The 144,179-nt window shown below is 42.5% G+C and overlaps 3 protein-coding genes across 5 annotated transcripts; 2 read left to right on the top strand and 1 right to left on the bottom strand.

Annotated features, from left to right (window-relative positions):
• The first annotated feature begins 53,906 nt into the window (after positions 1 to 53,906).
• On the top strand, positions 53,907 to 64,240 carry fkbp1ab (FKBP prolyl isomerase 1Ab). Of its 2 annotated transcripts, none has more exons than XM_084479566.1 (5): positions 53,907 to 54,011; positions 54,152 to 54,199; positions 55,675 to 55,787; positions 60,527 to 60,681; positions 62,993 to 64,240. In XM_084479566.1, exons 1-4 carry the CDS (start codon positions 53,975 to 53,977, stop codon positions 60,653 to 60,655), a joined length of 327 nt encoding a protein of 108 aa, XP_084335692.1. In that variant the 5' UTR covers positions 53,907 to 53,974; the 3' UTR covers positions 60,656 to 60,681; positions 62,993 to 64,240. The 2 variants fall into 2 exon arrangements, with proteins under 2 accessions (XP_084335692.1, XP_084335691.1); XM_084479565.1 differs by having other exon boundaries at positions 62,990 to 64,240.
• A 3,937-nt stretch (positions 64,241 to 68,177) lies between these two features.
• On the top strand, positions 68,178 to 86,458 carry sdcbp2 (syndecan binding protein (syntenin) 2). 2 transcript variants are annotated; one of them, XM_084480300.1, is made up of 9 exons: positions 68,178 to 68,355; positions 73,663 to 73,714; positions 73,885 to 73,978; positions 75,570 to 75,670; positions 77,804 to 77,959; positions 80,617 to 80,792; positions 83,583 to 83,754; positions 83,922 to 84,013; positions 84,931 to 86,458. In XM_084480300.1, exons 2-9 carry the CDS (start codon positions 73,664 to 73,666, stop codon positions 84,983 to 84,985), a joined length of 897 nt encoding a protein of 298 aa, XP_084336426.1. In that variant the 5' UTR covers positions 68,178 to 68,355; position 73,663; the 3' UTR covers positions 84,986 to 86,458. The 2 variants fall into 2 exon arrangements, with proteins under 2 accessions (XP_084336426.1, XP_084336425.1); XM_084480299.1 differs by having other exon boundaries at positions 68,179 to 68,355; positions 77,801 to 77,959.
• Positions 86,459 to 97,257: 10,799 nt separating this feature from the next.
• Positions 97,258 to 120,571, bottom strand: snphb (syntaphilin b; the record flags this gene model as incomplete). The annotated part of the gene is made up of 7 exons (XM_084480279.1): positions 97,258 to 99,193; positions 111,336 to 111,485; positions 111,808 to 111,909; positions 112,508 to 112,561; positions 112,679 to 112,804; positions 117,944 to 118,059; positions 120,419 to 120,571. The coding sequence occupies 7 exons, from the start codon at positions 120,569 to 120,571 to the stop codon at positions 97,258 to 97,260; spliced, it is 2,637 nt and encodes an 878-aa protein (XP_084336405.1).
• Between the last annotated feature and the right edge of the window lie 23,608 nt (positions 120,572 to 144,179).

The following is a 144,179-nucleotide window of genomic DNA, read 5'->3' as shown; positions in this document are numbered from 1 at the left end:
ATAAAGCAATGTAGCCTAGCCAAGCCTAGCCAATCCGAGCCACATATACCATGTGCTCTAGTACTGGCCTCTTGTCAAGCCAGCACCTTCCCCCTCTGCCACAAAATGAGACTCCCCTTAAATAAGCCAATCAGTCCCAGGTGGACTGATTGGGCCATACCAATAACAAGGGGAACTTCCCTGGCCAAGGCGGGGTTAACCTTCTGCCCCCTAGTGCTCCAGAAGTCCAAATACCACATTAAATATGATGTGAGGGGAGAGATTCACACTAATAAAGATTTCGATATCTAGAGTGTGAATGCTCCAGCATTCACACTAATAAGAATAATAAAGATTTCGATATCTAGAGTGTGAATGCTCAAGCATTCACACTAATAATAAAGATTTCAATATCTAGAGTGTGAATGCTCAAGCATTCACACTAAATATATGTTACCTTGATGATATCAACAGGCTAACCAGCATTTTAAAGTCATATTACCTCACCTTTACCAGCTGTAACATTAAAGTGGTAAACACATCAATGCATCACAAATTCTTATCCAATAATCTAATAAATATGGTTCTGAAATCTACCTGTAGGCCTATTGTAAGTGATTTTACTTTTAGCACTTCAAGTTATTATTAATTTATTTAACCTATTTAACAATTACTTTTTTTAACGGAGACCTGGCCAAGACAGCAGCATAAAACACAAAGTTGCAGACAGAAACACAAAGGAAAATGAGGAAAAACGAACATTTTAATATGTTTTTGTTTAAGGGAAAATATACTCCACTGCACTCACCAATAAGTGGTCTGTGACCGAAGCACTGCATCCTCAGCCACTCGTTCAGCTCAACCGCTTTGACGATGTTGCTCCCGTTGTCGGTTGTTATAGCAACCAGATGCTTTTCTTGAAGTTTCCAGCTTGTAATTGTGTCCTGCAGGGCCTCAGCTATATGCTCACCGGTGTGATCCTGGGGAAAATAACTTGTTTGGAGACAAGCTGTTTTCATCTCCCAGTCTTGCATGAACTGTCACGCTCATATAAGGCTCACACGTCCTGCTTGACCACATATCGCTGGTCAACGCAAAATGGGTGACGTTAGCGAGCCGGTCTGCAAGGCTCTGTCAGACTTCACTATACATTTGCGGCAGTGCTTCTCGTGCAAAATAGTTGCGACTGGGAAGCTCATATCTCGGGTCCATCGTTTTCATTAGCTTTTTGAACACGACCTGTTCCACTGTTGCAACAGGGACCATGTCTTTGGCAATGTGAAAGGACACCGCTTTTGTTATTGCACACCACTTGTCGCTTTTCTTCTCATACGGCACACAGCGGGAAAATGAAGCTTGCAGTGAGATTTGTTTTGGGGCTGGAGCTTTGTCGGGTTGGGGACAGCTTGTGCCTGTAGCTTCTGCGGCGCGCAGTTTCACACACTCTTCATATTGCACTTTGTGCCACGTTTTTAAGTGATGAAAAAGATTCATAGTACTTCCACCACTGGCTGCAATGTGCTACATATAGCATGGTTTTGTTGCTCATCTGATAATTTGTATCCGAACCATCTCCAAATGATTGAGCCACTGCTTTTTCTTTTACCAACCAAGGGGCTCTCCTCCGCACGCTCCGCAGACGTTGCTGTCTCCATGTTTGTTGAAGAGTGCCGGAGTGTCCCGGACTCCCCCCTCTGTGCATGAAAGAGGAGGGGCGGCCAGCGTCCGGCATTGCTCGCGTGAATCACTGGAGATATGCTGCTGATCTCCTCAGATTCTTCGTTGAGAGAGGCCAAGAACTTTATGGTAACCAGTTTCTTGTCTACAACGTGCACTCAATGTAGCACATTGCAGAGGATGCCGTGACTTTTGCAGGATTGGACAATTGTAGTGCTTTTAAATTTGAAAATTGTCTCAAGAAAATAAAAAGGATGGTAAGGAGTGGAAGATGCCCCCTGTCACAAGTGGTGAAAAGGCTTGAGGAATGCACTGGACAGCCAATGGAGTATGGTAGGCAGAACTCCAATTCTACTTTTATTTTGAATCACAGCGAATTCTGTGAGGTCATAGAGGAGAGGGATGGAAGCCAGCTGTGCCGTGTATTCCAGCACCCAGAACCACTTTTCAGTGTCCCTTGTGACTCCACATTAATCGGAGTACTGAAATTCAAGATCAATGACAATGTTTTGAGATGGATCCCAAAAGACAACCTGAAACAAAGTGCTATCAAGATTCAAGAAAAAATCATCTTCATGGCCATTCTTCATGACATTGCAGTCTGTTGTCATTTGTGCTCTCATCAGTGTATTTGTAGAAAGTGCTTAGTGGTTGGTATGAGTCAAGGATCACACCGAGTTTAAACGACTGCATTTAATCCAAGCATTCAATGAACTGCGATACAACCGGGAGGTAAAAGGGGAACTGGCCCGCCGGGCATTCTGATTGGATGAGGCCACACAGTACGGTGGCTCCGGTGGGTCAAACTGAATAAACTGTAATCATTTAACCAAATGATCTACATCCTCTCCTTTTAGTCTTTAGCACCGTCAACAAAATAGCACTGGTAAACATTGCAACTTAAATCAAACAAATAAGGTTAATTGAATACTTCTTATTTCACTTTTAACGTTTAGGCCTCTTCATAGCCTACTAAACACTTTGAGAGTTTAAGTACATCAAATGTCCCAATATTAAACACCCTGGATAGATGGGATTATTCTTCCTTCTTTTCTTTTTTTCACATGTATTTGGGATTTGGTTTGCAGGTGCGACCTGAGCGTGTGGTGTATTGTGTGTCTTGATTCACAATGGGTGAGGGCGTTGTGGACTGGGGCTGGGGAGAGGATGGGTGTTGTGGTTGCACCGTGTGTGATGCTGGCATTTGTGGTGGGGGAGAACTGTCCACTGTAGGGGGGCTGTTGTCCTGTTGGTCTGGGTCATCAACGAGCTGCGGCGATGGTGGCTCTGCGACAGGAAGTATGTGGCGGCGATTTCTCCTATAAGTCTTCCCATCTGCTTGAACTATGTAGGACCGTGGCTCTTTACTCATCTCCTTCACCGTTCCAAGTCTGTCATAGCCTTTTGCTGTCTGCATGCGTACCACTTGTCCCTCTGCCAGCGGCTGTAGTGGGTGGCTCGACTTGTCATAGCAGCGCTTCAGGGTGAGCCTTTTGTTGAGAAGTTGGGCGGCAACTTGCTTGACATTCCTCATGACAGGCTCCAGCAGTTTAGTGCTCACTGGAATGGCTACTCGAGTTTGGCGTGACATAAGACGCTCAGCAGGAGAGCCTAATGTTGGGTCATGGGGAATGTTTCTGAGGTTCAGGAAATTGAGAAACACATCCGATCCGTCTCTGTGCGATTTCTCCATGAGTTGCTTGGCGCTGCGGACTGCTCTTTCCGCGAGTCCGTTTGACTGGGGAAACTCCGGGCTGCTTGTGGTATGAGTAAAATCCCATTGCTTAGCAAAATCCTTGAAGTGCTGGCTGGTGTACTGTCTAGCATTGTCTGTGAAGAGTATGTGAGGTGTGCCGTGTACCGAAAAGTGTCTTTTCAATTTGGATATGACGGCTGATGAGGTCAAATCTCGGAGCAGGTCGAGTTCGAACCAGCCGGAGTATGAATCCACGAGAACTTGATAATGTTTGCCATGCCAATCAAGAATGTCTGCAGCCACTGTGGACCATGGCAAATCTGGAACAGGGTGGAGTTGGAGGGGCTCTTTTCGCTGATGCGACTTTGTGCTATTGCACACTGCACATGAGAGCAGCTCTTCTGTAATGTTCTTAGACATAGCAGGCCAAAAGATTACACCTCTAGCTCTACGTTTGGTTGCCTCAATACCTGGGTGGCCCTTGTGCACAATGTTGATGTACTCCCTGTGCAGTGATTGGGGGATGACCGCTTTATGGCCTTTCCTGACGATGCCATCTTCCACTGTCAGCTCATCTCTGTATGGAAAGAAATGGCTGATGGCAGGCTGGAGTTGGCTTTCTCTGGTGGGCCATCCGCGGTGAATGATTGTGGTAAGAGTCTGTAGCACCACGTCTTCAGCTGTATGTTTACGGAGTTCCTCCAGGCGGGCTGAGGATATGTAGCTCACACTCATGACTTCGTAGTCACCATTTTCAACAGAGCTCTGCGGTGCATGTGAGCCGGGAGCTCTGGAGAGGGTGTCTGCCAGGTACATGTGCTTTCCCTTTTTGTAGATCAGGTCGATGTCGTAACTTTGCAGGCGAAGCAGCATCCTCTGGAGACGGGCAGGAGCGGCATGAATGGGCTTTTTTATGATGGTCACCAAGGGCTGGTGGTCGGTTTCTACGATTGTGGGCTTTCCGTAGACATAGTCTTTGAATTTTGTGCAGGCAAACACAACAGCTAGAAGCTCCTTTTCTATTTGCGCGTATCGTGTCTCAGTGTCTGTGAGAGCACGCGACGCAAAGACTACAGGTCTGCCGTTCTGTAAGCATGCTGCTCCTAGTCCATAACCTGACGCGTCGCAGGTCAGTGTAACTGGGTCTTTGACATTGTAATACGCCAGTACTGCTGGGCTGGCCAGGCATGACTTGAGGCGCTCAAAGGCTTCCTGATGCTGTTGAAACCAGCACCATGCTGTCTCTTTTTGGGTGAGTTGCCTAAGGGGCGCTGCAATGTTGCTGAGATTTGGAATGTACTTGCTAAGGTAGTTGACCATGCCCAGGAAGCGTTGTAGTGAGGTCACATCCGTGGGGACTGGCATGTCATTGATCGCTGCAGTTTTAGACGGGTCCGCTTTTAGGCCATTGCTTGTGAAGATGTGGCCTACGTAGGCTACTTGGTCCAGGCGAAATTTACATTTGTCTGGGTTTAGCCTGAGATTGATCTCCCGTGCCCTTTCGAGCACTTTTCTCAAGTTGGCGTCGTGTTCAGCCACTCCGCGGCCTCCTATGATGATGTCATCGACGATGACTGAGCAGGGGTAACCCGCAAACAGTTGTTCCATGGAGCGCTGAAATACTTCACTGGCGGAATTAATGCCAAAGCATCCGAAGGAATCTGTAGCGCCCAAATGGGGTGCTGAATGTGGTCAGCAGTGATGATTGATGATGATATAAGCTTGAGTCTTTGCTGACTTTTCTGAGTGTGCGGCAGCAATAAAAATGTCGTACTCCCGCTCAAAAATACGCCAATTCTCGGCGATATTTTCATCAAAAACGAGGGGGTCCGGTCTGCAAAATCCATCCACCATCACGTCGAAGAAAGGAAAACAACGTTCTTAACTGTTGATAGCTACACTAGCACGGTTAAATCCAACAGGTTATTCAACGACGACCGGAGCAAAAAAAGGGAAAAAAAACACTTGCGAGAAGTCCGTACTCGCTTCTGACACCATGTAGAAAGTGCTTAGTGGTTGGTATGAGTCAAGGATCACACCGAGTTTAAACGACTGCATTTAATCCAAGCATTCAATGAACTGCGATACAACCGGGAGGTAAAAGGGGAACTGGCCCGCCGGGCATTCTGATTGGATGAGGCCACACAGTACAGTGGCTCCGGTGGCTCAAAATGAATAAACTGTAATCATTTAACCAAATGATCTACAGTATTATCATTGCAATTTTTTATACAGACACAATAATTATTTACTGTATCAAATTAAATTCTCTGTTCTTGATTACAGAATGTATAGTATCGTGGAGTTTTCGGGAGAAAAGACTGTTGGTATTGTGGCCAGTAATTGGATAACAAAAGAGGTAGAGTAAGTAAGTAAGTACATGCTAAAAACCTTTATGTCAATCATGTCACACATTCTGCAAGTTCTGCAAAACACCAATGCTGTTGTGACGTTTTTTATTTTGTTTTTGTTTTCCATTTCAGAAGACATGCAGCTACTGGCCACTCCACAACCCCACACAGAGGGCAAAGGAAAAAGCTTTGCAGGATCCCAAAACATGGCTAAAACGGCCAATAAAAATATTCTCCTCAACAGGTGTGTTAATGGGCGGTACACAAAATGTGTACCGCCCATTTGCTAAATATTCCCACAAATTGTTTTGGTCAACCTAACCCGTTTAGATGACTGGGATCAGGCTGTCAGGAGGAACAAGAGGGCGGAGACAAAGTCCTGTGTGGAGACAGGAAAGGAGGACAAAGGCTTAGTGTTAAACTTAGTGTTAAAAGTGCAAGCAGCAATTCTAAACAATGTGTAAACTTGTAACACTGTTGTTTACATTCGGCTAATATGATTCTGTTCAGGTGAAAAAAAAACACAGAAAATAAGAGAAAACAAACAAAACGCAAAAAAGCCAGGTCAACAATTCAAGACTTCCCTTCCACCTCCACCCCAAATAGAATCCCCCACTACACGGCCTAACCCACAGCACTCCCCTCAACAACTAACTTCACCCCCTGTGACTGATGACGGTAAAGTTATGCAAGGGAATGATGGTTAAAAACAAATACCAATAATTGTATAGAAGTCAAGAAGACACTATGGTTTGAAAGAAAAACACATAACCTAAATTATTATCTTGTACTTTCTGTAGACTACTACGACAATGATGGTAAAGTTATGTATGATATTGATGACAAATGATGATGATATAACAGTAATTCTATGAGCCAAGACAACAAAGAGTTTAGAACCAAAAAAAATGACAATGAACTATTGATTTGTACTTTCTGTAGATGATTCAAGTCCATCTTCAATTGTACCACCATCGCCTATTTCTGCTGGTGACGGTAAAGTGGCGGGTGGAGAGGGTGGTTAAAAGCAAATTAGTAACTCTTATCCACAGGTTATAACAGTTATCTGTCTATACTAACCCAACACATGCTTTTTACACACTATGCCCAACCATGCCCATCTGGGCAAAGAATATCAACGGTAATACATGTATGCACTGTATGCAACTTCTACTAAATACACTCCTCTCTTCTCAACTTATATTTTTTACAGTGACATTGGAGGTTCCTCCAGAGATAAATAGCTTTCAGGAAAAAACATTTTTGAGAATGTGTCCCGAGTGTTGGTGACAAGCCTAACATTTGATCACAAATCCAATCTAATTACAGAGGCGATCATGAAATGGAAGCCGGGGCTGGAAGAGAGGGAGGTGTAGCTCTTGATAGCCGAGGTCTTGAAACATTCCCCCTCAGCCCACTCCAAAAGCTTGAAGGTGAGTTTAAACGATAGAGGCATACGCCATCAATATGGGGGGGTGGGGGTGCTACGGGATTACGGGCTGGCGGAGTTGGGGGGGGGGGGGACAGCCGCAGCAATTTAGCGCTCGTCCGAAGCAACGAGAGTTCTAACGGGTATTTTTCTTTTTTTGGCGTGACATTTGTTGCGTGTGCCTCTTGCCCAGTACACAGTACAAACACAGAGTGCTGGCATCCTTTACGGGTGAGGGTAGCTGCAGGGTTGTTGTTGCTACTACTGCGCTGGGGATGGGTCTCAATTTTCCTAATGTCTCATGTTGTCATGTATGGGGCACCAGAGGATGTGGAAGACATAGTGCAACAGGTTGGGCGGGCTGGGAGAAACTCTTTACCTTCACATGCAGTTTTGTATGCTATCAAAGCATCACTAAGGGTTGATAAAGCAGTGGAAGCAGTGATTCATGCAGGGACACAGGGCTGTTTTAGAAAAGCGCTCTTTAGTTAACCTGACTCTCGGCAGATGAATTTTGTTCCGCCTGGCTCCACTCATCCATCTGGGATCGCTCCCGTTGGGAGGTATTTGGGGACTACAAGAAAATGGTAGAGCCAATCAGGACCACCGGGCGGGATTTTTATAGATGTGACGTAGTGGAGAAGTGACTGTTTTGATTCAGACAACAATCGTGGCTCGCATCGAGGAAGCAAGAGTCACAGGTTGGTTTCGATGTGAGTGGTTGAAGTAGCACGTCAATAAAGATGACGGACAAGTGGTTTATCCAATCATATGCAAGGCCCAGCCTTCTAAAGCACCTCTTCAATGGAGCGATCCCAGATGGATGAGTGGAGCTAGGGGGAACGAAATTAATCTGGCGAGAGTCAGGTTAGTTTGACGAGGCTATCTAGAGAAATAGTAGGCTAACTATGAGCATTATCCTCATGGCTAACCAATAGCCTGCCTACGGCTAATTCAACATCTCTGAAAACGCAACTTTCACAGATAACGTTAATAATTTGCAAGCTTCTAAAATAAAGCATACAAAACATCAGCTAAAATTATCTATAGGTTATATGATTATAATCAGAACATGTGCATGTTTGTCAGTGATTTATTTATATTATGTTATTACAGCATTTAAAGAGCACAGACCTACGCAAAGGAGGTGTATTTGTGAAACGCCTTGTAAGAAATTGTGGACTCTAAAAGTTAACCATCAAAGAAATCAGACGTAGTATGTTTCCTGTAGAAGTACAGGAAACATAAGGTTAACTCATTATTTCCTATTATTAATTATGGTAATGTTATGGTTAAGTAAATGTTAGCAGTTATCACTATAACCACTGCATATAGAGATGCTAAGTTAGTCACAAGTTATTGTTACTATCACACAAACTATTTAGGTCCTCTGTTATGACAAATTTATCACCATCATATTTTAAATTTTCTTCTGCTACAGAAAAGTATCGAAAAAGTATCGAAATCACAATTCTTGACTTGGTATCGATATCAAAACAATAATTTTGGTATCATGACAACACTAGTTTGGTATGAAGTTAAAGGGTTAGTTCGGGATTTTGGACATCAGACCTAATTTCCAAGTGAGCCAGTGTGTTATTTATCATTGGAGACCGTTTAACACTTTTCATTCAGTCCTTCTAGTTGCAGAAAATGCTTGCTCTAGGCTAGCACAAGTCGAGGGGATCTGCTAGCCTGCCAATTACAACAGTTTTACCCACTCCAAAGTACACCCGAGGCAAACCAATTATAACGCCAGACTGTCTATGTAAATGTCTGTGTTGATAGAATAATGTTAGAAATAAACTTACCCTTGCATCACATTGCATTTAGTTTATAATCCCTGTAGTTGGAAGCAGGCTACGGCAGTGGCGGACTGATATTACCTGGAGTGTGCTTCTCTGTTTACCTTTATCAGAAAGTAGTCCCACAAAATGTAATGTGATCATTGCGATACAAGGATAGTTTTATTTTTAATAGTATTCTATAAACACAGACATTTACACCGATATTCGGGCATTATAATTGGTTTGCCTCGGGTGTACTTTTGAGTGGGTAAAACAGTTTTTATTGGCAGGCTAGCAGTTCCCCTTGACTTGCGCTAGCCTAGCACCAGTGATTTCTGCAACTAGAAGGACTGAATGAAAAGTGTTGCAGACTTCATTGCAGACACTTCATCAGATAGTGATGGATCCACATCTGATCAAGACTGCACCTTACAAAGCACAAATCAGTGATGGATCCAGCACTAACGACGATTATACACCTCATCCCAGGACTGCATCAACTTCCTCAAGGTTTAAGGAGAGTACAGAGAGTGTTGCACAACACAGACTGTACTGAACATGGGGACAGGGCTGCTTCCAAGAGCATCACGTCAGACACTGTAAACCCAAACCCCAAAGACACCAACATAAATTACTGTTATGTCTGCAATACACCTCAGTCTAAAATTGCACGTCACCTTAAAAAGCATGAAAAAGAAGAACCGGCTATTGCTGAGGCATTCATGTTTCCTCTATAGAGAGAGAAAGAGATCGAGACCGTAACCGAGGTAATTACCAACACAATCAAATGGTTATGGAGAATCAGAGTGGACCTCAAAGTAAATAGAAGACCGGGAAAAAAAGTCACTAAACAAAAAACTATGTTCACTGTTTGTATTGTAAAGGCATGTTTGTACGCAAAGAACTGTGGCGCCACCTGCGTAGATGCCCTTCAAAGACAGGAACAGACACTGAAGCAACCGGTCAGACCAAAGTCCACTGTGTGCACTGTGGGCACTGGCTGATATTGCAGAGGCAACATCGTCCAAAGCTATCTCTCCTGGTTTCTGGAAGGTCCTTGGAAATATGAAACAGGATGAGATAGCATCTGTTGTCCGGAACGATTTCCTTATACTGCAACTCGGTCAGTCTCTTTACAATAAACATGGCAATGATCCAACAAAATCAGAATATATAAGACAGAAGGTTAGAGAAATGGGCAGGCTCTTGTTGAGCCTGAGAAAAAATAATTCAATATTCAGTTTTGAAGATGCCGCAAAACCAAATAATTTTTACAAAGTCATTGAGGCTGTGCGAGATGTTGCGGGCTTTGATGAAGACAAGCTTTCATATCGCACACAGAGTCTTGCTTTCAAATTAGGGCATTCTCTAAAGAAGATCGGGGACATTATCTGCAGGGGCATTGCAGCAGAAGATGAGAAGATGATCAGTGCAGCAGAACGATTCCAATCTCTATGTTCAAAATAATGGACAGAGCTCATCTCCCACACTGCTCTTTCAACTTTGAACAAAGCAAAGTTCAATAAACCATCAACCTTACCATTTACACAGGATGTGCAGCGGTTCCACCAGTACCTGGAACAAAAATCAGCTGACGCTGTTGAAAATTTAAAAGAGCATGAGTCTCCACAGGCGTATGCAGAACTTGCCAGAGTAACGCTTGCGCAAATAATTATATTCAACCGACGTCGTGCAGGAGAAGTGTCAAAAATGACACTTGAGTCTTTTAAGAAAAGAGACCAGACTGTTATGTTCTTTTTAATCCAGAAAAGGCCGCTGTGACAAGATCGCTTTTAACTCACTTTATTTGCTAAAGGTTGTGGTCTATTGTCCATGAAACAAAAGGAGAGGAATAGTATATAACACACGCAGAGCGTCTCTAAGCTTAATATCTACGATACGCCGCCCAAGAGATTCTGTCTTCTGAAAGAAGAAAGAAGTTCAAGTCCTGCTTATATAGACCATAGACATCTATAAGTAGACGCAGCATTGGCTGCTGTGACGCGAGAAATTCGGCCGCCATCTTGGAGTGGTGATGAGCAGCCTGAATTGACAGTTGACAGGTCGCGTCTACAGAAGAAAACAAGGATGCCGAGCTGGTGTTCCTGCTCAAATGAGCGGACCGTCGAAAATAGGAATCGGGGGATTACCTTTCACAAGTAAGATTTAACATTAACATACTATTGGTTGTATTTTGTGGAAAAAAATATTACCACAGAGTTGAGAAGGAGCAAAGATCTTCAATAGTAGGCTACTGAAATCGTAGCCGCTAGCAAACAAGAGTATGACCATAATAGAATTGCTTGTCAATTAAATGAAAAAAATACATACTTGAATAACATAAAGTTGAAATAAATGATGAAGATAAAGATTGTAAAAGCCAACAGGGGTAAGGACCAGTCCAGATTGTGTAGGGGGGGGGGGGGGGGTAATATATGTTAACTAACTAGACAATCAGATGGACAGTGGCTATACAGTATAGCTAGTCTAGCTTTCCAACCCAATTTTGTGTAGCCCACCTTCGTGAAATGTGTGGGACAAAATGTGTGATAAACAGGAAAAGGCCCTGCCACACTTACCTGACACCTGGAATGGGGTAATTTTTGGGATTACTGTTGAACTACTATGTGTTCACCCGGCTATGAACTGAGACTTGATAAATCATATTATCAATATATATCATATCTTGCCTTTAGAGCTCGTCTCTAATACGGTCGGTTAGTCCCCTCAAAAAAACGCTCTGTAAAGCCGCCTCATCCCACCCACTCTCCGCCGCGAGAATCCGGAAACTTAATGCGAACTGCGCGACAGAGTCTGAGCCCTGACGCAGGGAGAGAAGTCGGCTGCTGGCTTCCTTTCCCCGAACCGGGTGGTCAAACACCCTCCGCATTTCGTAAACAAAATCGTCGTAGGAAAGCGCGAGAGCGGGTCTATTAATAGAGTTCGCTACCGCCCAGTCAGCGGCCTGCTCAGACAACAGACTCATAATAAAAGCAGTCTTAGTCCTGTCACTGGCGTAAGTCAACGGCTGCTGTTCAAAAACTAGGGAGCACTGATGTAAAAATAGCCTACAACGGACTAACTCCCCCGCATGCCTGACCGGAGTAGGAATAAACGGTTCGCGGGGCTGGTTGGGCGAGAAAACGGGCGCCACAGCAGGGAAGTCCGACGCGGAGGAGACTGCCGGTCCATGGTGCGAGACGGGAGCGGCTAGGGAGGAGACCTGGGAACCAATCTGCTCCATACGGGCTCCCAGCTCAGACATGCCGGCGGAGAGATCCCGAAGAACCGCAGAAAACTCCTGTAACGCGGCGTCGTGTTGTCCGATCCTCGTGCCCTGCGAGGAGAGCGCCTGCCGAACCTTCTCTGATTCCAGGTGTGCCTCGTTGCGGTGCCCAGCTCCGCTCGCCACGCCCCCACCTGTCTAACCCAATGCCTGTGGAGCAAATCACCCAAATAACGTGACATCTTCTTCTATAAAAGGTGAGGAAATATTCAAAACAAGGTTTTGATCAAATCAGGTAATGGGGTTCTAGGTCTCAAGTTGCATTTACTGTAGCTGTATTGTCGCTGTCATGTCAAACTCTACCACAATTTCTTCAACCCACAAAGAATAGTCAAGTGCACTGACATTTTAATTTATTTGTGTATGTGGGAGGGACAGCATATGTTTATGAACAATACATACAAGATGTGTTGTAGCTCAATGGGATCATTTACTGTGAGCCTCTCATGAACAGCTAGGTTTGGTACTGGAGCTCAAATGACAGAGAGACAGACAGACACAGACAGATTACCTAAACGGTTCTCATTTTTCATGTAGGTCGCCGCACAACAACGAAGAAGCCTTGGACCAAAGAAGAAACATCAGCTGTCGAAAGAAGCATGAGCCGAAAATTCATTGAGAAGTTTGTAGTGCCAGGGAAAAATTACTGCATTGCCTGCATCAATGCAAACCCGGAAGCATTAAAAGAGCGTGACTGGAGAGCAGTCAAATTCCATGTAAAGAACAAGATCACAGCTCTCAAGAGAAAAGCCTTTAGCCATTGACCCTGTCTGGGGGGCTTCTGTGGTATTAACTTTTTATTCGTCTGTGGCAGACCGTTTTAGTTTCATTTTTTATTTATTTTTATTTTTGCACAGTAGCTGGAGGAGTGTTGGGAATCGCGCATCAAAAATAATAGTGCCGTTAAGGTTTTACGTTATAAGCGCCACAGTGCAGTCTCTCATCCACTGCCGCTTTTTTTCACACAGTGCAAATAGTGAAATATTGAAACACGTTAAGATGAAAGCTGTCTGTATCTGTTTTAACTGTTTTTCTTAGGTTGCCACAAATCTTTGGCCAAGTCTTATACGCCGTTGTAGGGACGAGACCCACGGACTAAACTAAAATTTATAATTTGCTTGTTCAGCAAAAAAAAGAAACCAATCAAACTGTGATGTGCTTGTTCAGCAAAAGAAGGAAACCATGTTGTTGTAGTTGATATATCATGTGTTGGGAGGAGACCCATGGACTAAACTAAAAAGTATAATTTGCTTGTTCAACACAAAAAAAGAAACCACACAAAATGTCATGTGCTTGGTCAGTAATATAAATAAACCATGTTCTAGTTGATATCTCATGTTTGGATGTGAATTTATTTTTAATATAACTATCTTATTACTGTATAATTGCAGTTAGATGCAACAGGTAGGAAGAAAGCCCCTACTCCCGGGCAAACAGAAAGTGTGATCCTGTGACGTACCTAGTTACAATTATAACTCTTCAGTACTGCTTTCATTGAGACAAACCCATTACAAACTACTCAAGCAAGCAAAGCCTTTGAACAAGGAATTGCAGAGTGGTGAGGCTTTCATTTTAGTTACACTTGATGTGGGGGGTGCAGCCCAGCTTCCCTGGGTGGTGAGGAGGAGAGACCAGGTGAGTCACAAACATTACTAACTTTCCACATGGATCCATTGTGGTGTTGGGTTCATCAAAGTTCATCAAAACTCACGTGAGCTGACGATCCTCAATCATGTGGAAACCAGAGAAATGTTGACTGCTGCTTGTCCTCAACCAAACTGAGTGCTTGGGAGAAAGGCAAGTAAATCTCTCTCTGATCACTTGATGGGCTGCAGGCCCTGAGCCTGTGGGTCCGCCCCCTCTGCTGTGGTGACCCAGAGGTTTCCCCTAGCTTGCCACAATGTTCAAGGATTGGCATGATTAAAAGAGAATAAAAATTCTTCGATTTGAATAGGCCATTCGAATTGGCGCACTTGTCACACACCAGGTCAAGATGCACATACTCAAATTTCAGCCTCCTGGCTCGAAGTGTTTATGAAATATTGAAAAAATATTTCTTCTTAGGTGGAGATTTAGGTGGAGATTTTGCCCATATTCGGCACAGAGGATGCGATCGGGCCCCTATACAAGAATACAAAAAATAAACCTCTCAAGTCATTTAGTTTTCTTAATTGGATGTCTCACAAAGTCAAATTCAAGAGGGTGTCAGGTGCATACACTCTCATAGCCTCTCACACAGCTGGCCAGTTTCAGGCAAATTGTTTTCTGAAAGCTGTAGAAGTCTGATTTTTTAATATGTCGTTCAGCGGTCTAGGATGAGCAGAAAGGTGTGGGTTTGACCTGTACTTTTTGATGGGTGACGATAAGTGATAAGTGACGATTCAAATAGCTGGCTAATATGGTATATATATATATATATATATATATATATATGTATATATATATATATTTACAAACAGACCATATACAGAGCACTCAAAAAAGTGCGAAGGAACACACCCAAGGCGGCATCCGTCATTTGATTGGTCCACACTCTAGCTGTCTCCCTATTGGCTGGTGAAACACAATATTTTAAGAGCAGGGAGGGACAGCCTTGAGTCTGAGCAGACTCCTCAACTTGAGGGGATTGCGTGTTCTGAGTGTGAGCACATTAGATTTGAGCACGCAGACTTCAGATCAGAGCGCGCAGACTTAAGATCAGAGCGCGCACAGGACATATTTGAATGCGAGCGAAAGTTTTGTGTGCAAGCAGAATAAATGTGAGCACAAGCATGTGATTTTTGAGTTCAAGCACACATTTTGAAAGAAAGCAGCAGACATCCAAGTGCGAGCAGAAAATGTGAGCGCAAGGAGAATAAATCTGTCAGAAAAGGAATGAAATCATGCTCTCAAACTGAAAATCTATGCTCTTGAATAAAGATAGGATAATTCTTCCATATTATTTGGAATGCATTTTTGCATGCTAAAAGTATAAATTTATTAATACATGACATTAATTTGAGTACAGCATTGTCATTTGTAAAACAAAACAAAAATGTCACAATTAAAAAAATATTAATATATAGAATAACCAAATTTTATTTTGTAAAATGTTTTCGTTGCAGTTAACGTTTGTCTGGAGGAATTTCAAAATAAAACAAAATATAGACTCATACAAACGAAATCCTGCTTAATCATCACCTATGGGCTTCTACCATACAGTATGGCTTCTACTCATGTGGTGGTAACTCTGAGTGCATGTTTGGTGACTTCTTCAGCCAATGACAGCGTAGGAGAAGTTAGGGTCCCCCACGTGGGGTCACGTCTGATCTGAGCCGCTGCTTGCAGACAGCTCTGCGTGCACCCTCAGCAGAGAATCACGAGCTTAATCAGGAGGATGCTACGTCGCATGTTGCTACTTGAGGAATAAATGTGGAGGGTTTCTGAAGGAACAGACACAGACCGGGCCACCACACCAAGTTCTCCACTAAATCTGGAGCTGTTTACGGACGGGAGGAGTTTATATATTGAACTTTTTGGATCCTGTTGTGCCGTATTCAGCACCCCTGCCACCTAATGTTAGCCAGAGCTAACCCCGGAGTCACAGACCATCAGCTCAGGAGTCACACTCAGCTGCTGCTAAAACGTCTTAAGGCTCATTTATGCTCCACTTACGGACGTAATTGTACGCGTCCGTTTCTAACGTTGTTACCGTCACTGCTCACATACTTCCATGCGTCCTTTACGTTGGCATAGATGTTAACCAATACATCCACTAGGGGGCAGCGCAGAGTCAAAAGTTTATGACAACAAACCATAGACTGTAAAAAGAAAACAACAAACATGGCGACTATGGAGGAGGTCTTGATTATGTACATAATAAATAAAAGAAGAAAACGGGCTCGTTGTAAGAGGCGGTGGTCGGTAAGGCCGTTAAATTCATCGCGGCTGGAGGACGGAGAATTTTTCTCTCTCGTCCGTCCGATGCGATCTATGGACACAGAGCGCCACTTCCAGTATTTTCGGATGTCGGCTGGGGCGTTCGATGACTTGCTGCGCCGGGTGGCCCCTCACATCCAGCACAAACCATCACACAGCGCGCCTGTGAGTGTGGCGGAGAGGCTTGCTGTCACCCTGCGCTACCTTGCCACAGGAATGAGCCAGCAAGCTTTGGCAGCAAGCTACAAGCTGGGTACCGCAACTGTGAGCTGCATAGTCAGGGAGGTGTGTGCTGCGATATGGACTGCGCTCGAAGACGAGTTCGTGGCTTTTCCACAGGGGGAACAGTGGGAAGGGATCAGGAGAGAGTTTTGGGAGATGTGGAACTATCCAAACTGTATCGGGGCGATAGACGGCAAACACGTCAGGGTGAGAGCACCAGCCAACAGTGGGAGTAGTTTTTTTAACTACAAGGGTTTCTTCAGCTTCATCTTAATGGCAGCCTGTGATGCAAAATACAAATTTAGATACATTGACATCGGAGCTTACGGGAGAGACAGTGATGCGGGGGTCTTCTCGAGGAGCCACTTTGGATCCCAGCTCATCAAAGGCAGGCTTCCTCTCCCACCCCCAGCTCCTCTGCCTGGGACTGAGATCATCACTCCAGCTGTGTTTCTTGGGGATGAAGCATTTCCGCAGAAAGTAAACCTGATGCGACCCTATCCAGGTCAGTAAACCCTACACATCACAACACTACAGTACAGAGAGACACAATATTGTCTTTTTAAATATTTATTAATTAAACCAGGTTTATGGCATAGTGTATTGTGGCATGCTACTCTTTTACTTCACTGTTATATTTGTGCTATTGTCTGCAGAAATGTATCGGGCATAATATATCATTGATTATGATTTAGGTTAGGGTTTTAATTTAGGTTTTAGTTTTTGGCATTTATTGATCATTTGTGATTTTTTTTTGTTGATCCCCCCCCCCCCCCCTCCCTAAGTATTTGTCCCAGAAAACAAATGATCATGCATCTTGTAACAGCAATATTCTTTTTACAGGGTTGCACCTCACAGCTGATCAGCGAACCTACAATTACCGGCACTCCAGGGCCAGGAGAGTTATAGAGAACGCTTTCGGCATACTTGCGGCAAGATGGCGAGTCTTTGGAAGGGCTCTGGAGTGTTCAGTTGAAACTGCACAGGATGTCACAAAGGCATGCGTTGCTCTGCATAATTATCTTTGTGATGCAGATCAGTTCCAGCCAGAAACCGAAAGGTACATTGCTCCTGTACTGATGGACACAGAGGGTGCACCTGGAGAATGGCGACAGGCGACTCAAGGAGACACTAACCTTCTGGACACTCAGCGCTTAACTCAAGCCAGAGCAACACAGGATGGCATGGCTGTGCGTGATCTACTCAAAGACTACTTCCTTACTGATGAGGGAAGGGTTACTTGGCAGGATGCTGTCGTCCAACGAGGAAGATTACATTAAAAAACAGTAAAAAACTTAGTAAAAAAACAGTAAAAAACTTTTATTCACTGGCAAATTACAAAAGATAACAGTGTAGTAATCTACTCTTACATGAAACATACTACATATACACCATACATAAAACAGTGTGAGCTCAGTGTGAGCTCATGTAAACGATTCAAAATGAGCACTAGAACAATGAAGTGCACAAATCTGTGGGCTCATGTAAACAATTCATGACAGAATGTGAGCCCCACAAAAATTCAATACTGCAAAAAGTGTTAACAGTGTTACCTCATGTAAACAAAAGATAAAGTGCAAATGAATTATCATTCAGGAAACAGTCCATCATCTGGAACATATGGGACTTACAAAAATTCAATACTGCAAAAAGTGTTAACAGTGTTACCTCATGTAAACAAAAGATAAAGTGCAAATGAATTATCATTCAGGAAACAGACAGTCCATCATCTGGAACATATGGGACTTATTCTAACCACTGTGAAATCTGTGTCCAACCTTGTCACAGACACAAAAATTGCATTTCTATATTGTTTACCCATAACAAAGCATCAGCTGCTGTATTTCTTTTACGAGCCGCTTGGCGTCATGTTCAGGAAGTTGTAGCAAAAAGCTGTTTAGGTAGGTTGTGAAAGTTGTGAACATGTTTTTGTTTTCCTGAGTCTCGCTGCGAATATCTTCCAGCCTCTGGAGTAGTGCAGCATCAACTGTAGTTAGTTCCTCACTTCGCTTCCTCTTTTTTTTCTCATGTGCTGTCCCAGTTGGACTAGGAGCTGAAGAGGGGCTTGTCACATCAGAGGAGGATTGTGTACCAGAACTTGATGCAGGTGAAGGAGGATGATAGACAGTGTGCACACTGGCCTCTCTGTCATCTTCTGATGGCTAGAACAGAGAAGCCACATGTAAAGAGTGTACAGTAAAGGTGTACAGTAACAATTTCTCCTCCTCTAGCCCTCAGCTACCACCACATTTGTTCGTTTTTGCACTTCCCTACTTTCATGTTTTTAAAGATGTAGGTAAATTGTAAGTTTTTTAAAGATGTAGGCAAATCTATTTTGGTAAATCTTTCAATGAAGCTTATATCAAAGACTGTGTTGCAGTTGCAGTCAAGAGTCCAGCTACTTTCCAAATAAAACACATTTAAAAAAGAGAAATCCGTACCATGTCATTTTTTGGGTAGTTGGTCGCCGTTGCTCGATGGTTGATAAAGGGTTTAAGCCATCCAAGGCGCCGGAGGATCGGGTGATCCTGCGACCCGTCAGCAGCATCCCCACTCCGCTTGCTGGCTGACTTGTTGTGGGCGCGAACAAATCGGTCCCTCACCTGTTGCCACTTCTCTCTCGCCACGGTCCACGGGACATTAAGTTCTTTACCGATCTCCTCCCAGCTGTTTTGAATCAAATGTTTGTCCCTGTGTCCCGGCGAACTCACATCAAAAATGTGGCAGTAATTCCTTACTAACTCACAGAATCTATCTTCAAAAAGTTCAGCCATCGTGTGTCGTCGTCTTCTTCTTCTGTCTCACACTGGCTCTAGGCTCCGTATCGGGTAGTGACGGCAACAGCGCCCCCACGGCTTCCGGTGGTACTGCTCCGTTTGGTGCGTATCCGTAAGCTTTGTGGAAACGGTCGAAAAACGGACGAAATGAACGCAGAGTACGGACGAAAGGCTCCGTCCGTATCCGTATGCGTATTTAACGTTGAGCATAAATGAGCCTTTAAATGCCGGTGGCGGTGAGTTTATATCATTTTAAAGTTACGCAGTGTGTAGATATTAATAATGTCGCTGTCATATTTATGTCTTTAGATGACGTTATTTTGAGTGCGGGTGGAGCAGCTAAAATGATAGCCCTGACCGATCTGACCGATCTTTTTTTTAATACTTAGTTTTTATTGAGCATTTTTGCAACAAAACAATGATATAGACAGTACAGATAACAGATACAACTGTCGGCACGACAGTATTCTTTTGTTATTATCGCAAATGTTGCATGGGTCACAGAGGTTGTAGAATTGACTTATGCCGCTTTTCCACCGCCAGTACCAGCTCGACTCGACTCGCCATGCCATGCCTTTTTTGCGTTTCCATTGGCAAAAAAAGTACCTGGTACCTAGTACCGGGTACTTTTTTTTAGTACTATCTCCGTCGAGGTTCCAAGCGAGAGGAGTAGGTACTTTTGTGTGACGTAAACAGGCTGCTGGTAACTGATTGGCCAGCGGCTGTAAACGGGAATAATCTCTCAAAGTTAAGTTGTGTCCGGCGTGGTTGGAGTCCACGAACCCGCTCCCGAGGGGGACACTGATCAGCGTTTCGCCGTGTGTGTCGCTCCTTTCCCGGGGCTAGAGTTAGGCTGCGCGTCGTTATGTGTGTCCGGCGTGGTTGTGTGTGGCTGGAGTCCACGGACCGGTGTCGTGCCAGAAGTTGATTTTTGCCAGAAACTGATTTCCGGTCCGCGGGAGCGCGCACGGTCTGTTAAAGTTGTGAAGCGCTGATTCTGTGGCGCTATGGCTGCTTTCATTAGGCTCAAACAGCGCCAGTATGCCACAGTTTATATCGATGATAAGTATTTGTGAGACAATAAAACATATTTTAACACATTTGGCGGTGATGAACGTTGGCTGTTCAGAATGTAGGCCAATCAAGCGTTTATGAAGCGATCATTGAATGATCCGATAATGACGATAGTGTGAGAAAGATCATCAAATGTTGTTTTTATTTTTTTATTTTTTTTTTATCTCTGTTTATGTGTTTGATAGCCTCCTGTGTGTCCAGTAGCCTAATAGGCCTATTGTTGTTGGGTAGATGGTGATTTATATCTGGCTTGTATTTAGGCAAATAAAGATATTTTGAATCGAGATTGTTTATTTGTTTCTGCCTCAAAATGGCTTGATATCACTCAGCAAAGTAATACTGACAAGATTTGATGTCAACCAGTGCTTGAATAATGTGTAAAGGGCCATTACAATGTAAAAATCAGCCTATTTCACCTGCCAGAAATTGATGTACGCCTCTGGTACTGCACAGAGATGAATACTTTTGCTCAAAATTACTTGATATCACTCAGCAGAGCAACATTTACAAGATTTGACCTCAACCACTGCTTTTTACCACTTGAAAAAGGCATAAAGGGCCATTACAATGTAAAAATCAGCCTATTTCACCTGCCAGAAATTGATTTACGCCTCTGGTACTGCACAGAGATGAATACTTTTGCTCAAAATTACTTGATATCACTCAGCAGAGTAACATTTACAAGATTTGACCCCAACCACTGCTTTTTACCACTTGAAAAAGGCATAAAGGGCCATTACAATGTAAAAATCAGCCTATTTCACCTGCCAGAAATTGATTTACGCCTCTGGTACTGCACAGAGATGAATACTTTTGCTCAAAATTACTTGATATCACTCAGCAGAGTAACATTTACAAGATTTGACCCCAACCACTGCTTTTTACCACTTGAAAAAGGCATAAAGGGCCATTACAATGTAAAAATCAGCCTATTTCACCTGCCAGAAATTGATTTACGCCTCTGGTACTGCACAGAGATGAATACTTTTGCTCAAAATTACTTGATATCACTCAGCAGAGTAATACTGACGACATTTGATGTCAACCAGTGCTTGAATAATGTGTAAAGGGTCATTACAATGTAAAAATCAGGGTATTTCACCTGCCAGAAATTGATTTACACCTAGGCTACTGCACAGAGATGAATATTTTAGCTCTCAATTAATTTATATCACTAAGCAAAGTTTTAATATTTTACCCTGTAATGAAACATAATCATCACAATGACAAGAACTCGTTTGACATCTTACTGTAATATGAACATGATGTAACCTGTGTGCACTTGTTATAAATAATCATTGGATTAACAAGTTTTGAGAAAAAGGATTTATTTTGAACAGTCAGACAGTCCAAACAACTGACTGAATGACAGACAGACAGACCATGCACTCTCCCATCCGCACTACCATGCACACTACCATGCACTCTCCCATCCACACTACCATGCACTCTCCCATGCATGCACACACACACACACACTACTGGCATGCTTCACACACATATGACCTCCTTCCCTTTTTGGGGTAATTCGCACAGCTTTTGTGGTACCACCGTGGACACATGTCACACCCGATCTAAAAAAGAATGTGAGTGATTATTACATTGTTAGGAATTTGTGATACTTGTTTGTTTTATTAATCAAAGGCAAATTTAGGAAGGACGGGTAAAACACTTACCCACAAAGTGTCTCCTGTTTGCTCCCCACAAATATGACAGAGGTCTTTCAGGTCATCTTGCAATACAAAGAACAAGGGCCAGTCAGTAATGTTTGTCAGAGTTATGGTATATCATAATTAGAAAAGGAGATTGACCCCCCTACCCCCACCCCCCCCACACACACACACCTGTATTCATGATAAGAGAGACAGCTATCTCCTCCCTTATAGTGTTGACACTGGGTGGTGAAGTGTCGAACACCAGAGGCAACCCATCCAAGATGCATTCAGCAAACTGTGAATAATAGATGTCACAATGTATTTATGTATTATGAAAATGAACATTAGCCAGACAAAAGTGTTATTTGACCATCCAAGTGTGTAAGTAACACATAACAGTGAAATCCCTAAATACCATACTATTTTACTTAATTTCTCCTACATATCAATATCTTACACATCTCTTACATATCAAATAATATAATGCCATTGTCCATATTTATCAAACATGTTTGTGTGTTACAACAAACAGTTAAGCAAGGTTCAGAGCAATGATGAATAATGTTCATGTTATGTTATAATATACCTTCAAAGCAAAAGCCCCACAAGACGTGGCATCTTGCTGGATCGAGTGATCGAGACAACAATAGACGCGCAGTCATTGCGCTTTTTATTTTATTTTATTTCCCATCATAACCTTTCCCGGGAATCAGGAAATAGTCTTGATCAGATTCAGATTTCCCGGGAATCGCGTCTCCCGTGATTAAAACCTAATGACGACCCGCCCATGGTGGAGAGGTTCTTTTCTACGACCCGCCCACATTGAAGAGGGACTTTTTTAGATGGAAACGCAACCAAACCGAGTTGAGTCGAGTCGAGTTGGTACTGGCGGTGGAAAAGCGGCATTAATAGCTACCGGAAAGCAAACAGTATTATAAGATATCAGACATCCCAACACATCACAAACCATACCCTTATTTAAGCAAATATATATTCCATTTTGTCCATCTTGCAATATATAAATCATACTCCAATCTAAGCAGAAGAGTTAACCTTTCCATCTCGTGAATCTCTTTAATAATTTCTAGCCAATTATCTATTGTAGGTGGATCGGCCTGTAACCATTTGCGAGTAATGGCTTTTTTTGCTGCTGCAGTTAATATTTTCAGAAGATATTTATCAGTTCTCGGTAATTCTTCTGGAAAATCACCCAAATACAATGATACACACGTCAATGGAATCTGTATCCCCAGAATTTGCTTCATAATTTCCCAGATTTCCTCCCAAAATCTTTTTAATTTTAGACAGTCCCAAAAGATGTGATAATGGTTTGCTCCTATTACACCACAGTCCCTCCAGCATGGATGGTTTGATGGTGTTATATGCATTTTCAATTTAGGAGTAATGAAGTAGCGAACAAGGTTCTTCCAGCTAAATTCACGCCAGTAAGCAGAACAGGTTGTAGAGAAAACATTTTCACATATATTCTCCCATTGTTGGGAGGTTATTGTGTCATGTAGTTCCTTTTCCCATCTCTCCTTAATGTAACTTGTGCAAGTTCCTCTGCCATTTGCTATTCCCTGATATAGTTTTGAGATGATTGATTTAGTACTGCTATTGTACGTTTGTATTATCAATTGTATAATCCCATTAGGTTCCAGATTTGTCTGCTTTTTGTCAATCTCTTTTAAGAAGTAGTGGCGTAACTGCAAATATCTGAAAAAATCCTGTTTTTCTAAATTGTATTTTTCTCTAAGCGTCTGGAAGCTTTGTAATGTGTTCTTTTCTATTATGCTATAGTAAGCAGTGATTCCTTTATCCATCCAGAATTTAAACCTAGAGTCCATACAATTTGGTTTGAAATCTGAATCAAATGCAATCCATCTAAGTTGTTTTAACTGGGTCCATAAGTTTAATTGTTTTATGACATCAAACCAGGTATTTAAAGTAAAGGAAACCAAGGGATTAATGTCTTCCTGATTAATTGAAAATAGTTTATGGTCCCCAATCATTGCTTGTATTGGTATGCATTTGTACAATCTCTCAATCTCCTTCCATTTGGCCTCATATCTGTCATCACTCCAAAGAACTATTGTTTTCATTTGGGCAGCAAGGTAATAATCCCAAAGATTAGGAAGAGACATTCCACCTCTTTCTTTACTGGTTTTTAATGTACTATATTTAATCCTAGGTTTCTTTCCCATCCAAATAAATCGAGAAATGAGTTTGTCCCAATCGTGAAACTGTTTAATTGGAATTTTTACTGGTAAAGACATAAACAGGTAAAGCAGCCTGGGTAGAATAAATGTTTTAATAGTCTCAATTCTAGCACTGAAACTCAATAAGAATGTTGTCCAGTGATTCAGATCTTCTTTAATTTTCTTGCTCACCGTATCATAGTTTTTTTTATATAGGTCACTGGGACAGTGGGTTAACCAGACTCCTAAGTATTTGATTGCCTTTCGAGACCAATCAACTGGAAGTCTTTGCCTAAGGTCCGGTGGCGGATTATAGTTGTATGCTAGTATTTGTGTTTTTTGTATGTTGAGCTTATAGCCTGAGAATGCCCCAAATATGTCAAGGAAATCCAAAAGCGCGCACAGTGATGCTTCTGGGTTTGAAATATATAAAATAACATCATCAGCATATAATCCTATTTTATGTTCGGTTTCATTGTGCGTAATTCCTTGAATATTCTCATTCTCTCTGATTGCCTGAGCCAAAGGTTCTATGTATAGTGCAAATAGTGTAGGCGAAAGTGAGCATCCTTGGCGAGTGGATCGTTTCAGTTAGGCACCCGTTTATCTTGATTCTTGCTGTTGGTGCTGAGTATAGGGTTTTAATACTATTAATTGAATTTTCTGTAAAGCCAAATCGTTCAAGAACTAAAAACAAATATTCCCAGCTGACGCAATCAAAAGCCTTCTCAGCATCAAGACTGACTAACACAGCATTCATTTTATTTTCCTTTATGTTTTGTATTATATGAAGAGAGCGTCTGATATTATCTTGTGTTTGACGTCCCTGGACAAATCCAGTTTGGTCATTGTCAATCAGTTCAGGAATAAAGGAGTCTAGTCTTTTGGATATAATAGATGTGTACAGTCGGTAATCTTGATTTAAAATTGAAATTGGCCTATATGAACTACATAACAATTTATTTTTCCCCTCTTTTGGGATAATAGAGATGAAGGCTTCATTCCATGACGGAGGGATAGACATTTTCTCAAGTGTCCAATTGAAAGATTTCAAGAGCACTGGATTCAGCTCTTCTCTAAACATTTTATACCATTCAGCAGGTAGACCGTCGGTTCCTGGAGTTTTATTGTTTTTTAATGAATTCATTACAATCCCTAATTCTTCCTCAGTGATCTGTGAGGTTAGATTCTTATTTTGAAATTCTCCAATTGAGGGCAAATCCAATGAGTTCAGAAAAACTTGTATATTCTCCTTGTTATCTTGTTTTGGTTGAGAGTATAACGTCTTGTAATATGTCCGGAATGCAGCATCAATTTCATCCAAATCATTATACATTCGTCCTGTCTTGGGATCTAATATTTTGTATATAGATTGTGAGATCTGTTTTTTCTTAATTTTTTTTGCTAATAATTTTGTAGCTCTGGGACCTACTTCGTAATATGTTTGTTTTATGAATTTGTATTTTTTGTCTAACTCTTCTTTATAATTGTTAGACATTTGATTCTTTATTTCTTTTATTTGCCTCAATATCTGGTCACTCGGATTTTCGATGTGGTGCTTTTCTAGTTCTCTCAGTCTACCTTCAAGCTCTTTAAGTTTTTTTTCTTTTGTTTTCTTAATATTTGTGCCGATGGATATCAGTTTACCCCTAATAACTGCCTTCAAAGCGTCCCATAGTATATTCGGGTTTACTTCCCCATTATCATTTATTTCAAGATAAGTTTTAATTTCAGCTTTTATTTGTTGTATGACAGTTTTGTTATTAAGCAAGGCTGTATTGAGTCTCCAAATTGTTCTTTTTGGTCTACTATCCAAGTACAATGTTAGATACATCGGTGAGTGGTCTGAAATGTCCCTTGAGCCGATATCACAGTTAATAATTCTGTGTCTGTCATTCTTAAAAACGAAGAAAAAATCTATCCTTGAGTATACTGTATGGGGAGCTGAAAAATATGTATAGTCTCTATCCGTTGGGTGAAGTTCTCTCCAGACATCCAGTAAGCCAATCTCCTCTAGGCCCTTTCTCAGGATTTTATTTTGTGGTGATACAGTCCTCTTATTGTTAGATGTGTCTTCTCTATTTATTACCGTGTTAAAATCTCCAGCACAGATTAATGTACCTTGTGACTCTGAGGCTATGAGCTCAAGAACTGTCTTCATTAGTTTTGGATCACTTTGTGGAGGTAGATAAACAGAGATAAGAGTGGTCATGTTATTTTCTATTCTACCTTGCACTAAAATATATCTGCCCTCACTATCCCTAATCTCCTTTACTAATTCAAAATTTAGGGAATTATGTAATAATACCGCTACACCTCTTTTGTGGCCTGTCTTAAAGGAACTATAAAATGTGTTCTTGTACCCAAACTGCTTTAGTTTTTCATGTTCATCTTTAGATAGATGGGTTTCCTGTAGAAATATGATCTGAGGTTTCTCCCTTCTCATCTTAGCCATTACTCTACTCCTCTTAACTGGATTATTCAAACCATTCACATTCCAAGAAGCTACTTTAAAGTGTCTGTACCCCATGACAGTAGTTATATGTGCCGACAATATGAACAAATGAACAATGACAAAAACAAATAACAGGCACTTTTAGAACAGAAAACAAACATTTTAAACGTTTTAAATTAGGGGCGCGGCCTCTTGAGTGACAGCTAGCCGCTGGCCCTCACTTCTCCTCGGAGGTATACGTCAGCCAGATGGACGTATCTCCCTCCCCCCAACGTCACATACATGCCCTTTTTTGGTAAGAGGAAATGAGGCTGAGTCAGTCAAGTCTGACAACATGGCGACTCACAGAGACGAGTACGATTGGATCAAGTTGAGAGAACGGACCTCGACGGAGACGCTACGTCGATTTTCTTTATACAGTCTATGGCAGGGGTATTCAATTAAAAGTCACTGAGGTCCAGTTACTAAAATGTCCTCCAAGTAAAAGGTCCGAACCTCACAAAGTCCAACTTGTGTCTTATAGTCTACCCCACATTTTCATATGGTTTCAACAATATTTATTGTCAATTTTCAACACTTGTATAGGAATCAACTATTTTACCATACATAAAAGTAGTCCCAGGCTAATGAATTTAAGGCCTTTATTTCAAGTTAAAGAAAACAGAAACCTCAGTATAAAATAAATAAAAAAAAGTGCAAACAGAGCCTTGAGCCTTTTCTCTTTTAATATATATACTGTATATATATATATATATTTTTTTTTACTTTTCTTAATGAGATGTGTGTGATCCACGATACCATTAGTGAACATTCATTTGCACGTTGCTGGGCTGTAAATGAATGCGTGATGAGTTGGGTAGATCTGTCATACTGGGTTGCAGTTCGGTTATTTTGCGTGCCCTCAGCTCGGACTTGCTGGATAGTGGATTTTTTTGCTCAATTAATCTGTGCTTTGTTTAGTGGCGCTTCACATCACTTTTGATTAATGACACATTTTCGGAGCATATGAGGCACACGGGTTTGGAACTGCCTGCCGGAAGAATGAACATACATTTCTCCGTCCATTCATCTTGAAATCAACGGTTTTCCACATCAAACTTCCTTCTCTTGGAGCAAGCCATGCTGCCATCGCTGTCTTTCTCTTTTCTCTTGCTCTCTCTGGTGCACCGAGGGTAAACAAACGATTTGATTGGCTCAATTAAGTGAAGTCATTATCGTATTAACTGGAGTAGCTGCGCCCACTGTCTATAGACGCAACCGTCGAAAAAAAAAAAAAAAATGCTCTATGAAAATAATCTATTCTCGTGAATTTATCAGAGATTGGTCACGGGTCCGGACAGAACCATCACTCGGTCCGGACCGAGGTCCGCGATTTGGTGATGTCTGGTCTATGGTATTTGTGCAGATCATCGAGAAAAAGTTGTGGCGGTCACCATGTTTATCCTAGAAGGTTGCCGTTTGTCATAGGTTGAGTGTGAGTTTGTTAAGGTGAGCTGGGCGCTGTCACATGTCAGTTGGCTGTGAAAGGACTGTCGCAGGGTGAGCACCTGGGTTTTCAAAACCACAGCCTGACCATTTCCATGTTTTGCATATTCTATGTTGTAAACTTTTCTTGTACATCTATTGCACGTCTGCCTGTCCTGGGTGAGGGATCCCTCCTCTGTCTCTCACCCTGAGGTTTCTCCAGTTTTTCCCTGTTAGTTTTTTTTTCAATTGCTAACAAGCATTGGTCGAAACTAAGGTGACCAGATTTCTGAGACAAAATCAGGTGACATTTTCGGTTCAGAGGCGTAAAAACCTCCAAAACATGTAGTGTTTTTGTCTTTGAAAAACTAAAACGGGGACACTGCCCTTACCATTCATAAAGCGGTTTCTCTCACCCTATTTCTCCTAAATTGCAAAGGAATTGATTAACAATAAGTTTTTTTCCTCTGATCAAAGTAGCTGAGATCAAGAACATCCATAAAATCAGCTGTAATAAATAGGTATCAGCCAGACACTTCACCCAAACTAAGGCCTCCTCCTTACACAATATGATTTTCACAAGATTTAGTGCTTTGTCTATTTTCTATGAATATTAATATGCAGAAATTATCATTTTTGTTCAATAACTTCCACATCATGTGACCCAGTGACTCCAAACCAGTATCCAATTGTATTACCAAACTGATCAAATATGACACACCACTTTTTATGCTATTTTAGTGCTTTGTCTATTTTCTATGAATATTAATATGCAGAATTGATCATTTTTGTTCAATAACTTCCACATCATGTGACCCAGTGACTCCAAACCAGTATCCAATTGTATTACTTAGCCATAAAAATAAGACACACCACTTTTTATGGTATTTTAGTGCTTTGTCTATTTTTTGGCAACACGTCTCCGTGTGGATGGGCCCTAATTTTGGTGGTGGCCGCCACCGCCTAAAATGGTCAATGTGGGCTGAAACTAACATAATTCAGTATAATCATCTGACATACTGTGTTTTCCTGTTTTTAGGATCGGGTCCGTTCATTTTGAGAGGTTAAATCTGCATATTTCCGCTCCAACTCTGCATGAGTCTGAGGCTCTCTTCTCCCGTGCACGCTGTGTGCCACCTGTGTGCTCCCGTTTCGCTGTGCTGTGTAAGGCACACATCGGCATGGGGTGTCAGATAGGGGTATGCGATATTGACAAAAATCAATATCCCAATATTTTTTGGGATTTTGCCGATAACGATAATTGACGATATTTTGCATCCCTCAAAAATGTGTTTGTAAAAGCATCAAAGGCCTATTGTACTAGCTCGCTCTTGTTAATAGTATATTAAATGTTAATGCTAATATTGACAAAAACAGCTTGTTCAAGAAAAACAAGTCTTATTTATTAACTTAAAACTGAGTCATTCAAGTAAGTACAATACAAAAACACTGAAATCACCAGTGCAAGTATTGAGATCATTCAGTGCAAGTATACGTAAACCATTTCAAAGTGGCTTATAGGATTTACACTATAAAATATTGCACTAACAAACTATCATGAGAGCATTTTAAACTGACACTTCCCCCTAATGTAAACAATACTCATCATATTTGAACTATAAGGCATGAACATTAGAATGTGGATACACATTTGACTGCTGTGCTGGAAGGTGAATTGTGCAGCATAAGCAAGAACAAAACTAAGTCTCCAAATCCAATCTTAATGTGTCAAATACTGCTCAAAGAGTGGTGACAGCTTTTGTTGCCCTTCTTGTTGTAAGGCACTCCCTTGCCGAATTACGCTGTGTTTTCTTGTCGGTACCTTGCAGGCCGGTCGTGGTCGACCGCTGACTGCCGAAGCTTTTCATATTCTTCATATTCTGTGCTGTGGTTAATTTGCAGATGGTGAAACAAGTTCGTTGACGAGCTGTCTTTGACGGCAACCGCTTTCTGACATAGTTTGCAGGTTGGCGTCTTTTGAGCAACATCAGTGTTTTCAAAGCCAAACCACCTCCATGTGAGTGAGAATGATCCACATTGAGCTATTAAATCCGAGGCTGGTAGAGTTTGTGGTTTGTTCACTCATTTTTAACTTCAGCCATAGTATGCAGCTATGTTAGCTTGGTTTGTTGTTGTTGTGAAGTGTAAACACGGCATGTGTTCTCAATGCGCACGTGCCGTAGTCAGGGTTGCCAAATTGAGATTACATTTCCAAGCCAGACACACACAAATACAGAAAGACAAACTAATCACCTTTTAGGTAACCATTTTTTAATCATTTTCATTCCAAAATTGTGCACATAAATGAATAGTAGGTTGTGATTTAACTTTTGCCACCTTTTCCACCCTCAATGAGCATTAGCCTACACTACTATCTGAAAACTTAATTCTAAAATATTATGCTGCAATAGCCCAAAAATCTAATGATTATTAATTAGAGACATTGATAACATAGTGTCCACAAGTGAGAAGTGGGTAATAATATGGGTCCAATAAGTGACACACAGAAGTGTGTAAAATGGGCGCAACAAGTTGTACTTTTTACTCAACTACATTTATTCAGTAACTTTAGTTACCAGTTACTTTACAGATTCTGATTCTCAATACAAAATATTTCAATTATAATTTAAAAATAACAATATATATCATGTATTGTTTTGGATTGAGCTACACAGAAGTATATAAAATAATTCAATTTTGCCCCACCTTTTATCAGCTGCAACGTGATAATTAATCTATCAATGACAATCTAATGATGTTTAGATTGTACTTTAAGTACATTTTGATGCTAATAGTTTTATACTTTTACTTAAGTTACATTTTGAATGCAGGACTTTTACTACAGTAGTGGTATTACTACTTTTACTGAAGTAAAAGCTCTGAGTACTTCTTCCACCACTGTGAATATTTGAAGAAATGAATGTTGTGAAAATCAGCATTATCTTTCAGTATCTTTTATTCACTGTAGAAATTCAGAATGTAATACTTAATGATTTGACAATATCGGCTGCCCAATACACATGCCAACAGGTGAAAAGGGGAGTACTGGCACTTATTTTTTTCCACTTAAAGCACTGGCAACAAGTGACAGATTTAGAGTGTAATAATATGGGTCCAATGAGTGACACAGAAGTGTGTAAAATGGGCGCAACAAGTGACAGATTTAGAGAGGTGTGTGATAATATGGGTCCAATAAGTGACACAGAGAAGTGTGTAAAATGGGTGCAACAAGCAGTGCTTTAAGTGGGCCGGTACGCACCGGTACGCAGTACCCCTACTTCTAGATTTTACCCCATGGCATACCGGGACTTTTCTCGGACTTCTCACAAGCTCCCAGAACCCTTTCCTTTCCTCTCCAAAGCTGTCTCTCGGTGATTCATGGCAGCTAAACTACATTACCCAGGGCGCACTACGTGACGCTTGCCTCTATGTTCTCGCCGGTAGGCTATTATGTGACACCCACTAGTTTGTTGTCACGGAAGTGGAACGTCACATTTGCTCATGATCCACAGCAGTGTTGGATAAACAGGCATAAACAAAAGACACTATAGTAAAGTTGGCCTGGCTCCTAAAAGGCACAAAGAGAATGCGAACCGGAACGGAGTGGCATGATGACAGAACTCTCAGACAGTCAAATACTACTGAGCCAGAAAATGCAGGTCAGCAGCAACAAGCTAATGTTAGCACACAGCCTGTTGCTATAGCAACGCCTGTTGCTAATGCTGCGACGTTAGCAATAACCTCGTTCAAGATGAATGACCAGACTGTTGGTGAAAGGATCAAGTAAAATCCACTGTTGCTCTTTCTACAAGTATATGGATATTCAGTGGTGGAAAGTAACTAAGTAAATTTACTCTAGTAAGTACTGTACTTAAGTAAAATGTTGATGTATTTTACTTTTGTGAATTAATTTTATACTAGGCTCTACTATTCAGAGGAAATATTGTACTTTTTACTCAACTACATTTATTCAGTAACTTTAGTTACCAGTTACTTTACAGATTCTGATTCTCAATACAAAATATTTCAATTATAATTTAAAAATAATAATATATATCATGTATTGTTTTGGATTGAGCTACACAGAAGTATATAAAATAATTCAATTTTGCCCCACCTTTTATCAGCTGCAACGTGATAATTAATCTATCAATGACAATCTAATGATGTTTAGATTGTACTTTAAGTACATTTTGATGCTAATAGTTTTATACTTTTACTTAAGTTACATTTTGAATGCAGGACTTTTACTACAGTAGTGGTATTACTACTTTTACTGAAGTAAAAGCTCTGAGTACTTCTTCCACCACTGAATATTTGAAGAAATGAATGTTGTGAAAATCAGCATTATCTTTCAGTATCTTTTATTCACTGTAGAAATTCAGAATGTAATACTTTGACAATATCGGCTGCCCAATACACATGCCAACAGGTGAAAAGGGGAGTACTGGCACTTATTTTTTTCCACTTAAAGCACTGGCAACAAGTGACAGAGTGTAATAATATGGGTCCAATGAGTGACACAGAAGTGTGTAAAATGGGCGCAACAAGTGACAGATTTAGAGAGGTGTGTAACACAGGGGCTCAAAAGTGACGTAAGAGAATTGTGTAATATGGGTCTAATAAGTGACAAAGCGTGAGAGTGGTCCAAAGGTGACCACCCTGACTCCTATGAAACTTTTTTTTGGAATTCTGCTTATTTAAAGAGACTTTTGTAATATCTGACTGTTGCTGATCATTGGTGATTTTTGTCAGAGCTGTACGAGCCCTGGAAAGGGTGGGCCCCGCAGATGACAGTCCTGACTAATGGTCTCTCAAGTTATGGCGCGGGAGTATGTGTGTGTGTGTGTGTGTGTGTGTGTGTGTGTGTGTGTGTGTGTGTGTGGTGGCTGGTGGCAAATGAATTTCCTCTTGGGGATTAATAAAGTCAATCATCATCATCATCATGCTATTTTCTATTTTTTAAAGAGATCAAAAACAAATTTGAGACCACCACAGTTCAATTTGTCCACTCTATATCCTGCTTTGTTCTTTTATGTTAGTAGGTGGTATTTGTCTTGTGACATGCAGGTTGAAAGTGAGCTCTAAACAGTTTTTTTCTTTACAATGTCTGCAGGATGCTGCCGATGGATCTGCCAGTGTTCAAGTGGAGTTGGCAGAGGAGGTCATGAAGATTTACCTGCTGCGAAACCAAGACGGGTCAGTCGATGTCGGGAGTGTGATTGAGGGCAACACTGTCCTCAGCAGTCTTGGGGATCTTAGCAGAGCCTGCTGCTATCTGTTGGGATTGACCTACACGTTAGATCTGCCATACCCAAAGAACCTCAAATGCAGTTTTGAGGTATTCCAGAAAGTACTGCTGGAGCTGGATTCTGGAAACCTTTCCAACAAGGTTCAGAGACTGAAGAATTACCTCTGTATGTAGTTGCTGGCTACTGTTCAGCAAGATGCTCTCTTAGTGAGAGAATTTTTCATTGGCAAGTCTAAAGTTTAGCTGATGTACTGTTGTATTGTAACAGTTTCCATTCATAGTTAAATTGCATGTTGGACTTGTATTGTTTGCTTTTGTGGAACTTTAATATGAAATATCTTAAATAGTTTATAGTGCATTTCAGGAGGATGCAAAATGTTGTTCTTGGTGCATTTATGCAAAATGTCATTGTTCTTGGTGCATTTCAGCCATATGTTGCATTCATTTCAGCCTGATGGACATTGTCACATGCTCACTGGTGAGAGTAAACCATGTTGAAAGTTAAACTACATAATATACCAAGAGTAATGCAAGTTGAGATTTCCATTAATGCCAAACAGATTCTGTTAAATGGCATTTTATGCATTGTGTGGTGATTTAAATTGAAGGGCCCATAGTTCTTGGTGCATTTCACCCAGGCTTGAGAGACCACTTATCAAGAGTTCAATTCAGCTGTTTTTATAGCATGGACATTTTTACATGTCATTTGCAAAGATAAGCTGTTCAGATTTAAACTTGATGTTTTATATTTGGCAAATCAGACAAATAAATGTTTAATTAAAATGATGTGTGTATAATATGTTTATTATTTTGTTTCATATATTGACCTGAAGTACTCCTAGATTAAAGAGTAAATACATTTTTAAAAAATTCAGTAAATGTAACATATTTATTCTGATATTTGATAGTCCAGTATGAATTACATTATGTTAAAAACATTAAGTAAGTGTAGCAGATTTGTTTTGTTAAATAATAATCTCATTTTCAGTTGCATCTACCTAACATTTGAATTATATCTACTCATTTTTTGTGAGTGGTTTGAACTTAGGGTTACTATTGCATAGACTTAAAATTTAAATTATATCAACTCAATTTTATATTTCATGGTAATCAATGTAGTTGTTCAGATCTACTTAAATTTTTTAATTACATTTACTTAATTCATAAAGTAAATCTAAATGATTTCACAGCTTTCAAATTTACTAAATATTTTTAAGTGTTACACAGATTAAATTGAGTAGAGTATAGTTAAAGTTTTTAGAGTGTAACTAAGTTCCTTTTAGCTGAGGAGTGCTTCATGTTCGGAATCGGGATGTTGTTGCCCGGCTGACTCTCGTGACTTCTCAGTCCTCGAGTCTTCACCGCTAAACACAGTCAGTGAACGAACGGCGACTCAGCGACTAGTGGGTGGAGCTGGGAGTCGAGTCTCGGAGAACGAACGACGACGAACGAGAGTGGCGAATCAGGTCGGTTTGTTCGTTTTAAAGAGTCGTTTGTTCGAACTGATTCGTTCACGAACAAGCCACCACTAGTACAGAGTCAATTTAACTCTGCCCGTTGATCACGCCTCTTGTGCTAAAGAAAATGACAGCGGCTTCCCCAGACCAATGTGTAATCTACGATTGAGCTTGGTCTGGCAATAGCCAGGCTATTAAGAACCTCTAGTGACTAGAGGTTTTGAAGCTATAACTGTAGCTAACTCAAGCCACTTGAGGCGACATAGCTATAACTTTAGCCTCAACTCAAGCCCCTAGAGCAGGGGTCACCAACCTTTCTGACAGCTACTTCAATGGTTCTGAGTCATACGAAGGGCTACTTGTTTGATAGTCTTCCTTGATAAATGATATAGATAAATAGATATATAATAACACAAATAATAATTTGAACGGTTCACCTTATATACATTTGGACATTTATGAACAGTTCTTTCACAGTAGTAAAAATAACTTCCTCCCAATCATTGTTAAAAATGTTTTCTTTCGCTTTTCTGACATGTTTTTCTTCATTTTGTGGGTCTGCATCTAGCTCCAGATTTAAGTTGTGCTCGCTAGCTTGTCTCAGCAAAGAGTACGCACAATATTAAACTTTCCAGAAAAGGTGTTCGTAAAACTATTTTTATTTATTTTTAATCAAATATTGCCTTTGCCAAAAATATACATCAATGCAAGTGTTACTGATTAAAAAAGAACAACACAATTCATTCTTTTATTATTTTAGTGCTATTTTTAGAACATGCCCTGCGGAGACTCACATGGTCCCTGCGGGCGCCACGTTAGCTTCCCCTTGCACTGAGGTTATAGAACTCCAACCACAAGTCAAGCCACTAGAGACACTTATATAGCTATGAATGTCGTAAACAACACCCGTTACTGGACCTGTGTGTGTGTGTGTGTGTGTGTTTATAACCCCCATGAGGTCCACTTGAATATGAAAATAGAAAGTTGTAGGAATTGTGGTTATATTGTTAACATGAACAGAGCTTATAGAGAAAACTGTACAGTACATTACTTACATTAAATTACCTAAATGTAAATAACTCTGCTTAAAACACAGATATGCAGAATGTCTTGATAAAGTATCTGATAACATATGTTAATTTGCTTAGGTTATTAACACGTTTAAATCATATATGGGTTAGGGTTAGGGTCACAGTATCAACTACAAATTCAGGATGTAGGAGATTTATAAAACTGCAGAATGTCAATAACTGACATTCTGGAGTCTTCAAATGCAGCCTCGCATGGAGAGAAAACAGTAAATGCAGTAGGCATGAGTTGGGGATATTGATAAAATCCTCAACCAAGGTTTCTGTACTTACATTATATTACATCACATGGTACGAATTATCCAGCCAATCCAGCAAAACACTGTCATAACATTGAAATATAATATTTTAAAACCAGGAAACCATTTTAAAAAACAATTTAAAATATAACATTTTCAATGTAATTAATTCAGATCAAATGTAAGTTGCCAATATTCAAAATACAATATTCATTACTCATATTCATTACATTACTCACATTTCTGGTCCAAATACGGACCAGAAACTTAATGCCATAAAACATAGTGCAGTAGCAGGGCATTCCAGAGACAGGCCTCAGCAATCGAGACTGAATGCAATGTAATCTGCAATACAACAGGTGTCACACCGGATTCTCTTACCACCGTAAACTGGACCTCAGGGGTCGCTGTTGCACATTTTCTGAAGCAAAGCGGTGGATCTGCCTCTGGTGGCATGGTGATGATGGCTCTTTCTTTCTCAATGCAAATGTGAATATAGAAGGGGTGTTTAAATTATAAATTCAATTATAAACAGTATTTCACACAGTAGCCTATAATAAGAAATTATCAAAGGTAAATCAACGTAATTAACACTGATTGTTGGGGACTGATGGGGGAAGAAGAACAGTGGTGGACCTTACTAAACAATCCATAGTATGGGTTTGCAAAATGCAATCAAATCAAATGTAATTATAAAGCACATTTAATAACAAGGAGAGGCTTCGGGGTAATGGGGAACAGGTGGGGCATGTGGTGGCTTCCTCTTTGCCAGGGGCCTCTACGGATTCTCTTTTTTGCATAGGACATTTCCTTTCCTAAGGAGATGACCCGGAAGTACTTGGAGAAAAGGTGGTTTGAATTCTAAAAATGCTTAGGAAAGGATCCTCGATGCATGCTTTAACCCTCCTTTAGCGTAGGTTACTCCTGACCAACCTTTACGGAAGGAAAGGAGATATTGGTATCCCATAATCCTTTACGGCGGCAATATTTAAATAAACAGGCCACCAACGAAGTACCGACTCTACGTGAAGACGCATGAGACGCGGTAAAGCAGAAGAAGAAAATTGATAATAATGGATACCAATTCCAGAAACATAATTATTTGAATCAAAATGAATAAATTTATTGCTGGTTAGTAAGCACATAATATACACCATAAGAAAAGAAAATGCCAACTTCACATTTAAGAAAGACTACTGGGGGCAGTTAATTTCAACATCAACATAAGTTTAGCCTCTTTTTTTTCACATGTGAATTGGGATTCAAGTGGCCTCAAATATTCCCGTTGGCCAAGTCCAAGTGATTGTCACTGTTGGCGATAACCTGATTGAAATCAATACGACAAGAACGCATGGGTCAAAGAGCGCTTGTTGTAGTCAATCTTCAGAAAATAGTAGTTTCACGCTATAGCCGCTAGAGGTCAGCAATACTTGCCGTTGCTCAATGACGTCGGTTAGGAAAAGTGGAGGTCAATTCATTTTAAACAGTGCTGTCTTCTCCTATGTTCAAAAGGAAGCACCTTTTCATCTCTCCTTGACCCGATGACATTTTCCACAAAGGTTAAGGAAAGGAGGCATAAAGGTTAGGAGATTAGACTATTCGTAGGCCCCTGGTCTATTTAGTCCTTTCCTTTGCTCAGCGGATGTGGGTATCTCTGTTCCAGAGTCCCAGGTTCTTCAGCTCCGTTATGCTGGGGCTATCTGAGGCCCGCTGTCCACCAGGGAACCAGAGCCGAGAGACACCTGTCTATCAGAGCGTGTGACAGTCATTTGATCAAAGAAAACTGTTGGAGAATTAAACAAAAAGATGGTGCAACATGTCATCATCCACCAGTAGATGGCACAATGGGTCTGGAGTGGGACAGACCATAAAGCGATCAGCTCAGGAGTTTGAACCTGTAGCTCCAATGTGAAGCAACATATGAAAGATAGTCACTTTCATAGAAACAATATTGGTCGTATTTCAGATCAGCAACATAAGAGATGGCCAACAGGGAGACCAGGGAGATAGGCTTTCTGCATGCATAGTGTCTGGTTGTCTTTGTAACACAACAGCAGGGCCCAATTCGGAAATTCAAATCTCCTAACCTTTATGCCACCTTTCCTTAACCTTCGTGGAAAACATAATCGGGTCAAGGAGAGATGAAAAGGTGCTTCCTTTTGAACATAGGAAAAGACAGCACTGTTTAAAATTAATTTGACTCAACTTTTATGAAGATGAGTATTGTTGACGTAAGTCTCTAGCGTGAAACTAAGATTGACTATATTGCAATCTACCCAAAAACTACAGGCAATATCACCCGACGCTCCAGTGCTGATCCTTGGGGATTTTAATCATTGTTCTCTTCAGAAAACCATAAGGGAATTTGATCAATATGTTAAGTGCCCTACCAGACTCAACAAAACTCTGGACTTGTGTTATGGCTCCATCAAAGGAGCATATAAAGCTATTCCCCTTCCTCCACTTGGGGGGGGGCCGACCATAATTGTATTCAGCTTATCCCATCATACTGCACTGCACTGCAGAGGGGAAAAACGGTCACCAAGCGGGTTAAAGTCCGGACTGATGAATCCAAACTGAGTCTGCAGGGCTGCTATGAGTGTACAGACTGGGAAATGTTTAAGCAATCTTGTCCGAACATTGACGTCCTTGCAGATGTTGTCAGTTGTTACGTCTCCTTTTGTGAAGATAATGTTATTCCTGAAAAAAAATTGTGTACCCAAATAGTAAACCATGGGTGACGAAAGCACTCAGGGCACTGCTATACAGGAAAAGACAGGCATGTAGAGCAGGGAACCTTCCAGAGCTTGAAAAACTAAAAAAGGAAGTTAAACATGAAACCGCAAGAGCAAAGCAGAGCTATAAAGAAAAGCTAGAGGACCAAGTGGGGAACAACAATTTAGGCTCTGCTTGGGATAGCATGAAAACCATAATTGGCACAAAGGAAATAAGAAATCCTAAATTGGTGCTGGATGGGTTCACATGTGATAGAAAGCTGGCACAGACGTTGAATGAGTTTTATCTGAGGTTTGACACACCCACATTTAAGGATGCCATTTTAGAGCAAAAAAACTACCTAAAGGATAGTGCCCCAGCGCCCTTTGATTTGCATGACGTAGTAGATACCTTCAGACACTCAAAGGTTAAGAAGAGCCCCAGGCCAGATAACATAGGGGGTCACCTACTCTCCTCATGTGCTGAACAACTTGGTCCAATATATTATTACATATTTAAGCTCTCCCTGAGCCAACAGAGAGTCCCCAAAATTTGGAAAAATTAGACTATCGTACCAGTCGCCAAAATCAGTCGCCCTAAGGTGTTAAATGATCTTAGACCAATTGCCTTGACCTCATTGGTGATGAAATGTTTTGAAAAACTAATGAAAAGGGTGTTCCTTATCAAAACAGAGAATCTATTGGACCCACAACAATTTGCTTATAGGGCCAGGCGAGGGGTTGAGGATGCTACAGCCACTCTGCTTAACCTGATACTTAAGCACCTTGAAGGTAGCAACACTCATGACAAAATTTTATTTGTTGATTTTTCATCAGCTTTTAACACTATTCAACCACACATTTTAGTTGATAAGCTGTTAAGAAATTTTTATTTAGATTTCAGTTTAGTGGGTTGGATTTTGGATTTTTTAACAGACAGAACTCAGAGAGTGAGGGTGAATGGGGTACTCTCAGAAGAGATACTGTCCTCTACAGGGTCACCACAGGGTTGTGTCCTGTCCCCTCTTTTGTACATCCTATACACTGATGACTGTCGCAGCCAGCACACAAACAGACATTTTAAAATTTGCAGATGACTCAGTTATTGTTAGTCTTTTAAATGGAAAAGAATCTGAGCATGGTCCTGTTTTAAACAATTTTATAGCCTGGTGTGATAGTGCTCACTTACACTTGAATGTATCAAAAACTAAGGACATGGTCATTGATTATAGGCGCAAGCCCCCCCCTACCCAGGTCACTGCTATAAACGGGCAACCTGTAGAGGTAGTTGGCTCATATAAATACCTGGGAAGCATAATTGATGACAGGCTAAATTTTAATCTTAACACAGAGAATATATGTAAGAAAGGCCAACAGCGACTCTCCTGCCTCCGTAAAATGGCAAAATTCAATGTGGATAAAACCATTATGAGAATATTTTATAAATCATACATTGAATCTGTTTTATCTTTTTCTATAATATGCTGGTATGGAAATCTGAATGTAAAGGATAAAGCCTTACTCGCCAAAATAGTGAAGGCCAGTGGCAAAATCATAGGTGCCAAGCAAAGCAGCCTAACAGACCTGTACAGTAGATTTGTCCAAAAAAAGGCAGAATCTATTTTATCAGCAAATGGTCATCCTCTTCATCCTGAGTTTCAGTTGTTACCTTCTAAGTCACGTTTCAGATTCCCTGCAGTTAAAACCAATAGATATAGACACTCATTTGTTCCCAGTGCCATTTCTCTACTGAACTCAGATTTTGGAGCTCTGGGCTGACATGGTGTTTTTGGTGCAGTGTGAGGTATGATTTTCTGCTGTATGAAGGTACTCCATGGAGAGCAGAAAGTGTTTCCTGTTTTAATTTTTTATTTATTTGATACATAGTATTTATTATTATTATTCTTATTTACATGGATATGTCATGCAGGGATGCTTATCAGCATGCCTGTATACACACTGCACTACCTACAGTATCTGCATGTATGTTTTCTTCACCCATTGGGTGCCCCCAGTGGTCTGTCATGTTGTACTTTCTGTCCTATGTTGTCTATTGATGTCTTGCTGCAAACCAAATCGCCCATAGGGGACAATAAAAGCTTTAAGTAAGTAAGTACAACAAGCGCTCTTTCGATCCATGGGTTCTTGTCGTATTGATTTCAATCAGGTTATCGCCAACTTGTATCCCAATTCACATGTGAAAAAAAGAGGCTAAACATATGTTGGTGTTGAAATGAACTGCCCCCAGTAGTCTTTCTTAAATGTGAAGTTGGCATTTTATTTTCTTCTCTTCTCTTCTTCTGCTTTACTGTGTCTCTCATGCATCTTTGCGTAGTTGGTTAACTTTGTCGGTGCTCTGTTGCTTTAATACTGCCGCTGTAAAGGATTATGGGATACAAACATCTCCTTTCCTTTCGTAAAGGTTGGTCAGGAGTAACCTATGCTAAAGGAAGCTTAAAGGTTACATCGAGGCATCTCTCGTGAGCATTTTTAGAATTTTAGAAAGTATTTCTGGGTCATCGCGTTAGGAAAGGAAATTTGCTAAATAAAAAACTGAATCCGTAGAGGCCCCCAGACCCTGAGGACGTACGGCCCCCAGACCCTGAGGACGTACGGCCCCCAGACCCTGAGGACGTACGGCCCCCAGACCCTGAGGACGTACGGCCCCCAGACCCTGAGGACGTACGGCCCCCAGACCCTGAGGACGTACGGCGCCCTGAGGACTGAGGACGTACGGCCCCCAGACCCTGAGGACGTACGGCGCCCTGAGGACTGAGGACGTACGGCCCCCAGACCCTGAGGACGTACGGCGCCCTGAGGACTGAGGACGTACGGCGCCCTGAGGACTGAGGACGTACGGCGCCCTGAGGACTGAGGACGTACGGCGCCCTGAGGACTGAGGACGTACGGCGCCCTGAGGACTGAGGACGTACGGCGCCCTGAGGACGTACGGCGCCCTGAGGACGTACAGCGCCCTGAGGACTGAGGACGTACGGCGCCCTGAGGACGTACGGCGCCCTGAGGACTGAGGACGTACGGCGCCCTGAGGACGTACGGCGCCCTGAGGACGTACAGCGCCCTGAGGACTGAGGACGTACGGCGCCCTGAGGACGTACAGCGCCCTGAGGACTGAGGACGTACGGCGCCCTGAGGACTGAGGACGTACGGCGCCCTGAGGACGTACGGCGCCCTGAGGACTGAGGACGTACGGCGCCCTGAGGACTGAGGACGTACGGCGCCCTGAGGACTGAGGACGTACGGCGCCCTGAGGACTGAGGACGTACGGCGCCCTGAGGACTGAGGACGTACGGCGCCCTGAGGACTGAGGACGTACGGCGCCCTGAGGACTGAGGACGTACGGCGCCCTGAGGACTGAGGACGTACGGCGCCCTGAGGACGTACGGCGCCCTGAGGACTGAGGACGTACGGCGCCCTGAGGACTGAGGACGTACGGCGCCCTGAGGACTGAGGACGTACGGCGCCCTGAGGACTGAGGACGTACGGCGCCCTGAGGACTGAGGACGTACGGCGCCCTGAGGACGTACGGCGCCCTGAGGACTGAGGACGTACGGCGCCCTGAGGACTGAGGACGTACGGCGCCCTGAGGACGTACAGCGCCCTGAGGACTGAGGACGTACGGCGCCCTGAGGACGTACGGCGCCCTGAGGACTGAGGACGTACGTACGTACATCTAACTAAAGCTTAAAGGTACTGGAATTTCTGTTTTTAGTTCAGTACACTAAATGCCAAGTTGATTCAACTTACTTTTTTTTGCAAGGTCAACTGCTTTGCACAACTATTGCACTTAACATCGATATGTTAAACACACTAAATTCCAAGTTGATTTAACTTTAAATAGTTTACAGGTGCAATTGTTTTGCACAATTATTACACTTAATATCTTTAAGTTCAATGCAATTAAGTCCAAGTTGACTTACTTCAAACTCACTTGTAATGTTCATTTTTTTCCCCAGTTAGTCCAGTTAATATCTTGAAGGTGTTGTATGAACCTTTAAATAGTGAGAAAAAGAAAACAACAAAGTGGCATTGCTTTTGTGTTTTATTTAACTTAAGTGTTAGCTTCAATGTCAAGCTATTAAAATGACAGTAAAATGTTTGTATTGTTTTAAAACTTAACTTAAAACTCTGAGCACTGCACTGTGCTACAGGACGGAGACCCATGTTTTTAACAGATGACCCTTGAATCATTAGCTCCTGAGATGATATTTTGCATAAAACATTAAAACAAATTTAAAGGCCTAGAAACAATCTTTGTCAGTTGTTTTAACTTTGGACAACTAAATACGTTCACACTAACATCACAACAAATTACATCAAAATTCTTTGTAGAAAAAGTGTGCAAAAAAGTCTGAACAATAAGCTTCAAACTGTAGCAGGAAAATTCTTAACCATAGCCAAGTTCACAATACTGCCACTGCTCACTTCTTAATGCTAGAAGTGGGTGGATATAGAGACATCAGCAGTATTTTCTTACAATTCTGAACAAACATCTTTTTGGATGTAATCGAACCACAGTATCAGTGCCCATCTATAATATACAAAGTATAAACATAAGCAGCAACATGTCAGAAGTGCAACATTTCAACAAAGCACCTGATATCTGCACCAGTCAGGAACCAACTTTACCCTGAGAGCTGGTTTTTCAAAGACTGAATTTTGGGTGCCAACTGACTTTTACCCAAGCTGAGCATCACCTGCTGGACAAAGGAGAAAGTATTTTTCATGTACTTGGGATAGTCCAGGTGTAGGGTGTAAATCAACCCAAAAAGGATGCAGAAGGCCTGAGGAAGGCTGGCCAGGTCATCCATCACAAGACTTCCTTCCAAGACGATTCCCACTTTGGATGGGTTCAGCTGTGGGCTTTCTTCATCAATACAAAGGAGTCCCACTGGAGTTTGAATGTATGAGTACTGGTCAGTTGCATCCTAAAGGAGGAAAGAAACAGTTCAGCAAAGAGGAGACAATCAAGACAGTTAAGTAGTAGTGTTGTACGCAAAAACTGCCTTCAGGTGTACATTTAACCTAGCCAGGCTAGCGCCGCCTACTGGTTCCGGCAAATTTAATTTGCCTCAACCATATAGTCAGGGAACTAGCAATGCGTTTCGGTTTGCTCCGTCCGCCAGAGCGGACGGACCAATCAGCGAGCAGATGTGGCGATGACGGGCGATGACGTCGAACTGAAGCGCCCAAACTGAAATACCGGTGTAGTTCCCAAGCTGCGGTAAACAGTTGACGAGATGGATGTCGGCGAAGCTATACGCTCTGTGCTTGAAACTATTCCGGATATTGAAGACTTAAAGCCAGAACAAGAAGCATGTTTGACGAATTTTTTGGAGGGCAAAGACGTTTTTGGACTTCTTCCTACCGGGTTTGGGAAAAGTTTAATTTACCAGCTGGCCCCGTTAGTGGCGAAGACATTATGCAAGCCAAACGCTAATGCTAACCCTATTGTCACCGCGTCACCACGTCACCGCCAAACAGCAGCGATTAGTCGAAGCAAACGGAAGCAACCGCCTCCCGGAAGCAAACGAATCTCTACGGCTCGTGTTCAGACGCTATATGAAATGTAATGAAGTAAGCGGCTGATGCATCAGGCTACATTTAACCACCCCCCCAAGAAAATTAACTGAAAGAAAGAAAAAACACACTGCATATACAGAATGACTCCTGGCTCTGTTTACTTTTCATTTGTATAGCCATAGCAAAATGATCTTCTTTCAAGATTTTTGTAGCCAAGTGTTTTCAATCAATTTCAGTCCATTTTGTGCTATTAATCAATCATACAAATTGTTTGTAGTAAAACTGTATTTTGTCTGAAACATTAATTAATCCTATAACACATGGTATTCATTTATGGTTCAAAATGAAAATGGGCAGAAACAACATGAATCTGCAACATGTTCAACAAATTGATTTACTTACAGAGCATGTTTTGAAGAAGGCAGAAGGATCATCCCCCAAGACGACTGGAAGCCCTCGGAGGCAAAGACATCGAATGTCTGTTGGCTCAGTTGTCTGGGAGATAATGGACATTGAATACAACACACAGAAGTAACAGTTATTAAGGATACTCACGTGTATTGAAAACATAATTTTACATGTAAGACATGTAAGGAAAGAACAGAGGACAAGAGAATGAGGTGTGTGTGTGTGTGTGTGTGTGTGTGTGTGTGTGTGTGTGTGTGTGTGTGTGTGTGTGTGTGTGTGTGTGTGTGTGTGTGTGTGTGTGCAATATGAAAGGGAAGAAATAAGAAGAAAACAGACAAAGGAATTTAAAAAAAGAGCAACAGCGAAAGGACAATAGAAAAATAAGATGAAGATGAGAGGTAAATATATTAGATCAAAAGATGCAGAGGTAAGGAATGAGTTGAATAGAAAAGATTCAAGAATAGAGCAGAAAATGGGAAAAAGGATAGACAAAAACAAGAAAGGAACAGATCAAATAAAAACTTCACAAGACAGGGATAATGTAGACAACTCACCTTTGTGTGACGTAAAAGCTCAGCCAAAACTTGACCAGTAATGCCTCTCTTGTTCCTGAATAGGTCCATCAGACTTGGAGAGAAACGGTCCAGTGCATCAAAGAAGTTTTCTCTGAGATTTTTCCCCACCACTCTGCTGAACTCATAATAAACTTGAAACATAGTAAAACAATATATCAGCTCATGGTCAAATTCCTTATGACACCCTCAACGCAACACATGGGTGACACAATGTTTAATGGTCAACATCACAGTTGAAACACATAAAAACATTTATAATGAATATCAAAACCATGCATACAAACCTGACTTTCTGTGAAAAGAGCAGGCCATCTATGTACCATCTGGTTGATGGCAGGCTTGTCTTGGACAACTTCCTTTCTGCGAAGAGCAAATGTCATGTCCATCTCTTTATTAACCAGGGACCCATTTGGCTTTTTCTTCATCATTTCATTGACCAGAACCTGACGAGCTTCCTCCAGGTTGTCTTCCTCCTTCCCCTCAGGAAAATCAGGCAGGAAATTTATTTCCCCTTTCCTTGGCTTCTTGATGTCTTTGTTGGGAGGGTCACCACTTGGAGAGTGCATTCCGCGTTTACCACCATTGACAGTGACATCAAGTCGACCACACTGGCGCATTTTGGTTCTATAGTTACCCATCTTGAACTTGAGACTGTTCTTCCATCCATCCCAGCCAGAGGGTGACCCGGTTTCTTTAAGGCATAGATGTGTTTGCACTAAAGCTTTTGCAACAGTTTCAAACTCTTCGTTTGTTGGGTATGCTTTAAATGCATACATTGTCTCTGCCAGTTTTTCAAGGATTTCATGTTTCAGTTCTTTTATCACTTTCAGATAGGCGGTATCCCTGAGATACAGCAGGTTACCTTGACGTAGTCTGTATTCAACATCAACTGGAAATTTGGGGATTTCAAATACATCTGGCCACTGAGAACTTCTGTCTGAAGAGGAGATGGACAGGATATCTGTGTCTGCCTGGCTGCTTGTGTCACTGCATGGTTCATGGACTGGTATAAGTTTGATCACTGGAATGATTTTGATAGTTGGTTTCTCAGGGAGCTCAGACAGATCGGTGAGGTTACACAGTTCATTGTTAAATTCAGGATCTTGGTATTGTAGGTCAAAGCTGTAGCTTGCTTGGAGAGTGCCTTTGAGCCAGTCAATCAAATATTCCAGTGTGTCTGGTCGTGTTGTCATCGTCAACTTTCTTATATCTCCCTCAGTGACAACAACCCTCATGGTAAACTTCTGTTGCACAGCCATCTGGAGAGAAATTCTAGACAGTTATTTAGCAAATAACAAATCGTCTCAGTGTTACCACAAGCTCTCCTTGTACCCTGTATGCTGATAATGGGAGGACATCGTTTAACTCTGACATCTTAACCACATACATAGGTGACATTATCACAAGTTGGTAAGATCTCAAATGCTCACAGTACCAGGCTGTCATTTTGTGGCATACAAACAGAATATCTGCATCAGCTGCAATAATCTTTTCAATCTGGGCAAATTCAGGTAGACCTGAGCATGACCCAGCAGAAAGTATCATGTTTGGATGATACTTTATTCCATCTACACACACAGATGACGCATTAAGCACTGATCCTGGTGTTCTTATGTTATGAGCAATTGCTGTTTGTACATTACAAGGGAAAGTGCAAAGCAAAACTGGGGTAACCTGTGACATCTCAACTGACGGTCTGAAAAAAGAGCTACAATCTAGGTGGCAACTGATTGCCCGCTGGTGCTTTGTCGCAAGTGTCATGGCAACATTTTTGAAGTTTTGTGCAGTGCGAATTGCCCTTTTAAAGAACTTGTGCTTCCCCTCGAAGCGCATTGTCCAAACCTCACACAGGGGACCAAACTTCCTGATAAGCTGAGGGTAATGTTCCACAAAGTGGTGTTTTGGCTTCAAACGAAAATCTGGGAAGGTTAGCTGTAGCAAGTGCCTGTGCTCTGCAATCTTGCAGTCCAGGAAATGCAGTGTCTCCTCAGTATGCCTTGGTGCTACAGCTAACTCCACAATGTCCTTGAGAAGCATGAGGATTTCCCAAGTGTTGTCACTCTCAGGGACATAGTGACCAATAAGAAGTGGAAGGAGCCTTATTAGACACCAGTTCTCATGTGCATTTCCACCAATTGTCCCTTTAGTGGAAAATCCCTTGCCGATCATCTGAGGTCGATTTGTTCTGTCACTAAATGTGTTCTTAAAGAACCTGATGGCCTGATTCAGCACATTGAGTGTGAAATAATGTTTGCCTATCAGGTCTGAAAGACACAGTGACAACTCGGTTGGAACAATGCCTTCCAAGATATCGTGCATGATGTCAGGAGGGTACCCACTCACCACATGAAAGTGCTTAAGATTTTGAGTTAAAGGACATGCTCCTTTCACACCATAAGAGCGAGCCAATCCCGGATCCCCTCGCACCTCTTGCACCTGCCTATCATGGGACTCTTTATCTCGCATGTGAAAGAAACCAGAACATACATCATGCTGTTGAGTGTCACTTCTACTGGCTGAACAAAATCTGCAGAATTTCTCGACACTGAAGCTCTCCAAGAATCCTGCAAGCGATTGAGCACCAAGATTGTCAGCTGCAACATACAAAACAGTACCTTTGACACTTGCACCTAGCTGCTCCAGGAAAATGCCATTTTGCTCAACAAACTGAAGATCATAGATCAGAGGTTGCAGTACTTTTGCATAACCACACTCTCTGACTGTGAAGCTCTCTGACTGTGCAACACACAGTAGAGCTAGTTGGATAGAGTTAAGGGTGGATCTATATTTTGCTGGTATGTTCGCAATAACCCAGTAAACTGCACACATCTTATGTTTCAACTTTGATGTTCCAAGAGGATTGGCTACTTCAAAGTCGTCAATGTAAAGGCCAAGAGCAATTGTGAACTCATCCTTTGAAAGAAGTGAATTTTCGCTGAAGTACTGTCCATCTGCATATGACCTGTATTCCTGTGGGACATGGACTTTCTCTGACATAGCTTTGTCTAAAACATCAGTTTTGTTAAGCAACTTCTGTAGCATGGGAACAATTGGAACATATGCAAGAGGTTTTTTTTTCCACAACATATTCAATTGGATTTACCAGTGGAAACTCTCTGCGCACATAGGCTGCTCTTTTTTTGGCAGTTCCTAAAGGTCCATCTTTGGAACAATGTGACATTATGTTACTTTCTGACACAGCACTGATAATCTCTTTAACAAATGTTTCATCCATGTGACTGTTATATTTGCTTAATAAAGTCCTGACTCTGTTTTGTAGAAGTGGTTGTGACAGCTGATTGATTTGCCAAAGCTGTTGTACCACATCTTGCACAGCACTCTCTGGTATGTGCAAAACAGCTTGCATCTTTAGTAGAAGAGATGCTAAGTTGTGCTCAAGCTGTTTTTCTAAATCATGGAGATCACGGTCACTGGTTACCTCACTGACCTCGTCTATGTCTTCAATATCATCTGCATCTGACATTTGCTCTTGTGCAGCATCACCATCATAACTTAAAACATCATCACCAACGATTTCTGACTTAAACCTCTTCCAGTTCTGTTCTTTATGTACTTTGCTCTTGTGTGCTTTGAACGTGGAGTAAACACTGCTTTCAAAGTTACAGTCTTTATAAGGACATCTAACCTTATGGTTTACTTTTAGATGCACAGAATGCAGGTGAGTGAAAAACTCACTCTCTGAACAAGACTCAGCAAACTCACATGACTGACAACTAAACTTAACTGGTCCATCTGCTAGTTGCTGATATGCAGCTTTGGTATGAATGCGGGAAATATGCACTTTAAGTGCATTTAGTGATTTAAACATACAGACATTCCTGATGTAAACAAGGAAATGGCTCTATTCTCCCATAACTTCCATGTTTGAGCCTATAATGTTTAAACAGCTTTGCTCTCTTTTCACAGCTAAAAGCACAATACTTGCACTTCCAAATCATTGTGTTTGAATTCTGTTTTGAACAGTTTTTCCGTAGCGTCTGAACATTGAAACTGTGTGTTTCTAATGTTCCCTAATTAGCCAAAATTACCCTAAATGTGCTTTTGAGGGCCACTATGGGTAAATTTATGAACTTACCATGTGCAGTAGCACAGCAAAGAAAAGCGACTGGACGGCGTTTCCTCTCCGTCGCAGAACACCGCCGTCTCAGTCCAGATCCCGGTGTGGTATCTAGACGGTGAAAGTCTTTACTGTGATTTTTTATCGCTCACATAAAGCTACTAGAGTGAGAAAACTAGCTCTATCATAGGAAGCAGGCTAAGCTGAGCGATGAAAATCGAACATTTCAACAGTTTCCACTGCTAGCAAACAACCCCTCCCCCACCGAAGAAAAGTCGGCTAGTGGCTAGCGCCAGGTCCGTCGGACCTGTTAACATTAAACATCTTCACCCCACAAAGAAAAAAACAAACACACAACAACAAAAAGTCCAGTTGCTCACCAGTAGTTCCTCGAATTCACGCAACAGCATTACGGTTGTAGTATGGTCGGAGAGCTGTCGGACTCAGCACGGCGGTCTGGCTTGGACTGTATGTCGAACGTGCACGCGGTCACTTCAACTGCGGCGTCTCAACTCTTGAAAAAGAGAGGTGGTGTAACAAAAACTTGGAAGTTTAAGGTCATTTGACTTTAAATTATTCATACATTCGCCAATAACTGTTGATGAGTAGAATTCACTCAGGACTGTTTAGTAATGGCATGTAACTTAGATTTTCCAGTGTATTGCAATTTAATCTTTAATTACATATAAAATCCGGGCTAACAGTGTACTCTACTCTATGGTACTATTAACTGTCCCTTGTCTTTCCTAAAAATAGGAGGATGACAGCAACTTCGTGGTGCCCAGTGCATCAAGCAATGACTGGTACCATGTAAACACCTTAGCAAGTTGCTGCACTTGTCCAGTTGGTGTGACCGGTGCTCCATGCAAGCACCAACATGCAGTTGTGCAGACATTTAATATCACAGAGGCAGTCCCTGTAACCAGCACACCTCTTCTGAGGCAGCTTTTCCATGGACTTGCCTATGGTAAGTGATAAGCTCTATATGCCTCATTCTCACATTAAATTCCACTTAATTCCCACAAAAAATGTCCCAGGTTAGATTGACACTAGTAGTAGCCAGGTCCACTTTATTGGGACCAGTACATTCTCAAACATGCTATCCCAGTAAATTTGCTGTGTACGATAATGACATGTCATTGTGGATTGTTTGTTATTAGATGAAGTATATACTGACACATGCCACAACAAATGTGTGCTTTCCACTCAGGGGTTTGCACTCCGGAGGACTGGTTTGAGACACTGGCGTATGACAAGGCTAGGGTGGGTGAGTAGAAACATTTAATTCTAGCTGTAGTTGCATTTGCAAGGCTATTAGGGCTGCAACTAATGACTATTTTAATAGTCGACTAGTCACCGACTATTGAAACGATTAGTCGACTAATATGATAATTATTAAATTTTTCTTAAATTTAGCATGAGGTTGCTTTAATTATGTGGCAAATGATAACAAATGATAATAAACACAAGAAAGATATTTTATTCAATATATATATAACAGAGTTAGTAACTAAATTACTCTATAGTAAAAGTATCTAGTTACCAGTGAAAGTAATTATTTGCGTTAGTGTAAAAAAAAAGAGAAAAAAAAGTAGCTTTGTAGATGCGTGTGTCGTTATGGGTTGCTTACAACGGATGTCGACAAAGTCTTTGCTCCTGGACATAATGTTCACTTTACATGCACATTCTTGCCTTTGACCTCAATGAATTTGAAGTAGTGCTTATATCTCCACCTTGAAAATGCCAACTTTTCACCGGATTGCTCCGGACTTGCCATTTCTACTGCTTCATCGAATCAGTTTGGTGTTTGTGTGTGCGTGTGCGTGTGGCACGCGTATCCTGGCTTGTGTGTAAAAACACTGGCTCCGATTGGCTACCATGAAACATGACTCTGCCTTAGCCAATCATAATCGCTTATCTCTTTGTTAAACCTAGTCTCCTCACTAGCAGTTTGTGTGTGCAGCCAGGGGTGCGTTCGGATTACGCAGTTCATTCAATCAATTCATAGTAACGCACCGCATTTAACTGTCAGTAACAGTAACGGCGTTGTAACAATGGAAAAATTAATTAGTTCGATTACCCCGTTACTGAAAAAATAACAGCGTTACCTAACACCGTTATTTTAAACAGTGTTATTACAAACACTGCTCGGATGAAGCGCTGGAAAGGATTTAAGCACACGGTTTCCACACCGCAGGCGCGGTTATCCACTGAGATAATAATTTTATTTGAAAAACAAAATGTATTGGCTTGAACGTTACTTGAATCTTACCGAGGCGAGTCAGACTCTGTTTCGATCAACTGTCCGATGTGCTTTCTCTTTAAATGTTCGTGCATCACCGAGGTGCTGCCGTGATACGCAAGTTCTGCTTTGCAAACCTTGCAAGTCATCTTTTTATTCGCCGTATCCAGGCTAATAATGCTCCCAAACTTTAGAAGTTTTGGTACGCGTAGCTGCTGTGTAGGACGCCGCCATTTCTGTATACGTTACCGTTCGGCAGAGACGCTATTGCGCATGTGCGACTCTCTGCAGAGATTGTAATGAAGTGAGATGCCTCACTCCGTTGGAAAAACACGTCTGGCGCTAAAGGCTATGGCTGTGAAAGTCATTGCAGCTCAAATACTCAACTTCCATTTATTTTTCTCAAATAAGAAGATGAGTACTGTGGGTGCGATGATGGAGATTCAGCTGGACCAGCTCCAAAGACCATCTCAGGTAGTAATGGTGTTGCAGTAAGATAATAATGTGTGTTACACTGGAGAAATATGTGAAACATGTAAGTCTGCTTGAAAGATTTAGAATTATTTATGTATTTATATACAGACAACCCCCAGTCTGATCAAGCTGAGGAAGCAGGAGCTAGTAAGTTCACCCTCCAAAATCTCATATTAAACCACTTGTTTCCCTTTACACTGACACAGGCAGCTTTTAATTAGATTGCTCTTCAATTTGTTTAGGCACATCCGAGGAGGTTGAGGGGACAGCCTTCCTGGAGAAGCAGCTTGAAGACATTGTTGGGGTCCTGAAGCGCAAGCTACGTGAGGATACAACCTTCACTGCTCCAGTGAAATCGTTTGTGCAAACATTTGGGAAGCTCCACACTGACAGTGCATTATAGTCCGCATTGTTTTCCTTCTGGAAAAACAATCAAGTGCAAGCTAGCGTTCGTGCAAGACCGAGGGGCTTCCTCCAAACGAGCCACCATAGGTGTCCAACCGACAGCAATGTCCCGGAGAAAGGCAGCTTTGGGTGGTAGAAGAACCCTTGGAGCTCCAGAAAGGAACATGTGTACTCCAGACAAGGCAGACCAAAGGGTGTACCACACAACCTTTCGTACTGTGTCCAGGAGAACACTTCCTTGGGGAAAACTCACTGAGCGCCCCTCCCCACACCACTCGCCCCCTCCCCGTCTGTTCCCAATCTGTGTGGTGAAAGGAAAGGTAAGAAACAGTAGGTATGTTTTCATAATTTTGTTCATCACTGTAAGAGCCTGTTATTATTCATTCTGTTGCTTGTGATTGTTATGTCTATTCAATGTTATGTTAAAGAGTTCAGTTAAATCTGTGGTTCAAGTGGACTGAAGTTAGGCAGGCGTTTCTGTCTAATGTCAGAGACTGAGCAGCTCAGGAGGAGTTTCTTCCCCGCTTCCCTTCAATCTTCTTTGCACTGTCTGTGGAATGTCCAGAAATACATTTCTCTACTATGTATGTGACAAATAAAAAACCCTTGAAGTTAATGTTAAAATGTGATTTTAACTTTTAGTACTGTAACGAATCCAATTAAACTTTTTTGCAGATTCTACCTTCCATTGGCTGACTGGTTCTTCATTCATCTGTTACTAGCATTACAATCACCCTCTTCTCACCTGCTCCCCAGGGCTGTTTAAGGTTCAGTCCACATCTAGCCAGACTGCGTTTACCTGCATGCCTTAGTGGATTCTGAACAAAGGTGTCAAAAGTACACACTTCCCATACTCAAGTAGTACAAATATTTGTACACAAAACTACTGGTAAAATGATAAGTACTGATACAGCTGCTTTACTCAAGTAACAGTAAGAAAATGTAGTCTCCGAATTGTACTGCAAATATAAAAGTATAAAGTACTATAGCATTTTTGAAGGGTGATTTACAGTTGTTCCTACTATTGTTCTATCTCAAGATGTTATTTTTTACTAATTTATCCAAGGGGGATAAAAAAAAAACATGAGATCTCAATTGGACATGACTCATTTCTTGAGAAAAAGAGAAATCATTTTCAACACCAATTTCTTTTTCCTTGGCACCATAATAATCTTTGCGTGGCCAATCACAGACAGAGTAGGGCGGGTCTTGGCGTGGCCATAGTAGGATTCGTAAATTCGCCTCCTGGGGGCCTGATTCTTTATACGTCTATGCGTACGACCACCGTCGACGTGCAGGTCACGTGGTAAACGTTTCAATTTTCTTTGCTGCCGGTGTTGCCAGATTTGGCCAGATTTCCCGCCCAATATGGCAACCATGTCTGAAGCGCGCTGCAGCCAGGATTGCCAGATTGGGCCGGAAATCGGGCCCAATCTGGCAACAGTGTTTGCTGCGTGAAGTGGCGTCTCCCAGACAGCTGAGCGCTCTGCCGGGCAGTAGGAGACGAGTTCAGCCGGGCTGACGGAGACCGAACATGGGAGTCGAGATCGAGACCATCACCCCCGGCGACGGTAGCTCCGCTCTTCCAGTGCAGATCGTGTCTTGGTTCTTGGTTCTTGATTCATGGTTCATTTGCACGTTCGTAGATTTTTGCTGCAGAAACCCGTCGTGCTCGAATCCCCGTGATGTCAACCTCTGTTTATCTCCACAGGAAGGACTTTCCCCAAGAAAGGACAGACGTGTGTTGTGCATTATGTTGGTGAGTTTCATGAGTAGTGGGTTGTAGGCCTGACGAATAATACCAACAGTATTGATAAATGATTCTGCTCTCCAAGGCCGAACTTCTCCAAGACAAATTAAGGATCGCCATGGGATTACATTTCAAATCCATTTTTGGTATTTTTCTATTCTATATATATTCTTAACAGTGAATCAACGGCTGCAGTAGACAAGATAAAAATACTTATTATTCCCCGGCGGAGGTCTAAAGCCAGAGTAGTGTGACACTTCTGGGCTCATGGGTTTGGGAAATGCGATCTAATTGATTTAGCACCGATCTGAGTTTCACTGGGGAGCACATCCAGCAGACAGGACCACAGACACCAGGTTAATCCTGTCTGGTTCTCTTTGCTCTTCTGCTTTAGTTGAGGAGATTGGGGGTGGCTTAGGTAGATGGGATTTTAGTCTGAGAAGAGGTTATAGTATTATCAATTAAAGCTCGACGTGAACCATTCACCTAGCCTAGGATGTTGAAGCTGTTTATTAGGCTTCAACTGTAATGCAGTCCATCGGGTTACCATTATGTAACTTGAAATACTCCAAGGATTTCCTTCGGTGCAGATCTGATTCAATAATACTTGTTATATCTCTTCTAAAGGAGGTCAAGAAAAGCAGGAGAACATGTATCAAAGTAGTTTGTTTTAATAAAAAAATTAACTATATAATAATCGGGAAACGTATTATTATATTATATTATTATAGCCATTGATTGATCCTACATTTAAAATAAAATGTGTTATTGTTTGAAATGATTTGTAAAATAAATGTTTGCTGCTTTATGCGAAGAAAGCAGCCTTTCTTGCGAACTTGGTCATGCCATTTTCCAGCCTCGCACAGGTCATCAAATCCCCCCTTTGGACTGTATAAAGGGCCTACACACTCACACATACTCGTTATAGTTTAGAAACATCATAACATCATGCCAGACAGCTATAGATTGTGCAGACCACAAAAAATATTTCTGCATGCTTAGAATGGCTTTCCTGCTGATAGCAGCAGGCTAATGATATTGTTGTAAATAGTGGTAGAATACCATTCTGTGAACTGATGATTGCTGAGCCCCTCTTTCTCTAGCTGTCAGCTCTGCCCAGCCCTGCAGACAGCTGCAGCGGCTATTTCTGCAATCGTTGGAATCCCCTTATTGGCGCTCTCAATATACACACAGCCGGGAAGATGGCCGACCTAAAAGCAGAGCACATTAGTGGATTTAGTTAATTTATTGTTAAGAACGATATGAACCCAGTTATGCTTCATGTTTCTGTTAGAGTTAATTTGCTGCTGGACTTGACCTGTCAAACATAATTGTAACAAATGTATTGGGTATTGTAATGGTTCATGGCTTAATCTGTGCTGTTTAAATCGTCCAGTTTACCCTTAACCAGCAGAATGAGGACATTGGGAGTTGCTTTGCTATAAGAGTCTTGCTCTAATCCTTTTCCCTGTCACCCACTTAAGGTTCCCTCACAGATGGACGTAAGTTTGACTCCTCCCGCGACAGGGACAAGCCTTTTAGGTTCAAGATTGGCAAACAGGAAGTGATCCGAGGCTGGGAAGAGGGTGTAGTGCAGGTGAGTCGTACAATAGGGTCTGGTTGAGACCTGAGCTGTGTTCGAAATCGTTCCCTATTGCCTCACTCACTATTCCCTATATAGTGTTTATGATATCGTGAACTATATAGGGAATGAACAAACAAGAATTCGGACACTACGCTGAACATTTCTGAACGTCATTTGCGTTAGTAAATGCACCCACATTGCATTGTGGTATACGGGAGTAAAATGTAGGGAACATCGTATGTTCACTCACATTTTGGGTATTTTATAGTCCTTACTATACTTACTATACTATACTTATACTTTATAGTGAATGAAATTAACCACTGAGAATTTGAACAGCACTACAAAATGGCGAGCACCCTATATAGTGCACTACATCCGTGATGGGGAACGATTTGGAACACAGCTCTGGTGTCTGAGGACAACCGCAGTCTCAGAAAAGGAAGCTACTTCACAGAAAGGAAATGACATCACAATGTACTGCATCAGTCTTTGGAATCTGTTTTAAATGTATTGAACATATGTGGACAGTTTAGTAGTAAAACACATAGGCCTACTAAGGTCCTATTGTCCTAAAAACATTCATATAAATTAAAAACACATTAAAACACAGGCCTACTAAGGTCCTATTGTCCTAAAAACATTCATATAAATTAAAAACACATTAAAACACAGGCCTACTAAGGTCCTATTGTCCTAAAAACATTCATATAAATTAAAAACACATTAAAACACATAGGCCTACTAAGGTCCTATTGTCCTAAAAACATTCATATAAATTAAAAACACATTAAAACACATAGGCCTACTAAGGTCCTATTGTCCTAAAAACATTCATATAAATCAAAAAAAGACGTTAACTTGTTTACATTGGGAAATTTTAATTTTTTAATCATGATACACAACAGTACAGTTGAGGGGTGGTTGTGACAGGCTGACAGTTAGAAATCAGATTCATAAATTGATCTGTATGACAATATGCCATTATGACATGTTGTTGGCCGGTTTGATGAGACCCCAGGTTAATTGTTTACATATTCTATTGCGAGATGTAAAAATATATATATATTTTTATTGTTCAACCTTCTCGCAATGTAGCCGTGTTCCGAAATTGGGCAGCGGGATATCTATTGACAGTTATACATTATACAGTTATAAATAATATTTCAAACAACTGTTTACCAGCTTCCATAGCTTATTTGTTTTGTCCAGCTACGGCTCGACAATATGGCCAAAATGTATATCACAAGATATTTAAAGTCAGTCGATACGATAATTATTACAATATCAGCTAAGTTTGTTCAAGTTTGTTCAAGGGATATTTTGAGGTTCTGACTGAAGCCTAAATACAACACAAATACATTTAATTATTATGATTATGATTGTGATAATTATGTTTTGATAATAATCACCTGTCCAGCCCACTGGGCCAAAAATTCCTGGATATGTGGTACTGGATAAGGGATGTCAGTTTCAGTTAATTTTGCTTTCGATAGACTGACACCCATTAACTAACTAACTAATTTTTCAGAAAATAGGTTCTGACATTTTAATGTTTTGTGTTGTGAATGTCTTGCCTTTTATATAATTTTCTGTTGGCTTTAGTGAAGTTCAGTGCAGTCACAGTAGCGCTCAATGGCATCACCTACTCGGGCTCAAGGTACCGAGCTCTTTCAACCCCTCGTCCTCTACTGATTGGCAGCATGTCTCAAACATTGGGCAACCAACTGGGTGATTGCCTCGGTCCGGTGCGCGGTTCACTTTCTCTTCCCGGTTTGCAGCCATGTGATCTTTTGGCTGCGAGCCATCCTCGGACATGGCACCCGGGTGCTTGTTCTTAATGTGTTACAGCATATTGCTAGTACTACTACTAAACTGAGTAGCATCACACAATTTACATCAGATTTTCTTGCCTTTCTGGAAGAAATGTGTAACCTGTCCAAAAAATTAACTGTTGTTAACTGGTTAACTGTTGGTTAACTGTTGACATCCCTAGACTGGGTACAGGCCTGGGGTGGTGGAGTCGTTAGTGGGGGGGGAGCTTGGATGTTTGACCCGTGGACGAGGCCTCGGCACTCCCTATTCCTGAACTTGGCGGTGGCATGTGCTTGTTGGAGTCGCCGGGCGCCGACCTGTTGTGGGTCTGTGGTGTTCCAGCCAGACTTTGGTTCCAGCAGTGACTAAACATGGGCATGGTGAGGTCAGGGAACTCGCCAATAGCGCACTGAACAATGTCGTTGTGGACAATCCACAGAAGAGGCTGGGGAGAGAGACGCAATCTTTTTGTCGACGAGGTGGCGGTTCTGTATGTCCACCAGGAGGCCTTCGGTGCAGTATGCAGGGGGCTCGCCAATTTCGCCATGATGAAATTCAAGGTGAACAGTCGACGTGGAAGCACAACTCGCCGTTCCCCAAAGGTTTGAATCTTGCTACCATTGGCAGCCTCCTGTGACGGCTCGTTTCCTCCTCCCAGATATTGATGGGAGAGGCGGGCAGAGTGCTCACTTGGGCACCTGTGTCGCACAGGAAAGACAGGTCCAGACAACGTTTCAGCCATTTTAAAAACCAGTCAGCCGGCTTTCAGGCGGCTTTCACAGCTGCTCCTGAACAGATGGCGGATGGCACCTCCTTCGTCCTGAACTGGTTGTGGAAGAAATACGGATCCGATGCCGTGATCGCTGGAATTGACCTTTTGGCGGGCAGTGACCTTGTCGATCGGCACAACCAAAGTGGCAACCGGCATGGGCGCAGGACACCCAAGTGGCGGAGTGAAACCCGTTTGCCAAGGCTTACCTGGCTGATGTGGGCCTTTGCTGTAGGATAAGCTTGTGAAAATGAAACATGGCCTATGGTTGCACAACAGCGCCAACATGTGGTCCATTCATCCCGTTGGCTTCGACTCACTGAGTCCTGGCAGTGACAGCAGCTGACGGGCATGGTCGGATTCAGCATTGATTTTTCATAATGTGAACTGGGCCTCAGCCTGCGCAATCCAGGCGGTGGAATGCTGTTCTCTCGCATTACCGCTATTTTGCCTTTGCCATTATCCATGGCAAAGGAAACAAAAAATCTAAACGTGTGTGTGTGTGTGTGTGTGTGTGTGTGTGTGTGTGTGTGACAATTTGCATTTAATGTGGCCTAAAGAGCATATAGTATCTAGAAATAACCAAATTTTATATTTCAACTGAATAGGCCTAGTTAGCAACGTAGGCTTCAATTTAGCCACAATACGCACACACATAAATAAATGTCTACATATTTACTGGCTCATTCACACCAAATCAGGTGTTGCAGCGATGACTCATTCATGGCAGGGTTGTACTGCTCTGGAAAGGACAACATGGCGGCCATCAGCCTCTCTTCCGTATTCACAGTTGCTCTGTAAACAGCGGAATGCTCAAATGTTAACGTTACATGGTAAAGAAAGCTCTTCCCGTTGGACTCTTCCGGTCTGAACTCTGGCTTACGTCTTTGGCCTCCACAGTGTGCTGTCGAATGACTGGCTGAACTGGCGTTTCAGTGTGAATCTGTCTCACCGTGTCCTCTGTTTTACTCCTTGATGCGTGTTGTTTTCAGGTTCTAACGGACAATGGATCTTGTGTATAGAAAGTCCATGACCTGTGATGTAGTTCTGTGATGTAATCGAAAAAAAGTAAAGTTGATCCCAATAGAGTCCCCCCACCACTCTGGTGCTGTGTATCTACTTCTTATAATGCGGGAAAATATTGAGACAGGGCTACACTGGCTGCCAACTTTTTGAGTGCTGCACAAGGTTTGAGTACTTAACTTGGAAGATTGTATTTATAAGGTGCAGATACTTAATATATAAAAGGCTCGGAGTAACTGCACTGATTGGCTGATGCCCATTTAATGAGGGCTACCGCTTTAAGTAATTGATTGGTTGATTGACACTCCTGGTGAATCTACCTGTTTGTAACACACATTGTGCTTGTGGAGTTATGGTGGTTTAATTGTGCGTCTGTGATTTATATGCAAGTTCCCACTTAATGTTGTTACTTTTCACTGTCATTGATTGGTCCTTTGGTTGTCCATTGATTGCAATTGTGAATTTGGTTACATATGTGGTCGTGACTGTCGTCAGCATGTATAATGTGACAATAAGTTATGTCTTTGGTGTTTTTTTGTCATTTATTGATTGATTATTTGATACATTTATTTACGATTAAGCATTTATAGACTTACTTGATTTACATACTTAGACATCAGTGGGGCTAATATTTGTCAGTCGTGTTTTTTAGTTTTATCTGGTCCGCTGTGCTGTCTAATAATACTGTATTACTACCAATACTATTACTGTATTTGTCATTACAGAACAACAACTACTACTACTAAACTCGCAAAAAAAGTGAAACACAGTCGACTTTCTCCTGCTGTCCGTGTGGATTTTATTAAATTGGTGTTTTGATTGACAGTGTGGATGCTGCTCAGCATAAACAAGCCCTAATGTACTATAGCTCTTCAGAACACTTATTAACCTTATCATTCTATTATAATAACACATTTGTAGAATATTTCAGTTCTATCAATCCAACAGCTTTTAGACTTCATATATAGGATTTTGCATTTCTATGTCTTCATGCCAAATGTATTGTTGAGTACTGAACATTTCACATTGACCTACAATGGCACAACTAGCACTTCTCGTTTAAAGGATTGAAGTAAGAAATATAATACATCCGCCAGAATACAAATCCGAATCTTAAACAGACTTCCTCCTCCCTATGTTACAGATGAGCGTTGGTCAGAGGGCCAAACTGACCTGCACTCCGGACTTTGCCTATGGAAACAAGGGTCATCCTGGCATCATCCCACCTAACGCAACTCTCATCTTTGACGTTGAGCTGCTGAGCCTGGAATGAAACACATCAACTGCCTGTACCATTCTGTAAGAAATAAGAAGCATGTTGTTGCCCTTTTAAGATAACACACCAAAAATGTCTGTTCGTAGTAAAGCCAGTAGACCTAGATTTTAAAGGTCCGTGACATGGCACCAGGTGTGGTGTAATTAGCCGTTTCAGGCCGTTTTGAAAATCAGACTGTTATGACATCACTGGTGGGTGTGTCCACCTAGATGTGGACTGCATAGATCAGTCTACCAGCCTACCCAGTGGACTGCATAGATCAGTCTACCAGCCTACCCAGTGGACTGCATAGATCAGTCTACCAGCCTACCCAGTGGACTGCATAGATCAGTCTACCAGCCTACCCAGTGGACTGCATAGATCAGTCTACCAGCCTACCCAGTGGACTGCATAGATCAGTCTACCAGCCTACCCAGTGGACTGCATAGATCAGTCTACCAGCCTACCCAGTGGACTGCATAGATCAGTCTACCAGCCTACCCAGTGGACTGCATAGATCAGTCTACCAGCCTACCCAGTGGACTGCATAGATCAGTCTACCAGCCTACCCAGTGGACTGCATAGACATAATGAAGAGTAGACGCTGCATCCACCACTACCGCCTACTGGCGCTGACGGGCCGTGGGGCCGCCAGCCCGGTCGCCCGCTCCACTCAGTGTAATCCGTTTGGTGCAATGAACTGTCAGCGCTTTAATTAATCATACCTCACTGAATACCAAACAGATTTTCACGCGGGTTTTTTTTGCTGCAAAGGTCATACATGTAGCTATGATACAGGACACATGGTTCGGCTTGTTTTAATATTCATAGTGGGCTTAACAGTAATAGAATATTCTGATATATGAAAGAAGAATGGGGCGATTGCTGTGGTACACGTACAGGGGCAACACTCTCCTTGCGACTACGGGATCCATTTTGCAATAATATATTTCCAGTTTGACTAGCAATCTGATTGAAAAACATAATGTGTCTTCAAAAACAAGACGGGGACAGGTAGTTTTTTCTGTATTGAGCCAGGGACAGGCAGCCAAAACGGGGACGTCTGGTCACCCTATGATATGTGATGTAGGCTATGATAGGTATTTTGCAAATCACACACTATAAATATGATAGAGAAGCAGAGACAGGGGCAGTAAATTCAGCTATTTTAATAAGTTGAAGAAACAATTAATATATGATAGGCTATATATAAATATATACATAGCCTACATAAACAATATATGAATACATTAAAAATACATAAAAGTTTTAGTATGAGTTAAAACCCCTGAAAGAGGACTTTTGCAGAGCTTCTTTCTCGTGCTCCCTTTCTGCAGTTCAAGAGAGGCGAGTTTGGCGATGTGGTGCAGCCTTAACTTGTGAAACACAGACACAACCAATGACAACAAGTCTGGTTGTCGATGCCAAACTGTGTCTCCTCCTGAACAGTAATCCCCCGGGCCCTGTTTGCGATGGTCCGCCGATTTGAGCAGTAACACGCTGCACAGTGCTCTGGCATCTTGTGTCTTCTGCTGCTACGCAACTCAGAGTATGACCGGTCCAAGATGGCGGCTGCATTTCATGCGTCCAGCAGCCAATGCGGCGTCTACTCTTTATAATGTCTATGGTGGACTGTAGCAAACGTTGCTCATCTATCTGTCATACATCTAGGTGGACACGGCCACCTGTGATGTCATAACAGACAGATTTTCAAAATGGCTAATCACATCACACCTGCCACACCCACACACGTCATGGGACCTTTAATAATTGATCAACTGTGCAGGACTGTTTTTTTTGTAATTGCATAACATGCTGTAACTCAAGATTAGTTGAGTTGAGAACTGTTGAATGCCTAACTTATAAATAATTTATATCATGTGAATGAGTAAAGTTTACATGACTGCAGCTTTTATATGATAAAAGTGTGGCAATATATTCTTAAATATAAAGGATTACATTTCTGAAACAAGGCATCGCCATGAATTAATGATCTTATTTAGATGTGATATAATGAGTAAGTATTAACAAATGTCATGACTTGGAGCACCAACAGCACTCCTTCCCCAGAATGAGAATCCTAGCTATGACTCGCTCCCTAGTCAGCCTGTAACCCTCATATGATAAACATAATAAACACATAATAAATTATTTTCTATCTAAATGTGTTATGTGTCCATAAGACTGGCAATTTGAACATTTGCATGCAGTGGTAGAGTAATGCAGTTGATTAAAAAGAAAAACATATTGTAGATGTGAAACTTCATACATGTTACGTAGAAGTATTCTTAATCACATCAGAATATGTAATTTATGGCTGACCTTTGCCTAATCTCCTCTTTTTTTTTTTAGCAGTTGACTTCCTAACTGGATGAATTAAGGAGGAGCTCAGAGAGTGCACTTATTCTATACATTTAGTCGATAGTTCAACTGTTCAATATTTTATTTATCAAGTTGTCATTTTTCATCATATTGCATAAACTTATGGATCTTACCCTGACAGACCTTCATGTTGTTAATTTTAGATATTTGTTAATCTGTTTTTATATTTGTGCTTTAGTTTGCTTTTGTAAAATGTCGGTTGTGTGGTTATGAGAGAAATGAATTTCTGGCAGCGACATTCATTTGTGGGTAAGTGGGATTACAGAGGCCAGATACTCAATATAATAACTAAGAATAAGAATACACTTGAGAATATGAAAAGCACATATTTTTACCATGAAGCCGAAGAGCAGTAAAATACAACCTGAAATGAGTTAATACTAGAGACGGGACAGTTTAATTATTGATGTATTTTCCTGTAATTGGAGACGCCGTTGGTTTGGTACAGGATATTTATTAACGTGACCCATCCTTTTTAGGGATGCCGTTTTTTTTTTACATTTCAATATTTAAAATTGTATATTCGCTATAAGGAAAATGGAATTCCATTAAGAACCAGTAAAAGTTTTAAATAGGCTTGACTTGTGTTGCTGTGTTTGAAAATGATTGCCAGACATATGGTCAGTACTTCACCAGTGTTGCACGATATAGACAATGCCTAGTCTAGACATGTTTAAAGCTTTGCATTTGACTTGCATGGATCCTATTGCCATTTTATCATCTCTTTGAAACCTAATTTAAATCCATACACTAGTTGAGCACAGAAAGCTGTGACACATCCATTCAAGTTTTTCATGAATGCTTCAAATATTGGGGGAGAGGAATCATTTCAACGGTGACCTCCCTTTAAACTTGTTTTGTGCATGTTTTTAAGATGCCAACTTTATATCTCTGAGAATTGAAATGTGACTAACCTGTGATAACTGTACATTTTGTTTTTATCAGTATCATACCACACTGCCTGAATAAACCTTGTTTAAATAGGAATATTCCTTAGGCATCATTATGGTTTTATATGACAGATTAATAGCTATAATTAAGACAACGGATATGCTGGCCTGACTGGAAATACTGTCCTTGGCTACTGATGTGTTGTGAATTGGTTTGGCATCAGCTTACTATCCATGCACTGTCGAATGTGAGTTACATTGCCTACTGTACGCAGGCTGAGCCAATGAGACATTTCCAATGTGCTGTTGCAATAAAATGCTCTCCACCTGACTTTAATGTTGGCATGTTCTTCATATTCATATTCTTCAATATACTGAACATAAAGAAACCTCTGTAAATGTTAAACACCTGTTTGTTTTAAATGTCTAACATGGCTTGAAAGTATTTATATGCATAGCACTACAAAATACTAGCCTGGAAATCCAGACCCACATCTAGAAAGCTGTAGGGTCTGTCAACGAGTAATGAGAACGGCCGAACTCGAGGGGCGGGACCAAGCGGGGTTTCTTCAATGTGATAATCCATAGAAAATAAAGGAGGGCCCTCTAACAAGGACTGTTTTTATTTACCGACAGGCTATGCAGGAAAGGGGAATTACCTATTGGTTTTTGTCAGTTTGCAACACCTGTTGAGAAAATATGATTTCTCAAATTGATTTAACATGGAAAACATGCATTATATAACCATAACTGTATAGCTACAGCCATTTTTGTAATCTTACTGTCAAGCCACAGAAAATGCAATTTTCTCCTGAAGTATTCCATTTCCATCAGTGCTTTGAAGCAGGACCACACCAGGGACAGGGTCCTTAGAGCTCTGTCTGAAGGACAGCAGGACCACACCAGGGACAGGGTCCTTAGAGCTCTGTCTGAAGGACAGCAGGACCACACCAGGGACAGGGTCCTTAGAGCTCTGTCTGAAGGACAGCAGGACCACACCAGGGACAGGGTCCTTAGAGCTCTGTCTGAAGGACAGCAGGACCACACCAGGGACAGGGTCCTTAGAGCTCTGTCTGAAGGACAGCAGGACCACACCAGGGACAGGGTCCTTAGAGCTCTGTCTGAAGGACAGCAGGACCACACCAGGGACAGGGTCCTTAGAGCTCTGTCTGAAGGACAGCAGGACCACGCCAGGGACAGGGTCCTTAGAGCTCTGTCTGAAGGACAGCAGGACCACACCAGGGACAGGGTCCTTAGAGCTCTGTCTGAAGGACAGCAGGACCACACCAGGGACAGGGTCCTTAGAGCTCTGTCTGAAGGACAGCAGGACCACACCAGGGACAGGGTCCTTAGAGCTCTGTCTGAAGGACAGCAGGACCACACCAGGGACAGGGTCCTTAGAGCTCTGTCTGAAGGACAGCAGGACCACACCAGGGACAGGGTCCTTAGAGCTCTGTCTGAAGGACAGCAGGACCACACCAGGGACAGGGTCCTTAGAGCTCTGTCTGAAGGACAGCAGGACCACACCAGGGACAGGGTCCTTAGAGCTCTGTCTGAAGGACAGCAGGACCACGCCAGGGACAGGGTCCTTAGAGCTCTGTCTGAAGGACAGCAGGACCACACCAGGGACAGGGTCCTTAGAGCTCTGTCTGAAGGACAGCAGGACCACACCAGGGACAGGGTCCTTAGAGCTCTGTCTGAAGGACAGCAGGACCACACCAGGGACAGGGTCCTTAGAGCTCTGTCTGAAGGACAGCCGGACCACACCAGGGACAGGGTCCTTAGAGCTCTGTCTGAAGGACAGCAGGACCACACCAGGGACAGGGTCCTTAGAGCTCTGTCTGAAGGACAGCAGGACCACACCAGGGACAGGGTCCTTAGAGCTCTGTCTCCACCATGAAGGACCACCTCAGCAAATATGATCTCCACCGGGCATGATGGCAACTGAAACAAATGAGATTATTCTATTGAAAGACATCATCTCCAGTTAGTATTATGCCAAACAGCATTAATAGAAATACTGAATGAGTGAAAATATAAACAACAGTTTACATTCTTTTCATATGATGGAACAGAGTTGATACAGAGTTGTTACTGTACATATAAACCAACCCGAGGTGCACAATCCCATCACTTATTTATCACTTACCATTAGCATGAACACACCACAGTGCGCGCTGCCTGCTTGTTCTGGAACATTCTGATAAAAAAAAGTCAGAAGTTATTGACAACTCAATTATGTTTAATTATAAAACGGGGGGCCTAAATCAAGCGATCTGATTGGTCCCCAACTGTTGTATATTGAGCGTATACACACAGCTATGACGCCCGTTCAGTTTACAGAGTTCAGTATCACTCCGCGCCTAACTCTAACTGTTGTTTATTTATATATAAAAGCAATAGCATAGTTCACTGAAGCCTAAAAACATGTTGATTGATGGAGAGGGTGGAAATGTTGTAAAGCAATAGGCACACGGTGAGTGAACTCCATAGAAGGCTAAACCGAGCTACCGTCTCTAGCCTTCTCTCTGAAGGACGCTACAGTGTGTTGCATAGCAACCGCCGTACGCTTTGCAGGCAGTCAGGAGGGACTACTTTTTGTATTCGTTAAAAAAAAATGCTTTTCAGACTTTCTCGCTTTTTCAAAATTGAGGGTGTCTATGACTTTCATTTCGCCATACTTACTGTCGCCATACTTACGTCGCCGTCCCTCCGCGCAACTGTTGTATAATGAGAACATTCCACAGCCTGTCGTGATCTATTGCTTACATATATTTAATACAATTACATTTCTTGATAATAGTTCAATGCATAGCACATTTCACAAGGCATATAAAAATCCAACATTTCCATCACCTTGTTTGAAACAAATGCCCAGGATCCTGGCACTCTCTGTGTTGCAATGGTTCTATTAAAGACAAAAGAACAGCGTGCTGAAATACACTATTAAAGACCTCACATGATTGTGATGTGACGTGACCTTTGTGGGCAACATTTTGAACCGTTTAAACTTGCTTACCATGGTTCATTTTGAATGGCACCTTTTCCATCCACACAGACAATCAATTGCCTATTAATTGGCTTCCATTATTGGTTTAAGCAACAGTGGAGCAGGTGTGCATAGTAATGTAATGTATGTAATGTATGTAATGAACACATCACCAGAAGGCTTCTTTAGAACACAGCAGAAGCAACATTGAACGGCTGCTAATTCTCTACTAAGAACATTGAACGGTTCCTAAACATTATGAATAATAATAATAATAATATAACACCATGCAAAACACAACAACTTAACGGAACATTCATTTATGGGAACAATGAACGGTTCCTCAATATTAGACTGAAAACTGAACATGGATAAATAATGCCAGTCTCCAGAGAGAACCCTATACTGAACTCTGTAAACTGAACGGGCGTCATAGCTGTGTGTATACGCTCAATATACAACAGTTGGGGACCAATCAGATCGCTTGATTTAAGCCCCCCGTTTTATAATTAAGCAATAGATCACGACAGGCTGTGGTATACGCTCATTATACCACAGTTAAGGGGCGTTGTTCGACCCCCTTCACTGTGGTATAATGACCGTATATCACTGACTGAAGTGATCTATTGCTTTTATAAAACGGTTACGTAAATATGGCGAAATGAAAGTCATAGACACCCTCAATTTTGAAAAAGCTAGAAAGTCGGAAAAGCATTTTTTTTAACGAATACAAAAAAGTAGTCCCTCCCGGCTGCCGGCAAAGTGTACGGCGGTTGCTATGCAACGCACTGTAGCGTCCTTCAGAGAGAAGGCTAGAGACGGTAGCTCGGTTCGCCGGCAATTTAGCCTACTATCGAGTTCACTCGAACTCGATAGTAGGCTAAATTTCCGACCGTGTGCCTATTGCTTTACAACATTTCCACCCTCTCCAGCAATCAACATGTTTTTTAGGCTTCAGTGAACTACGCTATCGCTTTTATATATACATAAACAACAGTTAGAGTTAGGCGCGGAGTGATACTGAACTCTGTAAACTGAACGGGCGTCATAGCTGTGTGTATACGCTCAATATACAACAGTTGGGAACCAATCAGATCGCTTGATTTAGGCCCCCCGTTTTATAATTAAACATAATTGAGTTGTCAATAACTTCTGACTTTTTAATCAGAATGTTCCAGAACAAGCAGGCAGCGCGCACTGTGGTGTGTTCATGCTAATGGTAAGTGATAAATAAGTGATGGGATTGTGCACCTCGGGTTGTGGGCGGGACTTGTGACGTCAGCATCGCCTTGTGTTCGTGGACCAGGAAGCGAGGAGGGACTTCTCTTTTTGCATTTGGGTTTAAGACAATCGTTATAACGAGCCGAGAAACATATCCAACTTTATTTCGGCTTTTAATCCCATCGCCATTTGAATAAGGTTGTTCCCCCAGTCCGAGCTTCGTCCAGGCTGTGAAGGTACGTGTTAATGTAGCGGCTGAGCACATAGCGGCTAACGGGAGCTACAGAGCTACAGCTATCTACCTCTAGGACTACACTGTAGTATACAGTACTGCAGTATACAGTACTGCAGTATACAGTACTGTAGTATACAGTAATGTAGTAATACAGTACTGTCGTATACACTCCTCTAGTCTGACCCAGGGACAGCTAGCCGTTAGCTCTGGTGCTATGTGACTATAGCACCAGAGCTAACGGCTAGCTGTCCTGGCTCATCTTAATACCGATACCTTCATCACACGTTCATCACGCCTTCATCACACGTTCATCACGCCTTCATCACACGTTCATCACGCCTTCATCACACGTTCATCACGCCTTCATCACACCTTCATCACACCTTCATCATAGGTGTGGGAGGGACGTGCGTCTCATTTGAGTGTTGACATGAACTCGCAGTTTGCCGACATGCTGCTGTGCTGTCGGGTTGAAGGTTTATCTCTGTCACTGTTGATCATATAACCTGAGTACTATAATATGTGTCACTATATCACTTAATGCTCAGAGCCAGTGTCAGTGTCACCGGTGTAACCCAGTGTTCCCAGTTCGGGGCGCCAGGCGTCAGTTCCGTGTTGTGGAGGGAGGCCTAACAGTTTAATTCTTGTGTTTGGTCCCTTGGGCTCTGTACCTAAAGCACGGTATGATCTCCTCTTTACAATAGTCGGCTGTAGTCTTCAACTTCAACGTACATGAACACACACAAGGTAACCCTGATGTGTGACGCAATGTAAAACCATCCGAACAACAACAACGGGATGTCTTCAGAGAGCCAGTGGACCTGGATCTCTTTAGTTTGTTCTGATCGTGGTTATCTTGTACGGTCGTCAACATAGTAATCTGCTCTTACGTCGCTGTCATTTAAATAAGACACTGCGGTGTGTGTGTGTGAGTGTGAACCGTCCGCTGTGCTGCTCGAGAGGCGAGGGCCTCGGAAAGGCCCTCTGACGTCACCACCCAGGGAGCTCTGTGCAGAGGGCCGAGCGGACATCGGACAAGGTGTGAGAGGGTTAGGCCTCAGAGTGAGAGGGTTAGGTCTCAGAGTGAGAGGGTTAGGCCTCAGAGTGAGAGGGTTAGGCTCCAGAGTGAGAGGGTTAGGCCTCAGAGTGAGAGGGTTAGGCTCCAGAGTGAGAGGGTTAGGCTCCAGAGTGAGAGGGTTAGGCCTCAGAGTGAGAGGGTTAGGCCTCAGAGTGAGAGGGTTAGGCTCCAGAGTGAGAGGGTTAGGCCTCAGAGTGAGAGGGTTAGGCCTCAGAGTGAGAGGGTTAGGTCTCAGAGTGAGAGGGTTAGGCCTCAGAGTGAGAGGGTTAGGCCTCTCAGACAACCTGCTGTATAAAGCTACAGTGTGTGTGTGGTTTGTTTCATACAGAACGTCGCTCATTATAACGCTGTTGTGTTGTCAACATTGGGAGAACTGCACCCCACACACACCCTTTATACCAGGGGCGGTTCTAGGATGAGACCTCTAGGGGGGCTGGGCCCCTAATGAGGATACTTTTAATTAATTACTAGTAAGTAACATTTTTTTTACGGCCCAAAATATTTAAGAAAATACAAAATGCATTTTTTTCCCCAAAAGTATTCAATCCCTGTTCAATTTGATACACCTTGTTACCTTCAGAAGCAACCTAATTAGTTGGGTGGTCAATTGTTGTTTATAATATGGTTCAGAACAAACAATCAGGTTTCAGTATAGTACACCTGTTTAAGGGTGAACCCTCAATTAGGGTTAACCCTCTCTCTCCACCCTCCTTTGTCCGTCTTAGCACTGACAATCAAGTATCAAGTCCAATACAAATATACATATCCTAATATAGCTCATAACGATATTCACATCAAACCATGTATTCTAGTGGGTTTGTGGGTTCTCATGGACTAGACTTGAGGGGATAACCCCTCCCTCTGGGCTGCTCCACAACCAGGGCTCCTGCTTATTGGTTCATAGCGCAGCCAGGGTTCCTGCTTATTGGTTCATAGTGCAGCCAGGGCTCCTGCTTATTGGTTCATAGAGCAGCCAGGGCTCTAGCCTATTCGTGAATAGACGTTGGCACGATTTAGATCCCTTAGCTAGTCCCACCCACTCAGAGGAGGACTTTCCTCCTCTCTCCCATTGAACCCCATGTTATTCACCGGCCTCCAGTAGTGCCAGAGAAATTAATGGTAGTCAATGGAGGCTGAGGGAGGAACGTCCTCCGGCAGTAATATCCAATAGGTGATAGGGGGTGCTAATGTCCCTTTACCCAGGCAAACAAACATTACATATACAAAGGCATTAAAGTAGTCATATCCAATAGGGGGTGCTAATGTCCCTTTACCCAGGCAAACAAACATTACATATACAAAGGCATTAAAGTAGTCATATCCAATAGGTGATAGGGGGTGCTAATGTCACTTTACCCAGGCAAACAAACATTACATATACAAAGGCATTAAAGTAGTCATATCCAATAGGTGATAGGAGGTGCTAATGTCCCTTTACCCAGGAAACGAACATTACATATACAAAGGCATTAAAGTAGTCATATTTAATGGCATTAATTCATTACAGTAGTCTGGGCAATCTACACTTTTTATTCCCAACAATGTTAAGGAGGATCTTCCTCACTGGAGAAGCCTCCACTGACGTATATGTGGTCATATATCTGTATAGTTGAAAGACTATATTTAACCACTGCGTGGTCAGACTCATCATGCTTACAGGGCTGAAATCACAAGTCCATATATCCATGGTGAAGCTGATGTTCACATTGTTATCAAAGTGAATACATTTGGGGATCGCATCATACTTAGCTGGAAGGCACACATCAGAAAAGTAGCGGTGGCTAGGCAATGTAACCCGTGGCTCCAAGTGATTCATCAGGTGAGAAGAGCCTCTGTCCTCAGTGAGGGCGGAGGGCTGCTCGTCAAGTGCCATCATTTCCATGATTAAGCCCCTGTCCCAATTCTCCCCCTTCCCCTAGATTTGAGCCCTAACCCTAGATTTTGCACGTTCATGCGAAGGGGTAGGGTGTCCCAATACTTAAGGGAGCTATGGGGAGTGCTGTTTTCCTTAAAATCAACCCTTGAACACTGGCCAGATCGGTAGCTGACTTGCAGCTAAGGGCACTCAAATCAAGTATTCTTGTTAAGGGGAGAGAAATGGGACTGAGCCTTACTGTGTGTTCACACCAGAAGACACTTCTGGTGTGACTGTCGCTGAAGTTTTGTCGCGCGACAAATCATAATCTGTTGCTGTGCAGTTATGTCAGGTGAATTTTGTCACGCATCCAAGCTGTGGTTCACTGCGGAGTACAGGGAACGGTTGGCCCGGATGCTGAATGCTGATTGGCTGTTAGGATACGTCACCCAGAGAGTGAACGCTGATTGGCTTTCATCACGCAAATGTCGTGGCAAAGTTCAAATATTTCAACTCCAGCTAAATTGTCGCACTGCAAATCCTCGTGAACACGCTCGCCCGTGACAGGGCGAAATGTCGCGCCGTCAATCAAATCTCGCAGGTTTTTCTAGCGACAAATTTCGCCCGATTCGCGTCTCTACATTGACTTTGTATGGAATCGTGTCGCCCCGTCGCGTTTGGTGTGAACGCACAGTTATTCTTCAATAGCCTTAGCCCGTGGGTAATTTCTGGCAAATTTCTTGGATTTTTTTGAAAGCCTCACCAATGTGTGTAAGTCCTGGTGGCTTCTTTGCGGCTGGCTTGAAGTTGCGCGCGTCTTGAGCAGCCTGGCCGTCCTCATATGCTTTCAAAACTCTGTCGAATCGATGGCTATGTTTCAGGTGATTTATCAGGTTTGACGTATTGAAACTCGTGCTATTTTTACCTCCTCGTGGAACTTGCTTGGAACATTTGTTACAAATAACAAGCAACCTATCTTCTTCAGAAACTTTGGAATAGTCCCACACAATTGATGCCCATGTTGTCTGTTTTCAAACGTAAGCAGGCTGTGCTGCGCGTTATTTTCTTTCGCTGCTTGCCTCGTTTATACATGAGCGGCTTGGCGCACTTGTCCAGAAGTAGTTACAAACTGGATGTCGACCCTGCAGCTCCACGCCCTCGAGCTGCCAAGCCAGAGACGTCAGCGGCTACACCATGGCTGCCGGCAGCGACTGTACTTTGAATTAGATTGACTAGTCTTTAGGTTTTGTAGCGTTTGAACAGCGGGATGCCCTTCCTATGCCACCCGGACACTACCGGCAGGCCGAGGGCTCTGCCGCTCCCTGACTTGGGCCATGTGCTCCACCGTTGGTACCACCTAGATAGTGGCGCTCATCCGCCAGACCACTGCTGGAGCACCAAGAAGTCTGTAGACCCCCAGGAGCTGCTGTCACCCAGGTTGTGCGACAGGGCCAGAGCCTGCTGAAGCTAGCCGAGGTTCAGTCGTCATCTGGCCGTACCGAGCCTGTTGGCCCTTGGTAGAACCTGACAGGGAGTAAATCCCAGACCACGAAGCCTCGGTACGGACCCTGTGTACACCCCGTCGCCGCTTTGAGGCCAGCAGGTTGGTCTTTAGAAGGGGAAAACAGAGCCCACATAGCCCCGCCTCCTCTCACTCACAGCGCCCACATAGCCCCGCCTCCTCTCACTCACAGCGCCCACATAGCCCCGCCTCCTCTCACTCACAGCGCCCACATAGCCCCGCCTCCTCTCACTCACAGCGCCCACATAGCCCCGCCTCTTGTCACTCACAGTGCCCACATAGCCCCGCCTCCTCTCACTCACAGCGCCCACATAGCCCCGCCTCCTCTCACTCACAGTGCGGTCTCAGTAACTGGTCAGTAACACCATCACTCTGTGACGGTGTTAGAGTAACACTGACTCAGCACTAGCTTGAATCTTGTTCTATTGAAGATGGTCATTAGACTCTAGACTTTGGACGTTTTTTGAGGGGTTAAGTAAACCCCTTAAAAAAAAAAGCTAACCCTTAGCACTATGAAATACAGTGCCCTGAAGCTAGCGCATGTCACCGCGTTAGTCTGTTCTGTGACGCTGCATTAAAACGGCTGTATTGCAAATCTGGAAAACTTGCACACCTCACCTTTTTAAATAAAGACACAAAACCTGTTAACATTTATAACAAAGGAAAAGTTATATTAATAAACGGTGATCTGCTGTTGGGTTGGCCCACCATTTGTACAGTGTTGCAGCCCTGATGTGGTTGACCAGATGGCCTCACTTCCCCCTACCCTCCCTCTCACTGAAGGCGTCACAGCCTCTTTAAGACCCTAGTCACCATGATAAAATAAACATGTTCATTCTCTTTCTCTCTGCAGTATGTCTCTTTACCCATCCCTAGAGGACCTGAAGGTGGACAAGGTGCTTAAGGTAAGTAGCAGTAGTAAATCACTCATGTATGAGAATGCTATGCCTTTGCCTTATGTTCATTTAAAGATGTTGTTTGATGCTCATGTCAACACTGACATTTCTCTTCCTGTGAGGCAAAAAGATATATTTTTGTGTTGTCGAAAGTTAAATGTTTACTTGGTTGTTTGAAGACCCAGGCCCAGTTAGCCCTGACCACCACCACTCCCATGGCTGCCATCACTGAGGGAAACACACAGCCCGCCACAGACTGCATGCCAGGATCCAGTGAGTCCTCTGTTAAACACGTGTCTCCATATGTACAGCCCCAGTGTTTCATATGTTAAACACGTGTCTGTACAGCCCCAGTGTTTCATATGTTAAACACGTGTCTGTACAGCCCCAGTGTTTCATATGTTAAACACGTGTCTGTACAGCCCCAGTGTTTCATATGTTAAACATGTGTCTGTACAGCCCCAGTGTTTCATATGTTAAACATGTGTCTGTACAGCCCCAGTGTTTCATATGTTAAACATGTGTCTGTACAGCCCCAGTGTTTCATATGTTAAACACGTGTCTGTACAGCCCCAGTGTTTCATATGTTAAACATGTGTCTCCATATGTACAGCCCCAGTGTTTCATATGTTAAACACGTGTCTGTACAGCCCCAGTGTTTCATATGTTAAACATGTGTCTCCATATGTACAGCCCCAGTGTTTCATATGTTAAACATGTGTCTCCATATGTACAGCCCCAGTATTTCATTGTTCATTGTTGTTGTCCATCTTCTGTACCCTTTATACTGTTATACTGTGTCTGAGGCATGGATGTTTTTTTTATCCAATGTTGCTCTATGGATGGTCTGTCTTTGTTGATTGAGGCTATTCTAAGGTCAAGAAAGGTCAAGGGAGGGGAGTGGAGCTTAGTCCTACAGAACAGCGGTTTTACGGCCGGTTGTATGTCAGTATTTTTGCAGGCCGTTGTTAGACCTTGTTCTGTTACCCATCATAAAGTGTGACACCAGGGGTTACTGTTGCATTTTTTCTGCAACGTGCAGGAGTAAGCGTAGACGGACATGAAGTCGTTCATGTGCAGAAACATGCACCTCTTTCTTTCTTGATACAAAGTCAATATAGAAGTGGTGGTCAATCCTAAAGGTAACGTAATTAAACACTGATTGTTACCACTGTCTGTTTAGCAGACAATGTGCCGCATCGAAACCTGGGCTCACACTTTACGCTTGTTAACAGAATACCGACTATCAATTTGTGACTTCAATATACGGCAAACGGCATTCAAAATAACAAGTTATCTGTATAACTAGAACAATTTATTGTGATGAAAAAATCAGGTCAGAACAGCTGTTTCTCTGTTATGGTGAACGGGTTATGGGTAGACCATTGTGGAAACATGGCTTGTGGCGCTGGATAGCGCACACCATGACGGCATTCAGGCTCCATCGTCCTTCGCTGTCTGTCTTGGCGCATTCGACTACTCTGGTGGAATGCGCCCCACTACCACTCTGGTGGAATGCGCCCCACTACCACTGGTGGAATGCGCCCCACTACCACTCTGGTGGAATGCGCCCCACTACCACTCTGGTGGAATGCGCCCCACTACTGCTGACTCAGGTTTAATTTTCAATTTAAATGATGGGCAATACGGCTGAATTCTTTAACTAATTTTATAAACCTGTTGTCTAGTTATCCAGTGGTTCCCAATACTTTATATATAAAATACCTTGCACTTCATGCTGATTCTCTAACCGTGGTCTTCCCATTCCTTTTCTCTGATCAATCTGCCTCACCAAATCCCTCAACACACACACACGCCAGTACTCACTCACTCACTCACTCACTCTTGCTGATGGTTCTTCCAGGCCTGTACCCCAATCTGGAGGATCTTGGCGAGTACATGGGTCTGAGTCTTAACAGTGATGAGCTTCAGAGGAACCTAGCCTTGGTGCCCGTGGCAGACAATGTAAGTAAAGTGTGTTTTGTGTGTGAATAAATGTAATCTTCTTTTCTTTGTAGGGCGGGCGGGGGGGGTCATAATATATATTGTATTGAAGTTACAATACTAATTTTGCTTGGCTATTCTCATAGAACTAATGCTGTGAATTGTAACAGGAACTCTCTAAACTGGTGCACACAATATGAATGGTCACATTTAGGGATCCACCCATATGGACTTTTTAGGGCCGATACTGATTTCTTTCATCAGCCGTAGCTGAAGACCGATACGGGCTGCCTGTCCTGCTTCTGCTCCCTCAATCATAAAAATGACACTGATAACAAATGTTGCAAGTCTCAATTTAAAAAAGGAACATTTATTGAACTGTCTGTCTATAAATCATGCCAGGGAAAATCTTTTAATAAAATCGGCCGATGCGATACACGTAAAAAACGTAAATATCGGCCGATATATCGGTCGATCACTAGTTTCATTAAAGGCATGCTACTTGATGGATGCTTATATATATATATATATATATATATAGCTGTTAGTGGGCCCCTAATACAGTACTTGAAGACGTTCAAGAAATGCAGCCTTGGTGCAGAGTTACAGCCACTACGAGCCACGCCCACAATGAGCTCTCCACAAACATGCCGTTTTTAGAGGCGGGTCAAGGTGGAGGGTGGGGGTGTGGCCGTGAGCAGCTTGTTGCCACGGTACCATGCACTAGTGTTTACAGTGGAACACTGAACACTCCGGGTGCTCTACATCTAAATAATATCATATTATATTTAGATATCTATATAATATAATATATATTATCATGGTCAAAAGCCTCCGGATGATATTATGAATCTCAAACGACTGCGTTGGGTTCTCAGACGCCTCTGATTCTTCCACGTCAATATTAAGTACAGACTGAACCGTGACATGGAGGAGAAAGGGATTGTTGCCCGGGGTTGTCTCCCGCCGGAGCCCTGGAGCGGGCAGCGGGGCTCTGGCGGGAGACAATCCCGGGCAACAATCCCTTTCTCCTCCATGTCGCGGTTCCCAATTCCTTCTCAACCATGGCCGAGATAACCCCCACTACGAGTCTCATTGTGGAAGTACCAGAGACCTCAGAGAACCCGACCCAGTCTAGTCTTTACACCAAATGGGAGCTTTATGCAAGCTTGCGTTATTGTGTTGTGTGTTATGAGCCATAACACTTTTTAGCTACTGGGGGACCATAGGCAGGCTAGGGGAACTCATATCAATGTTAGAATACCTCATAAAGTGAAAACTTTATGGGACCTTTAAGACTTGACCCCAAAGCAGTGACATCACTGTACGTTTTGTTTACATGACCATGATGTATATTCGCAGTGTATTATAAACAAAAACTAACCAGGCAGCCGATTTAAATAAATAAATAAGGTGGCTGGAGCTACAAACATAGCTAATATAAACATCACTAATACCCTTGGGATACACACTAGTAAATACAGTTTGTTTCAGAAGAGACAGACAAACCATGAAATAATCACAAAGTAAAAGTAAACTAACATTCCGAAAGGAAATATGCTCTAAATAATCGTTGAAAATAGTGTGAGAAATAAGTTATTTTTTTATGGTCCATTTTGAAAAACCTCTGTACAACTCTGTAAACTGTTAAGTCCATGAAGCCCCTTCTCACTTCTTCACTGTACCTAGACTATCTGCTTATGATCATTATCAAGCTAAACTATACTGATAATGACTAGTTCTTTAAAATAGCTATGCTGGAACTGCAGAGGTCATGCTATTAAATAGAAAAAAACGTTCTTAAGAGTAAAAAGGCGGATATTACTTTCCTTCAGGGACACACCTTTGTGACACAGAACATATGAACACTTGAAGTTTACCCGGAGATACCTGGCCAGGCCCGTAGTGTAAAGTCTGGAGAATTCACAAGGAGCGAGCTTCCTGCTTTCCACTCTTCTGTCTACATGGCGGATACGTCTGAATATATGCAGTATTTAGATCATCGCAAAAACTGCATTACCCGCATGTAATTCTTATATGTTCTATGTCCTAAAACAAAAACCTAATTCAACTTTAAAGTGAAAAAACAGAGCTTGCTCACAAGGCCTTCATCTTGATGTTTCCTTCTCCATGCTGGTGCTCTCCATGCAGCAGGTGGCCGCTGCGTCCGGCTACGGGGGCATGGTGCGGCCGGTCACCGGGGCCGACGTGGGCATCAGGAGGGCTGAGATCCGCCCGGGCCTGCGGGAGGTCGTCCTATGTAAGGACCAGGACAAGAAGATCGGCCTGCGACTGAGAGCCATAGACAACGTAAGTTTGCTGCAGCGAAGGACCACTTGGGCAGGCAGCTACTGGGTACAGTACTAGGTACAGTAACACTCAACAGTAATGTGTTCACTGTTTTGATACAGCACAAACAAAGACAGAATCACACATACAGAAATATATTGAAAGGATTGACGATGTTCTTAGAGATTCTAAGCTTTGGTTCTACCAGAGCATTTCTAGAGGGACAGCTATGCCACAGGCTGTGATACCACGATGGAGCATGCTGCATCAGGGGACAGTGCTGAGCTAAATGTTAGAACATTTGAATCTCTGAGGCATTCCATAAAATGTTAAAAAAACAACTTAATTTGTAAATATTAAATCTATATGAGACATATGAGTGTTAAAACAGGAGGTGTATTGGTATTGATCGTAGAGGTCCAAGGTGCACGGTTTAGCACAAACAGAGCAATACTTAAATAATTTATTGGATCTTGTAAAATAAACATTTAATCAAGAAAATAGGTGTATAAACCAAGATTAACACAGGAAATATAAAGTCAACTGACTCTTGCAGAGTCTGAGGTGCAGTCCCTTGAAGATGCAGCATTTCTTTACAGCAACCAAACAGCCTTAACTTCCTTGAGCCTCCAGGAAACAATATGTGGCTGGTACTGGTATTACAAGGAATCACCGCAGCAATAGCAACATTCATAGGCAGACATGAGATCTTCTCTCTGGTATAAAATACAGGCTTCACAAACAAAGTTCTTGTTAAAGAGTCTACATTCTTGACCCGCGATACACTATTACTCCCTCTACACATTTTTCCCAGACAGCAATACCTGCCTTGTACAACAAAACAATAGGAGAAATTGACATGGAGTCGTCAGTAAAGCCTTCTCTTGCGATACCTGCAGACAGTTTGGACATCTCAGCTACAGAGCTACATTATTTATTACAAGGCTCATTACAGCAGACTGGGAGATACAAAGCTCAGCCACACTTTGGTTTCATGTCCATAGACTTATCTTGAAAATAGTGGTCCTTTTCTCCTTAAAGGCATTGCTGTGACCTCATGCATTCCTTTGTTGAAGTTGTGTTTTAAATGATAATTTTATGTTATAAAGCAGGGCCTAGGCTGGATTGCACTAACATTTAAAATTACTTGCTTTTTAAGTAGTTTTAAGTGTAGTTTAAACTGAGATTACCAAAGGGTTACATTTTTCCAGGATTAATATTAAACTAAGTTTAAACTAGGTTTAAAGTTTGGTGCAACATGGTTAAAAGTTAAACGTTGATTTAATCCAGTTTAAGAGTTAATCCATGTTGGTGGACCCAGCCCTAGTGTTTTGTTTATTTCCATATGCTGCTATCACTGTTGTTTATATATAGAATTGAAAAATAGCGATTAATCGCATAGTATTGGTGAGTTAACTCACGATTAATCACATGAAATTCTATTTTAAATCCACTCCAGTTGAAGTTGAAATGACACATTCATATTCTGGCCTAAAAAGTTATAGGATGAATTGGACAGAAGCGATCAATAAGTGAAGGTAGCTATTAAATGAGTATCATTTCAGTCTCACCCTCTATGCTCTATTGTGCCCCTGGTGTTGGGCTCACATTTCAGCCAAGTGGTCTATTTTCTTATTAGAAAAACTTTCATACTGGCTCTGCAGAGCATAGCAATTATTCTCTCTACTTTGAGTGTGTGAATTGATCAAATCAAAAGCTTCAACATGAATGTCAATTTGGCTGGATAAACAGATTGGCGGTAAACAGGATGCTTAAATAGAATGAAATACAGGGCTTTATTTGCTTTTATTGTCTATATCAATGTAGATGCATATAACCTTTTGAAGCATTCTGGTGGGAATAGGTTAACTCTGAAAGTGGAGTATGCAGTTGTTAGGCCCCCCCATTATAACTGACTTGTGGTTCAGCTGCCAGAATAACATTTTAAATAATACCATTTTATTAACCTAATCCCAAACTCCAACAACTGGAGGACTGTTAACAAAAACTAAAGCGTGGAGGAAGCCTTGACCAGTGCTGTGTTCCAGTATCCATACTATCCGTACTCACTATACTGTCGTACTCAACCGCAGCCATCTTAGCTACGTAGCGGAAGAGGGCGGAGCCAGGCTGAGCCAACGTCGGAGCATCTTCACATAGCCCGCATTAATGGAGTCATTCTGTAGCTTCTATAGCTTTTTATAGCTGTTCACCGTTCAAAGCGGTCAGTGCAGCACAGAGTGTTGGATTTTGAATGACACTGGCGTCTGAAAATCAGTGCACTCAGTGAGTGCGGTTAGTGTACTACGCTTAAGTGTACTCATGGAAGTATGGATATTGGAACACAGTCCAGGACTTCCTCCTTCTAACCTACGATCCACAGACCCTCTAACTAATAACACTAAAAAGCCTTTACTAACAGCTCAGCACAACAGGACAACGGCCAGGAGCTGCCGATAGTGGCAGTAGCTCCTCCAATCAGGAACACCTGAGAGACGGAGGAGAATGAAGCAAAAGGGGAGGCGCATAACCGCAGTGAATCGATCCATGTATCTCCTAAGATACTCACATAACTCATAACATAACTTTGGATCTGCTTTTTCTTTTGAACCTGTCTATATGTACTCATCCTTATATTATATATATGATATATATCCCTCTTGTGTCCCTCCCTCCAGGGGGTCTTCATCCAGCTGGTCCAAGCTAACTCCCCTGCTGCCCTGGCCGGCCTGCGCTTCGGTGACCAGGTCCTCCAGATCAACGGGCACAACTGTGCTGGCTGGAGCCTGGACAAGGCCCACAAGGCCCTGAAGGCCGCCTCCGAGACCCGCATCGAGCTCATCGTCAGAGACCGGTGGGTCCTGTGTTTCCTTATGGAGGTTCAGGGCCTCTTTGTCACCATGAGCCTCATTACATTCAGCACTTCAATAATGCATCACTTTTGGTCGTTTTTATCAATATTTTTCTTCAATAACACAAAAGCACTAAAGCTATAGTATATAATTACTAATTCTTAGAAAGGGTTTGGGTTAATTTCGGCTCTATATGTAAAGTATTCAAAAACCTAGTCACAAGTCTGAATCAGTTACAAAGGTTTTCAATGTAAAAGTTGACAAAGATGAAATGCACCAAAGTTATGGGAGTACCTAAAATGATCACGAAACACAATGATCACAAAATCACCACAAACAGACCGCTCGGGGTAGCGCGCGGTCTGAAATTGAATTGATTAGCCTGTTACACTGTGTCAGGCTGCTATGATGTCACCATGGTTACGTAGCTGCCGCGGCTATCGCCGTCCGCCTTAAACCGGCCCTACCATATAAAGGGTACTGTCGGCGGTGGAAACGCCAGCCAGATTTAGCGTTACCGTCCCGCTCTGAGCCGTACCGTACCGCTCACTCCAAACGGGCCATTATATTGGCGTTTCCACCACCAAAAGTTGGCCAGGGTCCCAAAATAAGCGTGCTGAGCCGTCCTATTTTCGGTACTCCTCCGTCGGGGTACCAAGCGGTCTGAAAGGGTGCAGAAAAGGTGGAGCTACCTACGCCGTCCGTTGATTGGTCGACAGAATCGTCACTTCCGCTTGACAGGGGGATAAAAACAAACAAACAAACACAGTGCCCGTGAAAGGTCAACGGTGAAAGCTTCGTTTATTGAAGAAAATGTTGCACAAAAGTTTGCCGTCCGTCTTGGACGTCCTCCATTGTTGCTCTTTGTTGAATGTTTTGTGTTCCACTTGACAAGCCACTGACTGACTCTGCTTATACTATAATCTAGATTACACAAAATGTGACTTTGATAGAGGGTTGTTGTGTTGGGTGAGTAAGCATATGTTATAGCATATGTAGCGGGAGCGTTAATCCGCTACTAAAATTGTGTGTTACTGGGATCCCACTTCCCTGTATGTTACCTGTTAACCTAATCAATGAAGACTCACAAGGGCCAGTATCTGTGGTAGCCAATGCAAAATACAGAGAACATTTATTATTCTGCCTAGTACGTATTTGATAAGATATTAAACATATATAGATATAATAAATAGATAAAAACAATTCAGTATACTTACTCTAAGTATCTACTTAAATAACTATCACAGTATAATTGTAAATAGAATAAATAGATTAAAAAAACAATTCAGTGTACTTACTCCAAATATTAACTATTACAGTATACCCATTCGATATTGGTGGTCTAATGCCCAATCACACTCTCACTCACGCTTACCATAAATTCTACAAGAAATATACAATTACCAAACAACTCAACCATATAAATAGCAGTGCAACAATATAATCTGATTCTATTTGTACAGTCCTTCTTTGTAGGATAGGTCCGAGTGTATGATGACGTTAATGTCCCGCAACAATTCAATACCGTTCCGGCCAGCGGCTGTGCAGGCGATGCGCGCGAGCGATATGAATGGACCGTACAGGAGGACCTCTTCCTCTATGGTGTGATATGAATGGACCGTACAGGAGGACCTCTTCCTCTATGGTGTGATATGAATGGACCGTACAGGAGGAGCTCTTCCTCTATGGTGTGATATGAATGGACCGTACAGGAGGACCTCTTCCTCTATGGTGTGATATGAATGGACCGTACAGGAGGACCTCTTCCTCTATGGTGTGATATGAATGGACCGTACAGGAGGACCTCTTCCTCTATGGTGTGATATGAATGGACCGTACAGGAGGACCTCTTCCTCTATGGTGTGATATGAATGGACCGTACAGGAGGACCTCTTCCTCTATGGTGTGATATGAATGGACCGTACAGGAGGACCTCTTCCTCTATGGTGTGATATGAATGGACCGTACAGGAGGACCTCTTCCTCTATGGTGTGATATGAATGGACCGTACAGGAGGACCTCTTCCTCTATGGTGTGATATGAATGGACCGTACAGGAGGAGCTCTTCCTCTATGGTGTGATATGAATGGACCGTACAGGAGGACCTCTTCCTCTATGGTGTGATATGAATGGACCGTACAGGAGGACCTCTTCCTCTATGGTGTGATATGAATGGACCGTACAGGAGGACCTCTTCCTCTATGGGTGTGATATGAATGGACCGTACAGGAGGACCTCTTCCTCTATGGTGTGATATGAATGGACCGTACAGGAGGAGCTCTTCCTCTATGGGTGCGTGTGATGTGATGGCGATTTAAAAACAAACTGGAACCCAGTACCGGGATGGTCCGGAGAGATGGGTCACCGAGATGTCCGTGAATGGCAGGGCAGTCCGCGGGTAGGGTCAACCCCGGGGCTGGCTGTTACGCGTCCGTCCGTTGCCAGGGAAACCACAAGCTAGCGCTTCTCTTCGCCGAGTAAAGGGTTAACGATGACTAACGATCGCGAATGCCACAAACGACTAGGTCTACTGCCCTATATACCAACTTATTGACATATATTCCTAGGCCTTCGTAACGTTAACTTTATTTTCGTCGTACACTTTTCCGTCTTTTCTTATACCCTTTCGTTGACTCTTTTTTCCGTTCTCTCTTTCCCCGTTGACTCTTTCTACTCTTCTCCGTTCACTCGCGCACACCGTTGCCCCTAGTTACTATACTTTCCGCCCAATATACAGTACCAGGAAGCGTACCCCCGTTACACATTTATATCTGCATATTGTCTGTCTCTAGACCCTTCCAGCGCACCATCACCATGCACAAAGACAGCTCCGGCCACGTAGGCTTCATCTACAAGTCTGGCAAAATCACCTCTCTGGTGAAGGACGGCTCTGCGGCTCGCAACGGGCTGCTCACGGACCATTACATCTGTGAGATCAACGGACAGAACGTGATTGGACTCAAGGTAAGCTGCTAGCGCTTCCACTACAGTGTTTATAGACTCCATCACTTGAAATGACTTCAACCATTTCTTTGGTTCAATTTACCTTAAATGTATGCATTTATATTTATGAAAAATATGGTAGTTTGAATTGTTTTCAAAAGTGAACATTTTTGCATTTGTGCTTTCAGGATTCACAAATCAAGGACATTTTGAGCACCTCTCCGACTGCAATGACCATCACCATAATGCCCAAGTTCATCTATGAGCACATGATCAAAAGGTACCATTCAGACGTTCAGTAAAATCTCCCTAACTGAAGAAATATCAACTCTAGAACAAATCCTGTCATAGTGAGAGCACTGTATATGCCATGGGCCAGACCAGCTTTCGGTACACTCAAGGTGAAACAAGGTCAACATTTCTGAAAAGGTATATGGGTGTAGATTTTGTTTTTGTATGATAACCATTGCTGGTTGGCAACCTAGCTTGGCTAGAATGGAAGATGTCTGAAAATATGGTTGGGAAACAAGCATTGAATCTATCGTTACGTGCTTGGAAAGTGTTTTTTCCACTTTGTTTTTTATAAAAAAAAATTAAAAAGTGCTCCGCGCTCCTACAAAATTCCATCCGCTCACTAGCTCTGCCCTGACACACACACACACACACACACACACACACACACACACACACACACACACACACACACACACACACACACACACACACACACACACACACACACAATAGAATAATGTTCTCTAATTAGCATATACAGCATTGAATTTGCCATAAGTCTGCCATTCTTTTACCCAATCAATACCATTCCAACTATTTTTATTCAGGGACTCCATAGAACATGCTTATCGGAAGTTATTCATTTGAAGCTATGGTTCTGAAGAAGATTTTTTTTGTTTGCACTAATGGTACACTTAAATACTTAAAAACTTAAAATACTTAAAAATAAATACATTTTTAAAATATTCATATTCAGGATTTTGCTATCTCCACTTGCTACAATCAGATTTACGTCCTATCCTACATTTTCTTCTAACTTGATTTAATGCAAGATTTGGATCAGGATCAATCCATATCACAACTATGTAACCTTCTGGACCCATTTACACCTACAAGTTGTTTTAGGTTGATTTGTCATGTGTTGCTACTCTTTAACATGGATGTGCTCTTGCTCTGCTGCAGGATGTCCTCTGGTCTGCTGAGGTCGGCCATGGACCACTCGGTGCCCGAGGTGTGAGCCCGTCTGAAGACATTTCACACATCAACGTCTCTTCCCCTCTCTACCTTTTTTTTTTTAACCATTTACTCCTGACCGTGTCTGTAATTGTATCATATAACTTTTTTCATAATTATGGTCGACAGCACAATTGTGTGTCGTTAACATGACTATGGCTTTTCTATATTTTATGTGTTTTGCTATCAATCTACTTTATTTACATACACGCCTGTTCCATTTCTACCATGTCCTTGCCTTTCATAATCATGACTTTATTGTCCTTTTTAAAGTTTGGACTTTCTTGTGGTCTGTGCTTTCCTTCCTTCCTTTGTATTAAGGACAGTAATATGTTGTTTTAAAGCATGCTACCGTGACTCCAGAGCTTCCTCCTTTATGAGATGGAGACAAGTGACCGCTCACTTCTTTTGTCAAAATGCTGTAAACGCTGGTGATCCTATATGGTCAGTCCTCAACCAACCTTTCCTTTAAATCACGGCTGTGCTCCCATTCCCCGGACTTGGCTCCCGAGTGTGTTTATGGTAACCTCCATTATGAGAATGGAAATATTCAAATTGGCTGTGTGTGCATTTCAATCACACTTACTATTACACAGGGCTATTCCTGTGGATATGGCGGAGATTCATATCCCTGCCCTTGAGAAGCTCATTATTAGGACTTGGGTTACAGTTTTTAGTTGAATTGTATTAGGTGATGGCACATTGTGAAGGGGTTAGGTTTTCCAGAACAGGGAGGGAAGCACCAAAGCCCACTACCATATTTTACTTGAGCTTTTGGCCTTATTCACAAAAGTCCTGTTAATGTCCCCTTGTGAAGCTCAAACAACGCCCTCAGTGCACTGTTGTTTAGGAAAGACATCAAAGTGTGTCACTGCATATTAGTGTCATTGGTAACCAAGACTAATTATTTGAAAGTCTAAATTGTAAATGTTGACATTTAGATGTCATTGCGAAGGGAATAGTTAAGCTTGGGAGATTATAAATTGTTGCTGGACAGATCCACTAAGTGCACTTTCCACTACCTTTTGAGTGGTTTTCATTTTCTTCATCGAGATATGTGTTCCCTATTGATTCTGAATACAAGCGTGTACTTTCTATTTTAAGTAAAGGGAATTTATTTTGTTTTTATGCAGAGTGTAGCATGGTCAAATCAATGCATTTACCTCTAAATCAAGGGTCCAGTTGATACATTTCGTTCTATTTTGCTATGCATTATTAGGGGATTCCCTCTACTCTTTTCATTTTGTGATTAGTGTGGTTAAAAATTACTAATTTTGTCACATTTTTCATTCCAACCATTTTTAGAAATGCTGTGCTTTTTGATGCTGTTCATTTTTTAATGCATGGATAGGTTTTTTGGATTTTGGAAAAGTAATCTGAAAAACAAGTCATTACTCTGTACAATGTTATAAGAATCCTAAAAGTTACATGAATTTAACCCGGATAGTAAAAACAAACAATAAACAAATAAAGTCTTTCAGTTTCTATTTACTTGTCCCTTCTTGGCATAAACTTGGCTTGCATTGCTTATTGTAAATATTTTTATTTACATTGCATTGAGTTAAAGATGATTTCTTTCGTTCAGCATTTGAATATCAAAATTAAAAGTAATCATTTGTAATTTTTGCAGCATGTGGATATGGATGAATTATTTTGAGCATATCCTAGAAAAAGACGACTAGACTGGGCGCTGGTCTCCCTCTTATAGAGCCATTCAAGTACAAAGCAACTGTCCAGACGTCATTGGAGGAATACAGATAAGCCAACAAAAAGAGCGCAGACAAAGCTCTGAAGCTGGCAGAAGACTGTTCAGAAGATCAAGAAGTCGGTATTAGTGGTGGATTTCATGATTCTTTTCCTTGATTCAGTTCGCCAAGAAGAATCGTTCATTTGTTCGTTCAGTCGTATTTCCGGTAGCGGTGAATCATGGAATGCACGGTTCTCAGCAGGCCTGGGTTGGCCATAGGGAGTACCGGGAGTTTTCCCGGTGGACCGGTCAATAATGGGCTGGCAGTGGCTGCCTTTTCTTTTTTTTTGCTGCAGCCCAGGGAGAGAGACACGCAGCAGCCCACAGAGCTCAGCTGCAGCCCACAGAGGCCCAGTGGCTTGTCTAAACAATACCTGGCCCAGTGGCCCTATTGTAGGCTACAGAGGCCCATAGTCCCGCCCATGCATTTTCAGACCCCCCCTCGCCCAATAAACTTTAATGATGAGCGATCATTACGAGAGAGAAGAGAAACACACACAAAAACAAAAACGGAGAAAAAACAAAAAGGCGGTGCAGAAAAGCTGAGGGAAAAGAAAAAAGCTCTGGCTAGTGATGCTGCTGAGAGCAGAAACATATTAAACATGTTTGCTGCAGCGGGGGCCGGCGGGGGCGTGGCCTCCGGCTCCGGGGCTTCGGCTGCGTTGGCCGCGGCGGGTTCCTCTCAGCAGGTGTCGCAGACGGACCCGGACAGTGATAGTGAGGCTCCCGCTGCCATGGTGGTACAGGAGGAGGAGGAGGAGGAGGAGGAGGAGGAGGAGATTGGTGGTGGTGATAGCAGGTGTGTGTGCTAGCTAACATGTTGTGGATAAACACTCATTAAATGTTCAGAACCGTTGTCTATGAACTTTACTTGACATCTGCATAGTGTGTGGTGTGTTACAACTAAATCTAGTTATCTAAAGTGTTGGAAAATAATATACTATCCTGATTAATTGGTAGTTGCTTTTATTAACCACTATTTTATGTTTTTATCAAAGGATGCCATACATTTGCAGATCTACAAGCTTAAAACTCACATGTTGCAAGGTGGTGTTGTTTGAGCATGTAGATCTGCTATTTTCACAATTTTGACCTATAATTACATCCCCCAAATCAGGTCACCAGAGTTTAAGTGTTTTAAGTATCAATACACAGTCCCAATTTGTTCAAATATGCTTTATAATCTTTTTACTCTCACTCTGTCTATCACCCAAGTGGCCTGTGAACGTACATTTTCAACTCTGAAGTTCATCAAAAGCAGACTCAGGAGCACACTCTCACAGGACCACCTATCATGTTGATGGCTACTGAGAAGGACGTCCTCATGCACCTGGACACAGACACTGACAGACACAGACACTGTGATCAACAGTAGCAGAGAAGACTGCACGACTAAACTGCTCATCTAATAAGGTAAGACAATAATAGTATTACTTTTATTGTTATTAATTGTTCAATTATTATTATCCAACCATCTCTGATTGAAGATACTGTAAAGTGACTCAATCATTATGTCCCATGCTCTCTCTCTCTCTCTCTCCCTCTCACTCAGGCCTTCATTCGTTTGAGGTGTTGTTCTCCCTCTTCTTGTTGGTGTTCAAGGGGCAGGCAGCATTTCTTGATCCAGTGAGTATTAAAATAAACAATGTCAAAGATGGTTCTTCTTTGGGTGGTAAATAAACAACACACTTGAATCTTAAATCCTTTCTCCAGTATCCTTCTTAAGAGCAAGTGAGCAACACACTGTGTAGTCATCATTTATTCTATTCAAGGCTCCAGAATATAAAGGGATATTATTCAGTATAGTAGTGTTATTAAGGGCTTGTGTGATTATATGTACAGTACATCAACGGGCCGAGTTGGCACAGTATCTGGTGTTATTGTGGTGGGCCAGTCTGGACCAAAAAGTCCAGGGCTGAATTTTTGTCCCAGTCCAGGCCTGGTTCTCAGCTGAGTCGGTCAGACTCAGCTCCTCCCTCATTCACATTCTCAAACGAATCACGATCGTGCAATGATGCAAACGGTCATCAATCAACAACATTAACTAAGTTCCTTTCAGCTGAGGAGCGCTTTATGTTCGGAATCGGGATGTTGTTGCCCGGCTGACTCTCATGACGTCTCAGTCCTCGAGTCTTCACCACTTAACAGTCAGTGAACGAACAGCGACTCGCGAGTGGGTCTGGGAGTCTCGGAGAACGAACGATACGAACTGAAACGGGGAATCAGGTTGGTTCATTCTTGTTAAAGAGTCGTTCATTCATACTGATTAGTTCACAAACGACCCATCACTAGTCGGTATAAGGAACAACATGGCGCTACGACCAGGCACCAGTGAAGGAGGGAAAACGGACTGAAAGTTGAAGGAAAGCTGAACAGGAACCGAAAATCAGTGCAAGAAAGCCTACGAATCTAATTCTAAACATGCTTAGGAAAGGGGCCTTGATGCAACCTTTAACCAACCTTTAGCATAGGTTACCCCTGACCATCAGGTCAGGAGATTTGATGAATTGGGCTCATGTTGGCCCCAAACCCTTTGGATAGACCGAGGGAGTGCCACCAGTCCAAAAGGCAACGCTTCAGAGGTGTAGCCTTATCTGTCTACACTGGTGCCCCACCACCCCCGCCTAATTGGGTGTCCCCGTTTTTCAAAAAATATATATATTGTGGTAACCCGGATCCGGCCCAGCACCCCTGGAAGCAGTCTACCTCCTGATGGCACTATTGAGGGCATTGGAGCTGTGGCCAACTAACCAGAGGCAGAGCACCTGAGGAACAAGTGGAGAAGCAGGGCTGAAATACAATAGCTCTAAGCTATTACTTTTGGCTGGTTAATCAAAGCTTAAAACACATCCTAGTAAAGCCTAGGGTAGTGGTCATCAACCTTTTTAAGCCCAAGATCCCTGACCCCTGACCTCAGCCTTGGTGAAAGGCAAGATCTACCTATTGAAGTGTTGAGAGAAAAACACAGCCAAGATTTTACTTCCAACTTGAGGCCTTTTATTTGGCTAATTGTATTTTAATTACATTGGCTTTGGTCCAACTTTCCAATTGATGCAACCAAGAAAACACTGTAAGAAGCATATCAAACCTAGCTGTCTTCAATTTGACAATGTACATTAAATTCTAAGTTTCATTATATAATTTCATTCCAACACAAAAAATAAAGGCATGTGGGCTATTTTCCATTTGTATGAGGAAATTATTTTGTTCATAGTAACCAACAACAAATCAACATACTTTTTTATTAATAATAATAATAATAACTAAAGCTGCAAGCAGCATTTTACAGGTGCCAAGCCTAAATCCGACCAATAAGACCCTGTCAAACTATGAAGACCCTGACGCAGACTATGAAGACCCTGACAGACCATTAAGACCGTGACGCAGACCATAAAGACCCTGACGAAGACAATTAAGACCTTTTTTGTTTGCATACAGTTGGCAATGCTGGAATAGCCTCAGCTTGGATCTGGTGATGGGCAAACAAACTTTACAGTTGACAACGCTGGAATAGCCTCAGCTTGGATCTGGTGATGGGCGAACAAACTTTTATGACCGTACGTCAAAAGGCTGAGGAGTTATTTTGTAGTCTTTTGAAATTGATCGCTTTAGCGGCCCTATCGTCCTATTTTGAGGAACTTCAGCCTGGTTAACCTTGACCTATGCTTCTTTAAGTACACCAAGTTTGGTGATGATTGACTCAAGTTAACTCCGCCTTTAGTCACCTAACATTGATTGGGCTAATTTGGACGTCCAGCCGCCATTTTGTTACAGGTTCTGGGTTTCCTAGGAACATTTGCTCAACATGAGGAGAGACAAATGTCTACAGGATTTCATGACTGTAGAAGAAAGGGGTCAAAAAATATGGCCGTCCAAAGTCTGCATTTTCAGTTAATTGTTTTTATCACACACATTATGAAGCAAGCGTCATGTCCCGAATTAAATTCAATATCAGGCCTCGAATCACAACAAATAGAATGCAGAGAGACAGCAGGCAATGGAAAAATTAAAGCTAAAAGAAGGAGTGATTACCGCGGTGGTTAGTTTTAGGTTGGATATTCTACGGATATTCAGTCCAGTTTCAGCCGCGACTTCACCGAGGCCAGCAGTAGCAGCAGGAGAATGGTTAGCGCCTCCCAGAGCCTCGCGGTGAATCGCTGGAAACTGATTTAGGGACCATCAATAAATTACTTCACGTAAATATATCAATACAAAATACTTTTTTTTCAATAGCTTCCATGTCATGTGACCCAGTGACTCCAAACCAGTATCCAATTGTAAAACTAAACCCTACAAATGAGACACACCACTTTTTATTGTATTTTAGTGCTTCCTCTATTCTATATGAATATTAATATGCAGAAATTATCTTCTTTTTTTTTCAATAGCTTCCATGTCATGTGACCCAGTGACTCCAAACCAGTATCTAATTGTATTACTAAACAGGACACATAAAACACACCTCTTTATGGAATTTTACTGCTTCCTCTATTTATTAACTGCAGGCATAGTTAACATGTGCCTTTCCAAGTTCAACACTTTAAGTTTCAAAGAAACACTATTTGCACAAGATACATCCCCAGTCTCCTTTTCATAACTGTTGCTGTCCATTGCCAAACACAGGGAATGAAACCATCGTTCACAGTCATCACACTGGACCTATTAAAAAACAAAAAACAATAATTATTTTATTTTTACTTTTTGTTATAAGTGTGTTTACATGCTTGTGTCAGTTGGCTTTCTATCTGCTGTACTCAAGTGTACTTGTTATGTCTACATCACAATTTTACATTGGAACTGCTGCTCACCCAGTCTGTAATGGGAGGTCCAGATCCCGGAGGCCTCACGGCTGCACACATTGCTGCACACTACACACAAGTGTGCTCATCAAAGACTGAAACAAAATAGTTATTTTTTCAATTCATTTATTTACATATATTGTAAATGATACTATATGTGTGCTTTACAGTATATGTACCTGACACCTTTAGGATTTCGAGAGCCAGATCTCTCCTCTCCTTTTTCATGGCCTTTTTGGATGTCTCAAATTTAGCATCTGAGATCTGAGGGAATGCCTCCAGCACTGCTTTTGCCATCTAAACAAACAACACTTCTGTGGGTGTTTCTCAAACAAACATGGGAAACAAGTTACTGAAGAATTTGACTTGAATGTGACTAGAATGCCTCCCAAAACATTTAACAGATTTGTAACTTGTCTTCACATTGCATTTTACATTTGCCTAATGTTATGAAATATAATGATCTTTCACACATGACATTTCGTACATGACATAATGAACACAAAATCTCCTTGGCTTACCTTGACAACAATCTAGACGAGTGTCCATCTGTAACATCTTCTCTGCTGTTTGGGTTTATGTTTACTTGCAATAAAATGGTTAAATAACAGTGTCCTTGCATTTGCACGTAGGTAGGATAATAATAATTTGTTTGGTGTATTTTACAAACTGAACGGAAAGAATGTCATAACAAGTTGAAAACCCACAAGCAAGTTGTCGTTGAATGATCAAATGTCAGGTGTTTTATAAAAACCTGTATCAAACATAAATCTAGACGAAACATGAAGTATGATCTGTGAATGGCCGTCAAGTCCATAATGAACCCATTGCATAAGGTGAGTTTAACTTACTTTCATTACTATTTAGGCATACCATCACGATAATAACATAAAAACATGATTTTGTATGTGAGGCTATTGTGTTTTGTATCAGAAAGCAACTTGTCCTAGTTTCAATAGTTTCCATGCTTCCACTACCACGGGGATAGCTGGGGAAGTGAGTCTCTAACACGTGTCACTTAGTTCAGTAATTAACAGGCTGAGCTGAATTCCTGCACCTCTCCCCCTACACCTCTCCCCCTACCCTACACCTGTCCCCCTACACCTCTCCCCCTACCCTACACCTCTCCCCCTACACCTCTCCCCCTACCCTACACCTGTCCCTCTACACCTCTCCCCCTACCCTACACCTCTCCCCCTACACCTCTCCCCCTACCCTACACCTCTCCCCCTACACCTCTCCCTCTACACCTCTCCCCCTACACCTCTCCCCCTACCCTACACCTCTCCCCCTACCCTACACCTCTCCCCCTACACCTCTCCCTCTACACCTCTCCCCCTACACCTCTCCCCCTACCCTACACCTCTCCCCCTACACCTCTCCCCCTACACCTCTCCCCCTACCCTACACCTCTCCCCCTACCCTACACCTCTCCCCCTACACCTCTCCCCCTACACTACACCTCTCCCCCTACCCTACACCTCTCCCCCTACACCTCTCCCTCTACCCTACCCCTCTCCCCCTACACCTCTCCCCCTACCCTACCCCTCTCCCCCTACACCTCTCCCCCTACCCTACACCTCTCCCCCTACACCTCTCCCCCTACCCTACACCTCTCCCCCTACCCTACACCTCTCCCTATATATATGGAGCACATGATATGCTCAATATGTCAATTTCCAGCGGCGTAGTGTAGGAAAATAAAAATAATCAGAGTTAAAAGAAAAAGTGATTGATTGTAATTGTTATGTTTAAACACAATTAATAATTGTTGATAAAAAAAAAAACTTTGAAAAAATGGCCTTTCCAGAGGCCTGGGCCTGCACCACATTCAGAGCTTATCACGACCGCTCGCCACTGATGCACACACTTATAAAATAGCCATCATTGAACTGCCATTGGCTACACTATTTTAAAATTGGATTCAAAGTAGAAACTCTGTTTCAATGTTCTAAATATATATAGGCTACATTTTTTGAGAGAAACGTAGGGGCATAAGCTCATCCCCACTAGATGAGGTTTAGTATTGGAAAAAAATATAAAAGAATAATCAATTTTCCTAGATTTTCCCTTTTGTTTATTATTTATGCGTCTGATCTGAAGGGAACTTAAATTATATGGCCAGTTTTTTGAGACCCCAGGTGAATGGACATATCAAAGAATTTTGATTGCATAAAAATTGGCCACAATCAAAATTATGAAATGTTAATATTACTTTAGAATGAGCCAGGTCCTTGAAACTAAGTATTAACATGGAGGCAATCCACCTTCAAATGTGTGCTAAGGTTGGTGACAATAGCTCAAGAAATCACAATATCTACTTAAAATAATGCTATGCTAAGCTTGAATGCTCAAAATCACACATAAACGACATTTGCTCTTCAACCATGATTGATTAACAAATCACTTGGTACGCTTATCTCAGCGCCCCCAAGGGATCCTGAGAAAATAACATTGATTCATACAATAACTTTGTGTCACATTGAGAGATGTGTGCAAAATAAATCCCCAAATCTTCTAAGAAACCACATGTTCTAATGACACTAAATGTGGTACACATGCTATATGGATGTGCCTGACTCAAACTCTTGTACAGATTCTTCTAAAATAAAAACAGACAATTTAATATTTCAATGAGCAAACATCTTCGATAAATCATAAGTCTGCTCAAGAAGGGTTCGGGGCCCATATATGGCACCCCCTTGAGAGGTTTGGTGTATAAAGCTCCATAAAGGGTACATTTTCATATTTTCTTTTTTTTAAAGGGGGCACAAACCAACATAAACAGCATCTACTCTTAAACCATGACTGGGATTCACTACAAATTGCCACATAGGACTTCAGTGTGGATGTGGGATTGAAGCAGCTTTAATATAGCTGAAATAGCATATTATATTACATGACTTATGATTTATGAACTAAACTGATTAATTGTAATTGTGTTGTCAAAGCTGTTGAGTTTTTCTAGAGCTTACCCTTTTTATCTGACTCTTTCCAGTAGGTTTCCTACTGTAATGCATTCACTTGATAAAATAAATTATGCTCTTGTTTTTCTGAATGAACAACATAATTATCTCAGAACTCATAAGGCTTTATGGAATAACAATTCTGCTCTATTTTTCTGAATTAACGAGTTACCTCCTTCAGATAATAAGAGAAGTTCTCATTATCTTAAAGACTGTTTCAGATGGAAATCAAACACTGATTTAAAACAGTGCATTTAGGGCTGAGAGTGTTAGGAAAGAGGGGGGTGTGTTATCCCCATGGTTATGACACACGCCAACTTTATGATACTTTATTAGTACCCTCGTTGTCTAACTGTTATGAGTGTATAATAAGCAAGGTCACATGGAAATCCGCCACACACCGTAGTGTTGTACTGTAGGTGTGACGTGGACATTAAACACCACTCAGACAGAGCTTCACCCTCCACACACCGTAGTGTTGTACTGTAGGTGTGACGTGGACATTAAACACCACTCAGACAGAGCTTCACCCTCCACACACCGTAGTGTTGTACTGTAGGTGTGACGTGGACATTAAACACCACTCAGACAGAGCTTCACCCTCCACACACCGTAGTGTTGTACTGTAGGTGTGACGTGGACATTAAACACCACTCAGACAGAGCTTCACCCTCCACACACCGTAGTGTTGTACTGTAGGTGTGACGTGGACATTAAACACCACTCAGACAGAGCTTCACCCTCCACACACCGTAGTGTTGTACTGTAGGTGTGACGTGGACATTAAACACCACTCAGACAGAGCTTCACCCTCCACACACAGCGGGGTGTTGATCCTGGACAAACTCTGCAAGGTCATCAGAACATCAGATCAGAACATCAGATCAGAACAGAACATCAGAACATCAAATCAGAACATGAAATCATAATGGGCTTTCCGTCTGAACAACCCCAAAGTCCTGAGGTGCTCCAAGTCGACAAACTAATAACAATGCCATCAATATTACTTAAGGATGCGAGTATCTCCCAATGTCACAAACATAAACCAAAATCCAACTGGATTAAACTAAACAGGCAGGACATGTTTGCTTCTATGAAAGAGAGCGTCTCTTGGAATTATCTCATAAATTCAGAAAAACAGAGCAGAATATTTTTTTGCCATGAAAACTTCTAAGAATTCGGAGATAATTAACTCTCAGAACTCCAGAAAAACAGAGCCAAATTTAATTTTACCATTAAAACTGATCTAAAAATTCAGAGATAATTAGCTTATTAATTCAGAATAACAGCAGCATTTTTATTTCATAAAACCTTATCTCAAAAATTAAAAAAAAAGAAAAAATTAAAGAGATAATTAGCCAATTAATTCAGAAAAACAGCAGAATTTATTTTTATTATATTATATTGTTCATATTTATAAGTGAATGCATTACGCTTTCGTAGTTTTCCAACAAATTAACCTGATAAATACTGTTCTACATTATGATGTTGCACACAAACTATTTTCATAGACAGATTTTGGTGGACAAACAATATTTTGGATACACATACAATCCTGACTTCAAGTAATTAATTCAATTCATAAAGTGAACAGTAGTGCAAACTTTTGCAGCAGATAATAAGCATTAGGATTCATTCAGCATTATCTCCTCACGATAAACAAATAACAAAACATATAAATTAATATAGACTGACATAGTTGGTCTTCAGGGTGTTTAGAAATTATTTTCTGATGACTGCTGAGCTGACATATGGAGGAAGTTACAGATCATTATCGTTATAATAGAGTATTACACTATCACACTATCATATTGCAATAGATTCTTTCTATTTGAATAAAGCTGCATTTACACTCCTTATACCCACATTCACATAAGATCTAACACAACCCATTATTTACAATAAAAGCATTTGCTTACAACCACCAAATAGTACAGTAACAACACCTGCGCTGTTTCCAATTATGAATGTGAACAAAAACAGCAATTCACAAGTTGAAGAGCTAAATTAATTAATTTCAGTGACTTACTTTGACTAACTCTCATAAGGTTGGCTTAAAAGACACATCAACAGTGACAGATAAATGACACTAGAACAGCAGTAAGGTTTCAGTTAATATACAGCACAGGGTTAAGGGTTAAATCCTACATTTTAATGCATTCAGTTGTGGATTAACATTTCAAACTAACTTAGCACACTACTGGACCAGCATCTGTTTGGTAAACAGACATATTGGTGCTATCTGGTAAAGCTGCACAGATGTTTATGTTTTGCCTTCTATGAATGTCAAGACATAATGCCATTTGAGTTGAAACAGTATCAGTAATGCGTTCAAGCTTCATGGTGTATGGCACAAATTGGAACATTTAATTAAGTGCCCACTGCAATCTGTAATTTGCTAACATTACCATCTCCCTCCCAAAGCTTGAAGCCATAACAATGGGTATACTCTCTTAGATTAGAAATATATCAATAAATCCTATATAATGTATTGCAAACTGGTTGTTTTTTATGCATGTCTTTTTACAACTGAAGCTTGATTCAGATCAACTTAATTCATTATTATGTTACTCAATTAGCCACAACAAAATTATATAACATTTTTCGATTTTCAGGTCGATTTTTTCCATTGAGCCTTTCAATCAAAGATTCATTCAGATTACCTAACTGAGTGATTATTTGTGTACTACTGAATCAGACATGATATATTTGGGGGGTAACCTGCTACAGCTGGGCTCTTGTATTTTAGACAGGTGCTCTTCTCTCATATTTGCGTTCCCCCGAGATCCCCCCCGCCTGCGGGGTAGTGTCTCAGGCCGCCTCCCCGGCGCAGGGAGTGTAGGGCTACAGTGCAGCATCCACGCAGCAGCGACCCGATGTGGTACATGGGCTGTCCATTGCGGACAGGGCCACGGCAGAGCCACGCCACCGTTGGGACCATTGGCACAGCCACCGCTAGGAGGTCTACAAGAAAATGGCGGCTCCAGTAGCTTTTCTGAACTGTACCAGGGTCTGGCGCAGATTCTGGTTCTACATTACCACCTATGGCTCCCTGTTTTTCAGAATCCAGTTCTGCACTGTCTTCAATGTGGCTCCTCTCTCTGGGGAAGCCCACTATCTGCTCTTGGGTGGTACATCTCTTTGGCTGGGAAGTATGAGGCATTTCTACACCTGGTGACATCCCTGTGTTACTTGGATTGTCCTGTGTTGCCTCTGTCTGTGGGCATACCGTTACTTCCTCCAACTCTAGCTGTGTCTCACATCTAGGGATTCCCTCCCTAATCTCTCCTGGCTGGCCTTCTGTAGTGCATCCTCCTAACTCCAGACTACCCTCACACCCTGCTGTTGGTAAATCTCCCTCTACTGTGTCCATATATTTCTTCTCATCAGAGCATTGCCGAGATTGCGCATAGGTGTTTTCATCCAACCTTTCTGGTGCTAAATCTAATCCTTTCTCAGAAGCGTGTGACAACCTCTCCACCAACTCTGTTGGTTTCTCTAATGTACAAGTTTCCTTCCCTTTTTCTTCATTTTCCGGTTTTGCTTCTTCTTCAACTTCTCCTTTGCCGTAATGAGGAATCTCAATGGAGCAGGACATCACGGACGACTGCGGTAAGGGTGGAAGCAGAAGAGTTTTGGAGACAGGGATTGGTTCATTGGCTGCGGTCATTGTGGTAATGTCCATCTCTTCTTCACCCTCATCCGACATCCAGGTGGAATTGGGACTGCAGGCCTGTGAGTGGAAAGTGCGTTGCTCTGTGATGGTGTCCAGGTCAGAAGGGTAACCAGTTGTGGTGGGAACAGGGCAGCTTTCTGTCTGGATGCCCATCTCTCGCAGGTGGTGCAGGTAGAGGTGGTGGTGGTACAAGCAAGGGTGGCTAACACTGCTCACTCCGTCCAGGGCACGATGGAATGGGGACAGTCGGTCCCCTGTGCACAGCTTCTCATAGGTGGAAGAGTGGGGCATGGTGTGGGCAAGGTTGTGGGGTAAAGTGTGAGGCAGGGTGTGGGAATAGCCTTCGGGAAGGGATGGGGTTAAGGAATGGGGAAAGGTCTGGGAGTAGGAGTTGAGTAATGAGGCCGTCTCCTCTGACAGAAAGGCAGCCTCCAGCAGCAAGTCAGCTCGGCTAGGGATGTTGCTTTCCCCGCAGCACACAAAGCCACTGTCCTGAGTGCCATCCCCGGACAAGCAACGAATCCCTGATCCCTTTCTGCTTCGGTCTGCCAATGCTTGTTCGCTCAGCTTGTTGTATGTGGAGCTCCGTTTCAGCGAGTTGGCAGGAGACACATCACATGAGCACACTGCCCTTCCTCCAAATGGAGGTCTGGGAATGGCTCCGGGACTCTCCCCCGATACAGAAGCAGGGGCTGAACCACCGACTCTGGCACGGAATATAGACACACCCTCAACCTCCTTGGCCATGCTAGTCTGGGCTATCTCCATGTTGAGCAGCAGGTTCTCCAGCTTGTGGTTCTGGGCATTAATGTCCAGTAAGAACTTCTGGACGCCTTCATCCCCACTAAGCCCCCCGGCATCGCTCAGGCTGTTGCGAACGGTGTCAACAACATCCTTGAGCTGCTGGATCTCGTGCCGTGCGTCTTTCAGGGCCAACTGGGCCTCCACCCTGTGACACTCTTCCTCGATCCAGTCCTCCTGCATTCTTGACAGTTGGCCTCTCAGCTCATCGATCTCTGTGTCTCTGAGGGGGAGGGAATGAGATGGAGAAGGAGGAACTTATTAAAAGGAGCTGTAGATAAGTTTCAAGAGTTGTAAAGAGAGAGCAAAAGAGAGCAAGATTTTAAAACAAACAAAAACCAAAAAAACTCTGCTCCCTCTCTCCCTATTTTTGTTTGCCAATGAGATTTGTTGCATTTCACGCACATGTGATTGACAGGAAAGTTAGATCCCTGAACCAATCAGAGTAGAGATTCCCTGATTGGTAACCCATTTGCCAGGATTGGTGTCTAAATGTGCTAATACAGAGTAAGTTGTGGCAGGCTCAAAACTAGCCAGCAAAACTTGGGGAGGAGGGAGGAGTAGAGGGACACACATAGGTAACCACTTGGAGGGGGGGAGACACAATTTAACACAGGTCATTTAACCCTCATTAATTCAATTATTTATTTATGCCCAATAAAATGGCAATTTGTTAATCTCCCAGACCGGAAGTCTCAAGAAGCAGAGAGCAGGGCAAGCTAATTTGTAAGCAACCATGAACAAGTGACTGACAGCAAACAGAGATATCTGATCTGAACAAGGGACGCCCCTCTCTGGCTTCATTTCCAGCTCCTCAGAAATTAGGAAAACATCTAATTTTGTCACGAGTGATAAGCCCTTTGTATCTGGCCTTGCTATTTGCTGTCACTTTTCTTTCTTTTCTCTCTTGGACTTGGCCCATGCCTAGTATCAGTCACAACAGTCAACATATTCTTTCAGTGCATTTCACATTCTTTCACTGCTGCCTCTGATAAGAGGCAGCAGAGAGAGAGGTTGTGTTTCCTGAAGCTCCACTAGGCAGTGGCAAAAACTACTTAATTCATCGTTCAGGTCTACTTTATTTTATTTTATTTCATGATCATAATACTTAAGAATATATTGTTTGTTTCCGTCAACCTCCATTGCTCGATTCAACAATACATTTTGGCACTTTGACTACCGGATCAGACCGCAGCAAAAGCCTTGGACTTTCCTATCGCCAACATGCCTCTGTACTCGGATGGGAAATGCACAGACTGCACCAAACTGCAACAGACAGTGGCTTTATTTGAAACGAGGCCAGCAGCATTAGAAAAATGCAAAGGACTCCTCCAGGATACAGTGTGCTGAGCTAGCTCAGACAAATACACAACAGGATGATCAAAGCTACACTGTATCCTTCCCGAAGCTGGACAAGAGAGAGACAGTTCCAGCTGCCTCTCACTGGCACAGAGTCGGCGCTAAGCCCTAACAACATTCCAAAGTGAATCAACAAGTTCACCGAACGCCAAATGCTAAGCTTCCCAAAGCTAAAGTAGCATGTATCAGCCGGATTAGCCAATCGCTGTTTACCATGCCGCTGAAGAACCGGTTCCTGCCACTTCAAGAGTCCACGAACGTGCCTGCCACCCATGCACCCTTAAGCCCCGAGATGCGTCCAGACGGACGGTGTGGACAGAGACCGACCATGACCTTGTCGCCACGGAGTCGAGCTGTGCATGCGTCTTCCACCGCCACTTCAAGCCAACAAGGGCCCATCTCACAGAAAGCAGATGAACCAGACACTCTGATTGTAGGAGACTCAACCATAAAGGATATAACCGGTAAGAAGATCAAAACATGCTACTTCCCAGATGTGATGGTTAGTGATGTCAACCAGAAACTAACCACAATTATATTGGAAAACCCCAAAATCTCACAGGTTATTGTTCATGCAGGACTTAATGATATTCAAAGAGAACAGTCAGAACTTCTGAAGAGGGATTTCACTGAACTATTGGACACACTGGACAAATTACACATTAGGTCATTCATCAGTGGACCCATACCAACAGTTGACAGGGGAATAAACAGATTCAGTTGTCTACTTGCACTGAATACATGGCTCTGCAATGGCCTACACCCAAACAGGTTAGGCTCAAAACTGTTAAGGGACAATCTTCTCTTCTCGCTCTCCCACAAATCTACCCTGTCATTCCATGAGAAGAAGCGAGACTACAGCCTCCCACACACATCTACTGTGCCACTATCTGACACACAGATAGCAGACCACAGACCTTGAAGAGAGACTTGAAGAGAGCCTGCCCAGCACCATCGACACCATGCCTTCTCCCATTGCTGATGCTGGCTTGGCGAGGAACGGCCACCCCCCTCCTCTGGACTCCGCCATCGACGATGACCTCCAGCACTCCCCCATCGATGATGACCTCCAGCCTCATCTCTCCCATAGCCACAACAACAACTCCAGTTCCACTGTCTCCTCCCTTTATGATTTTCCAAATGTTGGCATCAAACTTGCATCTGCGTCAATGATACCATCCCCACGTCATGACCAGTCTGATAACACCTAAGCGGAGGGCACCCCAGCCCCCCCCCTCCCTGTACTGATAGTAGTCCTGATTATTACTGAGACAAAAAAGGGTTCAGCCGTAGACACAGCACAAAGGAAGTTTTGCATAATCTGCTGAACCCAAGGTTGCCTACATCAAAACATGGCAACTTTTGCATTCCTGCTGTAACCACTAAGAGAGTAAACAAAGGGAAACTTAGACACACTGCTAACCTCTCAAATCTCATACCTATTCCCTCCGAACCAAAATCAACCTTAAAGCCTATCAATAACACCATCAGGATGGGTCTACTTAATGTTAGGTCTCTTAATAACAAATCTTTTTTAGTTAATGATTTTATTACCACTTCTCAACTGGATTTTATGTTTTTATCTGAAACATGGCTAGAACAAAATAACAGTGCAACCGTTCTGATATAGACAGCTCCTCCCAACTATAACTTTTTTCATGTATGTAGATCTGGAAAAAGAGGTGGAGGGGTTGCTGCTATATTTAAAAATGTATTTATGGGGAAACAGATGTTATTTGGTGATTTTCCATCATTCGAATACCTTTGTGCTGTATTGAAATGTTCCCCCAGAGTTCTCCTAATAATTATTTACAGGCCACCCACATACTCAAATTTCTTCGATGACTTTACAGAATTATTGTCTAGCATCTCCACAGACTTTAACTGTCTAGTTATAACTGGTGAATTCAATTTTCATACTGATGATTTTAATGATAAGTGTGCAAAAAAACGTTTTACCATTTTGGACACATTTGAAATGTCTCAACATGTTAAAGAGGCTACTCATTGTAAGGGGCACACTCTAGACCTGGTTATCACAAAGGGTCTCAATGTTTCAGATCTCTCGGTGACTGATCCTTCACTGTCTGACCATTTCTGTGTTTTCTTTAATATATATTTTATTCCCGACATACAGGCAAAATCAAATACTGTCAAAAAACGGTATATCAATTAACATTATAATGTACTTTTTAAAAAGGCCATCTCCCTGCTACCACCTCTCAACCCATGTTCTGCTGATGATCTTTTAGAAAACTTTAATTAGAAAATTCTGAAAGTCATAGATGTCATTGCACCTTAAAGGTTAAAACGATTTCTGGAAAGCAAAAGGCACCCTGGAGAAAATCTGCTTTTGTAACAGCCCAGAAAAAAGAATGCAGGAAGGCTGAACGCATATGGCGTAAAACAAAACTTCATATTCACCATGACATCTATAAAGATAGCCTCTGTGCCTACAATTTAGACTTAAAAAGTGCTAGAGAAACATTTTTCTCCAATATCATTAAAACCAATATCAATAATGCCAAAACCCTATTTGCAAGCCCCCAACACAAATTCCACCTGACCTTCATTCCACACAGAAATGAGTTCAGACATTGCGCCATCAATGTCTCCACTTTAAACAAAAATGTTGGAGTACCACCCTGTTCAGGCAAAAGTAACGTGGCAATGACATGCTTTAATGTCATAGACTCTAAAACTCTTGTGGAAACTGTGACACAACTGAAGCCATCCACCTGTTGCCTTGATACTTTACCTACCAACCTCTTTAAGAATGTTTTTGACTGCCTAGCAATAGACATATTTCAAATAGTTAACAACTCTCTCCAATCAGGCAATTTCCTAAAAGCCTTAAAAACTGCAGTTATCAAACCCCTTTAAAAAAAGCAGAGCCTAGATGCCTCTATTATTAACAACTACAGACCAATATCAAATCTACCCTTCATAAGTAAAATCATTGAGAAAGTTGTCCTCCAGCAACTTAGTGACTTCCTGGCATCAACTGGTTGCTATGACACCTTCCAATCCGGATTTCGACCCCTTCACAGCACCGAGACCGCCCTTATTAAAGTTGTAAATGTGACATTTTTTAATTGTAATATTCCCTAGTGATACATTTTTACTGTAATACTCTCACATAGCCATATCCAGTAGCACCAAGCATAGTTTAGAGTTAATTTCCCCTCACAATCGCCAGAGGGCAGCACTGAACACATTTGACAAAGTTACGAAACATTTACACTAGGGGCAGCAACGGACACACAGAGGAAGTGGGAAAACCATAGATGAAAGGGGGCGGGCTTTTAAAGCCACAGAGCACGCCCACCTTTTACCTTCTTATTTAACTCGGACTCCGCCATCTGGGAAACAGAATCTCTCAGCGGCGTATCCTGCATGCTAAGCTCTGAGACGCTCCGCGCGTGTTATTTACGATCCCTCTCCTTTTGTTTCATAGACGATAGACAATAGACCAATAACCTTAACCAAATAAAGTGAGTTAAAAGCGATCCTGTCTCGGCGGCCTTTCCTGGACCAAAATCCACAACATAAACGACATTTGTCTTAACACAGACTCTGGCAAAATCTCAATACTAATGCTACTAGACCTCAGTGCTGCATTCGACACTGTAGACCATACAATACTTTTGGACAGATTAGAAAACTGGGTGGGGCTTTCAGGCACAGTCTTAAATTGGTTTAGGTCCTACCTACAAAATAGGAACTACTTTGTTTCCATTGGCGACTTTGTTTCAGAATCAACAAACGTGACATGTGGAGTCCCACAAGGTTCGATCTTAGGACCCCTATTCAACATCTACATGCTCCCACTAGGGCAAATCATGCAAAATAACAATATTGACCATCATTGCTATGCTGATGACACGCAAATCTATGTATCGCTATCACCAAATGACTATCAGCCCATAGATCTGTTGTGCCAGTGCATTGAGCAAGTCAAAGACTGGATGTACCGAAATATCCTTCAACTAAATGAGGACAAAACTGAGATAATTGTATTTGGTGCTAAAACCGAAAGGCTTAAAGTAACCCAACACCTTCACTCTTTGTCCCTGAAAACCTCAATCAAAGCCAGAAATCTAGGGGTTATCATGGATTCAGATTTCCATTTCGACAGTCACATCAAATCAGTTACAAAATCTGCATATTATCACCTTAAAAACGTAGCAAGACCTAGAGGGCTCATGTCTACCGAAGACTTACAAAAACTTGTACATGCCTTTATCACTAGCAAGCTTGATTACTGCAATGGTCTCCTTACAGGGCTCCCAAAAAAACTCTAAGGCATAACTGCAGCTTGTTCAGAATGCTGATGCTAGAGTTCTAACAAAGTCCAAAAAAATTGAACATATTACACCAATTCTTAAATCGCACACTGTTTACATGCATGTATATACTATCACCATAATCAAGTCTTGACAGAAATGTTGCTTGGATAAGTCTTTTTCTCACACTAAAAGGGAAACAGCATTTGTTTCTATAATAAAAACCCAACTTTACTTGTTTTTTTGTTAGACACTCAATATGATGTTTGAATGACCCGTTTGTGGGTGTGCTGTGTTTTTGGTTTGCTGCCTTATCTACACAGGTGAACTGGAAAGGTGATGCCGACGGAGGATAAAGGTTGCGAAGACCTGCGTAATGGGGTGCTCCTCCTACCGAGATTCTTACTCCATAAATGTTAGTTTTAAGTATACTACGTATATATTTCACTTTTGTTGTGGTACTTGGAGATTGAAGAAAATGGGGAGTTGAGAGAGGTGCAAAGAGGTCATATGCATAGTCAAACTTTGGGCTTACCCCTCCCTCTCACGACATCCTTAAATTTGGCGTTCTTGGCAGGATCCCTAATGCGGGTGTCCCGAAATTAACACCAGATGGACATACGATAAAGGAAATTCAAATTCGGCTCTGATCATAAAAACATTGGGCCATTTGTGAGGGCATCTTAACCGTCGGTGGAGTTTCTCAGGCTCCGGCAGTAACTTCGTGAGCGGTGGCAAAATCTTTGGCATGCCAAAAAATTGCAGAAGGACCTTGCGAAGGTTCATTTTCGTGTTGAATTAGTGTGTCCATTGTGCCCTTCGTAAGGCCATCGTGAGGGCATCTTGTCAAATCGTGAAATCTTCATCTTTACTTTGTGTGATCATTGGTGCCATCGCCTCACGAAGGAAACAAGAAGCTGCCCAATTGTCTTAGGAAGGCAACACGACTACATGAAGCCATCCATCGTATTAGAATACAATGACATCGAGATGGGACCATGATGTCGGCGAAGACAGCTGAATTTGAGTAGCTCAAGTGTTTTGTCATGGTCACGTGGACATATAAAATGCCAGCCTCAGAGCATCTTCCTCAGTCAGTCCTGAGCAACTCTTCTAAACAGAGATGTGTGTAACTCCCAAAGCTTCAATCACAATTAATCACAATTCAGTTCCTGCAGAATGGCATACTTTGATAAAGTGTCTCGGCTGTTCTTTGTTCGGGCTGTGGGTACAGCAGGCGGGGTAAGCTCGACTCGCTTCCAATAATTTCAAAAACTTGCGACTTCAAAAAAATTATTGCATTTATTCTACAATTCAAAAATGAACAGAACTGTCTTCTAAATTAAGGAAATGATACTGGAAAACGAATTAACCATTATAAGCAACAAGGAAACTTAATAAGAAGTTGAAAGACTTTTTTCAAGCCTCTTTCCCTTGACATTTAGTTTTCACCTGACAAACACACTGGCCCCACACAAAGCCTGCACACAGATCCCTATAGGTAGCAAAAAGCAAAGCAGTCTTAGCATAAACAGTTTTATATAATATGCTAAATAAACTATTCAAAATTTAATAGCCTCATTTAAAACGGCTGCGACATGAGATGAGACAACCAGGAAAAAAAAGGCAGCAGCATTGGTTCTTTTGATGCACCTCAGAGAACATGATGAGCAACTCTTACAGGCGGGTATAAACTACTATGAAAATTCACATCTTCGTGTTACCTTTGTGTGTGGTTCGGGTGCCATCGTGTGAAATCCTGTAGGCATCATACTTGTTCTGGCTGTTGACCACACAGGACAGTGTGACGTCAGCATAAACCACCACAACAATATGTCTTTAGGTCAATGGTAGCACAGTCAAGAGGCAGCCAAGAGTGGGGTGCTGAGATACAAACAATGAATGCTGCTAAGATGCCATGGTTCATGAGTTTATCTCAGGTCCCTAATATTAGGGGCAAGGCATTGCATATAGCAGGTGGAGGGCGAAAGTAGAGACCTTTCTTCGGGCACATGGACTGAACCCTAGACAGACAGTTGGAGGGAAAAGATCAAAGGCAAGTCATGTTTCTTTCCCCCACCAAGAAACAGACGGACGTTACATTCGGACAGAGTTTGGGTGCTTTCACACATACAGCATTTAGTGCGTACTAAATGAGTTTGGTCCCTTGGTTTGGTACGTTTGCGTTGGTGTGAATGCAACCGGCGCACTTTGGTGCGCACCAAATCAGCCGTCCGAGACCTCCCTGAAGAGGTGGTCTCGATCCGCTCCATCTCCCTAAATTTGGTGCGGTTCCTCTGGTGTGAAAGCAACCGAAAAAAAAATGGTCCAAAACGATGCATTGTGGGTGTTGGGAGCACGGAATTATGGGTCAAATTATTCATTTTTTATTTCCTGTTGATCTCACGCTTACCCATTTGTTTATTCATCGGCGGCTCAAGATGAAAAAAGCCCCAAAACCCTCAAACTGCGGAGAAACGTGGACTAGTGAGGAGATAAAATGCCTCATAAATATTTGGTCGGATCAGCACATCCAGGAACGACTTGCCATGACCCATAAAAACAGCGACGTTTATGCGCTATTCAGCAAGCAGCTAAGGGAGAAACGTTATTTGTGGTCAGCTGAACAATGCTGTATTAAGGCAAAAAAACGATGAATGAAAATGAAATGATGATATGGTCATTCAGGAGGCGGGCACGTCTCTTCTGTTTGAAGTGGCGAGCAATGCGCTGTCGGCGACTCCAATGCATCATGACGTTGTTTTCGAGTCGCAGCCGCGACTCAATTTCAAACAGAATAGTTTGCTGAAAGTTACCGACACATACAATGTAATAGGAGAGAATCAGCCCCAGGAGCACAACGAAAATCTGTCGCTCCATTTTGTTCTTGGAAGTGGCGCGAGACTGGCGTAGTCTTCGCGGTCTATTTTGGTTCGCTTGGTCTATTTTGGTTTGTTTAGAAGTATGCATATGTGAAACCGAACCGAACCAACGTCTGTTTGCTACATTGTATCATTTTTTGGCCTGGTGTGGACCAAAGCAATCTAACTATATGCCTCAAAGCACCCTTAGACAAATGATACGAGGGACACTAGCATGACAGCCAGCCTTCGGGAAGACTTCTTAGACTGTAAACAAGAGGCGGGGGAGGGGGAGGAGCCTTTCATGCAGCTTCTTTGAGTCTTCTCAAGGTGGCAGAGGAATGACCCCAACATCTCTGGGACGAGGTCCTGAACGATGAAGTCGTCAAGGGTCTTGGAGAAGGCCCAACAAAAATTGAGGCAGCAAGAAGGAGAGCTTGGACCCATCAAGCTTACGTTGCCCCCACCAAAAAGTTCCACAGCCCAACCGGATTTGGAACGGTATAAGAATTATTTCTGAACTGAAGCAAAAGATACTAGACCAGTTGACACTCCTAGGGAGGACACTTGTAGAGGAGATTTGCAGTCAGCTCCACAGGCAGCAGGAACTTGCCCCTACCCCTCAACAAAACTATCAGCCATCCTGCTCAAGACAACCGGCTCTCCAGAGTCCCGAGCCTTTCGATGGGATGGAACTCTGGGGGGGAACTCTGTTCAGTTGTTTTACCCAAACCTTGCCAACTTTCTCGGACCCTGGCATCATCCCCTGGTTAACCCTTAGTACAACCAACGGGCTCCGGATCCCCTACGTTGGGTATCCAGTCTTAGATTTTACTGCTGGGGGTAAATCAGGTTACCAACAAGGGGGTGGTTGATAGTCAAAGACAGCTGTATGGGCATCAAATACATCCTAATGAACGTGATCACAGATTGCTGGGATTGCACCAGGGCAGTTCAACACCATATCCCCACTGGCACACTACCCCCTATCTGTGAAAGGTATGGGTCTGTCCAACCTACATTGTATCCTGAGCTACGCAAACTGCTGTAAAGTTTGTTGGACCATGGAGTGATTCAAGAGAGTTCGAGTCCCTGGGCCACCGCTATAGTTCTTGTTAGAAAGAAGGATGAATCATGGCTCTTTTGTGTAGATCATAGAAGATTTTATGCTGTGATTGATGGTCGCGGGCCTCTGGCAGGCCGAATGGGAGTAGACTGCATTCGGCAGTCCACGGGGTCTGTTTGAGTTCTTCCAACATTCTTTGAGCCCAGGCAAAATGACTAAGTGAAGTTGAAATGGTTGAAAAGGTTGTAGAGCTATGATGGAACTCACACTTTTCTGCCTTCACGAAGAGTTGGTGTTCTAGCAAGCATGATCACGAAGGGACCTGGAAAATATGAGAATATCATCAAGATAAATGAAAACAAACTTGTTCACCAAGACGCTCAGAACATCGTTAACAAGTGACTGAGAGACCGCTAAATATAAAAAGGGCACAAGGCCACTGATGATAAAAATAACAAAAACCGAACAAAGAAGAAAGAGCCAGGACACCGTCAGGAGAGCAGTCCAGGAGCAAAAGGTAAAACCCGTAGGTAATTCCAGTATTAGGCGGAAAAGCAGGCAGGCAGGAAGGCAGAAACAGGACAGAAAGAACTGACTAGCCAAGCTATTGACAGGTATAAAACAATCAGACAGTAACGACTCAGGGTACAAAAAGTCTGGGCAGTAATAACACAACGAGGAACAGGTGAGCAGGGAAAAAAGGCGGGAAACAGACAACTGGTGGACAACAAAGAACAACCAGCAGTCCACAGAGTGAATGAGTCAAGGTGCTGACACTAGTAGCTTTCTTCTCCTTGGTAAGACCTACAGATGCGTTTCCTTACATTTTAGTAATCGGTGACTAGGAATTTATATAATCCAAGCTTATATAAATTCCAAACACGCAAGTACCGGACTGACCCCCCACTTTGTTTGGGCGCCACGCCAGATCACCGATAGTGACCCCCACCCAAGCAACGACTGGGTTTGCCAACACCACAGTACTCTCATGGACACACACACGGCTGAGGTTACATGTCTCCAGCCGAGAGAGAGAGAGAGAGAGAGAGAGAGAGAGAGAGAGAGAGAGAGAGAGAGAGAGAGAGAGAGAGAGAGAGAGAGAGAGAGAGAGAGAGAGAGAGAGAGAGAGAGAGAGAGAGAGAGAGAGAGAGAGAGAGAGAGAGAGAGAGAGAGAGAGAGAGAGAGAGAGAGAGAGAGAGAGAGAGAGAAAATACGGGGCTAATTATCAAGACTCTTGGAATAGTGCACTCACTGAACAGAGGATAAGAATGGTGAGAGAGCTGGACCCCTCAAGCCCTGATGGGTACAAATACCTCCGCTTCCCCAGCGCTCTTTAGTTATAGATATTCACCTCCTCAGTACTAACAAGAGTGGTTTAACTCTATTGAAATGGTTTGTATGCTTATACTGTAAGCTTTACTCCATTCAGACATGAAACTTTTGAAATCTGTTGAAAAATGTTCACTTGAGTTCAGCTATTCAATATTTAAATTTGCCTTAAAGGTGCCATGACATGCCACCAGGTGAGGTGTGATTAGTCGTTATAAGCCGTTTTGGAAATCTGCCCCTTATGACATCATAAGGGGCAGAAAGTGGGCGTGTCCACCTAGATGTGTGCTGGGTAGATCAGTCCACCAGCCTACCCAGTGGACTGTAGCAAACATTGCTCATCTGTCCGTCACACATCTAGGTGGACACTGATTTCCAAAACGGCTTGTAACGGCTAATCACACCACACCTGGTGGCATGTCATGGCACCTTTAACGAATGGCAGTTTGGGAATGAGGGGGATTATGATAAGTGGGATTGCGTTAATTTTTACATCCATGTTTTGGAATTGTTTGTTTTCGAGGTAGTTTCTCTTTTCCATAACTAGGCTCACTCTTTCGGAGAAGGCTCCTATCCAACGCAAAACTCTGTGATGCAACAAAAGCAACTAGTGTTATCAAAAGCAACCTATATTCATGTACTGCAGTGCACTTAAACATTACCTTGTAGCACTGCTATTGAGATGAATAATCAATACATATAACAGATAGTGATAATTATAGGTTGCCTATAATAAAATGCCAAGCAATGTTTAGACATTGAATATGGTAAAGAAATGCATCTAGTTATTGAATACAATATACATTGTTCTGACACTGTCCCACAGGACGACTGAACAAGGCAATTTGTATTCCATTTCTGTTTGTACATTGTAGATTGTGAATATCTATTATTACATTTCTGCCACACAAATAAAGTACATTTTCTTTAACTTATTTGCTGCTAATTGTCATTTGCATTATTCTATCTTGTTGTGATATGTATTTGTATGTTCCATTGTTATGTTGTTCAACATGAAATGTGTGTACGTGTGTTCAATGGGAAGCCAAAGACAAATTTCCACCAAGATGGACTATAAAGATATTCTTATTCTTATTATTATTTAGGCCAACCCTTTGAGAGTGATTCCGATTTTTAAAAGTGGATGACCTTTTGGAGTTTGCTATTTGTTACTTTTTGATTGGAGTTAAATGCATTGCAAATATCAGTCAGTGCATCTAGTTTAGTGCTTTCTGTTGGTTCCAGCTTTCTTAGACCATAGTATTTTGCCATTGTTCGTTGTTGGTCTAACTCCAGTTCCACATAATGCCTATAGAAGAAGTTAACCACCCCAGGTTTTCACCTGGTTTAATTGCATTGTGTGCAATTCTTTCTCTAATCAGGCTTCTAAATTAGTCCTAAAATAGTTGTAGGCTTGGAGTCTATAGTCTTCAATTTGTCAGTAGGAGACCTTTGTTGTCTCACCTGTCCTGCAGTCTGTCGACGGTCTCTTTTAGCCTGGCCCGCAGGTGTCGTATACACACCTCCTTCTGCTGTAGGGGGGTGAGGTACTGCTCCGGGGGCGGGGGCCGGATTCCATGGTTATCCGTGCATGACGTGTACTTCTGGTGACGTCTGGAACAAGGTAGAAGGATATTTTCAGTAGTAGACATTTTGTTTCGCTGACAATCTGTGTCTTAATTTAGTTTTTTTAAGTTTAGTTTAACTCTAATCTAAGGCTATCCTTAAAGCTTCTACCCTGGTTCCATTCTTCATGAAATACTAATGGTGATTCTGAAAAAGTACTATTTGACATTATTAAGAACATGGAGGCTATACAACATGTACAATAAGTGATATTATAAAATTGTTAAATCAAAGTGAAAAACTTTAATAAAAAGTGAATTTGTTTTTTCTTTAACTTAAAGTTGAAGTGCGGCCCTGATGGGCATCTTACCCCTTGGTAGGGCTGCAGTCACTGCCCTTACACGAGCCACTGCTGCTACTGTGGGTGGCATTGACAAACGGATCTCTATTACTGGCCGGAGCTGATGGCCGCCTGTTCAGAGGTGAGAGGATAAAAAAGGATCTGTTGCTAATGGCAATCACTGCAAGTTAATAACACACTTCTAGACAGTATAACAACAATGAAAGAATTGGATGCAGATCAAAACTAATCTAGATAATGTGAACATACTCCAGAAAAATCTTTCCAATGCCAGTTGAACATAGACTTGAAGAAAAAAATAAGAAAAATGTTAAACAGAGGCCACACAACATCACACATCACACGTCAACACCAGAGATTTGATATGTGCCATGCACACTGCCAAGTATAGTTGTGTTAGTGATGCCAAGTACAAAACTGACCACTGGAAAATAAAATGGAAAAAAGGTTGCATTCGTCAGAACAATAACCAAAAAGTATGAATGAAATCCCTGCAACTGTAAGATGGGGAGGCGGGACTGAACATGCCATATTTTCTAATATATTCATTTCACCAATGATCCTATCAAGTCCATATCTATTTCCACAATGACAGAGAAGTCATCTTGGAACATTCCAATGACAGTTGAAGATGTACTTAGCCTGAAGAACACATGCTTTGTTGGCTCATGGTTTAAAAAATAGAAGAGGAGGAACAGTGGCAACAAACCGCTTTCGAGGAGTTGATGGAGCCTTTTCTGAATGACTGTGATGCTCTGGAGACCTGGATGCATAGCCTTTAGATGGCGACTTGGTGGAATCATAGCCTTTAGATGGCGACTTGTTGGAATCATAGTCTTTAGATGGTGGCTTGCTTGACCCATGACCTTTAGATGGTGACTTGGTGGAGGCATAGCTTTTAGAGGGAGTCTTGGAAGACGCATAGCCTTTTGTTGGGCGCATGGAGACCATGTAACCCGTCTCCATTGGGACGTAGTCTAGCTCAATGAACTTGCAGTAGTCGAACCTGACCATGCAGAGACAACAGGATGTTACATGGCTGTAGGTTGAATGTCACCTTGAACAAGAAAGGTTAATATTCCCAAAATAGTAGTGATCAGTGAGGACAAGCATTACCCTAAGGTGGTAGATTCTCGCAGCCAAACACACCGAGGTCAATAAGGCAAAGCCAATACCATTTCAACAATGTAGGCCTGGATTTACATCATCTTTCCAGAAATTATAGAAGTGATAAGTGACAAACCCTTCCAAATGTGTATGTATATTAAATACCCGGGATGTGATTTTGGAATCTGAAGGGTTTGGTTTCCGTTTGTAGTAGTATTGACCAATCCCGTTTGAGCGGGCTTTTGTTGTGTGCGGGAAAACAATCTCGGAACCCATCTGTCACGCCTGATTTAGCTTTCATTTATATTTTAAGTGTCTGTTTACAGAGATTAGCCTAAATGTATAGAATGAGTTATGATTTAGTTGATTTAGTTTAGTTAACAATGACTGGCAGGGAAGCGGCAGTCCTGGCCCGGATATCCACTATCCGCTGTCCACCAGAACCACAGAAATATGGCCTGATGTCCTGAGGTCAATCATGGCAGAACATAGCCCATGGTTTCCGAGATTGCTAGTAATATCTTTTTTTTTAAAGTTTTGCTGTGCATTTCATATACAATATCGCCCATTATCATGCTCATAATGCTTATACACAGTGACAGTGCTAAAAAAGTATCACAAAGTGGTCGTGGGTCGTAACCATCCAGATAACCCCTTCTTGCTAGTCCTCTCTGCCCAGAACGCGTTCTCTCTAGTTTGTCTGTCCTGGGCTCCAGTAGAATCATGATGGTGCAAAATGGCGTTCTCCGTGGGATAGGACCTTCTCTCTTGGTAAATATATAAGGGCTCATGCTAAGTTAACCAGATCATACACTATTATACACAAATATACTTATGTATATTATATTCCATTTCTGGCATGCCTGCTATGTTAGATTCCACTTCATTCTACACAGTACACCTTGAACTACAACTAAAAGGTAATAATGTAGTGACATGCAGAGCAGCCTGATTAAAAAACATGCGAATAATCAACAAGTTGATCTAAACATGCTCTTCATCCTCTGCAAACCTCAAGCAGTTGGTCTGATGTTTTATTCATAAAACCATATAATCATATACTTAGTTTTATAAATAAATAAAACCATTGGTGCTTTGATTTTGGCTTTAGAACATCAAACCACACTGTATGGATGCGCTTCAAGTGGGTGAACATCAACCAGGTCAAAGTTGAAACAGTTTGAACTTGAGAGTTGGGCTTCAATGCTCATCTACAAGAATACAGTGGAAAGGCTGGCAATGCTCATCAGGTGCTGGCCATTCCATCAAATCTCAAGGCTTTGCCTTATGCCTTTTAGGCATTGCCGTATCAAAGCATTCTCTCATATGCAGACACTACAGCCCAATGTAAAGACAAAGTAAAGGGACATTTCCTTTTGTTTAATTAAAATAATCAAATTCAGGCCCTTGAAGAACTGTCAGTGTGCTACTGTGCAGTGTTCTTGCAAAAGACAAAAAGACTCCTACTAGAGTTGGAGAAAGGGAGAACTGTGATGGGCAACACCACAAATTCAACCAATATACAGTATCTCACAAAAGTGAGCACAACTCACATTGTAAATATTTTATTAAATCTATTCATGGGACAACACTGAAGAAATGACACTTTGATACAATGTAAAGTAGTCAGTGTACAGCTTGTATAACAGTGGCACCAAAAGTGAGTACACCCCTAAGTGAAAATGTCCAAATTGGGCCCAAAGTGTCAATATTTTGTGTGGTCACTTATTTTCCAGCACTGCCTCAACCCTCTTGGGCATGGAGTTCACCAGAGCTTCACAGGTCGCCACTGGAATCCTCTTCCACTCGTCCTTGACGACATCACAGAGCTGATGGATGTTAGAGACCTTCTGTTATAGGAGGCTCAATAGGGTTCAGGTCTGGAGTCATGCTCAGCCAGTCCATCACCTTTAGCCTCAGCTTCTTTAGCAAGGCAGTGGTGGTCGTAGAGGTGTGTTGGGGTGGTTATCATGCTGGGATACTGCCCTGTGGCCCAGTTTAGAAGAGAGGGGATCATGCTGTTCCTCTGATCATGCTGAGCATCATATCCAGAGGTTGTCTTTGGAAGACGTAGCAGTGCTGCCAGCAGTGCTGTCGAGGTAAAGGGGTGGGTCAGCCTGTCAGTGCTCAGACCATACGCTGCACACGGCATCAAATTGGTCAGCATGACTGTCGTCCCAGAAAGAAGCCTCTTCTAAAAATGATGCACAAGAAAGCCTGCAAACAGTTTGCTGAAGACAAGCAGACTAAGGACATTATTAGTGGAACCGTGTCCTGTGGTCTGATGAGACCAAGGTCAATTTATTTGGTTCAGATTGTGTCAAGCGTGTGTGGCGGCAACCAGGTGAGGAGTACAAAGACAGGTGTGTCTGCCTACAGTCAAGCATGGTGGTGGGTGTGTCATGGTCTGGGGCAGCAGGAGTGCTGCTGGCACTGGGGAGCTACAGCTCATTGAGGGAACCATGAATGCCAACATGTACTGTGAAATACTGAAGCAGAGCATGATCCCCTCTCTTCTAAACTGGGCCGCAGAGCAGTATCCAGCATGATAACCACCCCAACACACCTCCACCACCACCACTGCCTTGCTAAAGAAGCTGAGGCTAAAGGTGATGGACTGGCTGAGCATGACTCCAGACCTGGGGCCTCATGTACAAAGCTTGCTTACGCACAAAAAAACTGCGTAAGCAACTTCTCACGCAAACGTTTGGATGTACAAAGACTGACTTGACGTGAGAAAGTGCGGTTCTCCACGCAAACTAAATGCCTAGCTTACGCACATTTCTGCTGCATTTTGTCAGTTGGCGGCACATAGAGGTAATGCAGCGCAACAACAACATTAAGCCTACGCGATCACGAGTCATGAAGTAATATTGCAATATGAGGCGAGTTCAAAGTGGATTTGAACGTCGGAATGCGTGATCTTAAATGTGGTTCAATCATGCGTTATTGTTGTCGAGACGCATAATGTGACACTGTTGTTAGGCTAAACTTAATCAGACCCATAAAACTAAATTGTCAATATTGGAATTAAAAGGAAGCCCCAGCAATATTATTTTCAGTGATGGCTTGTTTATTAAACGTTACATATTTTCCGGACCACGCATGACATATGATCTCTCTTCACACATTTGTTGTGAAATTCTTGACTGCAATATTATTATGTGATGTTGAGTGGAGTAAGCACAAGCCATTGTTAGTTAAAATCAATCCATCAATGAACCAGGCCAATTTAGAATTATGTAGGCCTACATATTATTGACACATTGGGTGTATGGATACAACCTATCGGCAGCATGCATCCAAATAAATGAGAATATAAAAGCATGCGCAAAATGTGGCAATAATCGATGGTCGCATTCAAAATTAACGGGTGTTCCGCGACTATTATGATTTTTTGGTCAAAAGTGAGCCGATCCCAAATCACAGCTGCCACCCTTTGCTCAAATAGGGCGAGCTCCCAGACTCCGCCCTGCTGCCCGTCTGACCCACGTTTCTCCGGTGGGCAGAGACCTTTCTTTTTACGTCCACCTTGATGTCCGACCACTTTTTTTTTTATGTCAGCCACAGTTCGGCTTTCCGCCCCAACCTCATTGACCGACTTGGCAATGTTTTCCCACGCCAGTTTTTTGCTTTTGGTGCTGATTCCGGAGGAAAGAGCGCCAAACAAGATCTTATTTCTGGCCTCTACCTCCGAAATCAGCACCTCCACCTCGCATTCACTAAAGTTATTTTTTCTTCCTTTCTCCATGTTCTCCTTTCTCCTAACGAGCGCGCTACTGCAGGCCTAGTTATACGAATTAGCATATTAAATGAGGGAGGAGACTGGGTGGAGAGACGGGCTCGTGCCCGTGCGCTCAATTTCACGTTAATTGGGATGTACAAAGAGAATCTGCGTGAAATCGTGCTTACGCAAGGATTGATACATCTGGATTTATTTGTGCGCAGCAGCTTTCCAGATTTTGGCGTCCGCAAAGTTTTAGTCAGAAATCCACGCAAGTCTTTGTACATGAAGCCCCTGAACCCTATTGAGCCTCCTAAAACAGAAGGTCTCTAACATCTATCAGCTCCGTGATGTCGTCAAGGACGAGTGGAAGAGGATTCCAGTGGCGACCTGTGAAGCTCTGGTGAACTCCATGCCCAAGAGGGTTGAGGCAGTGCTGGAAAATAATGGTGGCCCCACAAAATATTGACACTTTGGGCCCAATTTGGTCATTTTCACTTAGGGGTGTACTCACTTTTGGTGCCAGCGGTTTAGACATTAATGTCTGTGTTGAGTTATTTAGAGGGGACAGTACATTTACACTGTTATACAAGCTGTACACTGACTACTTTACATTGTATCAAAGTGTCATTTCTTCCGTGTTGTCTCATGAATAGATTTGATAAAATATTTACAAAAATGTGAGGTGTACTCACTTTTGTGAGATACTGTGTGTATATATATATATATATATATAAATTTAGAATAAAACATATGTTGCTAGTGTATAATCAAATCATCATGTTGATTTAAAAATAGAACTTAGGTATTGCCCATTCACTGACCTCCATCGAGGGAGGCAGAAACAAGAAAGGAAAAATATAGAAAAAGAAAAATAGATAAAGGTTTTGCATTTCACACCATTATGGCAGTGGGCAAAGACAGGAAAAAAAATCTGTGTGAAAACAAGCAGAGGCCAACCACCAATACAGCACTACAAAAGGTTGTGTTGGACCCTTTGAGCTCCGCCCTGGGACACCAGCCATTTGGAATTGTAGCCAGGAATTTGCAGTGTTTAGGATTCTGTTTTGCTCTTGCTTTTCAGAAGTTGTATTATTTCAGCAAGGTGCAGCAAGACAGATTTTGTAACATTTCTCCAATGCATTAAGCCACTAAAGACAACGTTATTGACAGAGTAATCGATAAAGAGTTATCAGATGTCCTTGTTCTTGATATATTGGGTTGCCTACTACAGAATGAGTGCTCCAAAGCCCCCTTTGTGCCTTAGTGTCTACAGAGCTACAGCTGGTAGAATGTGACTGCAATGCGCCTCACGCAGGTTCAGCAGGCACAGGAGGAGCGACTGGCGCTGTGATCGCTGTCGACTTCCTGCATGATACCGGCACGGACACAGACTCCGGCATTTGCTGCCAGCTGCGTTTGCGTCGCATCTTCAGAGGGTGGAATCTGAGAAACATAAATTAGAGCAGGTTCCCTGAGGCCCCAGATTAGGAGCTATAGCAACACTATGCTGAAATAACTATCACTTAACACTATAGGCACTGATTATTCAAATCCTGATTTACATAAATACAACTAAGTATATAAAAACAACCAGTATATAAAATATACTTGGACAATTAAAACCTTCCTAATTTATCATCACAAATAACCTGATTCACAAACCATAAACTACAAACATAAACTAAATCATAACTCATTCAATAAGATGTATCTAAAAAGAAAATGGCTATAAATGAAGGGTACTAAATTAACAATATGAACAAAAAAGTTATCCTTCACATCAGCATTGCATTAGGAGACTTCTGCTCCATGTAAGGCCAGTTGAATGGTTGTAGGAGCCAATGGGAGGTTGTATATGTAATGGTTGTAGCCAATGGGAGGTTGTATATGTAATGGTTGTAGCCAATGGGAGGTTGTATATGTAATGGTTGTAGCCAATGGGAGGTTGTATATGTAATGGTTGTAGCCAATGGGAGGTTGTATATGTAATGGTTGTAGGAGCCAATGGGAATGGGAGGTTGTATATGTAATGGTTGTAGCCAATGGGAGGTTGTATATGTAATGGTTGTAGCCAATGGGAGGTTGTATATGTAATGGTTGTAGCCAATGGGAGGTTGTATATGTAATGGTTGTAGGAGCCAATGGGAATGGGAGGTTGTATATGTAATGGTTGTAGCCAATGGGAGGTTGTATATGTAATGGTTGTAGGAGCCAATGGGAATGGGAGGTTGTATATGTAATGGTTGTAGCCAATGGGAGGTTGTATATGTAATGGTTGTAGCCAATGGGAGGTTGTATATGTAATGGTTGTAGGAGCCAATGGGAATGGGAGGTTGTATATGTAATGGTTGTAGCCAATGGGAGGTTGTATATGTAATGGTTGTAGGAGCCAATGGGAATGGGAGGTTGTATATGTAATGGTTGTAGCCAATGGGAGGTTGTATATGTAATGGTTGTAGCCAATGGGAGGTTGTATATGTAATGGTTGTAGGAGCCAATGGGAATGGGAGGTTGTATATGTAATGGTTGTAGCCAATGGGAGGTTGTATATGTAATGGTTGTAGCCAATGGGAGGTTGTATATGTAATGGTTGTAGGAGCCAATGGGAATGGGAGGTTGTATATGTAATGGTTGTAGCCAATGGGAGGTTGTATATGTAATGGTTGTAGCCAATGGGAGGTTGTATATGTAATGGTTGTAGGAGCCAATGGGAGGTTGTATATGTAATGGTTGTAGGAGCCAATGGGAGGTTGTATATGTAATGGTTGTAGGAGCCAATGGGAATGGGAGGTTGTATATGTAATGGTTGTAGCCAATGGGAGGTTGTATATGTAATGGTTGTAGCCAATGGGAGGTTGTATATGTAATGGTTGTAGCCAATGGGAGGTTGTATATGTAATGGTTGTAGGAGCCAATGGGAATGGGAGGTTGTATATGTAATGGTTGTAGCCAATGGGAGGTTGTATATGTAATGGTTGTAGGAGCCAATGGGAATGGGAGGTTGTATATGTAATGGTTGTAGCCAATGGGAGGTTGTATATGTAATGGTTGTAGCCAATGGGAGGTTGTATATGTAATGGTTGTAGGAGCCAATGGGAATGGGAGGTTGTATATGTAATGGTTGTAGCCAATGGGAGGTTGTATATGTAATGGTTGTAGCCAATGGGAGGTTGTATATGTAATGGTTGTAGCCAATGGGAGGTTGTATATGAATGAAGCTATGAAGCTGGCTAGTGCGAACAACAGCCAGTCTTTAGTTCATACCAGTCAAGACAAAAAACAGATCACTCCTTTCTTTTGCACGTCCACATGACGCGCATAAGGCAGAGAGATCCTGTGTGGACCTGCGTCCACCGAACCCAGGAGGGGGTGGGTCGTAGGGACCTGGGGATCACTCTGTGACATACACATCTGTAGCTGGAACAAGCAGTATAATACATGTTGTACAGCGCCCTCACTCATCACGCGTCACTGGTCTATACTGACCCCCATACGTCAGCGCTGGGGGGGTGTGATGTCTTGTAAACATTGCCGTATCATTCTGTCATTGCTATTATTGTTTAACATCAGCATTCACCCCCCCGTCCACTGAGAGAGCCAGTGTGTGGTCAGTAACACACACACACACACACACACACACACACACACACACACACACACACACACACAGTGGTTGGGTTGTCTCGAAAAGCCCTATATAAATGCAGTTGATTATTATCATTATCATGTTTTATATTATGATCCACCTGGCCCAGACGTTGGTTTGGTCTCTTCTCATTGGCTCACCTGTGTGGGCCTGCAGCAGACCTCTGATTGACTGGAGCAGCAGCAGGAGCCGCTGTAGACATGAGGCCGGCGGTTCTTTGTTTCTCTTCTCTCTCTCCACAGCTTCTGGTCCGCAGCGATGGCCAGCCTAACATACAACAGAATGATGGACATTAAGGACGTATGATAGAAACACAACAGAAAGGTAACGAGAGAGAGAGAAGCACAAGGCCAAAGAGAAGGGAAGAAACGGTTGGCAAAGAAATGTGAACAATGCAAAGGCACCAACGTCAGCCGCACCACCAGTAGGGTTACCGACCAGGCCCCAACGGCCTTAGATCGTCTATGGACGTCTAAGCATGTGACCACAACGCTCAGTCAGACTGACTCTTCTCAGCTGGCACAGAGACATAATCCAAATCAACAGAAAGAAGAGATTAAACACTAATAAAGTTCTACCTGTTTAAGAAGACAACTGGAAGTGCACACGGCAGACCTATGACCATAACATAGTACTATTTATTATAACACAGTAACAACACGTAGTAATCCAGGGTAGAACGGAGTACCAAGAGAACCCCCTGGTGGCCAATCTGCATTATATACTTTTCAGAAACAACTAATAGATAACCTCTACCCTACGTACCAATCACATTGATCTGTGTACATACAAAACTGATAAAACCACACTGGTTAATATTCTGTGTTGGGAACACCACAGTCAGCATTTAACCTGCTTCTCATCCCTCTGGAAAAACATTTCCAAACTGCAGAAGATGAAGAATATATTGGTTGAGAATGCAACTCAACCAATATATTTTCTACTAACTTGGAAGTTAAAAGGTGCTGTTGGTTGATTCAAGAGCTGTAAAGAGAGACAGCAGAAAAGAGCAAAAGAGAGCATGAACTAAACAAGAGTCTGATCCCTTTGTGCTCCTTATGTTCTCTGCCATTGACCCACCTGTGATCAACAAGCTAATTAGATTATCCGAACCAATTAAGTAAGAGCGGTCCTGTAATAATAATGGTATATAATATAATAATATAATACAGATTTTGTAGCTGTGACGATTGGATATTTTCCCGGCTAAGAATTACACTCAAATATTAAAACTCTCAAATCATACCTATAGCACCATAAATGTTAAAGTTAAACATTACTATTAAATATTGATTAGTATTAAGGTAGAAGTAGCTAAACTATAGCAGCTGAATGTGTGTGTGTGTTTAGAAAGCTTTGTGCCTTTTACAAATGCTTTTTGTAACACAACAGCATCCCAAATGACATCAACAATGAGTCAAGTTATTCAAGCTGTTTCTGTCCTTATCCACAGCCCACTGAAACACAAGGGAAGAAGCCACTGAAACACAAGAAGCTCCTTCAGCTGCTTTAGTGAAACACAAGGGGAGAAGCTCTTCAGCTGCTTTAGTGAAACACAAGGGGAGAAGCTCCTTCAGCTGCTTTAGTGAAACACAAGGGGAGAAGCTCCTTCAGCTGCTTTAGTGAAACACAAGGGGAGAAGCTCCTTCAGCTGCTAGTGAAACACAAGGGGAGAAGCTCCTTCAGCTGCTAGTGAAACACAAGGGGAGAAGCTCCTTCAGCTGCTAGTGAAACACAAGGGGAGAAGCTCCTTCAGCTGCTTTAGTGAAACACAAGGGGAGAAGCTCCTTCAGCTGCTAGTGAAACACAAGGGGAGAAGCTCCTTCAGCTGCTAGTGAAACACAAGGGGAGAAGCTCCTTCAGCTGCTAGTGAAACACAAGGGGAGAAGCTCCTTCAGCTGCTTTAGTGAAACACAAGGGGAGAAGCTCCTTCAGCTGCTTTAGTGAAACACAAGGGGAGAAGCTCCTTCAGCTGCTTTAGTGAAACACAAGGGGAGAAGCTCCTTCAGCTGCTTTAGTGAAACACAAGGGGAGAAGCTCCTTCAGCTGCTTTAGTGAAACACAAGGGGAGAAGCTCCTTCAGCTGCTTTAGTGAAACACAAGGGGAGAAGCTCCTTCAGCTGCTAGTGAAACACAAGGGGAGAAGCTCCTTCAGCTGCTTTAGGGAAACACAAGGGGAGAAGCTCCTTCAGCTGCTTTAGTGAAACACAAGGGGAGAAGCTCCTTCAGCTGCTAGTGAAACACAAGGGGAGAAGCTCCTTCAGCTGCTAGTGAAACACAAGGGGAGAAGCTCCTTCAGCTGCTAGTGAAACACAAGGGGAGAAGCTCCTTCAGCTGCTTTAGTGAAACACAAGGGGAGAAGCTCCTTCAGCTGCTTTAGTGAAACACAAGGGGAGAAGCTCCTTCAGCTGCTTTAGTGAAACACAAGGGGAGAAGCTCCTTCAGCTGCTTTAGTGAAACACAAGGGGAGAAGCTCCTTCAGCTGCTTTAGTGAAACACAAGGGGAGAAGCTCCTTCAGCTGCTAGTGAAACACAAGGGGAGAAGCTCCTTCAGCTTCTTTAGTGAAACACAAGGGGAGAAGCTCTTCAGCTGCTTTAGTGAAACACAAGGGGAGAAGCTCCTTCAGCTGCTAGTGAAACACAAGGGGAGAAGCTCCTTCAGCTGCTAGTGAAACACAAGGGGAGAAGCTCCTTCAGCTGCTTTAGTGAAACACAAGGGGAGAAGCTCCTTCAGCTGCTTTAGTGAAACACAAGGGGAGAAGCTCCTTCAGCTGCTAGTGAAACACAAGGGGAGAAGCTCCTTCAGCTGCTTTAGTGAAACACAAGGGGAGAAGCTCCTTCAGCTGCTTTAGTGAAACACAAGGGGAGAAGCTCCTTCAGCTGCTTTAGTGAAACACAAGGGGAGAAGCTCCTTCAGCTGCTTTAGTGAAACACAAGGGGAGAAGCTCCTTCAGCTGCTTTAGTGAAACACAAGGGGAGAAGCTCCTTCAGCTGCTTTAGTGAAACACAAGGGGAGAAGCTCCTTCAGCTGCTTTAGTGAAACACAAGGGGAGAAGCTCCTTCAGCTGCTTTAGTGAAACACAAGGGGAGAAGCTCCTTCAGCTGCTAGTGAAACACAAGGGGAGAAGCTCCTTCAGCTGCTAGTGAAACACAAGGGGAGAAGCTCCTTCAGCTGCTTTAGTGAAACACAAGGGGAGAAGCTCCTTCAGCTGCTTTAGTGAAACACAAGGGGAGAAGCTCCTTCAGCTGCTTTAGTGAAACACAAGGGGAGAAGCTCCTTCAGCTGCTAGTGAAACACAAGGGGAGAAGCTCCTTCAGCTGCTTTAGTGAAACACAAGGGGAGAAGCTCCTTCAGCTGCTTTAGTGAAACACAAGGGGAGAAGCTCCTTCAGCTGCTAGTGAAACACAAGGGGAGAAGCTCCTTCAGCTGCTTTAGTGAAACACAAGGGGAGAAGCTCCTTCAGCTGCTTTAGTGAAACACAAGGGGAGAAGCTCCTTCAGCTGCTAGTGAAACACAAGGGGAGAAGCTCCTTCAGCTGCTTTAGTGAAACACAAGGGGAGAAGCTCCTTCAGCTGATTTAGTGAAACACAAGGGGAGAAGCTCCTTCAGCTGCTTTAGTGAAACACAAGGGGAGAAGCTCCTTCAGCTGCTTTAGTGAAACACAAGGGGAGAAGCTCCTTCAGCTGCTAGTGAAACACAAGGGGAGAAGCTCCTTCAGCTGCTTTAGTGAAACACAAGGGGAGAAGCTCCTTCAGCTGCTTTAGTGAAACACAAGGGGAGAAGCTCCTTCAGCTGCTTTAGTGAAACACAAGGGGAGAAGCTCCTTCAGCTGCTAGTGAAACACAAGGGGAGAAGCTCCTTCAGCTGCTTTAGTGAAACACAAGGGGAGAAGCTCTTCAGCTGCTTTAGTGACCCTTGTCCACTGCGCTGCCCGCCGGGCTCAGGCTTCTCTGGGGTCTGGCGGCAGAGAGCCTACGAGCCCCCGCGCTGCCCTGGGGGCCCCTGCCTGTCAGCAGGGCCCCCCTGAACACTTGAGGGGCCATGTGCCATGACGGGGATGACCCCTAAGGTGGGGCATCCTGGGACGGTTCAGACTATCTCACCCTTTGGCCTCATAGCGCCCTGGGTCTGGTTCCACGCTGACACTATGAGTGTGGTGATATAGGTAACCCTATATTTTACAGAGATGGCTATGAGGGTAAAAGTCCATACAAAGTATGAAGGTATTTGACTCACTTTGATGTGGAGGATGTATTATGGTAATCATGGGTGATGCCTTATTAGACTACACCATATTAAAGCTAACATTAGGACCACATATTTGCAGTGCTAACACCAGTTTTGACTATTTTCAGATTGTACACAGAGTGGTCAAGAAGACAACGAAAAACGTACCATTCCACCCATGCCAATACAGACTACAGATTTACCTGGGTAAGTCAGGTAAGTTAGATGTGGCTTGTTTACAATTCTACTCATACCAATAGAGACTGAAGATGTACCTGGATCAGGAGGTGCTTCATGAACCACTCATGGTTAAACAATGCTGTACCCTGAAACACGATACCAGAGGAGAGGAACCTTCATCAAGGGCTATCTAGCCTGAAGACCATCCTGATCACCTGACCTCAAATTCTGTTTCGCTACACGGATCATTCTGGACCTGTAGCCGCCCTCATCAATACTTCGATCAGCCACTCTGTGTAACAAAAGATATGACACCATGATGGTGTGCTGTTCAGAATGGCAATAAAGGGTTTTTCTGCAAAGATATTTGTAGATACTATTGTTCTTGTTTAAAAGTTGTTATTGGTTATATTTCTCCAATAACTGCACTTATGGCTGTGTTTACTATACCAATCTTTACATACCACTAGTTGCTTAGGGAGACACCATTACTGCTTTGCCAGTGATGGCCTGTATTGGATTTCATCAACTACGACGCAGTCCCCAATGGCCTGGTGATGAAATCATCTACGACACCATCCCTAATTGGCCCCTAATACATTGGAATGTCTGTAAATCAATGTGGGCTAGAGGTCCAGAATGATCCGTGTTGCGAAACAGAATGTGTGGTGAAACAGAATGTGGTCATGTGATTAGGTTGGTTTCCTGACTTTTGGCTATCATGCACTTTATGTCAAGTCTGGTGTAAGCATGCTCACAGCCAGCTATGAGGTTACCCAGGTCCGGACCTTTGTCATTTTTTTAGAGCTAAAAATGAAATGGGAAACAATCAAAAAATCTGCGGTTGAGAACTTCTCAGCGAAGAGTGCATGCTTTATTCAGATTAGACTTGTTACTTTGTGTCTGCATTTTTGCAGACACAAATCTTTCATTAACAAGAATATTAGGCTAGCCCATTTCAAAACTTTGTAAAATATTCATAAAGTAAATGGATACATACAACATGATTACAATATATGTATGCATTATAACTAATATAATATTTTATTATAACGTTTCTTAAAATATAAAGACCACACACATAACAATACAAATTATAGGAAGAAAATAAACATAGTGTATGTTTTTAGTATTTGTTGTTTCTGTATTCATGTGAAGTTTCTTATACGTACTGTGTTATTTGAGTTGATGTTAATTTGTTGAGCCAACGGAATTGTGTTGTATGCCTTTAAGAAAAGACGCACAGCATGTATACACAGTGCACTACAGAGTTTAGTTCAGACTAGTTAAGGAAAAAAGAGGTCCAGTTAGAGAATATTTCCTCAAGAAAAGGTCTGAACATCTAGTGTCAAACTTGTAATTCTGTGCTTTATAAATTGAAGTAGCCTAGTAGTTGTTTCAATGTCTGCATGCAGTCAACCACTGACTGTCAAAGTCAAATAAAGAAAGTACAATTCAATGATATTTCAACAATACTTATACTAATAATAAAATGCACAAGTGCCAGAGCCATGGAAAATAGTTTTTTTCTTTTAGTTTTCCTTTTTCTTCTTTTTGTTCACTCCATTTCACATCTTTACAGTCTCAACCAATTGTATCATCAATCTCCAAACATTGTACCAATTGTAACAGCTTAGACGCCTCCTATCTCTCTCTTTCACTCTTATATCCCACTGTCCCGCATCCTCTGGTTCAGTGAGAGAAGTGCGCTCTAGCTCGTCATGCCAGGATTTCAAATCTGAGCTGGAATGGTGTCCGGTCTGCTCATTGGTTAGGCTGAATCACTAGTGGGTTGTTCATATTGGAGCTGCCTCACAGCTGTATGTGGAGCAGACCATGGTCAATATGTACAACCCCACGGCCTGGGAACGCATGAGACATACTGCTTTTGAACTGCCCGTGTGAAGAATGAATATACAAGAGTCCATCCATACTGGAACTAAAGTTTTGTTCGCTGAGTTCTGCCGCTTTCTTTCCAGCCTGAATGCGCCCAGGCAGCTAACATCATCTCCCACCTCACGAGCAGAGCTGAGGCATGGGCTACGGCCGAGGGGGCCAGGGATTCTCCACTGTGTTTATCGCTGGAGTTGCTCACCCACACTTTCCGCAAGATCGCTTAGGCATATCCATTTTCCTGTTTAATGATAGGTCAGCAAAGGTTCCTTATATACTAGGAATATTCAGAGATTAATTAGCATTGAGCTTTTAAGGACTATTATGGGACGATCTTGGGAGGAGCATGGTGCTCGTGCACAAGAACTTGAACGCACGCTCCCTGCAGCACCTCCCCTGCAATAAACATCCCGCTTTGAATGGTGAACTCTTCACGCTTAGTAGCTAAAAAAGCTATAAAAGCTACAAAATGACTGCAGGCTATGTGGAAAATGTGCCGACATTGGCTCAGCCCGGCGCCGCCCTCTTCTGCTACGTAGCTAAGATGGCTGCCGTTGAGTACGAAAATCTATCCACACTTTTGAGTACACCATCTGGGTCCTCTTAGTACACTTCTTTTCGCCAGATGCGTACGCAGATTCTGCGGTTTGGTCATACGCAATGTTTTAGCATACCTGCAAACTAGTCACCTTTCAGTGAAATTCGCCATTTTCAACTCCAAATAGGTCATTTACGTGAATCGTGTAGATCCGAAGAGGTTTTTTTTAAAGGGGGGGGGGGAGAAACGACGACTGAACGACCGACCAACCAATCAACCAACCATAGACTGTATAATAACCAGGGGTGCACACATAACTGGTAGGCCTACACAAGTACGCATGCACGCCCATAATCTGCGAAAAAAGTTATGTGCACCCCTGATAATAACCGACTGTATAATGAGCGAGAAACAAGTTTGCTATCTTCACAATAAAAAAATCTTTGGCCAAATGACTCCACGTTCCATGTTCTTCCACGACCACCAATCGCTATCAAGATATACCACAGTGCTCGTTTTTTTCCCCATCGTTCCAGTCCTGGAATGGACTGCTCGTAACTGACCAGTTTACAACAAAATGTTGTCTTTTCCCTTTATTTTCTTCTGGGAGTACACCAGAATGCTTAATTGACATGTTAAAATAGCAAAATTTGGCTGGGGGGGGGATGCCCCCAGACCCCCCTACAACGGTTTAGTTTGTCACCTTTTCAACCCTTATGAGTTTGCAGGTATGTTTTACGGAGGGTTTTACGCAGAGTTTTATCCACTGGATTCTTTATTCTCCCTAGTCATTAGGATTCAATCATCCCAGAGAGAGAGAGAGAGAGAGAGAGAGAGAGAGAGAGAGAGAGAGAGAGAGAGAGAGAGAGAGAGAGAGAGAGAGAGAGAGAGAGAGAGAGAGAGAGAGAGAGAGAGAGAGGAAAAGCGTCCATGTTATTTTCAGATGGCTGACTCACCAGCTCCCCCTACTGCTCCAGAGGAACCGATGCAGATGGGGAGAGCCAGGCTCAATCTCGAGGAGTAGCAGCGACGCATTCGGGACACTGGTGAGCCATACCACTTCCTCTGTTTAACTTTTGCAACCTGTCACTCAGGCTCAGCTAGTTACGATACAATACAACTTTATTAATCCCCCGTAGGAGAAATTTGTTATAAAAAAAAATCGTTACTCCTTCCTGTACTTTTTTTACAAAGTGTAAGTCCCCTTGCCCAAGACATTAGTAGCTTATACTCGGACGGTTGCTGTGCCGAGTTACTCTCCACACTCCAGCCTATTAAGATCATCATCACCAAGAGTCAAACTGACCTGCTGAGTTTGTTGTTCAACTCTCTTTTACATCCTCTTATTCTTTTAGTCTTCTTTTCCCTGGCTCACCAAAAACATCCCTCCCATAGACTGGTCCACCGGGCGTTATGCTGAAGGAGACGGAGGAGGTTATCCATGTGTTGGTGTCCATGGATCCCATAGGGACGTGGTGTCTGGTAGGGGTGCCGTTAGTTTCTCGGTTCTGGAAAGCCTTTTGTTTGCTTCTCGGAGCCACGGTCAGTCTCTCCTCTGGGTATCACCCCCAGTCCAACGGCCAGACAGAGCGGCGTTACCAGGAGCTGGAGACCGGTCTTTGCTGTCTCGTTTCCCAGAAGCCACCTGGAGCAAACAGCTAATAGCTTATAATAGAGAGCCTTCTGGTTTCCAACTCCAGGCCCCCTCCACCCCGGTTCGTTGACGGAGGACCAGTCAACACAGTCAATCGACTGCTGGCTGTTAGTTGTTGGGGTCGTGGAGGCCAGTACCTGGTGGACTGGGAGGGGTACGGTCCTGAGGAGAGGTCTTGGGTCCAGACGTCAGGTGCTGCCCCTAGAGAGGGGGAACTGTCACAGCTTGCCCCGTTTGTTGAATACTTAACTCCTTGTCCTTGTGTTTCCATCTGGGGTTGTCCTCCCTCACCTTGATTGTCTTCTCCCTGCCGGAGTGCCTGATCGCCAACTGATTACCTGTACCATTATATCGTCTAGTAAAGAACATTCTTACCATCCAGACTTTCTGCTTCTGAGTAATGCTATTGAGTCATCATCTCTGTGGTTTATCCATCTGTTCAAGTAATGTCTAGAAAAGCTACTCCAGGTCAAACTAGAACCACTCCGTTAAACAATCAAATGAGCTTCTGTTGATTCTTGCAGCCAGTAATTCTAAACCTTCTTCACCCAATCGACAAAAGAACCAAAGTCAAACCCACTAGTCCGATCCTGATCTTTCTCGCTGTGCATTCACTTTACTAAACTTTGGGCTATATCGGGTGTTTAAACCATGTTCAAAATAGTAATACACTGTAGACTAACATACATTTTATTAAGATCACCATGTTAGGCATAAATCCATATTTCTGCGTACTACAACTGTGTTCAATGGGAATTTATAGTCTGTTATGTAGTCTCTTGATGTACAGTATGGCTGTTTTACCAATAGGCAGTATTAAATTACCTTATATAATCACTACAGACCAAACCTAGATTAAACCCATATTATGAGGGGCACTCTTACGCATTGAAGACTTGCTATACATATCATTAAAGGACTGGTGTGGTCTGTCATTGGTTATCGTTGATTGGGTGAAGGTTCATACTTACTGGATGTGAGAATCAAGAGGAGGAGCTTATTTGACCCTTCAGAAAACAAGCTAGTGTTAAAAAGTGAAAATAAAAATTGGTATTTTACGCGTACAGTTGAGGAAAAGTGGCATAAAAGACAGTGTTTTGAACCAGAGTTATTAAAACCTAAACACTGTATTTTATGTAGATTTTAATGAATTAGGCATTAGTCCTTCTTACTTACCTAAAGACAATTACCAAACAACCTAAAACAAAGAGCCAAAGTTAAAATTGTATGTGGCCTTGACCTTGGAGCTATTCCATCCTTCAATAGCTCTCCTCAGCTATAAATGTGACTGCTCGTCTTCGCGGTGTCACCCTTCTGAAATGATCTCCAGCTCAGCTTCCTTTAAATTCTCCACTGAGAAATTGCTCCTCGTGAAGCCAGTCTTGAAGCTCTTCATGGCCTTAAGATCTTCAGACAGAGAGAGAGAAGCCAACTCGTTCCTCTTGGGACACAAGCACAGCAGAATGCTTCTTAACTTGAGGATCCATGCGACTGCCTTCATTAGAGGGGTCCTCCGTGGTTAGGGTGGTCCGGGTTCTCTGGCCATTCATCCACTGGCCCGGTGAGAAAATCTAGCCCCTGTATCCAAGTCTTGTTGCTCACCTTAAGTTCCCTGGATGCATAGTCAGCAGGGATGGACAGAATGCCTCTTCTGGTGGATAGTTTATCTTAAACTTGAAATTATCAGACACTGGACTCCGAAAGCCCTCTTGACTGTCCTCTCCAGGGAGGAAAGGGCCAGTCTGGCTGTTGCCCACCGATTTCGTGACCCAGAATCCTCCTGTTTCAAGGATGTCTCTCAATTTGTGAGACAGGCTACCTCATTTGAGCTGACTGGCTTCAAGTAGTAATCGAAATAGAAAAACTTTGATGATTCTTGTGGCTTCAAATTGGTCTCTGCTGTCCTCTGCATACTTACAAAGAGCTAGGCTGGCACAGCTAGAAGACAAAGTTGCGTCGAGCAGATGTACTGCCATTCTGTACTCGTCTAGGCCGATGTCCCCGGATGGCCACCAGAGAAACCTGAGAAGGACAGCATGCTCGTCCCGTACCTTAACCTGGTGGAACGTGGATTCCTCATCGGCCATGATGGCCACCTCCTCTTGCCTGATCCTGGTAATGACGAGTATAGTGTTAGCATAGTGTTGTTCAAATCCGGACCCTGAAGCAGCTGGTCATACTATGTGGTGCCCTGTTATGATGCTCCACCATCAAACACCACTCGGATTTTCAGCTTCTGTTGATAGTACACCCTGTGGTGTGACGAGTACCAAACCTTCCCATCGCTGAGGATGAGCTTCTCACTGTTCAGCTACTCTTTGGTTGTTCATGACTCTGTTGTTGTTGTTCATATGAGGCTGCTGAAGCTTGTCACACTTTTTTCTAGAGTGAAAACTTGGGCTTGCAACATAGCTCTGTCCCTCTTGGCTTACAGAACAGCAGCTGATGCAGACAGATTTGAATGTTCTGAGGATGACTCTCTAGACCAGGGATGGGCAACTGGCGGTCCGCAGGCCACATGCGGCCCGCATCCTCACTCTGTGAGGCCCGCAGAATTTAAGAAAAAAAAAATAATAATTTTAAAAAAAGTATTATTTTTTTGTACAGAAAACTTGATCAACAAAAAACGTACCTTTCAGTCAAGATGAGAAGCAGAGTATATTTTCATAGAATTCAAAGGCAAACCCATTTGTCTAGTTTGCTTAGAAACAAATCAGTCATGAAAGATTTCAACTTAAGTCGCCAATACTACAACTGCACTGAATATGATGCTAGTTGTTACTACTTAACTTAATGTTGGGCCACTGTTTTTCAGTTTTGTGCCATCATTGAATGATGATGTATGTGAGCCTTTTGCACTGAAAAAAATAAGAATCACTCATGTGGCTGTTTCTTTTAAAACAAACTTGTTGTGTTTGTCATTTAACAAGAGTATAGACATGTTAAAAATGGCATTTGAGCATGGAAAATATGAAATGAATGTATGTTGGTTTAATTAACATACATAGGCTATGAATCTGAATGATTTTTTAGGTAGTTGCCATCCCCAAAATGCACCAGAATACAGGAAATCACATCTACCAAATTCAAAAATTTCCAGATCCCCGTCCATGACTACCCCACACCAACAACTTTCATCACCAGCCACCACTGATACAGACATATATCTATACATCATTTGTTCTTATTTTTAATTATTTTGGATCTTCTCTAATATCCGATTAGGTGAAGAGCGCGGTCATGTGCCCTCTGATGGTGATGATGAAAAATTGTGGCCCTCTTAATCATGAAAGTTGCCCATCCCTGCTCTGGACCCTTGTTTTGGAGGTGCGACAGACACAGCAGATACGCCATCTGAAGGCTCGACCCCTTCATTCTGCTTCTTAGCCTCAGCAATATGTTAAGCTCGCCAAACTCTCCAAATAGCTTATGCAACTCAACAACCAACCTTGTCTGAACACTTTGCAGGTTACTGTCATTTCTGTCATCCACTAACTGAAAACATGTGGTTCATTTAGCCTTTAGCTGATCCAGCGTAGTGTGTTAGTGTGCTAACCGCACAACACAACCTTTGATCTTTGCAGTGACTTTAATTAGTCCAGCCCCAGCCGCCAAAGGTGGACTCTTATTCCTCTTTTCCTATTGTAGTCCTTATCATCAAATGTTTTGAATACCTTCCACAAATGATCACGATGGACTTCAAAAGTACACAAGAGGTAAAGGGCTAATTGGCTAGAGCTTTAACATTAGCTCCCTTGGCTTAATGAAGGACTGTTAAGTCATGGCAAAGTCCTTAATTGCTTCCCTTCCTTCCAGGGCTCCAATATTAATAAATCCTTATTCCAAAAGGAGCGTATTATTCTTATTCATATGGGGGCTGACTACTGTTCAAGTGGTAGTTGTTATGGCCGTGGCCGTACCCAGCAGAGGCTCTGCTCTGTCTCCCCCTTGTGGGCGAGGCGTTCCCTCGTTTCCCCGGCTCTACACCTGTTGGACCTGCACACCTGCATCCATCTCAGGTCATCATCCTGCCCTACTTCAACCCCAGTCCTTCACTCGTCGCCAGACTGCTGGTTCAACCACAGTGGTAGATAACCAGTCTCAGCATACTGAATTTTGTTTCCTTCTGTTCTTAATCTCAGGGGTTCTCCTAGCCCCAGGTTCACCAACCCCGTACCTGCCTACCATCCACCCTGTGCTCCTCTACCATCCACCCTGTGCTCCTCTACCATCCACCCTGTGCTCCTCTACCATCCACCCTGTGCTCCTCTACCATCCACCCTGTGCTCCTCTACCATCCACCCTGTGCTCCTCTGCCATCCACCCTGTGCTCCTCTACCATCCACCCTGTGCTCCTCTACCATCCACCCTGTGCTCCTCTGCCATCCACCCTGTGCTCCTCTGCCATCCACCCTGTGCTCCTCTGCCATCCACCCTGTGCTCCTCTGCCTGCCTACCTGCTGTAGCGCTGCCTGCCTGTCGATCCATCCTCTCCTGTCCACCTCCTATTTATTCCCTACTGCTCACATCCTCCCTACAATAAACCTCTAGTGTAATTCAACCTCCCTTGTCTGCATCTTCTCTTGGGTTCCCCGCGTTCAATCGTAACACAAGTATTTTTTTTTGGATTTGCTCTTTTTTTCCACAAGACTCCTGTATAAAAGGTATGAATAGCAAAGATTTTTATACTAAGTTCCACAGGTAACGAAATATGTCCACAACAATATTCTCTTTCAAAAGAGTAAATCCAAGTTTAAGTCATTTCCTAAATCACGCTACTGCAACTACTATCTAGTGTAAAGGACTTTACCAAAAAACTGCTTTTAACCCGTGTCATCCACATAAGTATAATTTATACTGCAATAACTAAAGATTGAATAAATGTATATTGTAATACTAATGTTTCTCTGCATATAATGTGAATGTAAACAACAATTTAATTTATAAATAATAAACTTCTAAGTTGAATGTGTTGTTTTTTCTTTCTTTTGCATATTAATGAAACATGGGGTTAGGCTAGCTTATGTTTCTGTCATTGGTCTATCGTAGACCCAGACTGTATTAGAGAGAAGATTAACAACATCTCTTTAAACTATGTCTTTATCAAGGTGTAACTATGTTTCTCTTTTCATAAGTTGCATTGACAATATTGCCTCTGTGTCTGAAAGAATGATTAGTGTACATAAAAAAAGTTGATAATTAATAAGGGCATTGAAGAATTTAAGGATAGGCCTATTTGTTAGGTCTATATAAGAAATATCTTAGCTTAGTCCGGTGAGTTGGGACAGAAATACTCCTATTTTTTTTTTTTCCTATATTCCTATATTTAAGTCAATATAGCCTATAGGCCTACAAATAAAGAAGGAATGTGATAAGGGTTTCAAGATTCGATTTAATCGTAATGTTCTGGAGCTTACGTTTTTACATAAGTAGTTGTAAAGATCAAAAACAGATCAGATCATAATAAACAGCACTCCAATGTGAGATATGTAGCAGCAAGGCATCCATGAAGGCTAGATATTTTATTAGCATCAATATAATGTGACTATCAGACTATCTAGACCCCTGGTGGGACACCGTACCACGAATAAGCCTTTATTATGTTGCCTTAAGCAAATCAGGGTGATGTTGCAAGGTCAAACACCAGGCACCCAATGTGTCACGACTCAGATCTAACACAAGAACAAGCTCTCGTTCGGCCAACAGTGTAAATGGTACCCGCTGCCCTTGTATTTTGGGATGATTGTAATTTGAGTAGGTCCTCTGAAACACATCCGGATCACAATAAAGCAGGATTCTTCTTGTTATGGTGATGAACATACATCTGCACACTGAATGACAAGGCAGGCAGAAACCTGCTGAGCATCGCGGATCTACTCTAGTAAAGATAAAGTCCAGTACGACAACCAGCATACAAACAGCAGCGTCTTTAGCACCTATTGCTCATTCCTCTGTTATATCATATCATATTATATCTGTTCTATTCCAGTCGTCCCCAGTCCTTCACACGCCCTACACACATCCTTGCAGTTTCAGCTCTTATTATGATGCTGCGGCAAACCACCGCAATGCTGAAAGCCTTCATTTAGGATAAGATGCGACATGCTTACCTGCAGCTCTTCAGTTGCAGTCTATGTCCAATAACGACATTTCTATTATTTTTGGTTTATTTGACTTTCATCGGCAAGGACTCCGCAGAGCGGTGATCCTCGCTGAGCGCCCAGACGGAGGACGGTGTGCCGCCGGATCAGCGCGCTGAAGAAGCTGCGTGATGGAGACGGGATTTAAAGGGACACGCCGCTAGGAGCGGGACGTGTTGTCTGTGTGTGGACGATGCTGAGGATGATGATGACGGTGGCGCCCCCAAGGGTTGGCCTTCAAATGAATTCACTCCTTCAAATTAAAGCTGTATATTTATATTTTTAAGGAAAAAGACATGCATCATATTTGAAGAACATGGCCTAAAACATGTTGAAACAGATAACACATTACAACCGGATTGTTGTGGAACTCATAATTGTAGCCTACTGTACCGGTATTAATCCAACATTAACTGTAAAATAAGGAACCAAAGTATAATTCCTTAAAAAAAGTATAATTCCTTAACTCGTATTGACATAGTTTTCAACTAGCCTGTTTACTACAACAGCAGAATAGAATTCCTGAAATGTTGTCATGGTTTTTGGTTTTGGTGTGCCACCCCAAGATTGGTGGCCCCAAGAAAATACATGCAAACGTGTTGGGCCAGCCAGTCAGCAGCCGGCAGTCAGCAGCCAATCCCAACTGAGGCCCGCGATGCGGACCAGCAATGGGACGCCGATAATCATTAAGTGTTCCTTAACGTTTTGCTTGTGTAGCCCTTGAGCCGTTTTGCCATGCCAGTTCTGACTCATGCGTATTGATCCCACCAAACATTTTGACAACCATGTCTTTGTGTTGACCATTGTCCGTCTATGTTCTCACATTCCCCATCAGTTTAGTCTATGGCACCCTCTAAAGGCCCTCTCAACACTAGCCTTTTCATAAGACATGCGTAGTAGACTACTTTATCGATAGTGTGGAATTTGTTTAATTTATGGTTAACTTTAATAATCTTTGGAAATAAGTCATCACCTGTAATTAATGGTCACTCACTTTTCCCTCTTATTTCACTCATGTGAAAAAGCATTCATCAATTATTGACCAAAAAAATCTGTTTACACCTGAGGGTAAATATTGACAATAACAGTTTTTAATATTTGTATATATCCTTAATTTCTACTGCTGCTGCTGGCTTTGTTTAATCACAGACTAATCTGAAGATCTTTCCTCATTTTGCTCCTCCACAAGCTGGCTGTGGTGCAGGGTCCCCCTGCTCCACAAGCTGGCTGTGGTGCAGGGTCCCCCTGCTCCACAAGCTGGCTGTGGTGCAGGGTCCCCACCTGCTCCACAAGCTGGCTGTGGTGCAGGGTCCCCACCTGCTCCACAAGCTGGCTGTGGTGCAGGGTCCCCACCTGCTCCACAAGCTGGCTGTGGTGCAGGGTCCACCTGCTCCACAAGCTGGCTGTGGTGCAGGGTCCCCACCTGCTCCACAAGCTGGCTGTGGTGCAGGGTCCCCACCTGCTCCACAAGCTGGCTGTGGTGCAGGGTCCCCACCTGCTCCACAAGCTGGCTGTGGTGCAGGGTCCCCACCTGCTCCACAAGCTGGCTGTTCCCTCGCATGGTTGACATGAATGTAAGAGGCTGAATGTGGTCCACTACTCATGAAGCCTCTTGAGCAGCCGTAGGTTAGGGAAGCATTCATTTCAGATTCATTAAAAACCTACATGGCTTTTTGAAATCATAGAGAAAATGAAAATAAACATTACTATATATCAATCATAGGAAGCTAGAATACTCTGTGATAGTCTGTGATTATGATGTCCTAATCACTAGACTAGGTTCTGGGTTTGACCCCCAATGTCAAACTGCAACAAGTGTCTATCCCGACCTGCTCCTTAATAATGTATCTGAATCCACTCTTCCTCACTTTGGATTAAAGCAGCTGCTACAATGACTACAGAGTAATATGGTTGAAGTTATACGGCGTTAAGAAACAGAAGCAGATACGGCCTCTCAACACACCGTCTGTAAACCTGCTGTGGTCTGTGGTTCCCACTCTGCACCGTGGGATCCTCTGTCACAGCATTAGTGGAACTATAGATTTGTGTACTGAAAACACTCTTCCAAATACTTTGGTGTCAGACATTGTCAGAATAGGATTACACATTCATGTGGTCACTATGAACACAAAGTTCACAGAGAGACATAAATATGAAATATTATATTTTGTACGATGAGGTAACATTACCGTTATATTAAAACTACATTCATACTGAGATGTTTAAACTTCTTGTGGTTAATAAAGTCCGCCGCTGGCCTGCTCTGGCCTGGAGTGTGATGTTTCATAGCGCTGACTGTGGTTGTTGTTACAACACATAACTTGATGATTCAGATGACCAAAAACCTCAGAGCTACAGGGAAACATCAAGACACAATTTTGTAACATTAGTCCACAAGATAGAAATGATGACGGCCAGTCTGCAGGTGTCTCTCTCTCTCTCTCTCAGCCTGTCCACTGTGTAGATGGACTTATTTGGTTACAAAATAAAATGTCTGAGTTGTTTGTAGTGACATGTGATCAGTGTGATCAGGTTTTATGAGAATAGCATAAGAAATAGCTAACATGTGAAACACTCAGATCTGAAATCAATGGTTTGTCTCTTTTTGTAAATGATATTTGGCTATCCTCTTCTGTGTGTGACAAGAATGTCAAACCTCAAGTTCACAAGGATTTATATTTCTGTTAAATCTCATTAGGAAAGTATAACATAATGCAAAATGGAGAAATATAAATATTTTTTTTTCACAATTCAAAGCACATCTTTGTTACATTGATAGGCTGCATATGTAAAGCATAACAGAATATGGTGTTTTGTAGAACAAGAACATTTTTAATCCAATATCTTTAATTATTATATTATTAACCTCACCAATAAGGTTGGCTACAAACTTCTGTGTTCATTGGTCCGTTGGTTCTTTTTCATACATTCTGTTTGGTCTCTGACGCCCTGTCAAGGACAACATATCAACTAATTTGAAAAGCATGTTTTTATTTATTATTTCCGTTAAGTATAAATGTCATGTATGTACAGCCTAACCGGTGTTAAGGACTACGAGTGTAGACCTACTGCTTGTTGTGTAGGCCTAACTGCTTGACCAAGGAAAACAACGTTTGTTCAGTTGGATGTATTTCATCTGAACACAACAACAAGCTAGCTCTGACGCCCCCTGCTTCATCACGTGTTGTCCACACGTTTGTCATTTTGACAGTTGGTGGACGGTGACAAAATGGACGCTCGTGTCCGCAGTGCCCCCAACACATCTGGGAGGGGCCCTCAGGTTTTCATAGGTAGCCGCATCGCTCATTTCACCAGGATCCACTTGGTCCTGTAAGAACCAAAAATATATATATTTTTATTAAATCTGAATCTCCATGAAATGTTCTTTGCAGGGTTTGTCATTTTATTATTATCAAATGAGGAACGTATTACTTCCTCATTTGTTTACTAAATGTAATGAGTATAACTGTGTATGAACAGAGAATTAAACTGACATAAACAGACTATAGTCAGCTATCACCCATACAAGACAACACAGCCGCTCAAACACTGTCCTCAAAGCTGCTGCTTTATGCTCCTCTTTGAGCCACTTCACTCTACCGAAGTTAACTGGTGTTGACCGGTCTGACACAGTCTTGTACCCACAACTTTTGTTGCACAATTTACACATTTCATGATATGAAAATTATATTTTATTAGAGAAGCCAAGCCAGGAACATTTCATGGAGATTCAACTTTTAAAATGTTTTTCCGTTGACTCCCAGCCAACCTTCTCTGTGTCTCAGGTCCATGTGTGACCTGTGAGGTGGGCGTGACTGAGTCTATAATGTTTACCTGTGCTGAGCCTACTGCCCTCTGCCCACCACGCTGGACCACAGGGGGGCCCCTGGGAGCCCAGTCCAGATCCATATCCACGGTGTGCTGCTGCTACACATTCACATAAGATAAGATGAACTCCTTTAATCCCAGAGGGGAATAACTAGAGATAAAAACTTTTAAATAAGAATAGAAAAAACTGAAAAATATACAGACAGTAGATCTTATACACATAATAACATTAGGGTAATTAATGTGTGTTGCTGGTACACGTTAACATAAGAAATATAAAGTGTACTTCAATAATCCAAGGTTGGTAATAAGGGTGACTCAGCAGAAAGTACAGAAATTAGAATAAAAAACTCAACAATAAAAACAATGGAAAAATATACAGAAGGTATATCTAACAATTATAATTGCATTAATTTACATTTTGTGAATAATTAATAAGAAGAACATTAAGATGTGCATGTGAGATGTATTCAATGTGACACGACGGAATGAATGATGAGTGAATGAATATATATTGTGTGAGTGTGTGTGATGAATGGGTGAACGAGTCTCACCTGGTCACTGGCCCCTGGGCCGATACAGTCAGCAGTTAGTCCTGCTCACATCCCTCTATCAGCCACCTCCATCCAAAGGGACTGACCACTATCACCTAAAGAGTTATATATCCATGACATATATATAATATATGTCATAGATATATAACTCTTCACCTACCACTAAGTGGTAGGTAAAGAGTTATATATCACATGTCAAAGGGTTTTCTAAATCCCACATCAACTCAACAAAGTGCATTGTGGACTGCTAGAGCTGCTAGATGATCACAACTCAGCAAAAGTCTGTTGACACGTTCAATTGCCCCCCCCCCCCCCCCGTACCACAAGATCATTAGTGTAATCAATAATAGGTTGTTAAAATGGAAGGACCCAGTGCTAGCTTTGACCTGCTCAGTGTGGACCGTTGTAATATTCTCCACGTGTTGAGCAACGCAGTAAATAGAGAACAAGTCATCCTGGCCACGAACACAACCTGTTACTGTGATTCATCCTCTTGGTCTTTAACTCACAATGCACTCTTCTGTTGCTGCCCTGTTACCTGGGGGAGAGAAAGCCACAGTCAGTGTTTCCATGGCAATATAATCAGGTGTGTAGATGGAGACGTGACAACAAGTCAAGTTAAGTGAAGTCTATTAGTACAGTCCTTAATCTCGGTTACAGTCTCAAAGGGCTTCACAGAATTGAACCGACTTTCTATATAAATAATAGGATGAAAGTGGGTAGGATTGTCTACCAAAGGTGTTTGACTCTGTTGTGCTCTGTGTTCATGTGAACCGTGTGATGGTTTCATAGGGTTGACTGTGGTGATTGTCGGAACACATATGTTGATGATATACGTGACCTAAATCCACAGATAGAAAGAACACAATTATTTAAACATAGAACCACAAGATAGAGATGAAGTACCATTCAGTGTGGATGTTGAGGGCCTTGCTGCTGGCCTGGTGCTGGCTGCTCCTTGTAGATTCAAATGACAAACCAAAGAAAACATGGAATTAGTCATCAACTACTTGTTAAGGTGTTTGACTCCCAGATAAAGAGGTTCTGGGTTCCAACCCCAATGTCCGCACTCCACAGCCTGACTGTCATGGAGCCCCCCTAACCCCTTCCTGCTCCTTAATGACATGGGTCTGAACTCACTGTTAGTACATGTTGACTAAAGAATCTGCTTAAGTCACTAACCCTAACCTTTAAATAAACACAAAACAAAACATCAAAAATATGTCTACAGTTATAACTGCAGATTTTGGGATGTTTTCATCATACTTTGGTGGTGATAATGTCAGAGATTCTCATGTTCCTAATGCTGGCATGCATTCATTCACCACTTGGACCTCCACTACCAAGTCCTGAGAGATACATTATAAATAAAGACACCATTTTGAAGATAAGAGATGAGATACCTTTCACTGTGGTTGGTCTGCTGGTGCTCTCTGCTTCATGTGGAGATGAGACCTCTCACTGTGGCAGTGGCTGGTCTGCTGGTGCTCTCTGCTTCATGTGGATTGAAAGACAAAACAAAGACCAACATGGAATTACTAAAAAGACATATATGAGAATTTAAGATTAAAATAATGTAAGAAAATGTATAGTAATATGTCTGTGATAACTGATCTTTTGTATTCTTCCTCTAAACCGCACGTTTCAAACAAACAAAACACATGTTACCACAGCTAAATATCTATTTATAACAGTGAAATCAGATACTGTCAGCAGTTCATCTCATAGTCACACAAGATTCTCAAACCTCAATCAGAGGATCCATGATACTATATTTAAATATGAATATTTAGAACAGCTCGCAGGTCACATCATTCTCATGGAAGGGCTTTAATCCAACGGTGTTAATTAAGGTAAATAGATTAAAAATAAATACTTACTTATTAGTTTTAGCTCATACCGTACATGATCAACATGTTGTTGTGATAGGTACTGTCTGCAGGTATAAACACCTTCATCTCCCTCTCCCAAAGTCTTCACCTCCAGAGAACACTCCTTTGAAACATGGAGTCTATCACTTGTTTTGTCGTCTTCAGACTTAACCTTCCCTTTTACAACCCATTCTACAGCTGTTCCATGGGTGTGACTGAACAGCCAGGAAATATTGGAACAGTCACTCTGAGCCCCATCACATGATAGAGAGACACAATCTCCAGCTCTGAACTCTGTTCTTCCATGATCTGAGGAGAAAGTGACTTTGTTACATTTGTCATGGATTGTATTTGTGAGAGAGAACATTCAGTTCTGTAATGTTTAGCAGACTATACACCTTTTGATTTGAGTAAATAACTTTAAGGCCATCAGACACAAACACCAAGTGATAACTTCACTCGTTTTTATTATCTTGTAGAACAAACCATATCTACTGTCTGTCTGTCTGTCTGTCTGTGTGTCTGTGTGTCTGATAACTCAAACTACTGCTCACTGTGGAGAGCAAGGCTTCTTATAGCGAGTGTTCTTTCACTTCCTCAAACCTCCAACACTACTCTCCTCTTTCTTCACATGAGAGATTCTCTGGTACAGACATGGACTGTAAAAACATATTATGAAGTACAGTGTGAAGATGGACTTATTTGGGCATGTCATAACATTTCCTATTTGTTTGTAATGACGTGTATTCAGTGTTGGAAAAATACGATGGTTTTCCTTTGCTTAAGAAGTAGCCAAAATGTGAAATGCTTTGCCTCTGATCTGCCTCTGAAATAAGATAGTTATAATTAAAACTAAGTTAAAACATGAGAGTACCTTATCTTTTTGTACCAATACAAAAAGATACAGAGAAGATCCACTTAAAAGCAATCTAGTCCACATCAAGTAGGTTGGTAGTATTGTTTTCTATTGGTCCAGTGGAATTAAAGTCTCGGGTTTTATTGTTATTTATTCCTGGATTATGGAGCACACAATTTGAAGCTGTTTCTTCCAGATCTGTGTTTTCTAGGTGCATCCAGACCTGGCCAGGTAGTGAGAGAACTACCTTTTGTTGAGGATATTATTCATTGTTAAACAGTTAGATATTGTTTTGCCTCATGCTTTTCCCCCCCTCCCTGCCAGAGCCCGGTCTCTGACCCCCACTGTTAGTTGATCACACCTTTTCCCTGCCCTCACACCCCTCCCTGCCAGATCTCTGACCCCCACGGTTAGTTGATTATGTGTATCCACTTTCATTCTGGTATTAATCTCCCTCCCTGCCAACCGTCGGTCTCTATCTCTCCACTACACTTGAGGAGGAACCAGTGGGTTACACCTTTTTGTATTTTAACAGGACCGACCCTTGTCATGTGCTTTGATATAATGTGTTTTTTTATTGGGGGTCAAGCAGTGAAGCTGCGAGACAACCTATTGTAAGTTACAAGTTATTGTAAGTTTTCCTATTATTATTATTTTCCTGCCATTGGAGTCTATGGCAGCCCATAGAACGCCATTGTAAAAAGTTGTGAAATTTGGCACACTGATTCAGGACAGTCCCATAAGCCCTCCCAGCAAATTTGAGGTCGCTAGCTCATGAGCTCTAGCGCCACCAACAGGTCAAAGTTGGACATGCATTCATGTTTATAAGTTTTGACCCATTCATCCAATATTCACAAACAATGTCAAGTCAAGTCAATTCCCCTATGTATCATAGGGGATTATCACGCTGTGTTTTTCGTAGGCGGAAACCGGAAGAAGTCCCGCCTCAAGCACTAGGATTGGACAGGCAGCCTGTCAGGCAAACTCACACGCTGACTCCTAACCCTAACCATAACCGTAACCTTAACCTTAACCCTACCCCTAACCGTAACCGTAACCCTACCCCTAACCCTAAACCTAACCATAACCCTATCAGAGAAATGCGTTTGACTAGCGTTAGTTTAATATACATTACAATTTAAGGTACCTACCCTGCGGTCACGTCACGGATTTGAGCCTTTTTGGATTGGATCAGGGATTTAAACCAACGTGATTGGATAATCTCCGGCTATCCCCTCATTAATATTCATGATTCTTCCAGATTCCGCCTATGAATAACACATTTGCTTCCCGTAGGGCCCCTCCCCCACCGAGCCCTGGGAGCCCTGGAGGACCTGCGGACGAAGCCACGGGGCCAGCAGCCACAGGAGGAGCCTTCACCCTGGGGCCCTGCCACCTCCAGTACACCCGGAATGGGAAATAGATGTTCACATTCCGTTTCTCTGACTGCCCTTTGTCGGTATGTGTCTGCCACTGTTTATTGTATGTTTGTTGTATGTTTGTTGTATGTTGTTATATGTTTATTACTTTAATCAATTTGCCTAATGGTTATAAGTTTGGATGACTATCCAGTCTTAAACAGTTTGCACAGAAATGATTGACAAATTTGCAAAATTCCACCACACAGCCCCCCCGCCCCCCCCCGGTCCCCCCGCGCCGCCCCAGTGCCAGCTGGGCCTGAGGCTGCTGCTCTAACCCTCCACATCGCCGCTGGTCCAGACGGCCGCCGCGTCGGGGGCACGCGGCCCTGCTCCTCCCGGCACTCCAGGTCAGAGAGCCCGTCTGTGCTACCGTGGTGCCCCGCCCGATGCTGCTGTCAGAGTCATCCTCCTGAACCAGGCCCCCTGGCCCTTGGGGGGGCTTGACGTACAGGAGTATATACGGGGCCCCAGACTGCTATCCACACCCCATTTCTAACCAAAAATGACCCTTTACAATGAAAAGGTAACGACCCCTGGTCTACAAGAAGGCTCGCTCACCGCTGCTGCAGCTCAACTTTTGACACAGTGGACCATAATGTTTTAATCAGCCGACTGAAGAATTATGTTGGCATTAATGATGTAGATCTGGATTGGTTCATCTCCTATCTGTCGAACAGGTCCTTCTCTGTAGTGCTTGGAGATGTCTCCTCCTCTTGTGCTCCTCTCCTTTGTGGGGTG

This window comes from Micromesistius poutassou (assembly GCF_964030765.1).
Source record: "Micromesistius poutassou genome assembly, chromosome: 15".
Classification (NCBI taxonomy): Eukaryota; Metazoa; Chordata; class Actinopteri; order Gadiformes; family Gadidae; genus Micromesistius; species Micromesistius poutassou.
Note: the sequence above shows the minus strand (reverse complement) of the source record. Positions and strands in the feature narration are given on the sequence as shown.

What these genes read in the sequence shown, in the direction of transcription:
- fkbp1ab (XM_084479566.1), top strand. Translation starts at nt 53,975, where the DNA reads ATGGGAGTCGAGATCGAGACCATCACCCCCGGCGACG. An exon ending in GACCATCACCCCCGGCGACG is followed by an intron (nt 54,012 to 54,151) that starts GTAGCTCCGCTC and finishes TTATCTCCACAG; the next exon opens with GAAGGACTTTCCCCAAGAAA. An exon ending in GGGAAGAGGGTGTAGTGCAG is followed by an intron (nt 55,788 to 60,526) that starts GTGAGTCGTACA and finishes CCTATGTTACAG; the next exon opens with ATGAGCGTTGGTCAGAGGGC.
- sdcbp2 (XM_084480299.1), top strand. Translation starts at nt 73,664, where the DNA reads ATGTCTCTTTACCCATCCCTAGAGGACCTGAAGGTGGACAAGGTGCTT. An exon ending in AGGTGGACAAGGTGCTTAAG is followed by an intron (nt 73,715 to 73,884) that starts GTAAGTAGCAGT and finishes GGTTGTTTGAAG; the next exon opens with ACCCAGGCCCAGTTAGCCCT. An exon ending in TATGAGCACATGATCAAAAG is followed by an intron (nt 84,014 to 84,930) that starts GTACCATTCAGA and finishes GCTCTGCTGCAG; the next exon opens with GATGTCCTCTGGTCTGCTGA.